At 40.0% G+C, this 144179-nt stretch overlaps 1 protein-coding gene across 1 annotated transcript; it reads right to left on the bottom strand.

The window, feature by feature from the left end:
• Positions 1–46695: 46695 nt before the first annotated feature.
• On the bottom strand, positions 46696–143419 carry HIBADH (3-hydroxyisobutyrate dehydrogenase). The gene is made up of 8 exons (XM_090287076.1): positions 143225–143419; positions 137384–137544; positions 129352–129461; positions 126792–126913; positions 60108–60241; positions 57954–58030; positions 50997–51153; positions 46696–46860 (listed from the first exon to the last, which is right to left on the bottom strand). The coding sequence occupies exons 1-8, from the start codon at positions 143313–143315 to the stop codon at positions 46702–46704; spliced, it is 1011 nt and encodes a 336-aa protein (XP_090143202.1). The 5' UTR covers positions 143316–143419; the 3' UTR covers positions 46696–46701.
• Between the last annotated feature and the right edge of the window lie 760 nt (positions 143420–144179).

Below are 144179 nucleotides of genomic sequence, written 5' to 3'. Positions count from 1 at the left end.
GCCGCTGCTGCCACTGCTGCTGCCACCACATCACATCCTCTCTGCCACTCCTACCTGTCTGGATAAGTATTTCTTCTTTGTATTTTTGTTTGTAGGACTTCCATGCAGCTCGGTTTTCTGGAACTTCTGGTTGTCTCTAGTTCTGAGGTAGCTGTATTCCTTCTTAGTTGTGGAGGGAGATGCAGCATGTCTGTCTAGGCCTCTATAGAAACTGCAGTTCAAACAAAAAAATTTTGTGGGTCTTCAAGTTCAGATTCACAGAGAAAGGTATTTGTGGAGAAATGTATTCAATCTACAACTGCTAGTTGTGTGTGTATGGCAGATGAACTACTCTGCTGTAGGGCTGAAAAATGAAATTCTGTTCTGACCTCTCAGTTTTGGACAGAGCACAGGAAGGCTCTCACTAGAAGCCAGTTTCCTTGCAGCCCCAGTCCTCTGTACCAAATGATGTAAACCACCAATCTTTTTTGCAGAAAGTTCCAAAATTTCACTTTGGGTAGACATAGATTTTAAAATGCAGGTGGGGAGAGATTGCACAGACTAGAGAGGATGCAAAAGAGGATGGAGAGCAGTTGCTCCATCATGCTGAACATGGGGCCAGGCTCAACCTGAACGGGAGGGTGGGTTTGTATGTCCATGAAAGGAGCCTAAGTGAAATGTGCAAGTCCCTCACCTCAAGGAAACAGAGAACGAACCTCATTCTTGTCTCTATTCCTTTGGTTACAACATCACAGAGATGTTGCCAAAAATGGCATATTCTGTGCAAGAGGATCCTTGTCTTAGGGGTGGGCTGGTGGGTTCCGAAGCTCTTTTTGATATGGAACACTTTGTTCAAGGAAATCTTAACACGAAACCCCAACAGAAAACAAATAAAGGCTGTCCAAGGGGGCCCTCAGCAGTCTGTCTTCACTACTCTCAGTTAGTGGATCCATGAGGTGAGGTCATTGTTAGTTAGATCCGTGCAGTCTTCAGTGAAGTCTTCATCAAGAAGGTGGGACCCAAACCAGGCTTTGCGTGGCCAGCAGACTGCCTGGATGATGTGTCTCTCAGGGTTCAATGCAGGAAAAAGAAACCACCCCAAGTGGGTCAAGCAGAAAGGGATGAAACACAGGAAATTGGGCGCCTTCCAAAATCACTGGACGGGCTGGAGGAATAATCCAGGGGGTTCTTTAGGCTGGATGTTTGATTTCAATGTCACACCACAGTGGCAGTGAGGCAGAGGTCAGGAAACTGCCAGGAATGTCACTGCCACCACTGTGTCAGTTCCACAGCCACCCCACATGTGCGTGCTGGTGGAGCTGGACTGCTGCAGCCACATCTGTCAAGATCTGCTTGCCCAGCAGCACTGCAGGCGGAGAGCCTCTGCCTGCTCCTCACGTTTAATCTTCATGCAAGAGCATCTCACTGCAGAACCTGAACTGCCTTCAGAACTACAGACGCAAAGGAGTCTGGGAGTGGAGCTTTTAGCTTTCCAGCTCTGCGACCCAAGAAGGAGCCTAGAAGAAGCTGACTGGATCCAGTCTAGAGAGTCAGGGGAGAGGCAATGTTTGTGAAGAGCCTGGCAGAGGTGGCGCTAATGCCAGCTGGAGGATGAATTCAAGGTCAAGTGGAAGCTGACGTTCTGCTGTGGAGTCACTAAGAAGCTCCGTAGCCTTGAATGGATAAATGCAGGGCCAGGAATGCCCCTCTGCAGAAAGGTTTAAGAATAGCTTGAGCAGTCTTTTTTAAGGATGATTTGAGATGCAGTTTCTTATTTCTTTCCTATTTTTATAACACAAGTAATCTATGTTTGTTGTAAAAATATTAGAAAATACATTAACCGCCCCCCCTGCCCCAATAAAAGTCACTCACAATCCCACCATCTGGATATAATCATGTATTGGTGAATCTCCTTCCAGATATTCCAAGGATTTTTTTTTTTACTATAATAACATGATTTTTAACTTTTTCTTTACTTATGAACAACTTTCCACATAACAAGTGGCCATCTACTGACATGATCAATGTTTCAGCAACCACATAGTCCATCGTATTCTGGTACAGAGATGTCTCATATTTTATCTAATAAATATTTTATTTAAAGCTCCTCTTTGTTGGGCATTCCAACATTTTAGATTAATAGTGATGGGATGAATAGAAAATGCAATATTTCAGAGGAGGTTTGAATTGATAGATGCTAAAAGCAAAAAATAGCCATGAAACAGGCGGATGCAGCAAAGCTCATGTGTTAGAACAGGAAGAGGCTGAGAGGTCACCGTCGTCCATCTTCCTCATTTAACAAGGGGCAATCAAGGCCACATGCCACTCTTTATCCCAAACCCTTTTGTCCTCCTTTTCTGTCCTTCTTTAATCTGTCCTAAGAGTTGTGTACAATTCATGTATAAACAGCAACTAATAGAACATAGAACTTAAAGAACAAGGTCAAGAAAAATTCTTTCTTACAATTCACTTCATGCAGCTTTTATTGAGAGGCTTTTCTGTGACTGACACAGGGTTTGTGGGGGATGGGGTGTAAAAAATCAGCCACAGACCCTTACCATCAAAGCACCTACTGTTGATAAAGATGAGAAGAAACCTCTGTTACGTGGTGGCTTCTGCTTGTCTTTTATGTTGGAATGACCCTGGGTCCCAGGCAATTTCATCCATAATCCCTTCGCCTCTTGGGTTCTGGTTGTGAAATAGCAGGAAAGGGAGAAAGAACTGGATGTGGTTTTATATTTTCCAGTAGAGGAACATTTAAGACAAGATCTCTAATAATTTTCTTGTCTAGACATCCTTATCTTTTTTTTTTTTTTTTTAAGAAAGCAATAGGCGGTTTTCCCTTGTGATCTGTAGTCACAGCTCATTACCAGAGGAACACTTGGGTTTTACACGGTGTTAACACTGAAATCCTCCTCTTTCTAGTTCAGGTTTCCTCATCTTGATCCTCCCTCTCCACATATTGATCACACATTGCATGTTTCAAAGTGTTTAGTTAATCACTCCACTTTTTCCAAGAGAGTAGCTAACTCTTAACATGCTGCAGGTTTCCTATTACAATTCTTTTGCCTTAAAAAAAAAATCTTGAAAGAGTAAATCAGCCAATAAAGAAACAACCCAGACCAAAAAGCCATTCCACAAAGTCTCTCAAACGGAGCTGGACTGTAAACAGAGAAAACGTAGCGATAACAGTCACACGCTGCCTTGGAGCCCCTGGACACATAGATCAACTGGCCCAGCTCCAGTGGGAATGCAGCCTCAGCCCGTCGCTCCCTGGACACTTGACCCACACCTTCTGAGATCTCAGCTAGATGCATGTGCAGCTGTTTGGGGATTATAAATTCCAAGCATGGTTTAAGATCTGGTCATTGTGCCCTGTTGTTCTTGTACTCTTCCTGTTTGATAATTTGTAGCTTTTAATTTGTCTGGTCAGAGGAACAGCTCTTAGCAGATGGTTGTAATCAGTCCCCGGGGTGAGCCTTGCAGGGAAGTTGGACGAGAGACTCCAGCAAGGATCAAGGATTCTATAACACACTTGGCTAGATCCCAGGCCAGGAGTGAGGGTGCTGATTGCTTCCAACCTGTTCTTCAGAGAGTCGTAAATGCCATTGGTCTTTCTTCACATGGTAGGGATGCTATCATATAAGAGAACATGAAAAACTGTAAGTGCTGAAAATGTATTCGCAGGATCCAAACTCATGCGTGCTTAGAGTTAAGTTGTTGGGTTCAGTCCAGTTGTTATTCTTTTCATGTTCAAGTTTTAGTAACAGGATGTTTTCAAATAGTTTACATTTCTCTTGGGATATCTTCCCTAACCAAAGGTCATACCATTATTAGCTGGGAGTTAATTTGGATTTGTTCAATTGTTGTTTCTAGCCCCAAGATTTAGGCTGTTTCTGTACGCAGAATCCTGGAGCGAAGATAATGGGTTCTTCTTGTCTGTCCTCAAGGAGAAAAATTATTAGATCAGTGGGAATTGGGCAGAGTATATTATTAAATCCTTAGACATTAAAATTTTTAGCTATTTGGCATCCACACGTGGTAGAAGAAAATTGCAACTGACCTTCAAAACACAGCTGATGAAAATGTTAATCCTGAAGCAGCTGCTCCTTGACTTATGATGGGGCAGTGTCCAGATAAACTCAACACAAGTTGAAAATATTGTTAAGTAGAAAGGCATTTAATACACCTAACCTACAGAACATCATAGTTTAGCCTAGCCCACCTTAAACGTGCTCAGACACTTACATTAGCTTGCACTTGGGCAAAATCATTTCGCTGCTGCTACCCAGCATCAGGACATAGTATTGTACCACATAATGCTCGTCCAAGAAAAGATCAAAACTCAGAATTTGAAGTATGGCTTCTACAGAATGCATAATGCTTTCACACCATCAGAAAATTGGAAAATCGAACCATTCTACATCAAGGACTATATGTATTTGTTTTTATTAATATTATTATAGTTTATGCAATGCTATTCTCTAAGGAAATTATACTTATTAGGCCTTTATTTTTTTTTTTCCTTAAAACTTTTTACTATACTCCAAAATATCTTTGTTTTTCTTTTCTTTTTCCCTGGTTACAGAGTAGATCTTTATTGTGGAATATTTGGAACACACAAAAAGTATAAAGAAAATTTAAAGTACCTATGATTCTTCAATCCTGGGGTCTTCATTTTTTTAAAAGAGAGTCAATGGTGAGCATTCTTTGAAATCTTATAAAACTTCTTTCTCTGAATTAAGAACTTTCTAATATAAACCCTGATTCACTTTATGACAGAAATCTTGCCCTAGCATCAGGGCTCTCTTGATGCCACAAATCAAATGTTCCAGAATGACTCCTAGTTCTAGAATGACTCTTAGTTCTAAAGTGACTCCTAGTTCTAGAATGACTCCTCTCCAGATAAGTGGGCAAGAAATGGGGAAGAGGTGGTTTACCCTGATTCATCTTACTGGGGCCTTAAACAACTATTTCCTTTTTAATGTAATATTCTGTGAATAAAATCTGGAACCATGGATACAGTTGAGGGGATCCCTCGGTATAATAAGACATATTCAACAAGTATTAGTCTGGCTGCAAGGGAGCCTTGAGAAGTGAGTATTTGGAGTTGAATGTATTGCTGCTGGGCAGAATGATGTTTCTGACGTCAGGGACAAAAAGAGACTGGACATCCAGTAGGCAGCGGACTGAGTCTGCTGGGGAGATGTTACTCACAGCGGAAATCTGAGACACTAAGTGAGGGACTCCCGTTTCTCATGAGCTTTGAGCTAAGTGGACTTATTAGACCCACTTTTCCATATATATAAACCCAAAAGCCAATCAAAAGGAGAGCTGTGTTTTAGAATTGTTCAACACAAGTAGTGAAAAATAAAGTAATATTGTTTGAACAGGGCACATGGAGTTTTTACTGAACCACATCACAGAGATGTATTTATGACTGAATTCACCTCCTGTCTCCAGCAGACCTTTTAAAGCCAAGTCTCTGGGAGCAAATTCTTTCCAGGTACAACGAGGCTAAGATCCATGTCAGGAAAGGTTTATTCTAAAACCAGTATTCTTTCATACAAGAAGTTTCTAAACTTGATTCTGTAGGTTTGTGTATATATATGAGTTTAATTTCATAGGACATCATTTGATGGGCTTAAAATGTATCTTGATTCAAAAATCCTCTCTAAAGCTACATTTCTATGACTTTTTCTTAGGCTTACATCTTGCTTTCTCAATTTGAAAGTCAAGGCATTCTCCAACTAACACCTGCCATCTTGAACTCCCTCAAAGCTGAGAACTTGCTAATTATCCATCACCTCCCCATTCTTCACCTTGTCTTTCCTCCTATTTATCACTTCTAGTCACTCACTCCAGCTTATAGATTGGGAGAAGTGTCTAGAAGCATAAAGGAGATTTTATTTGGATCAGCAGCTATCACCACAAGGTTTTGTTTTACTGCAGCCTTGCCCTTCCTTGCTCTTTCTCCAAGGGAGTGGCTAATTGCCCAGAATTTCTAAGATCTGGGGTTTAAAACTCCACTGTCTCTAGGCTGTGTCTATTGTTGGATGCGATAACTACATCTGGCAGAGGTGTGTATAGTTGTTTTGATGGCAGAGGACATTAATTTGCAGCCACTGCTGCACAGAATGAAGGAAAGGCAACTGCTGTCCTCCTGGGAGAAGCCACTTAGGCAAGAAAATAAATAAGAGGATTTTGATTATATTAGAAACTCTTAGGCTTGTGCCCAGGGACGCTCCATCTTTAAACTCTTGTTGTGTTATGTTTACACAAAAATTATAATGGAAGAAAGAAGGCTCATAGTTCTCTGTGCAAGCATCTCACATTTAACTATGTTTCCGTGTTCTCTCTGGCTAATAATGCAAACCACAAGTTGCATTATTTCATTTCATTAAATGAGAGAGCAAATGGAAAGGGCCCAGCACAGTCCCTAGCACATAGTAGGCCACCTAGAAATGTCCTTTTTCTTTCCCCTTCCCTCTTTTGCTTATACCTTGTTGCCCCTGCTTCTTGTCAGAAGTCATAAGGGAAGAGAATCCAGTCCAGCACGCCTGTGCTAGTTGGTCAGAACCAATGAACATAAAGCTCTAATGCCAACGTCAAGTGCTCCCAGCACAGGCCCATGGCTCTTCACTGTTGGGTACCGAGAAGTCAGGTTCATGCAGTTTGCTCTTCCCCCACCTACTACAATTAATTCAATAAATGGAGTGTTGGTCTATTTGAGGGAGAGATAATACACATAAATAACTTTAGTAATAATACTGTATGCCAGGTACTAGATGATAGTACTATAATAATAACCATTATCTGTATAGCTAATAACTATTGAGCACTTACTATATGCCAAATACTGTGCTGTTTGTACATAGTCAATATATTTATTTACCGAATGGGCCCAATGAAGCAGGCTTAAATCTAGAAACATTGTTATTTCTCTCCTTCAAACACAATCTGTCAAAAATGGGACAATGTCGGGTACCTATCTCTCCTGGTCACTCTAAATTATTGCAGATACAACAAAGTCCAGTCCAGACTGAAACAGAACTTTAGACTTAGGTCAGGTTTGAATCTGCCTGGATCTCTCATGGCTTCCCTGCGGCCATCTGCAATCCTCGTGAAGACCAGCTGTGCCTGACTTCAGGGGCTGCCCCCGTAATGACTCAATATCCTCTCTTTATTTGAGCAAGCTGGCAACCTTACAACCATCCTTCCTCGGCTAGAAGAAGAGGGGCAATAAATTCTCAGCAGAGCTTTTGAGAAACAAGACACTTGGCTGCAGCAACCTCACTGGCCAGCACCCAATTGCTCTGGCAGGAGCTGGCTGCCTGTCTCCACCTTTCTCCCTGGGAGAGTGCATGTGTGGTGGTATCGTGATTTGTTAAATTAACATCTTTGTGTGAGGGGACATTGAGGCACCAAGAGTAGGGGAAAGGGGATGTTTTTGAGGAGGGTATTTGGGGGGAAAAGTCTCACTTTGGATCACGAGGGAGGTTCTGCCCTCTTGTCTGTGGTGAGATGAGACTACCGGGCAAATTAATAGGTAAGCGCCCTGAACTTCAGTGAATCGCTAGCCTCCTCACTGCCTGCTGGGACCAGGAAGGCTGGACCTCTTAGGGCCCTCTTTGTGGGTCCTGGGGAATGTCTTGTTCCACTCTTTCAAATGTGGGGTTCTTTATCACCTAAGGTCTCCATCTTGGAGATTTAGTTAAAAGCTGGGACAACTGGATAAGTTCTCTCCCACATTCTGGCGCACAAACATTATCTCACTTAATTCTCAAAACAGCCCTCTGAGGGAGATAGTAAGAATTCTGCACATTACAAATGAGGAACTGTAAGGAGGTTCAGTATCTCTTCCTAGGTCATATACTGAATAATGCTATTACAGGATTAAAACCTGGGTCAGTCTAATTCCCACCTCAACCTGGCAGAGAAGAAAGCACAATATCATAACCTCAGCAGGATGGTGGTGGGGGGTTAGTCCTGCAGTGTCCCTGTCTCTGACGGCAAGTGTGCCCAGTGAGCTGCAGACTAAGAAGCACTTGGGAGATGGTGGGAGACAGTGGGAGGCAGGTCTGCAAAGGTGGGCTGAGACCAGATCATGGAGCGCCTTGTGTGTGTGACATGCATTTAAAAATGGCAGGGAATCAATAGATGAGTGGATTAAAAAAACCGTGGTATATATATACAATAGAATATTACTCAACCCTAAAAAGGAATGAAATCTGACCATTTGCTACAGCATGGATGGACCTAAAGAGTATTATGTTCAGTGAAATAAAACCAAAGAAAGACAAATATATGATTTCACTGTTATATGGAATCTAAAGAACAAAATAAATGAACAAACAAAATAGATTCGGACTCATAGACACAGAGAGCGAACTGGTGGTTGCCAGAGGAGAGGGGTGCTGTGGGCTGCGTGAAAAAGCTGAAGGGATGAAGAAGTATAAACTGGTAGTTACAGAATAGTCACAGGGACATAAATCAGCATAGGGAATATCGCCAATAATATTGTGATGACTATGTACGGTGCCAGGTGGGTACTGGAAATATTGGGGGAAACACTTCGTAAAGTATATGATTGTCTAACGACTATGCTGTGTACCTGAAACCAGTACAACATAATATTGAAAGTAAACTGTAATAGAAAAATTAAAAAAATAATAAAATAAAATAAAACAAGAAAAATGAAAGTACAAAAGAAATGGCTGGGAAGTTTGGATTCTGCCAGAGATGACTGGAGTCAGTCAAGTTTTGAGCAGGTAAGTGACTCCCTCGCATCTCTGCTTCCCAGAATGTGCAGGTGGCGGAGGGGCCAGGAGGAGGGGGCGGGGCTGCAGTCAGAAGCACACGGCAGCCCTCCGAGTGGGAGGGGTCAGAGTCCACGAGGCAGTGCTGGCAGGGCCGGCAGAGGAAGGACCGGCGCAGGAGACAGCCTGGTGACCTGCGGTGCCCGCTAGTTGTCCGCACACAGAGAGGGGATGGAGGCGGGACGGGGGACCAGCGTCGGGGCTCCCCGAGGCGCCCGGGAAAAGAGCAGACCCACAGGCTGGCCCCGCGCACCCAGCCCAGCTGGCACACGCGGTGGAGCGGTGCTGAGCTCGGCAAAGGTAAGACAAGGGCTCAGCAAAACGCATTCCTGCAGCATTAGCCAGGACGGCCCAAGCTTGTGTTCGTAGTGGGCTCCAGGGCTGCTCACAGTTACCACAGCGAGTGACCTGTGGAGACTTCAGGTCCCGGGACGGGGGCTGCCTGCAGACCTTGGCTATTGCTTGTGAAGTGTGCAGAGGGAGCCTGGGCTGGCTCGCTGCCCTCTCTCCGCGTTCAGCAGACCTCCCTGCCTGCCCGAAGGAGGTCACCTCGCCATGGCCAGGAAACTTCTCCTTCTGAATCGATGTTTGCTTCTATTCCGAAGTGCCACCAAACAGCGCCCACTGAGCAGCACGCGGTTCGGCGGTGGCTCCTTTTCGGCCGGCATAAGGTGACAAGCAGGTGCCTGACTAGGGCTTCCGCACTCCCGACCCCTCCAGCCCTTCTTGCCCTTCCAGCCTCACCTCTTAGGGCGCAGGGGCTCCCTGTTTCCCAGCCTTTCTGCTTCTTCACACCCAGAGGCAGGGGCACATTGCCATTCTTTCTGCTTGAAATGTCCTCCAAGTGCCAGCACCACGTGCACCCGCCCTCTTCCCCCAGTTCCAACGCGTCTTCAATACTCGGCGGGCCGGACGCCTCCTCCAAGACCCTCTCTCTTACCGACGGCTCTGGGTTTTCCTCTGTTCACGTGGCTTGGTCACAACACTCTCACGCTGTATTTTAAAGTATTTTCCCCCATGTTATAAAAGCCACCAATGCTATTATAGAAAATTTGGACAATACCGAAAAGCAAAAAAGAGAAGGAGGATATTGGAAGAAAACAGTTCAGCACGTTCAGTGTTTCTAGGTGACTGGTAACTTTAACATATGGTTCAGAAAGTTTAAAGATCAGATTGCAAGGGATTTATTTAACAATCAGTTTAACAAAAATATGTGCTGGAAAATGAGTAATTAAACAAAACTGCTTATATGGTTTGTATTCTCTCTCTCTCTCTCTCAGGCATTTTATTATGTCCTAAAATTTCTTTGAAAATATACTTTTAGACCATAATCCTCTGTTCTATGATTCTCACTGTATTATACTGTTTGCTTACTTTTTGGTACCCTCCCCCCACCAGACTGCACGCTTATTTAATGCAGCACCTGTGAATTTTATCATTTTAAATGCAATACTTAACACAGTCTGACTGCATGGTTAGCATATTACAAAATGAATGAATGAAAGGTTACCTCATTCTTCCTGAATTTTTTACTCAGCCAACCAACCTCTATTTGTTATCTACTGCTAAGGTGTCAAAGGCCGAGCGTCAGTCTACAGATCTGGTGCATGCCAAAAGGCACCGCAAGCCACACGCCCCTTCAGGGACGAAGGCCTGCCACTCCCAGCAGCTGGAGTGCTGCTGGCAGAAAACCCTTAGGGATTCTCTCTCCTAAGGAGAGCTGCTACATCCAACACCACCCCTTTCCTACGATGGCCTGCAGCCAATCTCTGGTCCCTGGCAGTACACAGCTCTGGCCCCGATTCCCCAGCTGGGGACAACTCTGAGGAGCTTCAGAACTTCCCTTAGTGTCCGATGAGGACATGAAGACCACATCACAGCTCAACTTCTCCCTTTGCCCAATCCTGCTTCCTTCTGCTCCTTTCCTCAGGTGTTGATCCTAAGGGTACCCCCAATAAACTTCCTGCCCATCAATCTCCAACTCAGAATCTGCTTCCTCGAGAACCCAACCTACAACAGTCAGGATCTAGAAGACAACCTCACACCCCCCTAACTTCCAGATAATTGATTATAAGCTCCTCGAACAGAGACCGTGTCTGATACCTTTCATAGCACTGGGCCCCTCAGCTATGCCCCCCAATAAAAGGATAGTAATAAATGGGAAGAAATATGTGAATATGCGGGATTCTGAGTTAGCATCAGCTCAGTGTTGATATCTAGTAGAATTACAGGCAAGAATGTTTAATAGGTAGTTCCTGAGGTTCATGTCTGAGAAACTGAGAGAAAGGGGATGCTGCTGGGAGCAGAAGTTAATTCTGTGAAAAACTGGTTTAAATTAGTTTGGTGCAAACATGTTGCATTTAAAGTGTGTCAGAATCTTTAAGGAGAAATGTCTAAAAGGCAATAGTTGATCTAGAACCAGGTCTTGCGTACAAGACAGTTTGGAAATGTAGATTGAAGCAGCATAGATTCACACGGACATAATAGTTGAAGCCATGAGAATAAGGAACCTCTCAGAGTATTTTTCTTTTCAAGTTTAAAAATAAAAGAGTAGCAGATCTGTCAAGTGATAGGCCTTCAATTAAGGGAGAGAAGAGGATGAGTTGAAGGGAGAGAGGAGAGGCCAAATATATGAGGAAGAGACTCAGTATGGTGCAGTATCTCCAGAAACAAAAAGGAGAAAATTGTAATAGTGATTTTCTCCTGTTAATTTGGTTCAAGCTGTGTGAGCTGCACACTGAGCTACTTGTCCCATGGTGTAAGTATAGTACAGAACACAGGCAATGCAGGGAGCAGGAAACAATGATTTATATCCTCAAAGAGTAAGTAAAGTAGCAAGATGATGGACAAGAGGAATTTCTAGTGAACAATACAAAGCTCTTGGAAATTAAGTACATGATAACAGAAATCTTATATGTAATAAAACTGGGAGATAATTGATGACTTCTTCCAGAAAATAGAATAGATAGGGGAAAATACGGAGAACAGAAAGTTGGAGAATTCAGAAAGTCTACTTTCTGCAAGGCAGGACAGATAAAACCAACCAAAGATTTATCAAAGAAATTATACAAGAAAACTTCCCTGTATGACGTGAGTTTTCAGACTGAATGGGCTTAGCAAAGGCCCTGACCAGTGAATGAAAATGACACACAACAAAGCATATCATCATATATTGTAGAGTTCTGGGGGTGAAGAATAAAAGCGCGCGCGCGCGTGAGAGAGAGAGGTATATTAGAAGACAATGGAATAATATCTTTGAGGCCATAAAGGAAAATAATTTCCAAACTAGAATCTTATACCCAGCTAAGCTTTGACTGGAAAGAAATACAAGATCTCAAAATGTATCTTCCATGTGTCATTTTCAAAAACATACTAGAAAATATGCTCCACCAAAACAAGGCAGTTAAGAAAGAGTAAGGCATGACATTAACAACAATAACAACAAATGAACAGATGAAAACTACAAGATCCAACAGAGAAGAAAAGAAAAAAAAAAAAAAAGGAATTCCAAGGATGTTAAGGGGGAGGGATTTAAGAGAGCTGAGTTCTGATCTTCCATAGCAGGAAGGTAATGGATAATATCCATAACTGAATAATTTAAAAAGCAGTATAATATTGTTGTTTAGAAATATGATGGTAAATAATGGAGGAATGGCTAAAGAGGTGAAAGGAATTTCCTAGAATCTCATGGAAGCAGAATTGGGGGAGGGGATTCAGTGGAGGGAAAATGCTGTTTTTCTTTATAAGTCTTGTAGTAGGCTTTGACTCTTAAACTAAGCACATATATTACCGTCATACAAATTAAATTTAAATGGCCAAAGGTCCATTAATATGCCAGAAATAATTTGTAAATGGCGTGCAAAAATAGACCCCTCACCCACATTATTAGGAGTAGTATTTCAGGAGAAAACAAGCCCCTCTGGTTTGTCTTTCTTCCTCTGCAAATGGTTTTTTGAGCAAATTCTTGGGAGCCCATCAATCTGCCAATTAGGAGAAAATGTGAGATTAACAGCAGGAATCACGACTGCAAGGAAACAGTTACCATCCCATAAAATTATTGCTTTTACCAAATTAGAATAAACCTGTCAAGACAATGTTTAACTGTCTTTACGTAAAAATCAAAACGGTCTGACTTCAACTCTCAAACAGACTCTTCCAACTTGTCTGCAGCAAAGTGCTCCCTTAGCAAGTCGTATACTTCAAGTTGCATTTACAGTTTGGGGACGCGCGGTTGGCCCAGCCCATGAATCCAGAGAGCTGCCTTTTCTGTGGTCGCCTCCTACACACTATAGAATGCCTGGCTCACTTAGTTGTCCCGGCAGTCACTCACAGTAGGCTGGGTAGATGTCACTCCTACAGCAAAACTACGAAGTAAAATATCATTGCATCCTCACTGATCAATAAAACAAAATAAAAAATCTAGGTCCTCCATTTGGATGAGAGACAACTTTCTGTGGCTAGAACTTACTCGTACGTATCCCCCGAAATACCAGATGAGACATATCGGTATGATACTAGTTATTTTTATGTGCTGCCTCGTCGTTTATACAAAGCATCTAAGATCATTCTAAAGTCAGAAGGAAGAATGGAGAGTGTGATTTATAAAGCCTGAGGGACCAGGACTAACGCTGCAGAAGCAGGAAATGGCCCACTAAGGATTCTGGGGAAGGCAGGCAGGCTAAGACTCAGATGCAAACCACACCCGTAGCCCCCTTGCAGGGAGAGGAGAGAATTGTAGCAGGACCTCACTCTTGGAGTTGAGGAGCTCATCATGAAGGAATAATCAGAACTAGAAGGCAGATGCACACTAACAAAAGTTGACATGCTTATAAATCTCTCTTGGCAATAATTTCTTTTTTCAAGAGATTTACTGAGATATCATTTATATACATGCCATACGGTTCCCCCACTTAAAATGTAAAATTCAATGGTTTTTAGTATATTTACAGGATTGTGCAAACATCAATTCTGGGACATGTTCATCCTCTCCCAATAAAACCCATACCCCCTGGCAGTCACTCCCTCTCCCCTCCCCGATAACCAATCCTAGACAATCACTGTTCTACTTCTGCCTCTGTAGATTTGCCTTTTCATATAAACAAAACCACACAATATGTGGTCTTCTCTGACTGGGTTCTTTCATGTAGCTTAATGCTTTCAAGGTGCACCATGTTGCAGCATGTATCAGTATGTCATGTCTTTTTGTGGCAGAATAATATTCCGTTGTGTGTGCATATCACATTCTGCTTATCCATTCATCAGTTGGTGGATGTTTGGATTGTTTCCACTTTGGGCTGTTATTAATACTGCAGTGAACATTTATGTACAAGTTTAATGTGAACATATGTTTTTAATTCTCCTGGCTACATATCTAGGAGAGGAATTTCTGGGTCACATGGTAACTGTTAAATATTTAGAGAAACTACCAAACTGTTTTCAAAAGCACCATTTTACATTTCCATCAGCAATGGACGAAGGTTCCGATTTTTTCCGTATCTTCGCCAACACTTGTTATTACCTGTCTTCTGTTACAGTCACCCTCACGGGTAGGAAGTGTTATCTTATGGTTCCAATAGCTTCTCATCTTTCTCTTTGTCCCTATACTCTCATGATATGCAGGATTTTGTGGCCAGCAGCTATTTTATTAATATTCCAAAAATGGAAAGGAAAGAATCAACAAAGAACGATTGAAATTTGGTGGACTTTTTATTTTTTATATATTTTTAATTTTTAAATATGTTTATTGATTTTAGAGAGAGAGGAAGGGAGAGAGAGACATTGATTGGTTGCCTCCCATATGCACCCTGATCCGGGATCAAACACACAACCTAGGTACATACCCTGACCAGGAAACAAACTCCCAACCTTTTGGTGTACGGGACGCCACTCCACCCAACTGAGCCATGCCAGCCAGGGCAAATTTTGGTGCACTTTTTAAAATTGTCCACAGACCCCAGTCCTTGGAAGGGATAAACACAGATATTGAGTAAACTATACATTATTACTATTCATCACATATTATTACCTACTGAGGACATATATAGCAACAAAAAAACTCTGCCAAGTGCCTTAGAGGAAATTAAAAACATGCAGGCTTCTTACCAGCAAGGACTTGCAGAATTCTGGAACTCATAATGATAGCAATAATACTGTTTGCACACAACTTTACAGATTATAAAGGGCTTTGAAATTTAATCTCATTTTTCTCTTTTTTTTCCAGAAGCTGAGCGTTGTGCAGCAGCCAGGGCTCTGTGGCCTTTATCCCAACAAAGCGAGGGATGAGGGGGTCACCAGGAGGTGGGTGTGCCATGGGCAGCACGACCGAGGGAAAATGTCTGACAGGACACACGTGGGGAGCCCACAATGCGGGGAGCACAAGGGGCGAGGAGGACTGGTAGCCCGAGAAGGAAGTCCAGCCCCATCATGATGCCACAGGTGGGAGAGACAACTGGGTACAGAGGCACACACTTGGAGGCCTGGGGGCCCCAACAGACCACAGAGGACTGGGGACGACAAGGGAGAGTGCCTGGCACACACCAGAATGGCCTCACGGCTGCCACTGGCTTTCTAGGGTCGCCTACCCTTCTCAAGCTGTCCCTTCTTCCATCCATGTGCTTCTTCTAGAAGCTGTTTTCTGAAACACCCTCCTCCAACTCCCAGACCACACCGCCAAAAGCATTATCATTCAAGACTGTCACCTGCTTACTAAAAACCTCATCAGGGCTTACAATAAGGCAGCCAAAGAGCAGCAGTGTCAATGCTGTTCAACTCTGACCCAACCCACTGCACATTCCCCAGCTCCTCGGCCACCCTTCCCCTGGCATCTGCCGTTGTCCCCACATACTCTGCATAGCCCCCCCCCGACTCTACTAGGCAGAACTGAGTGCCCCTTTGCCTGTGTTCTTGTTCTTTCACCCCTTGCTTTATAGCATCGATGCCCTCATCATCATTTAGCATGTTACAGGCAAAGGTGTGTACATGTCGGTTCCTGGAACTGTGAGGTCCCTGCAGACAGGGGCTCTGTCTCATTCATCTTTGCATCAACCACAACAAAGTGTGTTCTCCAAGTGGCAATGTACAAAGGTAATGTACGAACGAACACGTAGTTGAATCAATGAACAAGTCAATGTGTGTAAAATGCCAGACAAATTTGGCAATATTTAGAAAAATATTACCTTAGACAAATGTCATGGCTAAGGGTTAATCTCAACATCAGAGCAGAACAAGTGGCAAATTGTGCTTACGTTTACACCTTTGTTCTCAAGAAAAGCTATTTAAACCTATATATTTAGACTTGCTTTGATTGGAGCTCTCTTTTGCTTAGTGTTCAGAAAGGACACATAAGTACTATTCGATCAAAAATGCAATAATGACAAAATGTAAATGAAAAATAAAATGCATGCATGCTTTTATTTACCAATGGTCATCAATATAGAGTGTGCTAGAAGTGCAAACAGAAGCGTAGTTCCTGACGTTAATTACTCTCCATGGTAGTAAGATATATTTTAAAAAGGATGGGGTGGTGCTGGCCTTTGAGTTGAGTTTCCAAGAAATGCAGCAGACTTGTGCATTTGTGAAATCACAGCTGGAGACTATATCCTTTCACCTTGAGCCCGAGCTGGCTCTGTGACTTTCTTCATCCAATAGAACGCAGCAGAAATCACACCTTGTAGCTTCCAAAGCTGAGCTTTGAGAGGTCGGCAGTTTCTACTCTTGTGTGCTAGAAATGCTCCTTCTTGGAACCCAGGCTTTGCTATGAGAAGCTCAAGCCATGTGGAAAAACTGAATGGAGAAAACTAAGGTGCTCTGGCCAATAGTCCCAGCTGAGCTTGCAGACAACAGCCATGGCCAATTTCCAGCCACTGTCGGTGAGCCAGTTTACAAGTTTCCTATCAGGGAAGCCTCCAGCTGGACAAGTGCAGCCCCATTCAATGCCACACGAAGCAGAAGAACCATCCAGCTGAGCCCAGTCAACCCGCATGTTGTATTAATTTAAGCCAGTAAGTTTTGGCGTGGTTTGGTAAGCAGCATAGATAAAGGAGACAACCCCCTGATTTGGAACCAGGCAGGTTGTATTTTTTGGAAAGTGAGGCCGATTCAAAATTCTGCTCATCCCTAGGAGTAGCAAAGTGGAATGGAAATAAGACTTCCTGCCTGCCAGGCTATTCCCAAAAGAAACAGCTTAGTCGGCTATGGAAAAACTGATTAGAACAATGCAGTAAAGTAAGATAAACTGCCACCTCAGCAGTGTCACTGGCAAAGTGTACAAAAGTGATCGCGTCATGAAAGCAAGCAATCCAATTACTACAATATGTACAAAGTAAAATAATCAGCCTGCAGTCTGATGAGAAGAGTATATGAAATCAGCAGCTATAAAAAACATGGTGGAATCAATAGTTTATGAAAATGGAATTAGTTGTGTGTGTGAATGTGGGTACCAAATGCATAGCACGGTCCATATTTAGGAAATGAGGAGAAGGCCTTCTGTAGTTTGAATAAAGGGTAAACAAACACTTATGTATGGCTTGATTTATTTTCATTACATCTAGGACTATTGGGTTTCTTCTCATTTTTAGGTTCTGCTTTTGCCCAGGTATCATTTGCTTCCAACCCAGTGGACGCCTACTTGTCAATGTCCAGTTAACACCACCTCTGTGAAGCTTTCTTTTATTTCTTGTGCCAGTAATTAATCATTTCCTCACTGTGTCCCATTGACACTTTTTGTTCAAATAGCACTTATCGCCTTGTTTCAATTTCTGGTTGCATGAGCTCATTGAGGGTGGGCCCAAGACTTACTCAGTTTAGCGTATCCGCTAATGGGTAAGACGTGGCCCTGGGAATGTAGAAAGACTATGTAGTGAGTGTTCAGTATTCAAATGGATAAAGACATAATATTTTTAAAAAGTTTAAATAGATTGTGGGGTAAGGAGGGGTGGATGGTATGGGCGATAAGTGGTAATGGAAAAATACAATAAAAAATAATGTAAAAAGTTAAATTAGAATTTTTTTAAAGTTAAATAATTGGGCGTGTGGACTCCCCTTGAATCGCGACTTATAGAAAACCCCTGGAGTTGGAAAGCTAGGAAAGGAAAAAGTAAGCAATGGCTTGAGAATTTATTTACAGGAAGAGCCTGAGCATGGGAGCGCTAGTGGAAGGAGAGGTCAAGAGCTTGATTGGAAGAACACACTCTTTTAATTTAGAGTTCAAATTTATGTGGGTGGATTTGGGGACACTGTTCAAGTCTACAAAAAGGTTAAGGCCACTGTTGGTATAGCCACTGGAAAAGTTACTTGCAAAATGAGTTTGGTTGGTTCTCAAAACCTTAGTCATTGGTGGCGATATCGGATGTGCCCAAAGAAGTCAGCTGGGGCTGAGAACAAAATGAGCTGATTGGGTTTTCAGCTCTTCCCCTGGGGCACCAGCGGGAAAGCGTCAGGATTTCATAGTGCTGGGCACAGACGCCTCGGTAGATGGAGTCTCTGCTGTGCAGAACTGTGTCCCCAGCCGTGCCTGGGCCTCATTCCTCAGAGACTTGATTTGATTGATTTGAGGACAGACCCCTCAGTGTTTTTAAAAATCTTCCTCTGTGTTTCTAATGGGCAGTCAGGATTAGGAATCACTCAATGCTCTAGGAGCTTACATTCGGATCCAGATATGATGACAGGGACCAGTGTGTACAAGACACTCTGGCAACAGAATAAAAACACTGTCTGCGTATGAAGAGAGCCACATTGTACATACATTAATTCAGCTGACATTCATTGAGTGTCTATGATATGCCAGGCCCTATGCCAGGGGCTGGGATGCAGTGATATGCAGCACTCAAGGAGTTTATAGAAGTCTAGTTAGAGTATTAGATGTTAAACAATAAACACACATATAGTTCTAAGTTGTGATAAGTGCTTGTGGAGGAAAGGACAAGATGCTATCATACAGAATAATTCAATTTAGACAGAGTCAGACAGGAGAGGAAAGCAGGGAGCACGTCCCATTTAGGTCGGGACCTGAGAATACAATTCAGTGATACAAGTATTGGAAGAGTTGGAGGTTAGCATTAGGTTGAACCCCATGAAATTGCTGAGATTTAACCATGTATGGCCCACAAAGTGGAAATTTCATAAGGTTCAACCTAACATACACATGTAATCGGAGCAGGAACCAAGGAGAGAAGGCATGGGGCGTTCTGCTTCGGTCAAAACAGGGATGGATGTTTCAAGATGAGAGAACTGCCGCAAAGGGAAGAAAATGTGCAACCTCATGTTATAAAAATAGCAGTGGGACCTGAGCAATGCAGTTCATGTTCACAGTGTCCTTTTGATTTTAAGTACCCATGCTTGTTTCAAATCACTGAATTGATGTCCTTCTAAAATAGAGGTGGAGAGGGGCTGTGGTTTCAAGCTTAAACCTTGGGGGTTGTGCAAACATTTCTGAATGAATCAGTCAGTCCCATCACCATGGGACCACACAGTGTCAGCTAGGAAGTGTGCTCATGTTCCAGTTACCATGACTACATAACAAACCACCCCAAACTTTGTAGGACGACAGCCATTTATTATGCTCATGGATTCTAGGGATCACTACTGGAAACGGCACAGTGAGGATGGCTGCTCTCCACTCCAGAACGTCCAGGGCCTCGGCTGGGGAGGGTTGGACAGCTGGGAGCTACATTAGCTGGATTGAGAGAATCCACCTCCCAGATGTGTTCTTCACTCACTTGTCTGGTGCCTGAGCTGGAATAAGCGGAAGGCTGGCTCAACTAGAACCATGGACGGGACCACCCGACATGGCTTGGGCTTCTCACAGCCTGGGGGCTAGGCGCTGATGGGAATCAAGAGGGGCATTGGGAGTGAGCCCTCCAAGAAGATCAGGCTGAAGCCACATGGCCTTTTCCGACCCCGTTTCAGAAGTCACACCACTGACTTCTGTCCTTTCTGCCATGCTCTATGTATGGATAGAAGCAATCAGAAGCTCACCCAGATCCAAGATGGGGAGGAAGGAGACAAAACCCTACCTGGGAAGAGTGTCAAGGTCACATTCCAGAAGAGCATGGGGAATGGGAGAGATTACTGCCTCATGTTTGAAAATATAATCTGCCATGAAGTGACTAGAGAATAACACCCAGACGGGCTTTCATGAGGGAGCCAGGCGATAACCTTACACAAGAGAAGTGTGTCTGCAAAGGTGCACCCCAGTTACCAGAAAGAAGTTACTCCACCCAGAGGAATTTTGCAAAAACAACCATTCTCTTGCCACAGCATGCAGAGCAATGTTGGTTCTTCCCAAAAGGACAGGGACACATACTCGGTTTAGAGACAGAGGCTTTCCGCTGGCAGGGTCAGAGCTCTGCAGAGCATAATGGGGGGACAGTCTTCCAAAGAAATCAAAGGCTCGGTGTAAAAACACTGTTCCTAGAGCAAAGTGCCGAAGCAATAGCTGAGATTTAGTAGCCTGAAGCAAGAAGCAGGTGTCAAGATTTAAGGTATCAGAGGCTACAGCCAGAAGGAAGGAGCCAGTGGAAAAAACACCTCAAACTTTCTCGAGTCCTGCACGTCCACCTCCTGCCAGCGTCTTCCATCGGGATAAGCCACATGGAGGTGGGCTCACAGGTGGGCGTTGTTGGGTTTTCCTTGGCAGGGAGACACGGTTCCGCCGTGAGGTCGCTGAGGGCTCTCTCTGGGTGCCTTGGCCAACCATCCACATCGCTCCTACCATCTGGCAAACTGGATGTGAATTTTTTTTTTTTTATTGTTCTATTATAGTTGTCACAATTTCCCCCCATTGCTCTCCCCTGCCCCGCCCACCCCCAGCTCCCACAGTCAGTCCCCACCCTGTTGTCTATGTCCGTGCGTCATTTATACATGCTCCTTGGCTAGATCCTTCCCCTTCTTTCCTCCCTTATTCCTCTCCCTTCTCCCCTCTGGTTGCTGTCAGTCTGTTCCTTGTTTCCATGCTTCTGGTTCTGTTTACTCATTTGTTTTGTTCATTAGGTTCCTCTTATAGGTGAGATCATATGGTATTTGTCTTTTGCCACCTGGCTTATTTCACTCAGCATAATACTCTCCAGTTCCAGCCATGCTGTCACAAAAGGTAGCAGTTCCTTCTTTCTTTCTGCTGCATAGTACCCCATTGTGTAAACGTACCACAGTTTTTGATCCACTCATCTACAGATGGGCACTTAGGCTGTTTCCAGCACTTGGCCATTGTAATTAATGCTGCTATGAGCATAGGGGCGCACAGGTTCTTCTGAATTGGTGTTTCAGGATTCTTTAGGTATAATTCCAGCAGTGGATTCACTGAATCAAAAGGCAGTTCCATTTTTAGTTTTTTGAGGAAATTCCATACTGTTTTCCACAGTGGGTGCACCAGTCTGCATTCCCACCAACAGTGCAGTTGGGTTTCCTTTTCTCCACATCCTCGCCAGCCCTTGTTGTTTGTTGATTTGTTGATGATGGCCGTTCTGACTGGTGTAAGGTGGTATCTCATTGTGGTTTTTACTTGCATCTCTCTGATGGCCAATGATGTTGAGCATTTTTTCATATACCTATGGGCCCTCTGTATGTCCTCTTTGGAGAAGTGTCTGTTCAGGTCCTTTGCCCATTTTTTAATTGCATTTTCTGTCTTCTTGGGGTTGAGTTGTGTAATTTCTTTATATATTTTGGAGATCAAACCCTTGTCTGAGGTATCATTGGCAAATATGTTTTTCCATACGGTTGGCTCCCTTTTCATTTTGATGATGTTTTCTTTAGCCATGCAGAAGCTTTTTAATTTGATGCAGTCCCCTTTGCTTATTATTTCCTTTATTTCCCTTGCCCTAGAAGATGTATGGGCAAAAGGATTGCTGCATGGGACATCTGAACTTTTACTGCCTATGTTTTCCTCTAGGACTTTTATGGTGTCATGGCTTATGTTTAAGTTTTTTATCCATTTTGAGTTTATTCTGGCGTATGGTGTAAGTTGATCATCTAGCTTCATTTTTTTTGCAGGTACCATACCAGTTCTCCCAACCCCATTTGTTGAAGAGGCTATTTTTACTCCATTTTATGCTTCTGCCCCTTTGTCAAATATTAATTGACCATAGAGACATGGGTTTATTGGATGCGAATTTTAAAAGGCAAAGCATTAAACAGACATGCCCCATTCATTCCTTTCCAGGATGTCAGTTCCCTAACATTTTTAGTGTAATAGGACTATTTTAAGGATTCAGAGAGAGTGAGGGAGCCTGGCAAGTGCTCAGAAAGTGAAAGCCTTGATTGGAGAGCAGGAGAGGTTTCTGGGGGACTCTGACAGCCTGATTCACCCTCCTGCCTAACAAAACCACCCCTGATTCTGAAGGAGAAGGCAGTCCACACAGAAACAAGTCCTGCACTGTGGGGGCTCTGTGAGCTCCACCACCTGGCTGCTGCCCAGTGCAATTTAAGTTTAACCTGGGAGAGGGCATCACAGTCACCCTGCCAATGGATGGCATGTTTTCCCCACCCTTCTTTTGGCTAAGGAGGTGATGCGGTGACAGGTGATCTGCCCGAGTGAGAACAGCTTCTTCCAGGCAGGCCGTGGCTGTGTGTTTAGCTAATGGCGGGCTCATCAGGTCTGCTCCTGGAGGCAGAGGTCTGCCTTGGTCACCTGGTGTCTGCGCTGGCTCGGGATGCCCCACTCGTCTCTGTCCCGGGTCCCCAGTGCAGGGTGTCTACTCTCTGGGTGGGTCCTGCACAGGCTCGGCTCATGCAGGAAGCCTGCAGGCCCCCATGGGTCTCTAATGAGGTCCCTCCTGCTTTAACAAGAGCCCGTCCTGTCCAGGGTCTTCCTGCATCTTTTCAAATCTTTGCTTTGAAATCCCTGGAGAGAAAGATAGGTGCCCTCAACTTCTTTCTTCCTCACCTTTAGAGGAATCCCTCCAACATCTTCTCCAGTCCCCCCTCTTTCCGAAACGGGAGGAAAGGCATTCTTTGCAATCCCTCTAATTAACAGTTTGTTTTTATTTTTCAATATTTGGTGGTCGATTTAGTTTAAGGTCCTGGGGGAATTTCAACGACTCCGATTAAATAAGAGCAGCTGGAAAGTTAGAACATCTCAGCAGAGTTTCTTTTCTCTCTTTAATTGGTAGCAGCACAGAGTCTGTAACAAGGTGAGTCTAATTCTGTTCTGCTGAGAGAGAAAGAAAGTTTCATTTTTACTATTCTTCTAAGAATATCTAGCAAATTGGCAGGGTCAGGCTTTTTCCCCCTAATATAATGGAAAGGAGAAAAAGTCCCTATTTCTTTACATTTCTGAGGCATCATCGAGTGTGGGGGTCAAATGAAGACACAGACATGTCCCTTTCATCAAGCCTTTGCCTTGCTCCAGAGCCTGGATGCTAGGACCCTTTTTTACTTGTCCAGCGTGGGATGGCTGCCCCATCCCCAGCCAGCCTAAAGCCAGCCTGATTTGCCCACTGGGCAGCGCACAGCACCTCCCCTCATCCAGCCACTCTGAGATACCCCCTTGCTTGGTTGGGCCAGTTGGCCGTCTACTTCATATCAGCTGTTGCCTTGACCTCTAGACCAGACCATTACCTGCTTTCAAGACCTCCCTCAAGCCTCACCTCCATGAACCCTTTCCAGATTCACACAAACGTATAAGACTCCTCCCCTTCTGTGAATTCCATACAGTCCTGCATGGGAGGCATAATTGTCCCTGAGTGACCACAGCAGCATGGACAGCAAGCTTGCTGCTTCATCGACACATACTGCATTCTGTTACAACTAGTATTATATATCCCCAATACGCATACCTGGTCAATTAAAAAGCAACTAGATACAGCCTTAACGAAAGGCAATTTGGTAATATGGATCAAAAACTTAATATTCTGTCAGTCCTTTGACCCACCAATTATACCTCTAGTTATATATTCTCAGGAAAAATCATGTACAGAGGAATGCTCATTAGAAGTATTTATTAGCTCTAAAAATTGGAAATAATCCAAGTGACCTACAATAAGAAAATGGCTGAGTGAATTATAGAGCAGCTATACAATAGACTATTCTACAGCCGTTAAAAGATGATATTATATAAAAATGTTTAATGACAGGAAAAGCTACTCAGATTATATCATTAAGTTAAACAAACAGGCTTCAAATTAATGGCAAATTTTACTTTTAATCATCTAGCTCTAGCTCAGAAGAGCTAAAAAGAAAAAGGAAATAGATAAATCATAAAATTAGAAGGCAGAGGTCCCTTGTTGGGCAATGATCTCTTCTTGACATGTTAGATGAAAAAAATTTAAATTTAGATAAGCAAAGGAAAGAAAAAAATAACCACAATTAACAGTTTGATGAACCCTTTCTACCTTTTTTCTGTCAATGTGCATGTATGCACAGGGGTGATTGCATGTATCACATGTGTATTCTTTTTTAATGGATTAAAAATATTTTGAAATTTATTTACTTTTAGAGAAAAGGAAAAGGAGGGAGAAGGAGAGAGAGAAACATTAATGTGCGAGATACATCAATCAGTTGCCTCTTGCATGCCCCCAACAAAGGACCTGGTCCGCAATCCAGGCATGTGCCCTGACTGAGAATTGAACTGGTGATCTTTCAGCTCACAGGCCAGCGCTCAATCCCCTGAGCCACAGCAGCCAGGACTACTCTTACTATTCTTACAGTCATTACCCTAGAGACTATAATACATCTCTTTGATTTATAAAAGTCTTTTTTTTTTTTTTTTTTTGTATTTTTATCCTCTTCTGATAATACAAAAACCGTAGGACACTAATTTATCCTTCTTTCCCCCATTCTGACCTTATGTAATATTGTTGCCATGCACTTCAATTCTATACATATTATAAATTCCACGAAGCTTTATCAGTCATATTTATGTTCCCTACATATTTACACTTTCAATTCCTCTTTATTCCTTTCTATGTCTCTTCTTTCTATCTGTGATCATTTTCCTTCTGTGTAAAAAAACAATCTCTAGCATTTCATGTCTGCTGATGATAAACTCATCTATTTTTGGCTGAAAAAGTTTCTATTTCACCTTCAGACTCAAAGACTATTTTCATTGAGTGTAAGATTTTCTAAGTTGGCAGTGATTTTCTGTCAATTCTGTAAAGATGTTTTGAATAGTTTTACTTTGATTTGTCTAAGTTTGGTTTTTCTTTTATTAGTCATTCTTGGTGTTGATAGTGATTTTTAATCTGTGGCTTGATGTCTTTCATTGATTTTTTAAAAATTCCCAGCTACTGTCTCTTCAGATATTGCTTCTGTCCAATTTATCTTCTCTACTTTTGGGATTCTAATTACACATTATGTTAGACCCTCTCACAGACTCCTCACGTCTTTTATTCTTTCTTCTGTATTTTTTCATTATTCCAAGTATTTTTTCATGACCTATCTTTCAGTTCATTAATTTTCTATTCAGCTGTGTCCAATCTTCTATTAAACCCAATGAGTTCTTAATTTGAGTTACTGAAACTTTCAGTTTTCGTTTCCATTTGATTTTTCTCTGCCAAAAATCTCAACTTTATCTTTTATATCTTTGGATATATCACATATGATTATTAAAATTTCTATATTAATACCTCCATTGTCTAGATTCCTTGTGGTCTGTTGTTTCTTGATTTTTATTTTGTGTGTCTGTATTTTTCCCCTCGTATGTCTGGTTTTTGATTGAGTGCCTGAAATTAGATTAAAAAAAAGAAAAAGAAAGAAAAAACCTTAACGTTTAGGATGATGTTATCATTCCTTCAGAAAGTATTTATCTTTGCTTCTGGATGATAACCAAGAACATTAGCAATCTTGGATCCCCTTAATCCAAATTCAGAGATGAGAGGATCTAAAGCTGGGTTTCAGACCCCTTGAGAGTTACTTTATTTCTGGTTACATTTTCTTCCAGGATATAGCTATTAATTGGTACCAATCCAATTATGAAAGGCTTATCAGGATCCCTCACCTTGGGAAGTCTTAGACTCCAATTTTTATCTCCCCAAGTCCTGTAAGCCTAACCCTGCTTAGTTCCTCAAACTCACAACCACCTTTTCTGTATATGGCAGAAGTGACCCTAAACACCAGAGTTTCTATCTTCTCCCAAATCTTAACCTGGTAATTCTTTTCTACCTTATCAGCTCTTTAGTGCCTCCAAGCAGATTTTTAAAATGATTCTGTCCAGATTTTCTAATTGTCCTTAATAAGCAGGTAGACCAAAATTTCCTAGTCTGACACTACTGAAAGCAGAAATCTGTCACCTGTTATGGAACTTAGTTTTTAAAGGGCTCCATAACTATTTTTTTACCCTGTTTTTGGATAATTGGTCACAGACTGTTTCTTAATCATTATTATTAAATTGATTATTCTTTGTTCCTTTGAACTTCAAAATATTTACCAATAAAAACTGCAGGAAAGTACTCTGCCTGGGATGATTTTAGTGGCAGATAATGGCTTAAGGATTTTTTCTCCTGTGGTTCATCTACTTTTCCCCACTTGACTGGTCAGAAAATGATCCATGATATTGTTTGGCAAGTCAAGGCCTAATATGAGACTGACTTCAGATGTCTCCCTGTTTATAGCCACACTGTCTCTTCCTCCCTGAAGTCTAATTCTGGTCACAGGATGAAAGCCTGTCATGGCTCCCTGTGACCCAGTGATTCCACTCTGGGAATATACTCCAAAGATCCCAAAACACCAATACAAAATAATATATGCACCTTCATGTTAATAGCAGTGCTATTTACAATAGCCAAGATTTGAAAACAGCCTGAGTGTCCATCATTAGATGACCAGATAAAAATCTGTGGTACATTCACACAATGGAATACTATGCAGCAGTAAAAAAGAAGAAACTTACATTTTGCAACAGCGTGGGTGGACCTGGGAAAAAATTTTTGCTAACAGAATTAAGCCAGTCAGTGAAAGAAAAATACCACATGGTCTCACTTATATGTGGAATTTAATGAACACAATAAACTAATGAACAAAATAGAAACAGAAGCATAGATACATAGAACAGACTGGCAGCTGCTGGAAGGGAAGAGTAGGCACTAGATGGAAGATGGTGAAGGGATTAACTAAAGAACATTTATACACAACCCATGGACACGGACAACGATATCGGGATTGACTGAGGGAGGGAAGCGGGTGGGGCTGGGTGCAGGTGAGGGAACGAAGAAAAAGCGGGAACAGCTATAACAGCATAAACAATAAAAATACATTAGAAGAAAGAAAGAAAGAAAGAAAGCCTGTCATGAGCCAGTCTATTATCCCAATTCTAATGCACTGGACTGTAGGGAGGAAGGAAAATGCAGCCTGCATTTCCACTCACCAAATTCCTGGGAACCAAAGCAGAAGTAGCCACGAGATAATATTTTAATTTGCCTTTTGCCCACCTCTCACTTGTATAGGTGAGAGTCACAGCGACAGGCCCCTTTTCTGTCAGTAAGTCACACAATTTTGTTCCTAGTACCGAATTGCCTGGCTACTGGAAAGAGGATCTGATGTTTCTTTCTCAAAGGTCAAGTCCATCACAGTTATTATTTTCCAGTTTGAGCTGATTTTAAGAGCAGCCTTTGCATAGAGAGAGGACGAGATGGCGTTCTATAACGGTGCGTCCCTTTCCAGGCCCCTGATGAACAGAAGTACGTCCGGGGTGGAGGTGAGAGCAGAGGGATCAAGTCCTCGGGGTCCTGCTCCTTGGGGGACAGAGCTTCATGTGCTCTGGCTTCTTAGGGAAGCATGAGAAGCAATGGCTTTTCTAAGCCCCATAAAGCCACCATGAGTGCCATAGGACTTGGAAAGCTGAGGGTGTCTCAATCTGGTGGGAAGGGCTCTGTCTCAGTCTCCTCCTTCTTTCTAGGGGAGGAAAACCCTCCTGCTCATGAATGCATCATTTCCCCACAAGCTTCGAGCAGGATTTTGCTGACACTGCTACGCCACCTCCTGTGGAAGATCCCTAAGGTATCTCCCTCCCTCTGGCAAGTTCTTAGTAGCTCTTGCCACACCCCAACCCAGCTTCCGAACCCAGGGACTCTAAAATAAAGGCTCTGGGGGAGCTAGCATTGGCAACTCAATTCAATTCAATTCATCTTTGCTGAATTCTTGGGGCTGAGATTTTTTTTCGAAAGAAACAATAGTATTTATTTATTTATTTATTTATTTTTAGAGAAGAAGGGAGGGAGAAAGAGAGGGAGAGAAACATCAATGTGTGGTTGCCCCTCAGGTGCCCCCCACTGGGGACCCGGCCTGCAACCCAGGCATGTGCCCTGACTGGGAATCAAACCAGCGACCCTTAAGTTCGCAGGCTAGCGCTAATAACCTTAAGATGTCTGACATATTCTTTTAGGGGATAATAATTTATGTATATGATGTTATTTTAGAGAAATAAACAACATATTTCCATATAAGTAAATGATAGTATACATATACATTTTTTTTTAAATCTAAAAGGACATACAAGTTGCTGTTAGTATAACTAGGAAGAACTTAGATTTTTACTTTGTTTTCCATTTTTTTATAAGCAACTTTTTTTCTCAGCTATGCTATTAGGCTCTTTGAAGAAATGTTAAAGGGTACTTTGTCTTTGGAATAATCACCCAGCAAATCTCAGCCAGTGCAACCTTCTCTCACCAAATACAGGGTGGGGCAAAAGCAGGCTTATGGTTGTCCATATGGAAAATAAAACAATAATGAATAAATAATAATACAAGAATAAACTCTGTGTTTCATGTACTCACAACTGTAAGCCTACTTTTGCCCCATCCTATTCGTAGTTTTGTATCTTAACATGATAAGTCTAAAATTAACTGGTCCACATACTCACCTTTCCCCATACTCAATCTTCGTTCTTTCCTGCCCTAGTATTGGTCCAGCAATAAATGCATTTAGAAATGTTTTCTATTTCCTTGGCTGAAACTGACATTTGCTGTGGGAAGCAGTAAGTGCGTTTTCCCAAGGTGTACCCAGAATTTCACACCGTGGACCTTCTAAGCTGTGATTATGTATGGGTGGTCAGGAGCCCGCCTCACAGGCCTCTCTGTTGGCCTGCCAGGGGCGGGGCAGCCTTACACAGACCCCTGCACACCCCCACCCCACTGATCCAAGAGTCCAGTCCACAGGCTGGGAGCAAAGCACTGAACTGGGCCAATCAGATTCCAGCTCTTGAGAACTTGATTTGGCAAACAGAGGAAATTGGGCACTAATGTGAGCCAAAGTTGAAAGGATGTGATGATGAGCAAAGGATTGGGGGCTATGCTGGGCCAAGTGGAAGCCACAGTTACAAGGCAGCAGGGGCCAAGGGTAGCCCGGCCTTAGAGCGGCCTCGGGTCTTGCTTTCAGATGCTTAGCTCAGGTCCATGTACATCTTGCCGGTAAACCCTCTGCATTTTGAAGCACTCCAAGTCTGTTTTTCGCTCCAAAGAACATTCCTTCAAGTTTAAGCCGCCAATGACCGCCTACCACAGCATCCCCTAACACAGCAGGGCTGAGCCGTACTCAGGTAGCAGCTCTTCTCAGACCTGACATGAGGGGGAACCCTCCAGGGAACCGCTCTGCTGCAGATTCTGACGCAGCACGCCTGGGCTTGGCTGAGGTCCTTCATTTGCATCCTGATGCCACCCCTACTGGCCCACTGTCCGCGAGAGCAAGAGAATAAGTGACTGTGTCGTTTACCTGGAAAGAAAGGAAACCCTAAACCAAACAAAGCCAATAAAAACTTTTTCCCCTTCTCCTTCCTCTTCCCCTCCTCCTCCTCCATTTTTTTTTTTTTTTTTTACTGAATTTATTGGGATTACATTGGTTAATAAAATTATACAGATTTCAAGCATACAATTCTATAACATATCATCTGTGTATTGTATTGTGTGTTCACCACCCCAAGTCAAGTCTCCTTTCATCATTGTTAATCCCCCCTTTACCCTCTTCTACCCCCTACCCCCCACTTCCCTCTGATAATCACCATTCTGCTGTCTGTGAGTTGGATTTTTGTTTGTTTGTTTGTTTTCTGGATGAAATAGATGAAGGAATTAAAGAGAAAAAAAAAACTAGGTTTCCAACCTGTTCAAAGGGTAGGCAGTATAGAGGCAAAATCAGGAAACTTTCTAGTGCTTTTCCTTTCGATGGCATTTAGAAAGAAAGTAGATGGAGGTGTTCAAAACTGACATGACCAAGGGCCTCTGAAGTTTCAGGACGCTGATATCTTGAGGCAACCTGTTTTCTTTCTTTCTTTTTTTTTTTTTTAAGAACAGAAGTCTGGGTTTTTTTCTTTCTTTTTAATAAATCCGGTCCCTGTCATCAAGAAGTTCATTCATTTTGCTAAACAGATCGGGTTTGAATAATTTCTATGACTCTAAAAGAAACAGATTTCAGTAGAATGTAGTAGGATGGAATTTGGTAACCAATCTAAACTCAGCAGGTATGTTTTCTACTGTGTAATTTTCAACAATACTTTACTTTCCATCACTGCTGAAGCCTGTTGACATTTCAGATGCATATTTTGCTATTGAAATTAGGCTAACTCTTGACTGAAGGTACATGCTAAACATCATTTTCCTTGCATGTACCATTCTACCAATCAAGGACACACCCTCTTTGAACACTAGAAAAGCCCCCACCAGGATACAGGTAATAGCGAGAGGGGAAGTGAAGGGTCGACAGGGGGTGTGCTATGACGAATATGAAAGCCAACCTTGGGTCTGGTTTAATGAAATCAAAAGGCACAATATCAAACTGTCCGCTCTAAAGATATCCAGTAGACTGGACATAAGTTTTTAAGGGCAGGAAAAAAAGGCTTTGCCTCGGAGGTGTTATTATCTGAGTTAAAATCCTGGGCAATGGCTCTTTCGGTTCCATTACAGTTTGTGAGCATTTACTGCCTGTGATAAACTGGGAGTCTCACCGTGAGCTTTTAGTGCCGCAGGTAAGGTGATCACAGCTCTCCAAACCGTAAATTACTTCAGCAACTGCTCTGGACAGGAGGAGGTGAAACAGAAGGCCCAAGCGTAGAAGACCACTTCTTATTCTCCCTCTACCCTGGTGCTTATAGGCATGCGACCCTTGGGTAAACACAGGGTTCGTACCATCGCCCATCCTTCACTTGACTAGCCCTTTTAGTTGTATTTTGAGTGAACTTCGAAGCCCTCTGTCAGTCTGCAACAGACATGAACACAACTAACCATGATGATAAACACACGTGCGCAATGGAGGGCTAAGCGCATTTTAATCTGCTTCTTCATTATTCAACCAACTTCTTCCTGAATCAGTCAACAGCAGAGTTTTTAATGAAAAAGGTGGTGATACGGATACATACTTTAAAACTACACAAACCAGACCATTCATATCTGGGACATAAAATAATTTTAAAGATGTAACATCAATCATGTCCTCTGAGTCTGAAATCAACACACACTTCCAGCGCATGGGTTTTGTTTGTTTGTTTGTTTGTTTTTTGAGGAGACAACAGGACAAAATATTTGCAAATGGAACTCAGTCTTATTGAGCCTGTCCCATGGGTCAGACATGTTATATATAAAACTCTTTCATCTCATTTAATTCTCGCAACAGTTCTATGAATTGCTTCTCCATTTTACAGATTACAGGATCAGACATTTTAGTTTACCAATTATTGGCAATGCTGATATTCAGCTATAAGTCTTCCCAACTCCAAAGCCCTATCCTTTTCCCTGTCCCCTGAGACACTATGCCAGATAATGGCAGTTCTCTAATTATCTGTTCTCCCCCACTGCCCACACCAGTTCTCCTGCCTGCACCCGGTAGCTCTATTGTATTTTCCATGGCTCTTTTATTCTAGGATCATATTTGGCTGCTTATATACAATCATTTGTATTCCCTCTCTAAGAACTAGGAGGGCCCGAGGTGGCCATCAGAAACAATGAATAAATTGTATTGGCCAGGCCATATCTCTGGTGACAATCTAACAGGTGTAGGAACACTTGGGGTTTCTGGAGCTCTATGATAGCTCTTCCCACTTTTTTCCACTTGCAAAGCCAAACCCCCTCACCAGCTGACTCCACCTGGCCACACTTGGCTGGAAAGAGCCTGATAAGAAGACCAAGGCACAGAAAAGCGACTGAACCACTCGTCAATATTGTAAAACAAGCTAAGCTGAGCGAGCACACTTGTAAATATATTTCTGTGTGCTTCATTATAAAGAATAAGTTCCACTACTTCTTGAAGATACAGTTTAGGAATGAAATCACTCAGTGTTTACCATGTGGCAGACACTAAGCTATGATTGCACATACATCTTTTTAAAGATTTTCAACTCCCCCATGAGGGGGCTGCTGTGACTGTCCCTATTTTAAGATAAGAAAACTGAGGCTGAGAGAGTCTGTCTGTTGCCCAAGGTCACACACACTGGGACATGGCAAAGTGGGGCTGAAACTCACGCCGACACCTTCATGGCCCAAGTATCCTGCCCCAGTGTTGCTGTGTTAAAAAGTATAGGCAGAGGGACTTCCGGCCAAGATGGAGGCATAGACAGACATGCTGTGTCTCCCTCCACAGCTAAGAAGGAATACAACTACCTCAAAACTAGAAACAACCAGAAATTCCAGAAAATCAAACTACATGGAAGTCCAGCAAACAAGGATATAAAGAAGAAATACTCATCCAGACAGGTAGAAGGGGCGGAGCTGGGGTGGAGAGGACGCAGTGTGGTGGTGGCAGCAGCGGCAGCAGCAGCAGACAGGCAGAAAGTGCAGTTACATGTTTTAAACAGGAGGGACACCTGGGGAGTGTTCCCAGCTCCTCACCAGAGCAGCTCACTGTCCCAGCTCCGGGGAAAATCAAGCCTCATTGCTTCTGACTGTGCAGACCAGTGGGGGTTGGGGTGGAGAAAGAAACTGCTGGTCTCTCAGCAGAGTCCGCTTGTTTAAAGGGCCCCCCAATGGTCCTAGAACGTCTGCAGATTCACCCACTTGGGGAACGACGTCCAGGGCAGCAGCTAGAGGGGTGCCAGTCTGGTGCGGAAGTGGGAGAGGTGCCTGGAAAAGGGGCAAGTTCGGGGCAAGCAGCATTGTTCCTTCTCAGACCCCTCCCCCGCACACAGCGCCACAACGTGGTGAAACAGGTTGCCCATTACTGAGGAATCCCTAAGGCCCCGCCCCTTACAACGTAACAGGTGTGACAGCTCTCCCTGGGATGCAGAGGCAAATAAACACAGGAGACTTCGGGCCAAGATGGAGGCCTAGACTGACATGCTCCTTCTCCCTCCACAACTAAGAAGGAATACAACTACTGCAAAACCAGCAATAACCAGAAGTTCCAGAAAATAAATGGAAGTCCAACGTATGAAGTTATAAAGAAGTGGTGCTCATCCGGACAGGTAGGAGGGGCGAAGCTGGGGAGAAGAGTTCAAGCTGTGCTGTCCGTGGCAGCAGCAGCGACAGAGGCAGGACAGCGGTAAGCACAGACACCCGTATTTAAGGGAGGCGAGAAGCACCTGGGGAGCACCCCCGGCTGCAGACCAGACCCGTCAGCTTGCGATTCCAAAGCGGGGGAAGGCAGATCCCCATTGCCTTGGACTGTAAGGTTTGGTGGGGGTGGGGATGGAGGAGAAGGCTCCCAGTCTCTCAGCAGAGAGTGAACAGCCGGAATTCATCTTGGACCCACACCCCCGCAGAAAATGCCACAGCGTGGTGAGATGGGTCTCCCGGTTGTGACGAGTGCACAGGGCTCCCTCCCCCCCTGTAGCGTAAGAGGTGTGACAGCCTTGCCCAGGAAGCAAAGGTAAACAAAACTGTTCAGGATGGCATGGATCATGATAGAGATCCCAGTGATCCAGCTGACCAGACAGCAAATTTCTAATCTAACTAAGCAGCAGGTAGGAAATCTTTCTGAGGCTCATTTCAGAGCTTTGCTTATAAAAGTGCTTACAGACCTAACAGCAGATCTTAAACAAGACAGGGAAGGAATGAAGGCTAGTCCTGCTGAAATGAACAAAAACACATACGAAACTTGTGGTGAGGGAAAGAAAACCAGGGATCAAATCAACAAATTGAAACATAGGGAAGAAACAAACAGTCAACCAGTGCAGAAAGAGGAAACGAGAAGTGAGGAAAATGAGGAGAGGCTCAGAAACCTATGGGACAGCTATAAGTGGGCCAACATCCGAATCATAGAGTTGCCAGAAGGTGAAGAAGAAGAACTAGAAATTGAACACTTATATGAAAAAATAATGAAGCAGAACTTCCCTAACTTGGGGAAGGAAATAGACTTACAGGTCCAGGAAGCACAGACAGTTCCAAATAAACTGGACCCAGGGAGAAACAACCAAGACACATTATAATCAAAATGTCAAAAATTGAGGATGAAGAGAGAATCTTAAAAGCAGCAAGAGAGAAAAAGAGAATTACATACAAAGGTGTTCCAATAAGACTGTAGCTGATTTCCCAAAAGAAACTGCAGGTAAGAAGGGACTGGCAAGAAATATTCAAAGTAATGAAAATCAAAAACCTACAACCACGATTACTCTATCCAGCGAAGCTTCATTCAGAATAGAAGGGCAGAGAAAGTGCTTCCAGGACAAAGTAAAACTGAAGGAGTTCATCAGATCCAAACCACTGTTATATGAGATGTTAAAGGGACTTATTTAGGAGAAAGGATCAAAACTATGAACATTAAAATGAAAACTGTATCACAACAACCAACAACAGAAGCTAGGGAACTGAAACAAAGTCAAACTAAGTAGGCAATGAGAGTGTGAAAAGAATCATAGGTATGGGGAACATTATGGGGGGAGGTCAGAGGAGAGGGGGAAGGGGGGAAAGGGAGGAAGATGGTGCAGGAATTAGGAAGCATAGTAGGAGGGAGTGGAGTAGACAGGAAGAGGTTGAGAAGAACTATATGCACAACCAATGGACATGGACTAGGGAGGAGACAGCTGGAGGGAGGGATGTCAGTGGGTGGAGGGGAACAGGGAAAAGAAATTGGGACAACTGTAACATAATCAATAAAGGATATTTAAAAAAAAGTATAGGCGGTGAATGGGGGAGTGAAAGACGGCCTTCAGCAGCATTTTCAAAAGTGTGGTTACAAGCTTGGAAAATAAAGTTGGTTTTTAAAACCTCTCTCACTCATCTATGGAAAACAGATTCAGCAAAGCTTCTGGCTTCCTGCTGCAATGCATTTCTGTGCATTGGTGGGCACAAGTGCACCAGGCTAGTGACTCCAGTCAAAGATCTTACCTGCCAGCACTCAGATACAGTCACACTGGGACAGCGACATGTAGTGACACCTTCTATGCGTTAGAGCCTGTGCTAGTGGCTTCCCAGGTGGAACTGGCTGTTTAGAAGGACTTGCCCTGCTGCCCTGACATTCACTTTGTGGCCTCTCCCAACAGGGGCTGAGTGTTCCTTGTTTCCAGCTTAGGAAACTTCCACACACTGGAGCTGGGCACCATCCACCCAGCGCCATCCCAGGCTCCCTAAGCATGGCACACCTGCCGCACCCCCGAGGTCCCCTTCCCCTCCTCTCGTCCTGCTCTGGAGCCCATAGAAGCAGAGCCTATGGGAGCTTTGGCTTTGCCTCTGTTCCTGGGGAGCCAAAGAAGGGAGTGTGTCAAGAGTATTACTAATAAAAATTGGGGATGCTTATAAGAGAAAATGGGCACCTCTCTCGTTCATTCATTCATGTATCCACTCTCCCAACAAACGTAGTACTCAGTGAGTCCTTGCTGTGCTAAGCGCTTGGGATACATCAGGGACAAAATGATGGTCCTTGCCCACGTGGAGCTCACAGTTAAACACCTGTCCAGGTCGAGGTCTTGCTGACCTGCCTCCTGTCTGCTCGACTGGGAAGAAGTGAACCAAAAGAGAGGGGAGGAGGGAGAACACCCCAGATTCCCCCTGTTGTGCGTCAAAGGTGCAGGTGTTGCCATGTGTCAGGAGGCTGCCTGAGAGGCAGGGTGCGGCCTCTGTGTCACTGCCCGCCTAGAAGGCTCCTCTCAGGTGAGCGTACCTTCCTGGAAGAGGTTGTCAGGTGTCTTCCCGGATGGAAGCTGAGAGAGAGGAAACCGTGATGGTGGAGGGGGGGCCAGGAAGGGCAGCTGCCAGGCCCTCCAAGGCCTCACACATATTCCCTTGAGAGATACAGAGGTCACAAGACCCAGCTTTCCTAAGGAGCACAGGTGTCTTACTTGGCCTCAAATGGATTTTGCTGGAAGCCTCTCTGAAGCAATCTTCACAAGGAGGCAACGGAAGCAGGCCTCCTCTTCCTCCTCAGCCTAATCAAAACCATTTGGAGACAGAGGGCCCCCTTCCCACCTCATCCATCTGAATTACCTGGACAGACCCTGGAGTCCTGCCCAAGTCACTAGGAAATTGTCCCAGGCTCTCTTCTAACATTTAGCAGAGCTGAACTGGTTTTTATTTTTTTTTTTGGGGGGGGGGGAGGAATGGGAGTATATCCAAGGTGACATTTATAGGAGTGTGCTGATGTGATCTCGCTTCTAGGAAGCAGGGTAAGGCTGAGGACCTTGGCCTTGACAAGGAGTACACAAAGGCTGAAGGTTGTTCTTTAAACCCAAGTTCTCAACTAAGCAAGTTCCTGTCACCAATGTTGACAATACCTAAAAACATCTTGGTCTGCCATAAGCCAGACAAAGAAACAGACTATTGTCCACCATCAATTCACTGCACCTTCAGGGTTGAAAACTTTGATATCATTTCATTTCGGGACTGTTATTTTCAGTTACCCTGTGTCTACTGAGCTGCTCCATTTCTTGTCTATTAAGTGATCAGACTAAGCAAAGCTTTTCTTTTGATATTTCTTCACTCCAAAATTTAAGGAGAGGAGATCTTCTTGATTACTGACTGTGAAGAGATTACTGATTATTCTAAAAATAAAAAATCAAAGTGCAGTTAGACTGATCAGAGCATCTTTTTCTCTCTGGAAATACTGGTCTTGCCATCTAACAGGCAAATGGCTGCAACTAGTAGAAATTTCAGAACCTGTCCTGAAACTGGCTCAGTTCCCTTCACTTACTATTTCAATTTCTCCACAATGGAAGCTTCTGGAAGGGCAGGGCTTTTGTCTGTCTTGAGCACCAAGGGATGCTGACCCCAGAACACCCACAGCCTGGCTCCAAGGAGGTCCTCCATAAAACTTTGTAGATAAACACTTGTGGTCTGAGTCTGCATCCCATGTTACCTTTTCCATTATAATTCAAAGTAAGCCTCCTTTATCTCTCAAATGACCGAAGAAGGGAGGAAAACCTTTTTGTAACGTAATTTTTAACTCAAACTAGTTCCTTCATTACATCCCTCACCATTTAGAGCAAGCAAAACAAGTCTTAGGCCATCATTTTCCCATTAGGTGAGGACAGCCAAGGTTCACTTTATATGAATATTCTTTCCCTTCCCCACAAAGTAATTACCTAAGATTTCCAGCTAGAAAAAAAAAAAAAATGGTGTAATTTCCAACCTGGAAACGGCATTGCTCATTAAGGTTGAAAAAGTGACTGGGGCTTGCTGAATCCTATGCAAATCAGTCCTGATGAGCCCTTAACTAATCTGTTTACAAACCAGACCTGCTAGACAGGCCTCAGTGATTTTCTATCAAAGCAAAGCACTGCTTTTTAATGGGCATCTGGCTGTCCCTGAATGGGTAGTTTAAGCATAGACTCTTTCCTTCAAAGTAAGATCAAAGGCTTTATTAGTCCTAAATGAGTGCATTATTTCCACTTACTACCTTCTTGTTTGCAATTTGTGTTTATTAACAGCACTGTCTCAGGTTTACTTTGTGAATTACTGGTTTCTGAAAGCAATGTGGCAGTTTTATGGACCATAGTATACATTTGTGGAGATTATGTAGCATATAATACATAGAATGGCCCATCAGATAGGACATTAGGCAAAGAAAATTCTCTGCAAAGATGACAATACCTGACCATGCAGAATTCCTTTATGAGTTTTGTTTTTTCTTAAAGAGGAGGAACCACCAGCAGGGCTCACCCAAGAAAAGACACCCCCCACCCCCCGCCCCCTGACTCTGACAAGCTGGAGATTAGATAACTCTTGACTGGAGAAGTTTCTTTGAAGTTTTCATTTTATTCCTTCTGAGGAGAACAAGTGTGTAAGCTGTACCGTGGATGAGGGATGCCGTCGGGACTATTCCAGGAGAAGCACAACCGGGTATTTTCAGAGGAGAACAAGCAGACTGTTTTTAAAAATAAAATAAAAGCGAGAATTCCAGCATGTGACTAATAGCACTAGCTGAATCCTCCCAGAGTCCTTCAGCCAGCACCCCACCCCCTCGGGGGGCCTGTGTGAGGGGGGAAAGGGGCGTCTGTTCTCCCCGGTCCTCACATGGAGATGAGAGGCCTGTCCTTCACGCCAGCCTCCAATTCATCTTCGGAGGATGAAGCTGCCAAGAAAATTGCATCTTTTAAGATTTGTGGTGACACAGGTACACAAGCTTGACGGTGTCACCGAGCTAGAAAAGGAGCCAGGCTACACTGCCGGGAGTGCAGGGCGAGGCGGGCGACACCCAGCCTCGGAAGGGGCAACTTGTAATGTCCCTAGTTGGAGCAGCCAGAAATTAAATGGGACGGCCAGGAAAGGCCATAATCAGGGATCAGGCCACTGTTCCAAGTCATATCAGTTTTTAATAGTCTGGGTTGTTGTTTTTTTGTTTGTTTTGTTTTTTGGGGTTTTTTTTGACACTGAAGCAAGCATAAATTCACAAGGATAAAAACACATTTATCAGAACTCCACGGTCAGACCCCTACCAACCCCAGATGAATTGGGCTGAAAGCGGTAAGCCAGACGACAGGGAAGCTAACCCTGTTGTAAATCTTCTCTATAACTCTCTTTCTGCTTATCACCGTCTAAGCGTCCTTGATGGCCCCATTCTGCCATTGCAACTTAAAAATACATAAATAAATAAATAAATAAATCAGACGATATGCATTAAACACCAAGTCAAAAAAGCATCCCTGCCCACACAAACAGTATCCGAGATTATGTTAGAGAGGCTGGAGAAATAACACATTCAGGCTACCATGTCCAAGCCCCAAACAATTTTAACCTGGAGACATCATGACTCCTGGAATTCAGAGGAAGAAAATGGTTCTGGGCATTGGGCTTATTAACTGCCTAATAAAATGGACTCTCCGTAAACATTCATACTGTGTCTATAAAATGGCCGTTGGGGCACAGAATGTGAAGACTCCCCTTCTCCAGCAGTTTGCTTGATCTTTCCTTCTGGTGCAGTCTGTCTCCTGACTGGCTCGTTCACGTGAACTGTTTGCGTCTCCTTTGTCTAAAATATGGACGTTTCATCTCTGAGACAAAGCGTCAATTCTAGGAAAAAGTAAAAGCCAAATAAATGAGGTAGGCGCTAACTAGGAGAGCTTACTACTACATTAGCACAAATATGCTATCAGGTCTCCTTGGTCTTCTTGGCTCATTAAAGAGACAAAAACTAAACCAAGCAAGGAGAATGCATCATGTTTGGCACTTCCAGGGAGCAGGCCTGGGGTCAGGGTTAAGGTCATTAAGACAAAGAGAGCTTACAGGGATTAAAGCTACATTCGCTCTTAGGGTTTCTGGGATTAAAACTCTAAGGTGAAGTTTCTGGAAAAGGCCTCAAATAGTCTAAAATCACCACAGAACATTTCAAACTCAATCCATAAATGGAATGAAAGCCAAGTTTAACAGGCACAGAACAAATGTAAAATAGTGAACTTGATGGCATCTGAACTCTGCTCAGAGGGGCTGAAAAGGCCCCGGCTGGAGGCAAATGAACTCTTTCGGGGCACAAGGCTATCTCCTAATGGTGTAGGAGGAGTGATTCATTCCAAACGGCCCAGACCCTTCATTTTAGTAAGAACTGGTAACAATTATACCCAATTTCATATGACTTAAAGGGGAAATAATAAAAGATGTTTTATTTTTCTGAATTGACAACATCAATGAGAAGTTTTCTACTCTAAGATACTCTTTGGTATTGAAACAATATTTGTTCTACCCTGCCATAATCCCAACTCGAAGGCATTTTAGGCATTTATCATTTTTAATGACTACAGCAAATGCCAGATTTTGTCCTTTTGAAGATAAAATGCTACATTCAAAAAGTCATGGGATTTGCATATACAGCCAAGGCTGAGAAACACACCCCAAACCTGCCCTTTGATTTTATGAGTCTGGCTGTGAGGAAGGTTTCCATAGTCGCTCACTCTGCCAATGTCATTATTTTACAGCGAGGCCTGCCAAAATGCAGCTCGTAGCTAAGCTCGCGTGTCAGGTTTATTCAAGTGGCTCATTCTAGATGAGCTCTCTTGCCATCTCTTTACCCGACATGACGGACTATCATTAATAAAAATGTATTGATCTCTGAATCTATTCCCGGCTATAAAAAAAAAAAAACCCTAATAAACGAGATGGCTACATGAGCAATAAATAATAGCTAACCAGACAGAGTCCAGAAACTGTCAGAAGCGCATGCTGCACATTTTCCTAAACCCTTCCCTAAAAGAAATCAGAATTTTAGAGCTCACGCCAGCCATGGAGATCGGTGCAATGCCCTCATCTGAGAGAGAAGGGGAGTGATCCACGATACCACACTGGTGGGTGAGTGCTGACCGAGGACTAGAATGCAGCAGGTCTCCTGTCTCCCAGCCAGGGACAGTTGGGGCCACCAAGACACTGGAAAGCCCTCCCAGCAGGCTGGTTGCAAAGTGCTTCCGCTTTAACTGCCTTTTCCTATTAACGTTCCGAAAGAGTCAAATTCTGGTCTGCATAAAGAGGTCTGCATCCCTTTTAGGTATTCTTGAATTATTAAACGATGAAAACAATTAAATAGTAAAAGGTCATCGTCAATCTCTCTGCCACCTCTGAGAAATGATTCCACATGCGCATCGCCGCGATGGACGTGCTAGTTTATGGGCGTGACACCTTGCAGGGAATGTTACAAATCTCTATGATGTTCTTAAGCTCCCTCTTCAATTGAACTGAAAGATGGCTAAAAACCCCACTCGGGCAGACGACTCCCCATTGGCTGGCCATTTGCGAATGCTCAAGCATACAGTTACTGCAGCTGAGGCTGGGAGCAACGTGGGCTGTTTTCCTGAGGAACAGCAGGCCTCTGACAGCAGCCGGGGCAGAATTTATGCGCGTGGATAACGCTGCCCCGTCCTCTGCTCAGATCCGCCTTCCTCCCCCACTCACTGCAGGGAGTGGACGGATCACACACATTTCTGACTGCTTAATATAGAAGTTAAGATCAAAATCCATGCAATGAGAAAAAAGGGCAAGGAGTGGGCCCCAACCGATGCGGGGGGGGGGGGGGTTCACCTAAATTTGGACTCAGCTGTGGCTGAGCATAACCTCCATTATCATGGATACCAGGTCAACAGGACAGCAAAAGAGTCTCTCAAACACCTAACTCTTCACAGGATGCCTTGAAGAAATCAAACCTGTGTTATCAGGAGATTCACCTTATGCATCAAGGTCTAAGTAGCATGTTATAAAAGGCTGCATTTGGAACTGCCGTGTCTATAAAGGGAAATTTGTGCATGCCGATCTGTGTGCAAGATGATGTTGGAACTACATAAAAAATGAGACAAAAGCTTGCTACCAAAAATGCCCATGTTTCCCCATAAGTTTCTTCAAACAGTATAAACTAACCCTCTGACTAGGAGAACTTTGTAAAAGATCCACATTCAGCCAGACGTCTTGGGCAGCTACATATAACACACGGCATCACTTAAAACTCCCAGTAGAACAAACTTCACCCGCCGGGGAAGCATCTTTACGGAACAAGTGTATGCAGAGAGGAGCTCGCCTAACACAAACCCGGTGTCCTAGCGTCCGGTCACTCACCCATCACACAAGGACTGAGCCCTCACTCAGTGCCAGGTACCATCAAAGAGCTTGCAGCCCGGTGTGGGAGACAGGTGGGCAAACCAGCAAATATAACCGAAGAGGCCAAGTTGTATGATACGAAAGACAACAAAGAGCTATGGAAACAGGGAAAATGACTCAAGCCTGAAGTGGCTGAGAAGGCTTTGGAGGAGACGTGGTGCCTGGGCAGGTCAGCCAGGAGAGAAGGGCCTTTCAGGTGAAGGAAGGGGGCACGTGCAAAGGTACTGAGGTCGGAGAGGCAGGGTGTGCTTGCGAAGACAAGTGCTGATGAAGTAAAACAGAAGCCAGAGCACACAGGGCCCCAACACGAGGAGGAGTTCTGACTGCATCCGGGGCAAAGCTTTTATGCAGGGGAACGACTGGGTTGGATTTCAGTCTTAGAAAGACCTCTCACACTGGTGTGAAGGATGGATGGGGAAGAACCAAATTGGTGGCGAAGAAGCAGCTGCAAATCTATCGAGACAAGATGAATGGGTGCCCTGGGCCGCAGCGTTGGGGGAGGGAGGAGACGGGAGTGTAAATGGGTGCCGGAGACTTGTCGGGGTGACGGGAGGTGGTGGAAATGCTCTAACACTGGATTGTGGCGAGGACTGTACGACTGTAAACTTACTAAATGTCACCGAATTGTACATTGAACACGAGCACATTTTATTTATGTAAATTAAACTTCAGGAAAGCACTTAGAAAAGAGGAAAAGCAATTGCAGAGACATTCTTGCATCCCATACAAGAATGGAGGAGGGCCTGCAGTAGAGATTTAGAATGCGCTGTGGAGAACGGGTGGAGGAAAGGGGGACAGTTCCTGGGAACCGGGATGGGACAGGGCCCCAGAGGAGAAGCAGGTCTGCTGGGGAGGACAGGGAGCTCAGGTTTGGTATGCCAAGTTGGGGATACCTCTGGAACCTACACCTAAGCGGGGTTTCCCAAACTCTGCATTACGGACACTGGGGGCAGGTAATTCTTGTGGGAGCTGTCCTGGGCATGGTGTGATGCAGCACCAAAGACCTCCGGCCACTGTGTGCCAACAGCATCCCACACCCCCAGTATAACCACCAAAAATATCTCCAGACATTGTCTTATGTCCCCTGGAGACAAAACTGTCCCAGTTGAAAACCACTCATCAAGAGAGAAAGCTCTCATCTTGTGATTTCTGTTCCTTATTTTTCAGAGATGTAATTCACACACCATAAAATTCACCATTCAAAAGTGTACAATTAAATGGTCATAATACAAAGTTGCGCAACCCTTACTACTACCAGATTGCAGAACATTTTCACCACCCCAGAAAGAAACTCCATTCCTATGAGCACACACTCCCACATCTCCCTACTGCTCTAGACCTTGGAGTTGCCTATTCCTGACATTTCATGCCGAATCATACAGCATGTGGTCGTTGTGTCTGGCTTCTTTCACTTGACACAGAGTTTTCAAGGTTCATCCATGTTGTAGCATGTGTCAGTATTTCATTCCTTTTCTGGCCAGTCTTCCATTGTATGGATCTACCGGCTGGCTTATGTCATCATCAGGGACATTTGGATCGCTTCTACTTTTTGGCTATTACGAATGATGCTGCTATGAACATTCATGGTACAAGTTTCTGTACAGACATGTTTTCTTTTTTCTTTTTTCTTTTTTGAGTATATAGCTAGGAGTGGAATTGCTGCATCATGTGGTAACTCTACATTGACCCTTTCAAGGGACTGCCAAATAATTCTTCAAAGTGGCTGGGCTGCTTTATATTCCCCAGAAGCACTGTATGAGGGTTTAAGCTTCTCCACATGCTCAGCAACACTTGTGATTGTCCCTTCACTCATATTTTTTGTTTCAAGTTTCCAAGGAAGCACTTAATATTAGGCCCCATTGTTTATGACAACTTTACAGAAAACTAACGATCAGGGGGTGACTTAAACAGGCCATGCTTAGATGTTAGCCAAGTCCTTCCCAGCATTAATATTTATTATTCTGTGTTGGAAACTGTATAATTAATTTCAACACTACTACTGGCAGTTTGGCACATGATCTGTTCATGCTGGTTTAAGTTTTCAGAGAATCATCCACGCCTACGCTCTTCCCCTCTCAACTATTCGAAGAAATCAATCACTTAGCAAGCGTCCTCTCTCGTTTGTGCATTGTTATCTTTCCCTCTTTATTTGATCCTTCCTCTTCCATCAACATAACCCCGTAATATCTCTCATCTTAGAAACATAACTAAACCGCCCTTGACCCCATATTCCCAGCTGGTATGTATTCCATTTGTTTTCTTTTACAGCAAAACTCCTTGGGAGGTGTCTCTGCTCGTCACTCTCGATTTCCCTCCTCCCATTCTCTCATTCTGTCTCACTGCCAACACGCCATCCAAATCCTTGTCAGGGTCACCAATGGCTTATTTTGCAAAATCCAAATGATTCATTCTCAGCCCTTCTATCACTCAATTTACTAGTAGCTTTTGATGCCAATCATCATTCCATCCTTAAAACACCATCTTCATGGGGCTTCTGGGACACCACTCCCACTTTTTTCCTACCTCACCAGTCACCCCTCCTCAGTGCCCTTTGCTGCTCCTGCCTCATTCTCTCAGTCACTAAAAGTCAGAGTAACACAGGGCTTGGAATTTGATCTTTTTCCTGACTTAGATGGCCATTAGGCATCAAATAAATTCCTGATGTTTTTCCTCCCAAATCTCTCACCATCTTCCCCAGAGAGTAAATAGTAACTCTTTCACTTTCTCCACCAACCTTGAAGTCATCCCTGCCTTTCTCTCTCTCATCGGTTAGTGGCTCTTTGATGTTCAGAATCTGACCACTTCTTGCCTCCTAACATCCGGGTCCCAGTCGCCACCACTGTTTAACTGGATTGTTACGATCGTCCTTCTAACTGGTCTCCTTGCTTCCGCCTTGTTCCTATCGTCTCTTCTCCACACAGGAGCCACAGTGACCCCTTTAAAAGTAAGTCAGAGCTCATCGATCCTCTGAACAAAATCTTTCTTGGGCCGGCTGTGACAGGGTGTGTGCAAAATGGCCACCCTGTTGCCCCTCCTGGTGTCCACACTCAGGTAGGCCCCTCCAATGCAAACTGTGACTTGCTTTGGCCAGCGGGATAGTATGTACAGCAATGAGGCGAGCAGAGGCTTAAAAAGTGCTATTCACTAGGATGTTCTCCATTATTGCTGGGGGGGGCGTGTCCTGCGTTGTTGCTTGGGGGGGGGGGGGTGGAGGCGGGACGTGTCCTACATTGTTGCTGGGCTCGTCACTGCAGGAACAAACTCGGGCAAGCCTCCCGGTGGGTGAGTGACGGGATGGAGAGAAGCCCTAGCGGAGTGAGGCCCAACTAGACCCTCCAGTTCCAGATGCCTCGGCCCAGCCCAGGAGAGGAGTATAAGCCAACCTAGAGAATCTTGAAAATAAACATTTGTTATTGTAAGCCAGTAAATTTGGGAGTGGCAGTGTCCCAGTTAGCTTTTTGCTGATACACTGACTCTTTTACATGGAATAAAGGCCTATGTCCTGACTCAGCCTACAAGACCCTACAAGATTTGCCCCCCGCCCCCCGAAACCCCATCTCATGACATTTCACTTGTTACTCCTCATATCTAGTGCTTTCCTGCCTCAGGCCTTTGCACCTTCTGTTCCGTGCTTACAATGTTCTTTTCTCGTTCATTTCCTTCTCTGCTCAGATGTCACCCTATCAAAGAAAACTTCCCTTACCACCCAAATAAAATACCCCTGCCACTCCCCATCCATCCTGCTTATCCTGTCCCCCCCCCATTTGTCCTTATTATCACCTGACATATGCATTGAACACTTTTTTTGTTTTTCACACTGCCGCACACGCACGTGAGACACCAGAATAATGGTCTACAAGGTCAGGATTTTGGAGTTTTGTTCATCACTGTAGCCCCAGCACTTATGATTTCCTGAGATTTTTTTTAATCACCAGGAAAACGATGGATGTTGTGCTTCTGCCAACTTTGGTGTCTAGGTTTTATCACCTGGGATATTTCTGGGGGCCGAGGCAGGGCAAGCAGCCACTGCGCGTCCTATTGGAATGTATTCCCTTTAATGCAGCTGAGTTCCTACAGCACCCACAACCGGGAAACATGCACACGGAGGTGATAAAGGGCTCAGGAGAGCAGCAGGCGCTGGCTTGCCGCCGGCCAATTCCCTTCCCTCTCTCCCCACCTCCCCATTCATCTGAAATGCCAGTTTTTCAGATCATTTCACTGTTCACTGAATGGGAAGACACAAAAACTCTAAGAACGTGTTATCAGCATAGAAATTTATTTGATTTCAAAATAATATGGTTCTATTTAGAATACTGTAATAATTATCTAAAGCAATTATCATTCACTGGCTCTGAAACAGGTCTAAAGATGTCATTCTTTTGAAGTCAAAAATATGTAGTAAGAATGTACAAGGAAGGAAAAATATAAAAAACAAGTTTGGTGAGTATCGGGAATTGTTACAAGAGGGACACGCTAAGATACTGTAACAGAGTCCAAATTATAAAACATACAGCAAGGAGTTCTCTTGCTTTAGCAATTCCCTGGGAAACAGCTCGGTAACCTCAGAAATGCAAGAGTACTACCACTTGGTTAACAGGGCAAACTTCCTGAGGCTCACAGGTCATTATTCACTACACTTCCCCTTTCTCTAACTCCTTCCCTCACGCCAATTTCTTTCTTTTTTCTTTTTCTTTTTTACTTTAAGATCGGTTTCATCCTGTTGAAAATATTTTGTTTTATTTGTAAACTGGAGTAAATACTATCCTGATTGAAGCAGTCAATGATTTAGCTGAAGATGCTCAAGGATCAAACTTTTGAAAAAGGTCAATCAGCTACTTAATAGAGACCATCGGGGGCTTACAGAAAAAAAATTCAAATACTGTATGTTTGCTAAATGGATAGAAAGAATAAGCAGTAAAAAAAATGGGTGAAAAGCCCATTTAACTGTGACCTAGACAATCAAAAGCAGACGGGTGACCTTGAATAGACGCACTGACTTGTGGAGCGAGCTATCGGGGAGCTCTGGGACAGAGTTCATGTTCCAGCAGTGTCCAAGCTCAGAAGTTCTCCTCCTCTCGCAGAAACTGGAACACGGACGAGAAGTCTTTCTTTGAATAGCCCTTTGCGCACATCATCCTGTAGATCTGATGGGCCTGGCTGCCCAGGAGGATTGGGCTCTTTGTGCTGGTAGCAGAGTCTTGTGCTAATCCCAGATCCTAAGGCAGACAAGGGCGGGAGGGACACAGTGAGACTCGCAGGTAAGGCTCACTTTGGAACTGTGGCTCCTAATGCTTTGGTTTCAGGGAAGAAAAAATGAAGTCTGAAAAAAAGCAGATACTTACAAGCTCTACGGCACATCATATATACACATATATTATAAGGGCTTTCATAGGGCTACAAAACTGGCCAGCAACTTTGATTTCTGAGTGTCCTCTCCACTCCTCCACCCCCCAGCAGTCCTATTTGTTTGATTTTGACTTTGCACAAGGGTTACCATAAAGCGGGGATCACACAGGCCGATGCTTTTGCAAATCTGCAGAAGCCTGTACGCCCAAACCAAACCCCGCTATGGAATTATTAGCTATCCATTCAATCTCTTATTCAGCAACTACTGAGTGCTGGTGTGTTGGTGATACCAAGTCACTGTTCTCATGGATCTTACTGTCCAGTGGGAAAGAGAGACAACAAAACAAACACTAAAGTCCAACCCAAGGACATGTGCTGTGAAGAAAAAGAAAGAGGTGAGAATGTGCTGGGTAGGAAGGGGTGGGGTGGAAGGAAGAGCGTTCTGATGGATGAAACGTGCAGGGAAGACCTCCCTGAGGCAGCGAGTTCTTCGGAGGGCTGGGGGGGAGAGCTGGGGGGAGAGTTTCAGGCAGATGCACAGCAGCGTAAAGGTCTGTGGTGGGACATGGCGTGGACCGTCAAAAATAACATGAAGGCCAACGAGGCTGAATCAGAGCGAGCAAAGGGGCCGGGGAGGGAAATAAGCCGGGTCGGGCAGAGGTGGAACGCGGAAGCTCTAATCTCTGGGTTGTGAGCGCAATGCAACGATCGTCTTCACAACACACTTCAACATCTCACCGACCTACTGCTTCATTCTGAAAGTTTCAGAAAATGTATGGCTATTCGAAAATAGATCAAGTTAACATTATAAATCTTTTATAGTTAAACTGCAGCTAATAGCTATCTACTACCATAAAAATGAAATCTTGTCCAAATTTGAAATATCTGGGGTATGTGGAAAACAAGGAAGGTACAGGTATTTGGAACAATATTACCCTTATTTCATTCATTCGTGATGATAAGAGCTGCAACCAAGTAGCAAAACCAACCAGATTTTTCTTACCATTTCCATGCTCAGTTCCCTCACCCCTGGCAAAGCCAACAAGCAAAGAAAGGGGGAAGACAGGAAGCAAGAGAACTATTTCTACTCTTCGAAGAACATCCTTGGTAAGGGAGCAATTACGGATACCATCCACTCAAGAGAAAAAAATGATTCAAAATAAAAACAAGCTAAAGAACGAATTAAATCTCTAGCTTCATAAATATAATTTATGCCACAGGTACAAATATTATTTTGTGTTTATTTGCACAGTTTTCACATGTAAACACATAGATTTGGAAGATCTATGTGACCTTGAAATCTTCTACAGCTTTGACCAAAAAACGAGTTGAATGATCACCCACACACCTAACAGGTGTGGACAGCTATGTGGTGACTAACACCCGACAAGCGGACAGGCCTCTTCTGTTGATATCATTTAGCAGCACAGCTGTACGGTGCTTTTACAGGAGAGGGGAAAGGACACATAGGAAGTCGGCCCTTAATTTTTAACCTAGTAATATAACTACAATGTAAGAACTCAGGAAAAGCAGCATATTGAGAAGACAACACTATCGAGGAAAAAAAAACTATTAAGAGTTTTTCAAAGGGGCAAGTCAATTATTATCCCAAATAAGAGTTCATAAAACCCAAAAAGGGAAACTAAAATGCTTTGGAGGCTGCTACCTTAAAGGACAAACATTCTGAAGAGGGAAAGGTGGCCTTTCAATCCTGTCTGTCCAGGAAAGAGGAATGTTGATTGGGTTGGCGGGGCGGAGGTACCAAAAGTCATCGTGATTTTCCATAAGTTGTTTCTTAGTGCCCGTCAGAAACAGACCTCTAGGTTGGGGAGTTCAGGAGAATGATCTGGTTTTTGTACTGACTATGCTCTGACTATATACATATGATACGTTAGAATTTTATGATGCTAAGACCTAGAAATAAATATATAAGACTCTACTTTAATGACCTGCTAGCATCACACCCCCTCGCACAAAGAGATTTAACTGCAGTTAAACAAAACATCTCTCAGTAAAGTAAAGCCCTGATCTGCCCAAGAAGGCACAATTTCTTTCATCACTGTAGCACTGATAGGGATTTCTTTAATCTCCATCAGTTTGTCTATACAAATCTAATTGGCTATGTTTAATATGGCGTGTTTTTGCTAACAGCTCTCTGAGGTGATGAAAGTTTTTTTTTAAAAGTTCCTTTCTAAGTACTTTCATCCTAAGCAAAATTAAGACGTGTTCCTCTTTATAAGGTAGATACCAACTGCATTTCATAGAGGAAACGAGACTACAACCGACAGTAGTACCCATATATATTTTTTTACTCCTGCACTGTGTTATGCCACTAGTTGAAAAAGCTGCCTTTTAAAATCCAGAAAGTCAGTGGCAGGTTCCTCCTGGGCAGGGACCCTGGAGGAAAACGGCTGGAGTAGAGGTGTCCCCGGGAGCACAGGGCAGCCCCGGGGCAGAGCGCCCACACAGAGCCAGCGGTGCGGAAGCGGGGAGGCCGCACGAACCCATGCCTGCGGCCAGAAGCGTCCTACCCCTTACTCCACTTCACTCGTCAGCGGTCCCCTCTGGGGAGCCCGTCCAACAGGCCACAGCCCACGTCATACAGATACAGAAAGGGACGTGGGCATAAGCGTGGCTCCTGCATTCTTCCCTGTGCCTGATAATAAGGCCCCCTGCAGGGCTCATGAAACCAATGTGCCCGAGGAGCTACTTTCTGTTTCCAACCCAGCCACGCAGCGCCACCGTAAGAGGAGCATATGTAAACCTAAATACAAGGGCCAGGTTGGCATAAAAATATTTCCTTAGATGGAACAGGAGAAGAAATAAAACTGTAAAACAAGAAACACAGAAACAAAATAAGAAGCATCAAACACTGCTTCATCAATGAATATCTAACGTGCTGGGTACAGTGCCAGGAGCAGAGCAGAGGGGCAAGGAGGAGGGAGCCGGGCCGAGGGAAGAGCAAGAGAGAGGACAAGAGGCAGAAGGGAGCTCCCTATGGCTGAGGCAGAGAGGGGGCGGGGAGGCCAGCAGAGGCCAAGCCACTGCGGGCCTACTGAGGCCACTTGCAGAGAGGGGACTTTACACCACAAGTCACTGGGAACCATGAAAGCAACTCAATAGGAAAAATGGCATAGTCAGGATTTAACATTGCAGGAAGCTCACGTTTCCATGGGATGGAAAATGAACAAGAGAAGATGAGGGTGACAGGCAGGGAGACCGGGCATGAGCTGATGTACTGTCCCCTGCATGAGGCTCGGCCAAGGTGTTGGTCGTGGTAGAGGAGGGAATGAATGCACTCAAGGCGCTGCCAACAGCAGAATAGACAGAATCTGCCATGGGGCACAAAGGAGTGAGTATGGTCCCCAAGAGTATGCGTTATTACTTTTGTAATCAGGAAAATATCGTCAATTGGGGGAGGTGGGTATAAGCTCTATGCAGAAATCTGAAAGTCTGTTAATCTATAAAGCATTTCCTGAAGTTGAGATCACAAATGAGAGGAGGCCAAGTTTGCTTTTCAAATGACTTTCTGCATAAATACATATATATTCTTAAGCCAGAACAATATATTTAGAAATCTGGTATCATGAGACAGAATCTTTCTTCTTTTGTTGTGTGTATATCCCATGCCAATTGTAGTATCAGAAAGTTCTTACTGCTTCCCTTCCAAGGACTTGGTAAATGAATGCAAATTTATGATGGAGGACAAAATTTTACCAGCTCAGATAATAAACAAGCCCAAGCACAAAAGTAAAACCCCAGCCCGTTCTTCTCATTTGAAAAGTCAGGAATAAAAATGAGTACGATAAAGATTTTTATTTAAGTTTTAACTCATTTCTAGCAAGTAAGTGAATCAGTATTTTAGTAATTTGCCTTCTAGGGTTTTGCCTTTCATGCCTATATGCTTTGTTAAAAGGGGAGGGAGTGGGGAGAGAGGGATGGGGGGAGGGAAGGAGAACTAGACCATTAAACATTCCCCCTTGGGTAGCCGCTGCATTTACCATACCTTAGCCATGAGTGTTGTTCCAAATCCACCCTGATAGTTATTAGCCGAGGGAACTCCATCCATCACCCCGGGTACAGGATTGTAAGTGTCACTTGACCAGCACCGTCCTGAGCTCATATTTAGGATTTTAGCCAAGAGTTTTGGGTCAAGCCCTAACCTGTCAAAGGTCAAAGAAAAAGAAGTGATAAATGTCAAAAGGTACAAGTCATGCGTGACTTATTTACGCGTGAGGACGCTCCGTCTTCTCTCTCCATTTATTATATGTCTTCAAAAATCAAAGCAGATTGATGGGAGTGGAAAATCCAGTCTTAAATTATAAGGTATTAAAAGCTAGTGATTAAACCACTCTGAACCGGACATTCTGCAATGAAGGAAAAGCTTCTGCACTCTCCTACTTTTAAGAAATAACACATAATCGCACAAAAGTGCTGCTGGTGTATCACACGTGGATTCTCTATGGAAAAACAAATGTCCTCTGTTGGACATTACGCATTTACATGTCACATAAGAACCTTAAACTGATACGATCATCTAAATTCTATATTATTTATTCACAAATGATATATTTCAGAAAGGAATATTGACAGATAAACTATGCATCATGGGAGTCCGTGTGGATGCATATTCATATCTGTTTACTCTTTTAGCTTTTCTGGGAATAAATGCAAGAGATGAGCCATGAGCAAGCAGAACAATGAGCTGAAGAGAAGTTATAAAAGAAGACATTTCTCGCTGCAAACTTTTCCTTATTTATTAAATCTTCATCAGACAATCTTGCTTGTGAAGCAAGTCTGCACAGAGTTGTGACATATGCTATCTATTCCAAGACATGCATTATAGTTCTGGGTCAACTGCTGATAAGGTTACTGATCCTGATAAAACAAAGCTTGCCCAAGCGGAAACATCATTTGTTCTATCACTGAGCTGATGGCATAAATGGCTCTTCGATGTGGACCCAGGGAAAAAAAAAAAGAAGAAACAAAATGCTATATTACTTTGATCCTCAGTCTTTTGACGCAGTTTGGGAAGCACAGTTTTGCTAAGTCTCACTAAATCAAATTTCAAATAAAACTTGCTTTTTCTTAAAACCAATCTCTTCCAGAATTAAAAAAAAAAAAAAGGCTTGAAAAAAAGGCACATATAGATGTTAAACAAACTGTGCATTTTGGAATGCTTAGGCTCTAGTTTATTTGTTCAAAATATATGTATGTTTATTTCCAAATCTGAATATCGTGACGAGTAAACATGTTTCCAGTGTTGGGACAGAGGGCTAGGGCTAACAGCCAGTATGTGTGTGAAGTTACCATGTAATGTAATGGTTTTGTAATACTACTTGGCATGTCGTATACATGAATTCATATGGTGGGTCACCGTGTAATGAGAGTCCTTCCTAAGGATCCTAAGACATAGAAGAGATCCCATCTAAAGTAGCTGTCACACACGCTGTTCAGTGGTAGGCTGCCGGGGAAAACCCAGCAGTTTCATTCACTCTTGTATAAAGATCCCAGCCTGTGACATGTATAGTCGCTCCTGATGCCTTCTTTCCCCTTTTAAATAAAGCCAGGCTATCCGTATGCTGTTGCAGCAGATGACTTAGGAAAAGGAAAGGCCAATGTGCTGGGGAAGAACTCAGGAAAGTAAGATCGCAATTTAACAATTAGTGAATCTGTTGTAACTATAAACATGTTCTCTAAGCACAAATGTTCAGGAATGTGTATGTCTAATGTGTTTCATGAGGGGGGATATTTTTAAAGATCCCAAAACATTGCTTTTCCCTTCCATTTGAAATATAATTTAGGGCCTTCCTTATTTAGTCTTCTTCTTCTCTCTTTTTTTTTTTTAAGATTCTTTCAAAATGGTTTACCTATTTACAGCTGCAGAGTTACTTGCCTCTTTATAACCCACCGGTGAGACTTTACAGCACCTCACCACAGTCTTTATTACTGAAGAAATTCGTACCCTGTCTGTAACACCAAAATGGCGAGCAAAGCTTATTATCCTTCGTAAACGCCTACATTTCATTTTTCCCCAACGTTCCAAGAAAAATCCTGGCACTCACTTCCAGAACCCTTTTTGGAGAACACACCACTACTGAGCAGCGCCCTGAGGGGCCCAGGGAAAAGCGGGGTGGCAGTTGCTATGTGCTCACTTTTCACACTGATGCCTCCCTTAGAAGATGGCTACTCCCGCTCCGCTTTCCTCCACCCCCACCCTCCGGCAAAGTGTATCATTAAAAAGAGCAAGTTAGAAGTGTTTTGCATTTCATCTTCCTGAGGATTCTTTCACTGGCACACATATAACTGACAGTTAAAATTAGACATGATATTAAAATCAGTTACTGAAGTCCTCTGCCTTCCACTGTGCCCAAGGCTTGTAATGGTCTGAAACCAGCTAGAATACACAGTAATTGTCATTCAGAGAGTCTATCCTAGAACGTCATGCTTCACTGGAGAAGACTGAGTTTCCATCTGAAATCAACAAATTAATCCAAGACAGGTATCTGAAAGGGCAAGTTTAATAGGAAGCAGCTACTGGGCTCTCAACCATGATAAAATGTTATTGCTGTTTCCCTGTAAATTGGCTGGGAACATATGATACTTTCTGCATAAGAGCCCCATTGCTGCTCAGGAGATATACAGCTCAAGCCATCAAAAGGATGACAGTCTGTCAGTCCCCATAATAACTTGCCACTGGATGTGGTTCGAGAGTGCACGCGTGCATGCATGTGGCTTTACAATTGCTGGAATGTTCTCTGATATAAACAGAATGAATTCAATGCTCTGACCGCATATATAATGCAATTCAAATAAACGTCACTGTGTCAAACTGACTCACCTTTAAAACACAAGAATTTTAAATGAACTATTGGGAGAAGTAAAAATGCAGAAATTGTAAAAAAAAAAAAAAAAAAAAAAGATTAAAGACAATCCAGACGTTTTACCTTTGCTGTAACCAAAGCTTTTAAGGGCCAGATAAGTTTGTTCACTGCATATTCTCTGTAAGCCTCCATCTATACTGCTTGGTTTTACGTAAGAACAAAGCACGTAATGTCACTAAACCGAGAGCTCATATCACAGGAACAACTCTAGGAATGAAGCATCTAAGACCAGGGCAATCTTAGTCCATCATCCAGTTATTCACCTGATGCTCACACAGATCTGCCAAGGAGACACAGTAAAGAAGCTAAGAATAAATGGTCATGGGGAAAAAATTTCTTTTTAAATTTTTTAAAGTTCCAACAGTGGGGGTTGGGGGGAGAGCTAAGGAGCTGTGCCTGCCTCCAGGGGTGGGCCCAGTTAAGACACACACCCAGATACCTTTTATCTGTGGCAGGAGAAGTGCCTCCTCCCTCCCTCCTGTCTCATGCACCCGACAGGTCTTCCCTGAGCGCTGACAATGGCGATGAGCAGACAAAGCCCCCCCCCCCCCGCTCCCGTCATGGAGCTTGCATGCCAGGTGGGGGGAGGCAGTAAACAAATACATACATAATGACAGCTAGGGAGAAGTATTATGGAGAAAAAGCACCCAAGTACCATTCAATTCAAATACTAACCACCACCACCATGACATCCATCGCTACCGTGTACTGAGCACCTATCACATGCCAGGATCTGTTTTAAAAGATTTACATGAAGTAACTCACTTAATCTTAACAACAACTCTAGAGGTAGATACTATTATTTTTGTCATTTTATAGATGAGAACAGATGAGAAAAGTTGGGAGTCTACAGCAGAGCAGGGCACAGACATCAACTGACACCCAAACTCTCACCATCCTGAGTCTCACGGGTCATGTGGGTAGCGAGCGTGACAGCTCATCAGCCACGCCAATGGCATTTAACAGTTTATTAAGAAACTTGGCCAAATTTTTATTATAAACCTTTTGCCATTTGTTAAATCTACTCGGGTCTACACTTAGGGGCTTCGATCATCACCTTAAAAAAAAAAGACATTTTCTAAGGACAGTAGCCAAGAAACTACAATTACGCTTGTGGGAAAGTCTTCATCTTGAATGGCCTTCAGGATGTTCAGCTGTTAAGCATTTGGTGGAAGAAGACAACATGGTTGTTGCTGGAGGGCCCCGGGCCCTGGCTGGTAACGCAGATAACTTCTTCTACTACCACTATTGAAAAAAAATAAAACAAAAAGCAATTCCCAGTGCAGCCAAAATAAGAACAAAATAACAGAGCTCACATTCTCAACGCTGTCCCTCTGCGATGCATAGGAACAGACTCTTTAACACAAGCAGGGCACTGTGAGTGCCATAAACCATGTTCTGAGTCCCAACTAGAGCCCAATTAGAAGGTAGAGGTCTAATAAAAAAGAATCCCAAAATATGTTGTATACCAATATTTTTTATGGTTTACTTTTTTATTGCATTTTAAACTTTCACTGACATCCATAAAGACTCATTGTAAAAGATCATAGAGTCAATAAGAGTTTTAAACTGTAAGAGTTTATTCTTCTATTAAAAAAAAAAAAGGAAACGTCGGTGTTCTGGAAAAACACTGACTTACGAGAATGAAATTAATCAGAAATGATCACTTCATAGGAATAGGTTGACATTAATGTTCTGAAAAATTTTTTGCTTTGGAGTGAACAGAATATAAATGTGGCTGAACCACTTGAATGCTATACTACTTCATGGGAATTTACTACTTGGGAATTGATGCTTGCTGATGCCAATTTTCTCTCTCACCTTGCAGAGCTCAATAAATTGTGGCTGTTCTCTATACTCTATTAGGGAACAATCCTGTCATTTTAAACCATGTCTGTAAACCATGGAGAAAAGACAATAGGAGAAGCAATAATTTTTAGAACTTTTCAGCTACTGAAAATCTTTGTAAGATAAACTGATAATACCCTAATGTTATAAAAATAATTAGTACAATCTGAAGCACCGGAGACTTATAGGTCATTGTAACAGTGAAATAAAACTAGTTAGTTCCTGCTTTGTGTTCAAACATAAATGTATCAGGAACAGTAATGTATATAGAGTTTTAGAAAAAATTAAACATTTAAAAGTTTCACATTTCTAAACGTTGTTTTTATCATAATGGATCAAGACCAACCATAAGATCAGATCTATTTATTGCTTCTGCTTTTAATATTTCTATTTGGAATTTTATCACTTTTCATGTTTTCTTTGATAAACCACTCTAGTACTTAATGTATACATTTCATTCAATTCATTTGATTCAACTAATTTTCATACTGTTCTCTATTAGCTGGTATTTGGAGTTGGACTTCCACAAGCACTTACCATACAAAAACTTCATTTTCAAATGGCAAACGATCATCTCCTACGGGTTTTGCTAGGAAAATTATTTGAGGAATGCCAGAGGATACATCACTATGCCTGAGAAACATCCTGATCCAGTGATGCTCAAGGTAAGAAGCAGAATGTAAAATAATCAGACACAGATAAAGAGGAGAATTTCAGTATATTATAACCTAGGTTCATCTAGGCTGTTACTTTTATATTATATTTTCATTTATATGGAGAAAAATAAAGATAAAATTCTAAGATGCACGTGTATACTAATGCTCTAATCCTATTGTCAACACCAATTAATTCTGTGTGCAATTTTGGTTTCAGAAATTTACATTTTCTTCTTCCATGAAATTAGTCTAGAGGATGGACATGTAAACAGTTATTAGTAACCAGTTTTTCAATTATAACAAGTGACCCATAGCCTGAAATTGGCTACAACAGAAAGAGAACAATGAAGAGCTTCCTATATATACAGTACTACCAGTTTTATTAAAGCTTTGTACAGATGTGCTAAGCTTACCATCTTAGCGACATTCAATTTTAAAATGTAAATGGTACAGGATATTGATAAACCAATTAGCGCTGATGCAAAGCAAATTCCTCTTTTATCTCAATTACAACATGACAACTTAATAGGTCAAGATAGTTTAACATCTGAGACAAGGGCAATTCAATAAAACAACAGCATCTTGATATGGTAATTAAGAGGAAATGTGAATCCATTACTATGTTTTAAAAAATATCTCAAGTACTTTGGTTCTTTTTATTGCTATTATCAAAAGCTGTGATCTGAAACACCAGTTTGATTTGTGATATATTTGGTTCGTAGTTTTGGGAAATGTGAAACAAAACACATGAATAAAGCATCTTGCTCTATAAGCATTTTCTAAAGTAAGAAATATACATTTATTATAGTCATGAAATCAAAACATTAAGAAATTAATTAGGTAATTAATCATATGTAGCATTCCTAACCCCAAAAATTACAGGCTAAAATTTAGACATTAACCTTAAGCATTCTAAGGGATGATCACCGGTGTAGGAAAACAGAACTTCTGAGTCACTTGAAGCAAAGTAGGAATGCCACTTTATTATAATGGAAAGATGTAGCTTCAATGTAAAGTGACAAAACCACAGGTCCGCACCGGAGTTGCAGCTTTGTAAATGGTGTCCAGTTTACTCAGGGAATAAGACACCAAGAGCCCTTTCAGTGTAGATTTGGGGGATTATATTTAAAATAGATACATAAAACCAGTAACATGATAGCGTAACATTTGCATCCACTGTACATTAAAACCATGTTTTATACAAATTTGTCCAAACCTGTCAAAGCATGTTTAAATTTTATAGAAGTGTTTCTTGCATCTTAACGTAAGAGAAGAAATAGCACGTCCATATAAAAAGGATAACGTAGCTTTGGATCTACAGTGCAGTGCGTTTTATGGCTACAGCACAGAATGTTCATGCTCTCCAGGGCCCCACTGGTCATCAAATAAGCAAAGTCTATTAAAGTTCAATAATGAAGTACTTCCAAATGTTCCTGGATCAACTCACTTATCTCTCATGAACATTTTTTTTCAACATCAAAAAAATCAAATGGAAAAGTTCACTTGATTATTAGTACGTGCGAAAACAAAAGAGAGCAAAATTGTTAGTATGTGAAAATGCACTATTCAACAAACCTGATTCCAAGATTCATAGCTTCAGCAGTTCCAATCATACTAATAGCTAACAGCATGTTGTTGCAGATCTTTGCAGCCTGAAAATAAATTGAGTACATATTAAATGTCTTCATTTTCCAGTTATAACTCACGGGAAGTTCTTCACTCAATTCCCCGTGCTTTTTTCTGAACATGAGAGCATTTAACAGTGGATTCTCTGCAATGGGGAAAGGAGCATTGTGCTGCATGCTCCCCTTTGGGCCTAGCATGCTATTCCAGAGCCCGGGCTGGGGTATCACTTCCATGAGGTAAGACCCCCAGAGCTCTTCCTGTGGGCTCAGCAGGATAGGGAATACTGATCTACAAAGCGCTGCCGCTCTTTATGGGATGGGATTTACATTCCAATGGGGGAAATGGGAATAACACACTGAATGAGAAGGCAATGAACAAACAAGAACAATTAAGTGTTACATTGTATGGTAGAGGCTGTAAGACAGAGACAGTAGCAGTTCAAATAAACGAGATCGCTGAGGGCAGGAGCAGAGGAAGTGGGACCTGAGCCCTTCCTCAGAAGGCCAGGCAGAGTTTCATTAGGTGAGAGAGAGAAAGGCGAGCAGGGGAACATGCAAGAGCATGGGATGTTCCTGAGGACAGGAAGAAAACTGACTCATGTGCACATGTTTTAAGGAATGGTAAGAAATGTGACAGTTAAGACCAGGGTGAAAGCTATGAAAGCTAGGGGAAGGCGGGGAGTCAAAATTTGACGTGATAGGAAATAGGGATCTATTCAAAGTTTCAGAGGCGAAGCACTAAGGTGATATACAAGCATCCTGATGGAGTCGGTTTTGATGGAGTTGGGCAGAGTGGCAACCTGGGACAGAAAGACTCACGAAGCCCCTGACAGTGAACAGGTGTGAGGCAATGAGAGGAAGGCTGGATCAGGTAACGTGTGATCTGGGATGGACAAGGCCGTCAACAACGAGAGCCGCTGAAGCAAAGAATCGATAGACCTTGGAGAGTGGACAAAGGGATGGAGACAACAGACGCATCAAAGGTCACACCAGAGGCTTGAGTAGGAGCAAGCGGGTATCGTGCCCAGGACAAAGCATTAGAGGAGTGAGTGTGAGCGGGTGTGTCCTGGGTGACCGAGGGACAACCAGCTTGATTTCAGAGTTCTGAACTTTCATTCACCTCTGACGAGAAAGTGAATGTAGCAGCTGTAAGTGAAAACGATTTGGTTTTCAAGAAAACGATTAAAGTGCATAGATCACACCTACCTGACTACACTGCAAATAAAGTGATAGCAAGTACCATATTTTCCACTCCATAAGACGCACCTTTTTTTCCCCCCAAAGTGGGGGGGAAATGTCTGTGTGTTTTATGGAGAGAATATTGCATCACAGACCGTGATGTGTATTACCTGACCTGTCAGGGGTGGTGACAGCTGTTGGAAGAGGAAGTGGTGGGCCCACGCGCGACCCCCCGGGGAAGCTTAAATGTCCCACTTTAATGATGAATCTCAGGGCATCTGGTCAGTATGAAGATAGCGAAGAAAGTGATATCAGTGATTGTGAGCAACTGAGCTTCATAAATTCTGACACTAGCAATGATGAGTTCTTGGGGTTCCCAGAAAACTAGAAGAGCACTTGAACCTTAAAGTCTCTTCTCATTTGTTAATGACAGTGATGATGGGTCTTAATACCGCTGTTGATTGCTGTTCACTTTACATGGTTGAAATACTATTCTATTTTATTAAATATTTTAGTACACCATTTGGTTCAGAATTTTTTTTTTCTTGTTTCCGCCTCTAAACCTAGGTACGTCTTATAGTGCAAAAAATATGGTAATTAGAAAATTAGAAGGAAGATAATGGCAACTTACACCATATGAGCATTATAAACAGAAACAGTTTTAAGGATGAATTCAGTGATCACTGGGATGATAAGTCAAAATCTGAATGATGGAACTTGATATCTTTTTTTTTTTATAAGTAAACTGATGTCTGCTTAATTGCAATGGGAATGAAGGAAAATTGATTCCAAATTAATTTAAGAAAATTTGAGCAAACAAAGAATGTACAGATGGAACAGAGGAATAAGAGAATGGTCAGGAATGAGATACAAGCATCAGGTGATTTGGCATCACAAGTCAGGGTCATTAACATGAAAGCGCTACCTGCCCCGTCCCAACGGCGCCACAGTACACCACGTTGGAGCCCATGCAGCCCAGCAACTCTTTGGCGGCAGCAAACTCGTCTTCGACTCCTCCCACCATGAACGTGAGGTTCCCAGACCGAGCAGCGCCCACACCTGTGTCGTTTGGGGTAAAGGGATAGTAAAATTAAGACACAATCCCTACACCAAATGAAAACACCTTGCTTCCAAATTATATTTGTCAGCCATGTGCAAGATATTCTAAATTGCCCCTGGAACATTTTCATAATCAAGTACAATATTACGTAGGTTAATTGTAAACCGAAAGGGACTTATAGATTTACTCAGACTCTCAACTGGTCTTAAATATTTTGGCACAATCGTGGCACGACAGGTATGGGAATTTGAAATGTGAGTTTTATCATCCCCATGCATCTGTTATTCTCCTAAGAAACCTATTCAGGAATAGAGAGTTTACGACAAAGGTCACCTGTGTCCTGGCCAGCATGGGATGGGAGCAGCCAGAGGAGTTCATCACCTAAGTCGGAATCTGGGGTCTCTGTCTCACTCTCCGGCTCTCCACATACGAGCTACAGATGAGGCCTACAGAGAGAGAGACCCAGCTCTTTGTCCCATAAACAAGTAGGCATTTTAGGAAGAAAACGGTTGCTTATTTAGACTGATTACTCTGATGTGCACTTTCCAATATTATTTGATTCTTCTTTTCCCTCCTGCTATCCACCTTCTGGGCAATATATTCCTAGTAATATGAGCAGGAGAAGAAATAAACTTTTACACTGGTTTGGCCACTCCTTAGCATGTTTTTACAAGAGTCTGATGTCTATTAATTGAAATGATTGAAGAAAAACAACTTTTACTTTAGCACAAAAAATACGGCCTAGATTTTTCCTAAAGGGGGCATGCGGGAATTCATTCACCTACATTTTATTATCTATAAAATAAAACCAAGAGTATTATTACTATTTTTAGTATTAGAGAAATCTTAATTCATAATTCTCAAGTTAGGTTTTGTTGTTCAAAATCAGGGAAGGGTACAGAAGAGCTATCCTAGTACAATTTTTGCCTTTACAACTTATTTTATAGTACAGCCAGGAATAAAGAAACCCTAATTGTCTGCACTATGTATCAAATCTGGCCATTAGAATAGACAGCTGCAAGTAATGGCCTGCTTTTGAATTTAATTTATTCAATGAAACAGTTTTTGTACATAAAAAGCTCAAGGGAGGAGAGCCCTATTTCATTCACATTGTGACTATTTTGCAATTGCCAAGTCAAGTAGCCTTCCTGTTTTACAGCTCATGTTATTTTTAACTAATCATTAAAAGCAAAAGAAGTCAGCATTACATTAGCCAAACAATTTTGGAAGAAGGAGTATCCACATGTTATGAAAGCCTGAGATGCTCATACATTTGATTAAATTACATTATTTCATAATATTTTCAGACACATTTTGGAATTCTGTACAAAACCCCAATTACAGCAAATGCTTTAAATTAGCCAATCTGTGTCATTTGAATATTCTGATAATGCTGAGTTTTAAGTGACTATTATTTTCTTAGTTTCTCATTTACTTCACCAAGATGGTAGGTCATTAATGTTTCACAATTATTTTTCTCAATTTCTAAAGCCATTTTTATCTGAACCACATAAGCGCCCTTACTTCTAACCCTGTTGATCTGACCTAGAGAAATTAGGCAGACAATTTAAGTCAAAGCTTACAAACAAATTCAGCACTATCCATCATAGGTCAACAGCTTTGTGTCTAGATTACAGACTGCTAAATAGCTTCAGAGAGTCATTTATTAAAGAAAAAATTAATGCTGACAATGGTTCTCAGCTGGTTAATCTTTTGACAGGTATACTTTCTCACTTGTTCAAACACATATTTCAAAAAGAAGAAATAAGTTACTTAAGCAAGAGAAGACCACAAAAGAAAGAATAATTTATCTTTTCATTCAGAGGTCTGTGGTATTTCCACTCTTTCTTGCTCTCATTGTGGTGGTATAATTATTCCTATCATAACTTACATTCCAATGTAAGGGTCTGAGTAAACTGGGTAATTCTACTGTCTTGGCATTCCTTGGGATCACAGCTTATCTTTACACACCTGTTCCTCTAACCATACACCATTATTAAGCCTAATCCCACTGCAAGGCCAAAATTAAGACCTAAATTATCCTAAAATACATGTAACCGTTTTGAGCTTAGAAAATAACACCTAGAAACCTAGAACTCTAAGCTATATAAGACATCTTATAGATTACAGAAGACTTTGTATACATTTTAATGTTTATCAATAATAAATATAAATAAATTTATGACATTGTCATGCAACTTTAAATAACTCAAGTCCACTTCCCAAAATAGAAAAACATGGAATAGCCCTGGCCATGTAGTTCAGTTGGTTAGAGGATCAGCCTGATATGACAAGGTTGCAGGTTTGATCCCTGGTCAGGGCACATACAAGAATCAACCAATGAATGGATAAAATAAGTGGAACAACAAAATGGAAGTTTCTCTCTCTCTCAAAATTAATTAAAAAAACAAAAAACTAGAAATACACACTCAGGCAGCTGCTAGACTATTGGGAGAAATATTTATTTTATCTTATATTTTAGTAATTGTATATACAAACCTAAAATATAACCAGTGCTTAATTCTATTACAACACTTACTGAACCTTATTAAAACCTTTGATTTTCTTACCTGTTTCCTGCATTACACTATAAGCTCTTACAAGGCCAGCGTTGGGGTTTATGTCAGCATTCCCATTAGCTATCACAGTACACAATACATTCAATAGCTGGTTGTTCAGTAAATAAACTTATGAGCATGGTAGGAGTCAAGGATCCAGAATGGACTATCTGGTTAGGGGATGTGCCACTTGCTGGTTGTTACTATAAACAAACAACTTAACTTCTCTCTCAGTGTATAAACATGGGAAAAACATTAATTAATAACCTTTTCACAGAGTGGCTGTGAATATATGAGGTCTGTCCAGAAGGTATCCAGCCATGTAATACAAAAAACAGAGACATTTATTGACGAAGATACAACACACAAGACACACACTGTACATAGGACAATGACGCCTCAGTCCCCTTCAAGTAGGCACCTGGGGACCTCACACAGTTCTCCCAATCACCATCAGCTGTCCCATCATATTTTCCTGAATCTCATCAATGGTCTGAAATCTCATCCCTTTCAAAGGTGATCTTACTTTTGGGACAAGACAAAGGTCACAGGGCACCAAACCTGGGCTGTAGGGGATCTGAGTCACCTGCGTGATTTGATGTTCTGCCAAAAGACTCTGCACAAGACGTGATGCATGAGCAGGCGTGTTGTTGTGATGAAGCAGCCAATCACAAGTTGCCCGTAGCTGTGGCCTTCTCAATCATCCACATAGTTTCCGAGGAGGAGTGTTTAAGCTTAACACAAAATCTGATGCAGATTGGTTGCTCTCCTCACTCAGTCATTTTGAACGCGATGGCCACACATGCTCACTCAATGGTGTCTACCGCCCCCACTGACTAGTATAGTGAGGTCATCATTGTTCACACATGTGCATTCCTGTCCACTCTCCTCGGCTGCCATATTATATCAATGTTGAGCAAACCATTTTCATTAAATTAACAATGGCTGGACTTTTTTCAGACAGGCCTCGTTGTATGAACATATGCTGTAAAACATAAAATACTGTTTCAATGTAAGTCCTTACCACTTTATCATTTGAGTTGGGGAGGTAGGAGTCTTATCTTTACCTATATAATGCCTTGGGTCCTTTGGAATTTGGTTATCTAAATTGTTGTCTTCTCTCTGGCTAAATACTAGCTGACTCAAACTGAACCTATTAACAATGGAAGCAGGCTGGCTCAGGTAAGGAAACACTGAAATGGTCCATAGCCAGCGATGTAAAGATTACAGTGGTGCCCTGGCTGGTGTGACTCAGTGGATTGAGTGCTGGCCTGTGAACTGGAAGGTTGCAGGTTCTATTCCTGGTCGGGGCACATGCTTGGGTTGCAGGCCAGGTCCCCAGTTGGGGGCATGTGGAAAGCAACCAATCGATGTTTCCCTCACATGTTTCTCTCCCTCTCTTTGTCTTTCCCTTCCCCTCTCTCTAAAAGTAAATAAATAAAATTAAAACATAAATAAATAAAAGATTACAGTGGAGCCTGACTGGTGTGGTTCAGTGGTTGGCTGTTGACTGGCAAACCAAAGGTCGCCTGTTTGATTCCCGGTCAGGGCACATGCTCGGGTTGTGGGCCGGGTCCCCAGGTAGTGGCTTGCGAGAGGCAACTGATGGATATTTCTCTCGCACATCAATGTTTCTCTCCCTCTTCCTCCCTCCTTTCCCCCGCTCTAAAAAGAAAAGAATAAAATCTTTAAAAAAGAAGATTACAGTGCAGACTACCTGTGAACCCTTTCGATGGCGGCACAGCATATTGGAAAGGTAACAAGAACGCTGCACTTGTTTGGTTTTATTCACTTAACAGAATTAGACTAAGAATCAAGCCCTGCAGGTTAGGGATGAATAGTCTATGTCCCTGCTCCTAAGGAGTGACACGCTTGTGCTCCAGCCACTTCTCTCCTTTCCCATCCCCGCCACCCCGGACTGCGCCTCCACTGTCTCTCACCTGGGTTATTCCAACAGCCTCCTTCTTGATCTCCCTTCAGCTCTTGCCTCCGGTCTATTCTCCATACAGCAGCCAGAAGGAACCTTTTAAAACATAACCCAGTTCATGTTGCTTCCCTACTCCCAAGCCTCCAACAGCACCCCGTCCTCTCAGTGGAAAGTCCGAAGTTCCACAAAGTCCTACGTGACGTGCCCTTGGCTGCCTCTGCTACCTCATTTCATACCACCTCGTCAACGCTCACCACTTTCCAGCTGTCCTGGCCTCCTTGCTGTTCCTGAAACAGGTCAAGGACCTTCCCACATCAAAGCCACACACTTGCTGTTCCTTTGGCTTGGAATATTCTTCCCTAGATATTCATGACTCGTTTCCTTCACTTCATTCAGGCCTCTTCTCAACATCCATCTCTTCATAGAGGCCTTGCCTGACCAATGTACCCGAGCACGCTCTATCCCTGCTTTCCTGATTGAATTCCCCCTTTTCCTGATTTAATTTTGCTCACAGCACGTATTACTACTGACCGCCTGCCTATCAACATCTCTACTTATCTGTTTCCAGCCTGCATCCCCAAGTGAGAATTAGCTCCGTGATAGCAGTGGCTCTGCTGGCTCGTTCACCCCACACTCACAGTGTCTGGTACATCAGAGATGCTCGGTAACTACAGTGTTTGTCCAAAGAAAGAGAGAGGAGGCGGCGACGGCAGAGGGAAAAGCAAGGAGGTGACTGATGGCAGTGCTGTGGTGCCTGTTCTCACAGAGATGCGCAAAAGATGTCGAGGACCACAGACAAAGCATTTGTCATTCCAGCAAGTCATGAAGTGCTCCTTGAACTAAGCCCTTCCATCTATAAGGCGAGATGACTAAGCAAGCTTATCACTGAGTTACTTTTAAGCTTCTGAAATTCTGTAATTTGGGATTTTCAAGTTTATACACATCCACTTCCTCACATTTATCCTAGTCATACACAAAACCAAGGCATATTTCATTGTATACATATAATATGTAAATAGTTCCAAATTAGGTAAAAGAATCAGAAAATGAATTTCTTCACGTAACCACACTAATTAAATCTAAGAAATTAAGTGTAAACACTTGTGGTTGCCTCTCCTGCTTTATCTAACACTTTCCTGGGATGACGTCCTCAGTGCTTCTCCCTCAGGACCTGAGAATAAGAAAAAATGAACTCATCTGTGCAAACAAGGGTGGCCGATAGACATCTGTGATTTCTCTTCGTGGTCTGCTCTGATTTCAATCACCCCCATAGTGGAGAAGCACTTTAAATCTAACTTAAGCCTCTAAGTCAGCCCTCCCAACACCTTATTAAAAAAGTATCACAGGAAGCCACTGTTACCTAAATTTTCTTCCTTCTTTCTTTCTTTCTTTTCACTCGTACTTAAAGTTGACATTTAAAAAAACTGACCCTTCACTATTTACTCTTCAATGGTTCTCAACCCTGGGAATGAGGATGGAACAGTCACTGCCTATAGGAGTTTGAAAACTAGTGTTTGTGATGGGGGTGGGGTGTGTATGTGTTTGTGATGGTGTGTGTGTGTGTACAAAGATAAAAGGAGAGATAAGGCAAATACACAATTATCAATAATACAAAACAGACTCAGGCTACCAGAGAGGTGTAAATATAGTTGTACAAAGGTTCAAAGAAGAAAATATCAACAAATATCTATTCAGTGCCTTGAACAATTTGCAAGATATTTGTGCTAGGTGCAAAGATTCAAGGAGTAGGCATATTTCCTGAATCAAAAATCAGGACCTGTTTTCTGGTACTAGGAGACTATTTGAAACACAGCTATTCCAGAAAGTCCAAAATAGATGGTCATGGTGGGTAGAAAACATAGTCTTTGCCCTCAAAATGTCTAAAATATAATTAAGGGAAAGAGACATATACTCAGAAGTACACGCCAAAAGGTAGCATCATATACCACGTGTCAGGTGGATGAAGACAATCGCCTCCAAATCCTGATTCTCCTTTTCTTCCATTTTTCAACCTCTGTCATTGAAAGAATAATGAATTCTCAGCATGAAGAAGGGTGAAAAAGGATACAAGGAATTTTTCTCAGAGAGTAATGGTCTTGCTTTCAACTGTGGGTAGGCTTGTGAAAACGTTGATAAGAATATTGGTATTTCGAATCCATGTGCAAACTGTGTTCACGGCAGTTAATAGTCACATGCACTGAGCAAATGGTTTCCTATGTTTGGTAATCAGCCACTGAGTTCTGCCTGTTACCTAAACACACATAATGGCCTAGCTTCCTTCACAACAGATGGGAGGGGTTTGTTTATTAGAACAAAACATCAGAAAAATGAAAATAAGAATTAAGAACACCAAAAATAAAACCGCAAGATTGGACAATAAATTTCAAATACGGATCTAAGTAACTCAGAAGACTTGGCAAGCTCTAGTTGGGAGAGGAATAAAGCAGCCTCAAGGAACACATAACTTTTCCTTGAACTGAGTTACAGGTTTTAAAAAATTCTTATTTGGAACTTTATGCAGGAGACAGTAAATGAGGTAATGGACATGTTCTTCATATTTTTACATCAAAAGAAGTGATTTTTTTTTTCAAGATAAACTGAGTTAAAACACAGTTCTTGCTTTATATCCTCCTCTGGCTAATCTTAGCCTTGTACTTGTAATACAGGTCAATATTACCATCAAATCAACTCATTCTAACATTTATGCTTATCAGTCTCCCAATCTGGGCAGTATTATTTGATATAAGAACCAAAATAAATTATGCATCAACATGAACGTACCAGCAGTTGGAGACATTTATTCACTATTACCATTTCTATATAGACTCACAGTTCCTATTTTTTTCCATTAAGTAGAATTATTCTTTCTGAAGTATTTGCATATTTATGTTCCAGCAAAAAGGAAAACTATATAACTCACTGCATCTTTCCTTTTGAATCATAAGAAGTAATCACTTTCTGTTTTATTTCTTTAAATGGTTTCTGATTTTTTAACTTTTTTAGAACTCTAACCACTTCCCTGGTTTCCTCATCTACCCACTGCAACAAAAACTATAATGCTATGCATACGGAAAGCACTTCACAGTGGCTGAAATGTGCAATGATTCCTCATGCGTCCGTGCCTCTCCTGGGATATTGCCTCCTATGAAACGTCCTTCCCTTCCCTCTTCGCCTGGCTAACTCCTGCTTATCTTTCAAGACTCAAGGCATGTCAACCCTGAGAAGCAGTTCATGAAGATGACTCCCTTTCTCTATTCTTAGAACACTCCTAGTGATATCTCTAATAAAGCACTTATACTAATCAGCGATTTTCCTGGTACGCCTTGTTAAGATCCTTCAGGGCATGAGCTGTTGGAATCCTGGCACCCAGCATATAGCATGTCTCTGATAAATGGTCATTGTCATTGTAGGAGGTAGAGAAAAGAAATCAATGATTAATAAAATGACCAAGAATACTAATTAAGACTAAGTAAGGCAATGTTTTCTAGCATATCACAAAAGCTCAACCTTGGAGTAGCATGATTCTCCACACGAGGAAGTGGCAGTTGCACTTATGGCTCCGTAGACACACGCAAGCATAAGTGCACATGTATGAAGACATTGCCACGAAGACTTAAAAGTCAAGAACCTATGATCTGAGTTAACAGACCTGGACTGAAGGCCATACCACTGGGACAAGTTATACCACTCAATCTTGATTCCTCCATCTGAACATGGTGATAAAAACACTTGCCATACTTACTTTGAAGCTCAAATGAAAGAATGCATTGGAAAGATATGTTACACTGTTATTACACAAATGTTATAAAAAGTTTAAACAGAACAAGTATATGGACTTGGCTTGAACATGTCGGTCTTTGGTCTAACAGTAACAAAAAAACTGAAATTTAGAATTCAATCTTACTGAGAAGCCAAACCAAGAATTGTGACAGAAAAACTATTATACAAGTGTTGATAACTTGGAACAACCATTTATGAGTTACAAATAAGGAGATCACTTTCAATTCTATGACTACTGGAAAGAGGTCTTCAAATCCAAAGAGGGAAAGGATGGAAATCTAAAAAGTATATCAAATTAGATATGTCTTAAACACTGTAAAAATCTTGCCACCAAAGCACTCTCATTGATATATAGCAAAACGTAGTAAATCACTTAATTTACTCAAAAGAACTTAAATGTTTTAACCAGTCTGCCATCAAAAGAGATCAAGAAGAGGACCAATGGGACTTGGGCTGCAATGTGAGCTGTCTTTAAAATGCAATTGTTCTAATCATTTTCTACAGATGCAGCCTCACAAGGGGCTGCTGTCACAGGGACCATTTACGACTTGTTATGGTGTCTCTATTGTTTACCAGCGACATTCGCTGAAAAAGGCGACAGCTGGGACAGAAAGCTGCTACTCAACGAACAATATAATCCGGTGAAAGTAATCAACAAATTTAAGGGTGTTAATTAACTTTACACTTTATCATGTTCAATTAGTTGTCCTTTCTAGAAAAGATTGCCGTGCACAATCAGTTTAGAGCGTGCCATGTTTGATTTGTAAGTGATCACTGTTTCTGTTTCAGAGTCCGTGTCAGATGTTCTCTTGGGTTTTGGTGACACAGATGAATGGCTCCGCACATGTTAGGGGGTGATCTGGTTTAACATAAGCTAGCATAACATAACCCCTTGTTAACACTATTTCTGGTATTATCCAAGCTGGAAACAGAAGAGCAAAAACACTCCCAGGACTATTCTGGAGTCAAATAAACAAAGTTTAGTTTCTCCTGAAATAAACACATATACAAATATATGGAAGATTAAGCAATTTTTCATCATTATTTTTCAAAATAAGACTCGTCTTTCAGGGGCATGTTTGGGATCATTTCCTCCCAGCAAGGTCCCAAAGCTCTGCTGCATTATGCAGAGAGCACCACAGTATCCTCAGACTTCACGTAATGCAGATAGCCTTTTCCATGGCAGGTGAACAAATGCTTCGGACGTGTGGTGAGGCACTGGCAGGTGTTAAATTCTAGAACGTGACTGCTAAATCAAGAAGCTGTATTTTATAAGTGTGGAAAACCTTCAGGGAAGTATATTAATCTCTGAATGCAATGTGCCTTTCTCTTACCTTTAATGCACCTGTTCCTACTTGCTAATAAGACAAGGAAAAGCTCATGATGGAGTGACAATATCTCCAGTATTGCATTTTAATGAAAATCACTACATGTCCTCTGAATTGATAGAGCGTTGCATCAAAATATTTCCTAAGTCACTGATGAGGTAAACAAAACCTGAAACTAAGATTTGGCAGATGCCTATCTTTAAGAAAACAAAAACAAGGGACATGTATCTATCTCTTAAAACACACACATGCCCATCTACATAGGATTCTGACACATCTTCATAAAGCTATACCTTGCTCTTCTATACTAGCTGTTTCCTGCATAATAAAAATTAAACGCACATAAATACACTACAGCTGGTTAGCTAGCTATAGCAGACACAAGGACAAAGCTGAACTTTTTCAAAATAGAAAAGTTGTTCACTCTGAAAGCTAATAATGTCCTAAGTTAAATATTAAAGAAGGAAATTATAGGCTATATCTGAAACAGCTGAAACCACAATACACAGCAGCAGAAAACATTAGTTTTCCGCAACAGATCTGCAGGGAGAAGGGAAGCGGTCGATAGATCCTTAAATTGGAAGCAATAGCTGTTCTTGTGTCCCAAGTTGGCAGCTGCTACATTTGCAGACCTGGTTCATTATTTACCCATAATGACCATCAAGCTGCAGTCAGAGTCAGATGACAACAACTGTCAGCAGCGCTTTTAATTAGCCTTATTTGAATTCAGATAAATATCACAATAGCCCTGCTTATGCTGAAAGAGCAACAGAATGCTCCTCCTGGCGCTGGGCACTTGAGCAGGACCAGCGCAGCAAGGGAAGCCCGAAGCCTCCGACAGAAACAGGCTGGGGATTTGAAAGGGTGGGTGGGGTAAACCAGAGGATGAAATCGTTTGCTTTCATTTTGAAAATCACTTGAAAAACGAATTCTCTGACTTTCACCAGATCAAGATGGTGCATAACACTAGATTGCAATGAAGCAGGAGGCTCCTGAAAGCTAAGTATCTGGAGCCCAGGGGAAAAGTTAACACCTTCGGAGAATGTGATTTTCAAAATTCCATCTTGTAGATAATGTATTTTTCAGCTGTAATACTCATTTTTAAAAACCAAATAAGAAATCTTGCATTCAATAGCTTGCAACCTTAATGTCTTTCTATTTTACTTTCTTTAGAAGCTGCAAAATTTGTGACCTTTTTCTGTGATAGGAATCAGATATTTTCCTACACATTTTCTATACATTCCTTGCATTCAGCACTAACAATCATAAAGTGAAACAAGGCTAATAACCCAATTCTGAGCAATCCAATCACTGCCATATTCCACTCTGCTCTGTTGTCTCACTGGCCCCCTCCAGTTTGCTTGAGAAGAAAAACAAATGTAATGATCACCTGCCCTCTATTTTATAGACAATTGATTGTTCACATGTATTCTGTTATACCTTTGGGGGGAAGTAAAAAGAAGGGTAGAGGGTAAGGGGGAATAAGAAAAAGCGAGATGATAACCTGGTAGCCAATCAGACTAAACTGAGGATAGCAAGAAACTTAAGAGTAAGAGAAGGCTGTGCTAATAGGCTACACTCAACCGGGAGTTCTCATCTCTGGAAACCACTCGGGAATCCCTTGAGCATCTACTCTTGAATTTTGGAATGGGCATACTTGAGAAAGTGGCGCTTTCAGATGTAAGCTGGACTTGGTCCACTCTGCTCTACTTCCTGGGCCCTCAGCTATTAAGTATCCTTTAGCAACCATTTCTGATGCTGCACACGTAACCTTAGGTAAGGGTGACCAGATTTGCATGAGGACCGTTTGCACGAAGTTTGGATCCCACTTATTACTTCCATATTGTGTAGAAAAACACTCCGATATAGGAAGCAATAAAAATTATATTTGTGGTCAACGTCAAGTGCTAAAACCTGCGGAATAAAACTTTTACAAAGTGCTGCGATATGGAATAAATGCAACTACTGAACGCTGACAACTTAAGTAAGGAGAACTCCATCTGGTTTCATGAGAATGAATCGCAGCAGAAAGGAATATTCCTTGCCCTGCTTTTGCGGGGAAAAGTAAAGAACGAGCCATATACATCACCCTACGACAGCCTTCTCCCTCTCACCCTTTAATACGACCTACCCTCCTGACTACATGCACAGCCAACGGGTTTGCATGCTGAGTAACTTGTTCAGTATCCTGAGTACAGAGACAACAGTCAACTTGCCATTCCAAGTCTAGACTCAGGCTCAATATACACGAATCAGAATTTATTCTGTAGGAATACCCCCGCCCCAAAAAACCTCACACTCATTAGGATGGCTACTATAAAGCAAAACAGAAAATTAAGAAGTGTTGGCAAGAATGTGAGAAATTAGAATCTCTGTTCACTGTTGGTGGGAATGTAAAACGGTGGAGCCTCTATGGAAAACAGTACAGCAATTCCTCAAAAATGTAAACGTAGAACTGCCACTATGATCCAGCATTTCTGCTTCTGGGTGTGTCCCCACAAAAAGTGAAAGCAAGGTCTTTCAAGGTCTCACAATAGCCAAAAAGGGAAAAGCAGCCCAAATGTCCACTGATGAATGAACAAACAAAATGTGATGTATGCATACAATGAAATATTATTTAGCTTCAAAAAGAAAATTCTAAGATATGCTACATAAGGACAATCATGCTAAGTGAAATAAGTCAGTCACAACAAGAAAAATACTGTATGATTTCACTTTTAGGAGGTGCCCAGAATAGCCAAAATTATAGCGACTGCAAGTAGAATATGGATACCAGGCATCGGAGGGAAAGGGGAGCAGGGAGCTGCTTTTGAATGGGTACCGTGTTTCAGTTTTGCAAGATGAAAATAATACTTGACACTACAGCACTGTACACTTAAAAATGGTTAACACGATAAATTTTATGTTGTCTTTTACCACAATTTTAAAATAATTTTAAAAGAAGAGCAGAGAAAAATAATTTCCTTGGTGGTATTCTCATTCTCACACACTGTAAAAGACCACAGTGTTTCAATGAGATGCTAATTTTTAATATGCTGATAATATTTAATACAATGAATTTGACAAATCCTTAATGTAGTTATCTTGAGAAAACTGAGGAAAGCCATTACTGGCCTTTTTAAAACCCAATTATAAGATGCATTGATTTATTCTTGTTATCGAATTATAGCTGACATGCAGGATTATTTGAGTTTTAGGTGTACAACATGATGATTTTTTAATACATTATGAAATGATCACCACAATAAGTGTCGTTACTACCATCTGTCACCATATAAGGTTATTATGATATTGACTATATTCCTTGTGCAATACATTGCGTCCTGTGTGACCTACTTTATAACTGCAAGTCTGTACTGCTTAATCCTTTTTACCTATTTCACCCATTCCCCCACTCCCCGTCCTCCGGCAACCACCCGTGTGTTTTCTGTACCTACGAGTCTGTTGTTGTTTGTTTCTTAGATTCCACATGTAAGGGAAGTCATACAATATTTGTCTTTCTCTGTCTGACTTATTTCGCTTAACACAATACTCTTAGGTCCATCCATGCTGCCACAAGTGGCAAGATTTTACTTTATATTTTTTATGGCCTAGTAATATTCTGTTGAATAAAATGTACCACATCTCCACCCATTCACCTACTGATAAGCATCTAGGTTGCTTCCATATCTTGTCTACTACTAGTAATGCTGTAATGAATGTAGGCGTGTATATATCTTTTCAAATTAGTGGGATTTTTGGATAATACCCAGAAGTTGAATAGTTGGATCATATGGCAGCTCTATTTTTAGGGTTTTGAGGAACCTCCATACTGTTGTTTATAGTGGTTACACTAATTTACAGTCCCACCAACAGTGGGTTCTCTTTTCTCCACATCCTCGCCAGCGTTTGTTGTTTGTTGGTTTATTGATGATGGCCATTCTGACTGGTACAAGGTGATAGATATCTCCTGGTGGTATTAATTTGCATTTTCTTGATGACTAATGATGTTGACTATCTTTTCATACATTATAATCAAAATTTCATTCCTGGATTTTTATTTTCTACTTTGTCCCCAACTCTTTCTCTTTCACCCTTTTTGCTGGATTGACAAAGCTATCTTTTTACTGAATTTCAACTCTGTATATTCTGGAATATTTTCATAACCTGAATTTCTGGATCACCAATTCAGTTTTTAGTAATGTCCATTTTAGTCATTTACTGATTTTTAAAAATTGTGGTAAAATGCAAATAACATAAAATTTACCACTTTAACCATTTTTAATTGTACAGTTAAATGGCATTAAGTACATTCACATTGTTGTACAACATCTGCATTGTCCACTTCCAGGACTATTTCATCATCCCGTACTGAAACTCTCTGCCCATTAAATAATAACTCACCACTCCTCCCTCTCCTACCCCATGGTAAGCACTACTGTTGTGTCTGAATTTGCCTGTTCTCATACAAGCAATTCATAGTGTTTGTCCTTTTGTTTCTGGCTTATTTCACTTAGCACAATGTCTTCAAGGTTCATCCATATTGTAGCATGTATCAGAATCTCATTCCATTTAAGGGCTGCATAACATTCCATTGTATGTATATACTACATTTTGTTTATCCATTCATCCATTCATGGACATTTAATTTGTTTCCTATTTCCAATACCGTGAATATTGCTCTTAACGCTGGTGTACAAATATATTTTCTAGTCCCTGCTTTTAGTTATTTTGGGTATATACCCAGAAGTAAAATTGTTAAATCATATAATTCTATGTTTAATTTTTTTAAGAACAACCATACCATTTTCCATAGTTGGTTCACCATTTTACATTCCAAATAGCAATGCACAAGGATTCCAATTTCTCCATATCCTTGACAACATTTGTTTTTTTATTTTTTATTTTTTCATAAGAGCCACTTTAATGAGTGTGAATCTCATTGTGGTTCCAATTTTCATTTCGCTAATGATTAATGATGGTGAGCATCTTTCCATGGGTTTACTGGCTTTGTATAATTTCTTTGGAAAAATGTCTACTCAAGTCCTTTGCCCATTTTTAAATTGGGTTATTTGGCTTTTGTTGCTGTTGCTGGATTCATTGTATTTTTCAGTATATATTTTATTTTGAAAAAGTTTAAATTATTATGTACTTTTTTCTTATACTCACTTGCTTCCTTATACTTTCAAAATCTATTCAAAATTGCATTTACTTTTTCCTAAAAGTCCAGCTTAGCTGCATCCCAATTTAAGAAGTATATTTTTATTGTTAAGTTCTAAATATACTTTTCTCTTATAATTTCTTTGATTAAAGAATGTAAATTCTTTAGAAATGTGCTTTTAGACTCCAAATGTATAAAAAGGTTTTAATGGTATTTGTGCTATCTATACGTAAGTAAATTGCATTGTGGTTAAAGAGAATGCAAGCTATAAAATATAGGTTCTTTGGTTTTGAAGATTTGCTTTATGGTCCATCCTGTGGTCAATTTTTTTAAAAGTATATTTTATTGATTATGTTGTTACAGTTGTCCCAATTTCCTTTCCCTTTGCTCCCCTCTTCCCAGTATGCCTCTTCCCTCCAGCAATCCCACCCCCCCTTAATTCATGTCCATGGGTCATACATATAAGTTCTTTGGCTTCACTATTTCCTATATTATTCTTAACTTACTCCTATTTTGTACGAACCAATTATGCTTTTTAGTTCTGCACCATTTCCCCATTTCTCCCCCTCCCCCCTCCCAGCTGATAACCCTCCAAATGATCTCCATACTTATGATTCTGTTTCTGTTCTGGTTGTTTGCTTAATTTTTGTTTTCATTTTTTAGATTCAGTTGTTGATAGTTGTGAGTTTGTTGTCATTTTAATGTTCAAAGTATTGATCTTCTTTTTCTTATGTAAGCCCCTTTAATGGCTTGGTGATAATGAACTCCTTTCGCTTCACCTTGTCTAGGAAGCACCTTATCTGCCCTTCCTTTCTAAATGACAGCTTTGCTGGATAGAGTAGTCTTGGGTTGTACGTCTTTGCTTTTCATCACATTGAATACTTCTTGCCAGTCCCTTCTTGCTTGCAAAGTTTCTTTTGAGAGATCAGCTGACAGTCTTATAGGCAACCTTTTGGAGGTAACTCTCTGCTTTTCTCTTGCTGCTCTTAAGATTCTCTCTTTATCTTGAACCTTTGGCATTTTAATGATGATGTGTCTTAGTGTGGTCCTCTTTGGGTCTAGCTTGTTTGGGACTCTCTGTGCTTCCTGGACTTTTATGTCTATTTCCTTCACCAAATTTGGGAAGTTTTCCTTCATTATTTTTTCACATAAGCTTTTGATTTCTTGCTCTTCCTCTTCTCCTTCTGGCACCCCTATGATTTGGATGTGGCATGTTTAAAGTGGTCCAAGAGGTTCCTAAGTCTCTGTTCACTTTTTTCAATTCTTGTTTCCTCATTCTGTACTGGTTGACTGTTTTCTTCTTCCTTATATTCCAAATAATTGATTTGAACCCCGGTGTCTTTCCCTTCAACATTGATTTTGTGTGGATTTTCCTTTTTTTCACTTAGCATAGCCTTTACTTCTTCCCTTATGTGTCTCCTGTATTTAAGCATATCTGTCAAGTCTGTGAACATCTTTATGGCCAGTGTTTTGAACTCTGCATCTGTTAGGTTGGCTATCTCCTCGTTGCTTAGTTCTCCCACTGGAACCTTGATCCGTTCCCTCTTTTGGGCCATACTTCTGTGTCTCCTCATCTTGCCAGGCTCCTGTGTTTGTTTGCATCTGTGTCTTAGGTAGAGCTGTCACACCTGTTACATTGTAAGGGGCGGATCCTTAGGGTTTTGTCAGTATAGGGCGACCTGTTTCACCATGTTGTGGCACAGTTTGTGGGCGAGGGGTCTGAGAGGGAATGATGCCACTTGCTCAGCACTTGCCCCCTTTCCAGGCACTTCTCCTGAGGATGTTCTAGGACCATAGGGGCCCTTAAACAAACAGACTCTGCTGAGAGACCAGCCATTTCTTCCTCCACCCCAACCCCCACTGGTTTGCACATTCAGAAGCAATGAGGCTTTATTTTCCTCAGCACAGGAACTGTGAGCTGTGGGGTCTAGTCTGGTGCTGGGAGCGCTCCCCAGGTGTCCCTCTCAACTTTTAAAAATGTTTGTGCTTTCCACTGACCTGCCACTGCGGCCACTACACCGTGTCCTCTCTGCCCCAGTTCTGGCTTTCCTACCTGTCTGGATGAGTATTTCTTCTTTATATCTTTGTTTGTTGGACTTCCATGCAGTTCAATTTTCTGGAACTTCTGGATGTCTCTAGTTTGGAGGTAGCTGTATTCCTTCTTAGTTGTGGATGGAGATGCAGCATGTCTGTCTAGGTCTCTATCTTGGCCAGAAGTCCCTTATGTGGTCAATTTTTAATTTTCCATATGTCATGAGAAATACATTTCCTCAATTGCTGGGCATGAGATTCTATACATGTCCTCCTAATCAAGCTTATTATTTGTGTTATTCAAAGCTATCTCCTTATCATTTTTTGTTGTCGTTTGTTCATTGATGGCTTGAGAGATATACTGAAATATCCTATGATGGTGAACCTTTTATTAATTTTTTTATGGTTCTATACTCCTTTGCTTTTATTTATTATTTTTTTTGGTTATTTTTATTATGTGCAGTACATGATGTTTTTGGAGTAAGTCTGCTGAAGTTCTCCTTTAGCCTTAATATCTCTATTTCACCTTCACTCATGAAGTATATTTTGCCATATATAGAATTCTGGTTTCAGCAATCTGAAAATATTGTCCCACTGTCTCCTTAGCCTCGTGGCTTCCCTGTAATCAGTCAAATCATTATTCTTCTGAAATGCATCACTTTTCTCTGGCTGCTTTGAAGATTTCTTTCTTTTTCTCTGGATTTTTGTAGTTTGGTCATGATGTGTCCGGGCAGGGATTTCTTTGGGTTTATCTTGTTTTGGGCTCTTCGAGCTTGTTGGATTTATAAGTTTGTCTCTTGTCAAATAGGGGAGCTTGTGGTCATTTTTTCTTCTAATATTTTTTCTACACCATACTCTCTCATCTCTTTTGGAACTCCAATGCCACAAATGTTAGACCTTTTGATATTATCTCACAGGATCCTCAGGCTTTGTTCTTTTTAAAAAAAGTCTTTGTTCTCTCTGTTGTTCAGAATGGATAATAATTTCTATTCATGCCATTTCTATCTTCTTATTCACAAATTCTTTCCTTTGTTATATCCACTCTGATTCTGAAAAAATTCAGTGATTTTTTCAAATTTATGGTTATTGTATTTTTCAGTTATAAAATTTCAATTTGGTTCTTTTTTTATAGTTCTATTTCTTTACTTCTTGGAACATGTTTATAATAGCTGTTTTTAGTCACTGCCTGATACAAAACATCTGCGTAATCTCAGGATTGGCATCTTGACTGTTTTTTCACTTGAGAATGTATCAAACTTTCCTGGATCTTTCTATGTCAAATAATTTTTCATCATATCATAGACATCTGGAATATTTCTTGTTATGAACTCTGGGTCTTGTTCAAATTCTACGAAGAATATTATGTTTTGTTTTTTGTCTGTTTGTTTTTATCAGGCAATTGACCAGGTTAAGGTCAAGCTGCAAATCGCAACCTGCCTTCTGTGGGCTGTGGATCCAATGTCAGTCAGTTCAGTTTTCAGAGTATTTGAATCTGTCCTACATGTGCATTAGCCAGGGGCCAGTCTGACACTTGGGAGGCTGTCTACCTATAGTTAAGTTCTTAAGTCTTTGGGGGGGGATGCTTATGATTCTGGGGCAAACCCAACAGTGCATATAACACTATGGGATCCCTTTCTTGAATTCTATCTGTGAACCCTCCCAAACATTCCAGTACCCCCACTTCCAATCCTGCTATTCTGATCCTCTAGCTATAATATCCTGCAATTTCTGCAGCTAGGTCAGTCCCTGGGGCCAATGAGATGAAGGATAAAGATAATAAAAAGCAACAGATTCTGCCACACTCTTTGGACCATAGTTCCTCTGTTCAGAGAGAAGGACTCCCTCCCCTCAAATTTTTAAGTGTCTGTAAGCTGCTACTGCCACCACAAAATCAGTTTCAGGAATAAGGCTTGCATTATGGCAGAGCTGGGAGGAAAAAAAGAGAATTTATGCCCCATTCTCTCTGTCTCATAGGTCCCTGCTTCTTGCTCCTTGGACCAGAAAGTCCCCTTCTCTTTGGAAGTTCTTTTTGGTTTCTTTGCACTCACGCACAGTTCCATATTTCATGCTGCCTTTTAATTCAATCTGGGAGATACAAAAGAAGGGGCGAGGGCTTCAGGAGATGCAAAGTGTTGGTCCCTCAGGTTCTCTTTTCCTTCTCCAATCTACCTGCTGCCACCTACTTTGGAGAGTCCTCAAATAGCTGCTCCAGTCATTCTATCCAAGGTTGGTTGTTACATTCAGTAGGAGAGAAAGGGAAGAGTGTGTTTACTCCACCTTAACCAGAACTGGAATCCACCCATCATTTCTCGAGGAAAGTTTTGCTGGATGAAAATTCTAAGTTGACAAGTTATCTATCAGTACTTTGATGATATTATTCCACTGCCTTCTGGCTTCCATTGTTGCCCTTAAGAAGTCTGCAGTTCATACAAAAGACTACATGTTGTATGACTCCTACATGCAATTTACATTATATTATTACATGCTAGTCTAGAATAGACAAAACTATAATAACAGAAAGTAAATCCTTGGTTACCTAGAGCTGGGAGAAAGGAGTGACTACAAAGGGACATGAGGAAACTTTCTGGGATGAAGAAAATACTCTACATTTAATTGTGATGATGTCCAAACTCATCTCTAAACTTAAAATGAGTGAATTTTATTGTACACAAGTTATATCTCAATAATGCCGTTGTGGGGGCGGCAGGGGAGGGGTCTGTTATCTTTTTTTCCCTATCTGTTTTAACTATTTATGGTATTTTGCAGTTTTACCACCATATACTTAGTAAGATTTATTTTTCCTTTCTTTTTTAAAATTCCTATTTGGTATACCTTGCACTTCCTGTTTCTGTGGATTTATGTCTATTCTGGAAAATTCTCAGACATTATCATGTTGACCACTCCCCCCCAATTTCACCTGGAACTCTAATCAGATGCATGTTTGACTTTTACTTTTACTTTCTAGCCATGTATCCATGTCCCTCAACCTTTCTTTCATATTTTCCATCTCCAAGTCTTTAGTTCTACATTGTTATTTTTTGTTTTTTTTTTATTTTAAATAAATAATTTGTTTATGTTTAGAGGGAGGGGAAAGGAGAAAGAGAGGGAGAGAAACATCACCGTGTGCTTGCCTCTCACTCGCGCCCCCAAATGGGGACCTAGTATACAACCTAGTCATGTGCCCTGACTGGGAATCGAACCAGTGACACTTGGCTCGCAGGCCAATGCTCAATCCACTGAGCCACAGCAGCCAGGGCTGTTTTTTTTTTTTTTCTTTCTTTCTTATTTTAGATAGAGAGGGGAAGGGAGGGAGAAAGAGAGAGAAACATTGATGTAAGAAAGAAACATGGATCGGTTGTTTCTCCTAAGTGCCCCAACCAGGGACCAAACCCACAACCTAGGCACGTGCCCTGACCAGGAATCAAACCCAGCAACCTTTCGCTTTGTGGGATGACGCACCAACCAACTGAACCACACTGGACAGAGCTGGTTATTTCTTTAGCTCTCTCTTCCTATTTACTAATTCTCTCTCTTTAGCTCCATATGCCATTTAAGTCATCTACTAACTTTTAAGTTTTAATGATTCCCCCCCCAATTTGATATTCTCATGTTTCTTGTTTGTTTATAGTTGAATACATCTTTTATTTCTTGAAATGTTATATATTATATATATATAACATTTTATATTGTTTTGGACATTTCAGTATCTATAGTTCTTGGGAATTAAATTTGTTCCTGTTAACTCTTGCTCTTATGTGTCTGAATTTTTTTTTTTTTTTTGAGAGCTCATATTTACTGTGTTTAGTGTTTGTGAATTCTGAGAGTCTTGGATTGAGAATGATTTTCTGCAGAGAAGATTTTTATTCATTTGATGAGTGACAGACCCTACCAACTCAGAAACCCTTATATTTATTACTTAGGTGTTTCTCCAATTGGGTGAGTTGTCTCAATTTGAACTCTGTACCCATAAGATCCAACCTACTGTTTCAAAGATTCATGGGAGGTTATTTTCTTTCCCAACCTATAAACAGCATAGACAGGCAGATTTCCTAATTAATTTCATTTACCGGCAGGCAGATTATCCACAGGCCACCCTTTTCCTGTGGTCATGGCCTCCGGGTATTTTGGCTTTTGTGGGGGACAGCAATGAGAGGCAGAGGTCAGATTTCTCTCTTTGTGTGAGCACAAGGCCTAGTTTTCCATTACCCCCATGATTTTCACCTATAAATATTAATCCTCAAATCCCTGGTTCCTGAAATTAGCACATGCTCCCAGCGTAGCCAGAGCCTTTGGATTTATCAATCATGATTTCAGGTTTCTAGTCAGTTATCTGGTCAATGAGGAGTTCCCTTCTTTTTTAAGGAATCTGATATGCATTAAAAGGTATGAGGGTTTTGCCCTGGCTGGTGTGGCTCAGTGGATTGAGTGCCGGCCTGCAAACCAAAGGTCATCGGTTCAATTCCCTGTCAGGGCACATGCCTGGGTTGCTGGCCAGGTCTCCAGTTGGGGCCGTGCAAGAGGCAACCTACTGATGTTTCTTTCCTTCTATTTCTCCCTCCCTTCTCCTCTCTCTGAAAATAAATAAAATCTTTAAAAAAATAAAACCACAGGAGATGAACAGATATGGTGAAGCTAAACAAAACAGTTAAAAAAAATAAATAAATAAAAGTGTGGGTTTTTTGTTTTTTGTTTGTAATTTATCCAACACCTGTGTGTTGTACAGCAGCCCAGTATTTTAACATAGCTGACCTACCCTACTGCCAGAAGCAGTAGCTGCCTGTGTAAAGAAACAAAATGGATCCTTAAATGTCAAAGAAAAGATTGATTCCCATCTTATTTTTAAACCAGGATATCCTTAACTCTTTTCTGATAATAAAACAGGTTTCATCTTTACCATTAGCACCTGTATTACACTAAAAATTTACAACAGAATGTTGCTTTTATGGCATCTCATTTTACAAGTTGAAATCAAGAAATTTCATCCAACTAGATATAGCAGTCAATCATGTTTATGAATATTTTCCATGAAAGCAATCTATGAGGAAACACTAGGTACTTGAAATCTCTAGAACTTGTTTATACCTCTGTTATGGCAACTACCCATCTGCACTGTAATGCAATATCTTTCTATGCCCATCTCACTTACTGGAGGGTGAGCGCCTTAAGAACAAGGACTATGACTTATTCTAGCACAGTAAGTGATACACACATTACTTTAACAACAGGAATGGAGGGAAGATAGGAGAAAGGGAAGAAAGAAAACCTATAACATTCCATGCAAGCACTGAAGGAACTTTGGCAGACAATGAAGAACCACAACATGCCACTGGATGATAGGAGAGAAATGTAGCAGCAGACTCTTAAGGCTGTGCACTCTCCACAACAGTAGCTATTAGTCACATATATTTCAAGTAACTGGTGAGCACCTGAAATATAGTTCATTCCAACTAAGATGTTCTTTAGGCATAAAATACACACCAGATTCCAAAGACTTATTACGAAAAAAGGACATAAAATATCTCAATAATTTTTATATTGATTACATGTAGAAATTATAACATTTTAGATATACTGGATTAAACAAAATATGTTATTAAAATCACGTCCACCTGTGTTCCTTATTACTTTTTTAATGTGGCTACTAGAAAATTTAACATTGACCCACGTGGCTTACATTATATTTCTATTGGATGGTGCTGCTCTCAGAATTCGAACCTAAAAGATAAGAAAATTTGAAATTGTAATACACTATAATTAGGGGACCAGGAGGAAGAATTGGTTTTATACATAAGATGAACTTGACTTAGAAAATTACTTGACTTAGGGGTCTGATAGATAAAAAAGCAGTTCTACAATGCAGAGAAGTCTATGATAGGAATACAGAATTAGGACAACTCTACAGAAATGAGATCATTAAAATTTTGGAAGAGTAGGTGAATCCCCACCAGAAAAGTTAGAATCCACAGCTTAAAAGCAGGGTGGGGGTCGGGGTGGGGGAGGGGGGTTACAATAGGGCTGGAGCTCTGAAGTCATTTCTCACAGAAACATGATACTAATAGTATTATAATTTAGGAATATTCTGGGTTGAATATATTTGAGGTCAAAAATAGGGACCTAAATATATTAGAAAAATGTTTCCAAAGACAAGTACATTCTAAACTCGAATAGGTAACTCTCTAGATGTTTAACTTATAAACAAACAAAAACGCAGCAATTTAGTCTCTATCATAATAAAGTGCATATACAGAATTAGGCATGTGAAACTTTTTAGTTATTGCTCAAGAGAGGGAAAAAGAATCGGGTGTGCCCACTTCTCCCTGTAATAATATGAAATTTAAATACTGTATTTAGCCACTGAAAATAATAAGTGAAAAAGAGATGAAAAGCATAGTTCAAATTTAAAATACACATATCTTCCATATATCCTTTTATTTTTATAAAAACACAAGAAATTTGTAGCTATTATCAGCAAAATGTTATTTTTAACTAAACTCTCAATTTCTTCCAAATAGAGCTAGGCAAATACAAGGAGCATCATTTCGAAGTATGAAATACATTTTGCTCCCACTTAGGTGATTTAATGAAGAACTATTTGTATTCCCAGTGATACTGCAAAGCAGATAATGAAGAAGGGCAAGGTGACTGTTATTCCGCGAGTTCAGACAGAACTCATTTTAACAGACAGAGGCCTATATTTTATGAAAAAGATTTCCAGCAAAGGAAACCCCACCTAGACACCCTGCCAAACAGGCTTTTTGTTGTTGTTGTTGGGAATTTTAGTACTTTTAATTCATTTGCCAAGAATCCCTGGACTCAACAGATTTGCACTGTAGGTAAGGAGAGAACACAGGTATGTACGCCATTACAATGTGAGGCGGGACGGTGCGTGCCTGCATGCAATGGTGGTTCCCAGGAAGGGTCCCCTGTATTTAAAGAGGGTATGACAGGAGGTGGCATCTGTGTTGGGCTTAGAGTTTGACAGATAAAAAATGAGGAAGAGATTAAAATCCCAGTAAAAGAAAAGCATGAACAAGAACCACAGACTTGAGTAAATGAGGCACACAATTTGGCTAGAAGTTACGAAACAAGAGTAGAAAAGCGAGTTGGATCCGGACTGCAGAGAGCTTTGAATGGCAGGCTGAGAAGGCTAGGCTGGCCTTGCACAGTGGGAAGCAAACCTCAGCCCGGCGAGTGCATATGAGCATACAGCAGTGCCTAGCAGCAGGGGCAACAAAGGCAACAAGAAGTCGAGGGAATCTGAGCAGCCCTGTGCTGACATACCTGCTTCCTGCGCAGAATGCACAGGATTGTTTTTCAAGAAAACGAACATGTGCAAGTTTTAAACTGATTCGGAGGCCTCCCTTGGGCAACCGGCCTAACCTTTAAGGGAGAACACAAATTTCGATGCTATGAGCAGGGAAATCTGCCTTTTCCTGAGTGGATTCGGGGCTAGACTGGCTGAGGAGAGCCATCTGCTCCCAGCGGAGGTGGCAGCAGCCACAGCACACGTGCACGCAAGCGTACAAGCTTCCCTTTGCTGCCTGGCGCAGCCAGGATTCCTTTAAGATATGCAGAAGAGTCACATTCTACTACTCACTGGGTCAAGACAGGAAAGCTTGAGAAGAACTATTCGGTCACTGAGGAAATAAAGCAGCTGATTCACATTAAAGTGGAAAAGGAACCCAAGGGAAGGAGGAAAGAAACCAGGTGAACAGAAAAGAGAGCAGGGATGGGAGCAAGAGAAGCCAAAGATGAAGTCAAAAGACTTAAAGGCAAGGGGAAGAGGGAGGAATGGATCAGAACCATTACCCCTGTGATCCTGTAAATGTAACTCTCATTGACACTGAAACTTTATTTTCTAAAGAACTTTTGATCCATGAAGGAGTGGCGGTGGTAACAAAGTTAATTACATCTAATAATTAGTACAATTAAGACTAGATAACAAAGCCTTTGGCAACGTACTACTCTAATGATGAAGGAACAGCATCTGAGAGATATAATCATATATTAGCATAACCACATATGCAAAGTACATAGAACCACTGCCACAGTTAACCTGTCATTGAATGATTAAATATGAATTCATAACTAGAAAAATCCACACTGTAATTTATTGGCTTCTGTGACTGTTCTGGTTCATTAAAAGTTGATTACTAAACAGTGACCTCTAGTGGCCCATAATTTTCTAATGCTATATTGTTTCTCTTCAAGAATCGGCTTAAGAGTCCAAGAACCTATTTACGCTAAAACAAGGCTATTACTTTGAAGATGTTAATTCTTTTCCCTATAAAGGCAAACATTTCTTTTACCTATTCTTCCTTCCTTAAAGTACATTTTGTGTGACAAATACAAAGGGCTAAAAGGCGCTCTGCTTCTGCCCAAGTATCACACATTCATTAACAAATCACGACTGAGCACCAATCTATAAGATGCTGAGCTAGGTGCTTGGGGTTTTATTAATACTTGGAAACTGACGTCATTCATTCTGTACTACCCAATCAGAAAGTAAATTGACATTAATATGAAAGTCATGCTACTTGTCTGTTTCCTACCTCTACACATGAGACATGCTAAAAACACATTTTAATTAAAAATTCCAAGATACTAGTAATTTCAGATTCACTGCATACTCAACTACTGAGGTTTATCCTAAAAGACAACTGATTATCAACTGAAAAAAAAAATAGCTCATTCCTTAAATTTTTCTTGAGATTTTTATAACAATGATGCTTCTCAAAAAAAAATCTATCTCTATAGCATATAAATGAAACTTTCCAAGCATCATCTCTCCCTTAAAATGAACATATATTTTTAAAAGTATCCATATGCCCATAGTAATAATTTAAGTTAAAATTAAACCCAACTCACCAATCTGTAAACATATTTGCTTTTATTACTTGCTACCCAGGTATACTCATTCTGAAAACAAGGTTCCAGAAAGGCTCAAGACACAAAGAAGAGAATTTGGATATACTATTAAAAGAATTTACACATCCTTTCATCCCCCAAAATCAGTCAAGGTATTGATTCTGGTTCTCTGAAGTAGTGACAAAGCTGTAGCTTCCTCACATAATGTGATTGAGTCTCCAATAAATTTAAGATGAGTCTCCAATAAAAAAAGAAACATATATACCTCCTCATTGCTATTTCTACAGAACACATGGTGTGGGATGCTAGCTGTTTTCCGTGATGATTTAATATAGTAGTTGGATAATGAGTTACACCTTCTGCAAGAACCAAATCACCATTTAATGCTATTATCAACAGTTCATGACCCACCAGCACGAAATGTCAACCTGATTAATCTAAATACTGCTGACCTAAAAAAAATACTTACTCCTCACTACTATTAACATGTGCTGTTCTTTAGTATGAAAATATAAAAACTAAGTCTTTAAATAAAAACAATCCTTTCAGAGGATTTGGTGCACACATTTTGCTAAGCGAGAGAAAGTTGGTAAGGTTCTGGGAAGATAGTTCTTAAATATAAACATTTGTTCCAACTAAGGGAAATATTATTTTTGAAGGTATATGATTTTATAAGTTCAACATGTCATTAAAATATTTGCTTTGTGTTCTTAGAGTACTAGGGTTAGAATAAGATACTACTTTGGTTACAAAGTTCACCATTAAACTCTTCCTTCTTATACACAAGTTTCAAAAATAACCAGAGATAAAACCAGAAGGCTGTAAAAACACTGCTTTTGGAATGTCACGTTTCTTTCCATGAGCACAGGTGTGAATGCTGGTATGAAATATTTCATTTTCTTGGTGTAATTGTAGCACAGCCACTTTCAATTCAGCCTGTTTTTGATTTACACAAAGGGCCATTTTTGATTAAATATAAACCTGAAAGCCTGCATTTCAGAAGAGAATAGTTAACGCTGCTGTTTTAAGATTTGTGTGAGGGAACAGAACAGTACACATCCTATCATTGGGTTTCAGAAAAGGCTTATTAGATCACAAATTGGACAACTGATTTTTACTAAAAAAAGAGCCAAATTTTTGTCACTAAATAAGCTAGGTTTTCAGTATCTACAAAAAGAGAATTCAACCACTGCTTCTTTGTACATGGTTTAAAGGCTGGGACTCTAGGAAAAGCATCTGAGAACAGGCAGAACAGGGCAAGATTCTCTACAACTGAATGGAAACTTTTCCTTTTTAAACATCAGGATCCGTGTGGCAATCAAAAGGTTTAACCTGGAACCGATATTAAGGAAACAATCAGACAAATCCAGAATGAGGAGAGTTCTGTAAGACAAATATCCTGGACTACAAAAATGTAAACATCACAAACTTTTTTTTAAGGGAGAGTATGGGAACTGCTCTAGACTAAACGATAAAGAAACATGACTATCAAATGTCATACATGAACCTTTATTAGACACTAAATCAAAGAAGAGAAAAATGCCCAGTTATTTGCGGGATAATTGAGAAAATTTGAACACGGTCAATTTATTAGACAACACTGAGTCAATGTCAAATTTCTTGGGTGTGACAGTAGTCTCGGAAAATGTCACTGTTCTCAGGAGATTTATACTAAAAGCCTATAGGTATGGGGTGAGTGGTTCAGTCAAAAAGAAAAAGCATTGAGAGGGGAGAGCCTACAAATTGAAATCAGAAACAGAACAAATAATTAGATAGCAGAGCACTGATCCACATGTAAATAGTATCTCTATGTACTTATTATTTAGAAATGTTCCATGAATTCTATTTTCATTGTCTTTTAAAAAGGCAGGAGGTGAGGGATGAAAAATTCTGACCCAAAGATCACTACTCACACATCATGATTTACGAAAGATACCTTCTTAAAACATCTGAGTCAAATTCCTACAAACTGAATAATTCATTAATTGACATTATCTTATGGCTGAGTTACTCTGTACCTCCGTTTTTACAATCAGGCTTACATATATACTTCCTCTACCCAGTAGCCCTGAGTCTGCCCTGGTAAGAGCTTCCCACGTAAATGACTAACCACACTAATGGTGTTTGTCCCAGGGTATCTATCTACCAGGTAGGGCATTGTGTATAGAAATAACCTAGCTGAGTTCCATTTTAGGGTTGTTCTACAAATATAAACTCAAGCACCAAAAAATGATGCTAGGTATTTTTATCCTAATAATATTTAACTCACATTAGTAAGAAAACCTAGAACAGCCTGTAGGGATCAGATTATTTGTATAACACGCTGCCATATTATTGAGTTACACAGCCCATGAAAATCCATACTACTTACTTCCATACTAAAACCACACCGCAGTACATTTTCAAAAGTCACCGGAGTCTGTTTCAAGAGCCACATTTCTTTACATTAGGATTTGGGGAAAAGATAGAACCAAATCAAAGAGTATTGGCTGTTTTTTCTATGACTCCTCATGAAACAAAGGTATCAAGAAAATACTGTAAAAACACTCTTCTCCTGATTTTAATGAAAGAAATTCAATCATTTATTGTAAGGCCATAACAGAGATCTCTCAATATAAGAATCACCATCTCCTGCTTCCTTAAATACGTAAGGAAAAGTGATGGCATGGGCATTAACTCAGGTCTTCTGAGCAGCAGTGTTAAGTAAAAAAGATCTGAGAATTTACAGACTCACTCATTTGTAAAACTGCCACCAGTGAAATCCCTTTGAAAAGAAAAAGCTTGGACACATAGAAATCAGAAAACTCCCAGGTCTTAGAAACCAAAAAATATCCAGGTAACTAGAATTATCTCCGTAAAAATTCTAGGAAAAATTTTCAGATGCACGTATTTGTAGGAATTCAGTAGAAAACTCTTTAAACTAATTTTTGGTGAAAAGATTTTAGCTTCTAATTTGAGTATAAAATATAGGGAAGGATGGTTTATTAGGTATATTTTGTGCTCTTCAGAGTTTATACTGTAAATTTATACTTTATTTCTAGAACAATTTGTTCATCCATCCATTCAACACAAGTCTGGGTGCCTACCATATATTAGACACTGATCTAGGCACTGAGATACAGCAATGAACAAATCAAATCCCTGCTCTCAGGGACCTTATATTGTAGTTGAGTGGTTCTTAAACCCCAATTGTGTATTAGAAACAAGTCCTAGAGATGCTGACTTAATTCGGGAGAAAGCAAGAGAGGGAGAAATCAGAGCAGAGGAGGAGACGTGAGCTTCAGATAGACCCTGATGGTTCATCCCCCGTGACAGGAGTGAAGGCAGGGTATATGGCTATAAACCCAAGTAGGTTAGCAGACACAGTGGTAAGATCATGTAGCTCTCTCACAACTGTCATTTCCTCTGTGAAAGTGAGAAAGTTGAGCGTCAGTCTGCGAGCCAAATGTCGCTGGTTCGATTCCCAGTCAGGGCACATGACTCGGTGGCACGTCAGGTCCCCAGTTGTGGGCGCAAGTGAGAGGCAACCACACAGTGATGTTTCTCTCCCTTTCTCCTTTCCCCTCTCTCTAAAAATAAATAAACAAAGCAACAAATAAATAAATAAATAAATTACTTTTTTTTTAAAAGTAAGAAGGAAGGTCATCAGCTGACTTTGGGCAAGGGTACTAGAGGCCAGAAGAGAAGGTATGAAAGAATTGTTTAGGTGATGGAAAAGCTGAATGAACAAAGGAAATGAAGAGCTGTCAAACAGCTTTAAGGGCCCACTGGAGATTAGTGATCATTAATTTGAAAGTGAAACCAGGCCAGCGCGGTCATCCATTTACTCCAACCATGTTCAGCTACTGCAGGGCAGGTGCAAGGGAAATGAAGAGTTAGATTTGACCAGGGATGGAGGTCAAGTTCAAAAGAGGGGAAGATGAATAGGGGAGTTTACCGTGTATGATCATGCACCATAGAAAGTAAACCAGGCAGGAAAGGAAGTGAGGCTTCAGTTCTAGCTCCATCAGGCACTGTTGTGAGTTCATCTTCCTAAGATTTGAAATTCCCTTTTTTAAAAATTGCTCAATTCTTTTTCTTGCACAAAAGGTAGATTTCTTGATTAATTTTGTTCAGGAATGACCACAGTCTATAATTTTAGTCTCTTTTATAGTTCAGGAGAGTTCGGTATTTGCAGGTACTTCAGCATTTAAAGACCAAGACACAGAACATCTTTTCCATTCCCACCAAAAAGAAAGGAGATTTTATCATAAGTAATCTGGAGAGACCAATTCAAGCAGATTGGGCTTCTTGTGATTTCTTTAATAAAGACAGATCCTCTAGGAGAAATATGGTACTTGATTTTGCCGCCAACTTTACATAAAGGGACATACGTATATGTATTTGAGAGAATATAGGAGATGTGCTTGTTTTCTCTCTTCGGGTATAATTAGCACTTCTGATTGGGAGCCAAAAAAGACTCACTGCTTTGACTTAGGATTTAGCACCTCTTTTGAACAGAACTATCCCCTATCTTTTCCTCGGTTGGTAAGGTAACTAACCCATGATTCTTTATTCTCCTTGAAACATTACCGTGTGCTTCACGAGTCCACAGCCCCTTTCCTACAACTGTTACACAAAAATCTCTAAAAGCCAAAGACTTTCCCTTCACTTGTGTGACAATAGAACCTTTACCTGAACTGATGTGAAGTTATTTACAGCCTTCATTTATTCCGCTTAGTGTGAACATAGATGTGTTTCACTGCAGAAATAATATGTTTTATTACAGAGGGCTACCCTGTTTCCTGCTATGGATGTTATATAATTTCAGTACTACCATTCTAAAATTTGAAAATAAAACTCACATGGCTCCAAGAATTTAAGTAAAGGATTACAGTGGGGGTTTCCCCCCCGCCACCCCTTTCCTATTTTATGAACAAGAACCCAAACTTCTGGATTGGTCATAAAGTTATAATAATTCACTTCCCATTTACTGAATGATTATGATACACCATTCACTGTGTTTTGTTATTTTTATTTAATTGAACACTGGGGAAACGAGTCCTTAAGTCCCAGAGATCCTGAAATTTATGAACCTTAGCCCAGGTTTTTCCCCACCCCAGAACCCTTCCATCTGGTCTCCTGAAGTGAAGAGCTGAGCTAGCTTTTGCTCGTGCTCATCTGGTGGTTTTCATTTCTCTTTAATCAGAGGGAGCATGTTACATGGGTGAAAAGTAGAAACCTTCGAGTCAGCCAGGCTCGGGTTTGAACTCACTCTATCTCAGCCAGTGACTAGGACATGTTCCTTAACCTCTTTGGTTAACATTTCTAACTGCTACATCCGTAAAATGCACTTACCTCACAGGGCTGCTGTGAGGATTAAATGAGATAATGTTGTAAAGCATCCAGCTATTTTACAGCAGTACCTGGTTGAAGACTTATATAATTGCGGCTCATTACATATTAGTTTCCCTTACCTATCTTTACCAAAAGGCATGTGAATGGTGCTATTTACTTTCTGTATTACAGCTATTATTCCACAAAACTTTTTCACAGAAATGAGATATTTCCATGATACACTCTTCTTGTTGCTGAAGAACCCTTATTTTGACTTCAAGAGAAGTTTTGCTAGTCACCCAATGTCACATACACTGCTAGCATGCAGAATTTTAGAGCTGAGAGAGATGTTAAGGGGAAGTAAAGACAGTTGACCCTTAGTGTGGGCACCGATTAGCACATATTTTGTATGTTATATGTATTATATACTGTATTCTTACAACAAAGTAAACTAGGGAAAAAATTGTTAAGAAAATCATTAGAGAAAACACATTTACAGTACTGTACTATATTTATTGACATAATAAGTTTAATTCAACTGTTTATAAGATAATCTGTTGATACCTACATTAATACTGTCTTATATGATACAAAACGCTGTAGATGTCATACGTATTACTAGCACTAGACATCAAAAATAAAAGATAATGTGATAAAGAAATATTTATTTACAGGTAAAACAATTCATGCATTGATAACGAAACAACAATATAATTGCTTTGTGGTAGCCTTCTGTAATCTATACAATTGCTTCATAGTTGTGAGAAAATCTCAAAAACATTTTCTAATATTTTATTGAAAAAATCTGCATATAAGTGGACCTGTGTAGCTCAAACCCGTGTTGTTCAGGGGTGAAGTGTATACTGAACAACTATTATACACAGGCATATTACCTTTCTTAAGTCTTTTAGCAAGCCTGAAAGGTATCAACTGCCCCAGTTTAAATGAGAAACAAAATGCAGGTTAGGTATCGTGGCCAATCACAGAGCTAGTAAAGAACGAGAAGTCTTCATTAAGAGTCTGGAGGAAAGAGTGTCTCATGATGTAGTCTCACATTCTTACAACTTTTTCTTCTTTTTTCTGTACAAGTTTTTAAAAACGTTTTTACCTTCTTTCCCCAGAGAAAACTGCTTAACATCTTAATGTTACAGAATACATTTGTAGTAAACATTCTATATGCTCATAATAGTTTTTACAAAGATGGAATCATATTGTGTATATTGTTTTATAACATGCTTTTTCTATCTAACAAAATAATGTAAAATATTTTCATGTCAAATATTTATTATTTTGATTCATATTATGTCACTTAATCCCTAATTATTAATTCCCCCCTACTAGACACTGGGTTATTTCCAAGTTATCATTATTTTAAATTAGGAGTTATTAAAACTTTTTGGTATTAAATATTTATAGTTAATAATACTTTAATAACTATTCATGGTGTCAAATGAATACTAGACTTATCAGGGTGATCACTTCATAATGTATATAAATGTCTTATCACTATGTTACATACCTGAAACTAATATAATATTGTATTTCAACTGTAATTGAAAAATAAATTTAAATTAGGGGAAAAGGGGACAACTGTAATTGAAAAAACCAAAATAAAAAAAAAAAGAAAAATAAATTTAAAATATATGTGTGTGTGTGTGTATATATATATATATATATATATATATATATATATAATTGAGTATCCCAAAGCTTTTACTTGTGTGAATTATGTTTATCAGTATTTATCATATTAGAAAGTCAAACAGAAATTTTTTAAATATTTAATTCATTTAATAATAACCCCACTACATGTTAACATATTTTATGAAACGTAACAAGACTTTCCAAGCCAAAAAAATAAACTCAAACTTGGTGAGAAGAGTAGCACTGTTTTGAAATTTTGTAAATCTCTTTACTTCTGGCTTAACAGAAACCAGTTGGGTTTCCTTACTAGACTGAATGCAGAAGCAGGTATACATGTTGTTGTTCTGGTTGAAGTTTATAAAGAAAAGTTGGCCTCATAGAGATACACAGTTAGAAAAGAAGGAGTATTTTAATAACCTTATCAAATAATTGTGAACATCCTTCTTTAATATTAAACCCAAACTGACAAATGGTGGTTTATTAAAGGCCAATTAATTGCAGTGTGGAATCTAAAATTGCCATTAATAAACTTTTTCAGTCTGTGACATCAAAAATCTGTCTATCTTGCACCTTGAATGCATCTTTTACTCAGGCGTAATTCCATAACATCATACACAGTTCTTCCAAATTCCTGTTATACAAAATTATACATTAGCATTCTTTAATAGAACCATAAATCTCATCATAAGTCTTTAGTATTAGGAAGATACCAGGCTCACAGAATCAGATACAAGTTTTCAAAAATTCTAATTTTTGCTTGAAATATTCAATTTTATTATTGGTAACAAACACAGTCAACTACATTCCTCAAAGTAACAGCCGTACTTTGTTCTTTTTCTATAAAATGTCTTGTCAGATACTCTTTTAAATAAAAATGGTGTTCCATGAAAAAGCAGATAGTTCAGCTGGAAACTCAATCACAAAAGTACTTTTCCTCAGGACAACCACAATACATATTGTAGCAGGAATGTTTTATGCTACACAGAATATTAAAAAACACGTGTATGCAAAGGTCAAGATTTAATAAAATTAACAATTTTTACGGCTTCATCAAGGACAATCTTAAGTGAAACCACATGCTTGTGGCAATGAAGAACACAATGCTACTGTTTTGATTTATTTTAAGGGCCAGGAGTTTTACCCACCAATCCTCTGTACTGTAATATTAGTATTATTATGAAAATAATTTTGACCTCCTGGCCCCCCTCGGGGTCCATGAATGGCACATTGAGAACCATTGTTCTTAACAATGACAATTTAAAAGTACATTCTTATAGCTAAATCTCTACATAACTCTTAATTTGGGGGATAAATTCTTCTAAATAGAATTACTAGATAAATTATTTACATATATCTATTTTAAGCTTTTGATATATACAAACTGTTCTCTGAATGGTTGAAATAATTACATACCCAATAGCAGTCTATGAAGCTATGTATTTCCCCTCCCTTTGTTCAGGACAGACTTTGAATCTTTGCCCATTTGGAAGTTAAAAATCTAACTCTCTGGACTGTTCTTCCTGGCACAAAGTCCAAGTTCCTCCAGTATGAATTGTTTTGTTTCACTAGAATTTGATGTACTACAAATAAGTGATCTTAGGGCTTCTGACAGCAAGCTTCTTTCTCATTTTACTGGAAAATGCTTCTAGGTAAGTGGAGTTTTTCTGCCCTTAAAAAAGGTTGTATTGTCTAGTTACAGAATTTTTTTAGAGTAGAAATGGTGTAAGATGGCAAAAGTTCTCAATTTAAGAACACAGATGTAAACTTTGTTAACAGCAAGCACAAAGCTGGCATTCCTCCATGTTTACCCTAATCTGAGAAGACGGGTAGTTATATATAATTCCTCCACATAAATGCAGCCCACCTGGACATGGGGGTGGTGGTGGGGTAACCCGAACAAACCGACCTCATACCAGTTCATTTTCACTCATTTTCTCTGCATTTTATTCATTAAACATGTTGTTTTTAACTGTGAGCCATAAATCCAGGACAAATTATTAAATTATCACCCATTTCCCAAAAACAATATTCCCTTGTTGCAAACAGAGGGAAAACGTGAAAAGCAATAGTCTTTTCCATTTCAACTGACAGTCAACATGGGCTCTCAGAAAGGTGGCCAACTTGGTTTCAAGGTTTTAAGAATACAACATAATCCATAATGACTGTCATCTAGAGTAAATGTGTAAAAAAGAAAAAGTTACAAAAAAGAAAAAAAGAGGCCTGTCCTCATTGTAAAGGACGGAAACCACTCTGGAAGGGGCTTTGGCTTTATGGCTGCAACTGTGACCACCTCGACTTTCCTAGGGCAGATTTCTTCAGCCTAGCAACCCTCAACGGTGACTTGTGACATTCTCTTGCTGGTCCCTGCAGGTCCAGTACTGTGACAGGCCATTATGAAAAGACTCTCTTTCAGGGCCACTGGCTGTCAGAAGCCACCAGCTGGCCTGCCACAGCCCTGCAGTCGCCAGGGTCCAGCTGCCAGTCTGGGCGGTGCTGTCCATGCTGAGCAACGTGCCACCCAGCTGCTGCGTGGTCACGTCCATCTGGAGCTCTCTAGCTAGACAAATCTCTATGCCTGTCAGATCTCTTCAGCAAGCCTTGTTATGCAAATTCAATTACTCAAGTGTGCCCTATTACTGCTGGCTAACTGCTCCTAGGACCCATCTCACACTGACAGTCAGTTCACATTTTTTGCTCACCAAAAAGTACCTCATTTATTCTTGCTTTGCTATTCCCTTGTATCATTAAAGCTGAACAGCCAAAGTCCACGGCACTCTAACCTCTCTGTAGTGGGCTCCTGTTCTCCACAAAGAGCTCAGAGGACAATTAACTACAAACGAAAACCTTCTAATCAGACATGAAGCGGTGTTAAAGCAGCAGCCTCCCTACGCTTGACAGAGATGGTTTTACTACCAGAGATACAAAATTTAAATCTTAATGACTGAAAGAAAAATCTGGTATAACAAGTTATACTGAACAAAAAAAGTGAATCATTACAGGAAATACCCTAGTAGTACTTTTACTAATATTCATTTTTAAATAAAAAGGAAAGAAGTGTCAAGAAATTTCATCCGGTAAAGTTCACGGTGATGGCGCACTGCCTTGTCTACATTCCCCACTCCTCTGCCCCTCTCCCCGGCCACGCACCCCCCAAGGTACTCCCTCCTCTCTCCTCCCCAGACACGCACCCCCCACATGCACTTCTCTCCCTCCTCTGCACGCACCCTCTTCACCACCACCTCCATTATGTTTCTTTCTCTTTTAATAACTCATTTTAACCAACCCATAATTTGAAGATGATTTGGGATGTAAGTATTCAAAAGCATTTCATTATTTCTAACCCTTTCAAAAGGCCCCTTGGCAAAGACTCCACCAGGCTAAAGCTGTAATACAAAGATTCGCACCCAAGTAATGTCATTATGAAAGTAGACATTTTAAACACCCGAGAAGGCAAGAGAAAAAGATGAGTGTGCCACCAGCTGCACTACCAAACTAGCAGTTTCTACGACCTGTATGAGCTGAATATAGCCATTTAGGAGAGACAGGGTCTAAGTCAACGTTCGTTTATGAATCATGCAATAATACAAATACCAACACGAATTCAGCTAAAACAGCTACTACAGAGGGACAGAATGATATTTGCACCCCAGTCCCCAAGGAATGTTTCTAGTGCAGGAATGTTTAGGCTCCTTACTCTGCAAACAACAATTCACTGTGGCTTGCAAAACTGAAAGAATGAAGACAGCTGGCCAGGCACAAGCCAAATGTAAAACATATTTCAGGTTTAAAGCCTGTAAGACAAGAGGGGGTGGGAGACTTAACTGACTTTAATTACATGTAATAAAATATACAGTATTTTTAAATATACCACAAAATCATCTTGTTACCCGATAAGATGATTTACTAATTTGTAATTCTATAATTTTGCTTCTAGAAATTACTAACATTTCCTCAATTATATCTGAGAAATTGACACTCCAAAAGCATAAGATGTGATAGTTTCTCGTTCTTTTTACTGTTTTACCCTATTCTTGATGAAATGGGAAAAGGCACAGTGCCTATGTTTCTAGACTCCAATATGCTTCTTAAGCCCTTAAAATCAAATTGTTTAAAAAATGCTTCTCAAACGCTTCATTCTGAATGATTTCCAAAAGCAAGTATCTTTTAACTTTTGAAAGACCCAACTTTTAAAAAAAATTACACAGGTTAAAATGAAAACAGTAAGCAAATTATTTCACTCATATAGCTACCCCATGGTAATGATATTTTTTTAAATGAGGGCATGGCAATATTAGGAAATGAGGTAATATTGAAAATGTTTATTTTTATCTAATAAAATGTTTTATCAGCACATTATATTTCCACTTATAAACTCCAATTAACAAAACGGGTAAGTAAAGTATACTTCTAACACATTTAGAAATTACTAAAATGTTGAAACCTTAATGAAAAGAAACTAAAGATTCATTTTAGTGGTTTTAATTTTTATGGTGGTGACAAGATTCTGAACATGCTATTCCAAAATATGGTGCCTTAACGTAGTGAGTATTTTCAGCTGAAGGCATCTGGGACACAGCCAGGCAGGAAGGACCCTCCCTGTCCCCTTCTCCCCTGAAGAAGTTCACAAGCCCCTCCTGTGAGAGGCGCCCTCCCTCACCCCGGGGGATGGAGCAGCTGGACAGACAGGCCTGGCTGAGTTTCCAGTTTACCACCCTTTGTCCTATCACATTTCCCACCACTTTCCACTCTTTAAAACTCGGTATAAAAGTGTTCAGGTTTAACCATTTGTTTGGGTTTCCATTTCCTTCTAAAGACTCCCTAATACACAAAACCAATATTATGATAAATTTGTATGCTTTTTCTCTTGTTGATTCAACCTGTGACAGTCTCATTCACAGGGCCCCAGCCAGAGAACTCAGGAGAGTAGAAAGAAAAAGGTGGGTTTTTTTTCTCCCCTGCAGTGGATAATATCTTTTCCTTCAAATCTTTATATAGAAAGTAGAAACTCAGTAACTAGGATTCATCGTTAAACTGTTCCTCTAGATTCTCAAATTCTTATTAGCTAAATGAGAACTTCACTTTTTTCTCCTAAATTCCAACAGTGATCTTCGTAAGAGAAGTAATAACATGACTGAGAACATGCTATGGATCAGTAAAGACCCCTAAAGGCTATCCATGAGGTATTATTTATAATGTCCACTTTACAGATGAGGAAACTGAGGCCGGTTGTTAAATAAGTTGCTCAAGGTCAAATGGCCGGTGTGCTGCAAAGAAACTAACTCTGAACTCCAATGCCTCCAATATATTGTAGAAATTGAGAGAAAACTAGAAGTCAACCACTTGGCACCAGATTATAAATGCAGTCTGGGGAAATTCTCCCCTAAATATGACGAACAGAAGACAGGTATGTTCTCTCAGTGGCTCTCTCTACAGCAGGGGTTCTGTGGTCCACTCTGGAAATCAGTGAACTTGTCCCAGTCTGTACACCTAGTAAGTGTCGTGATTTTGAGTCCCAAATCCAAATCCCATGATCTTTTTTTAATACTTTATTTTTCATTGTATTTTTTCCATGATCTTTCTATCACACCATGCTGCCTCTTCTCCAGCCGCTACAAGTCTTATTTTGTGAAGCAGAGTCTGACTTGGGTTAGAACATTCCCATATAAATATAGTAATGTATATGTTTCCATTCAGATTACGTTAGAACATTGTGGAAAAGTAAACCCTGAAGTTGGGGTTTTGGTGAGGAAAGAAAAAGGAAAGACAGAAATCAAATTATTTGATTTTAAAAGCAAAGGCATTAAAAAGGAATATGCTTATTACTTGGGGGAAATTCAACATTTATATTTTTACAGACCAATAAGTTTTCATCTTACACATTATTTCATTTAATCCTCAGAATAATTAACATAGGAAGCCTGTATTAATACTCTTACCACGTTTATTTACACCCAGAAAAGCAGAAGCTCAGATAAGTCAGTTAATTTACTTAAAGCCACACAAGTAGTGGAAACAGGGGAAGGCAAATCTGTCTTCAGACCCATAATGTAAGTCCTCTTTTCAGCCCGTCAATGCGCTTTCACACTGTAACTACTTTGCTGCACACGAGTGAATCAGAATTTCCTTCCTATGCAAATCTGTCCACTTTACAAAGCAAAAGTACGGGTCCCCAAATTTCTAAATCATCTGAATAGTCTCTTCTTGATTCTTTCAGAAGCATAAAGCACAAAATATAAGCTTCCCACTGAATGAAGTCAGCCAGAAAAACTAGCACTGTATGTAACAGACCTCTGGCTCACAGGTTTTAAAAGGAACATCTGCTCTTACTTAACAACCACCCATCTGGTCCCTTTAGAGCTTTACCTCTATCGACATTTCAGCTGTATAGCATTCTGAGATATCTGTTAATTCCTTCGTAGTCCCAGATAAAGATCTCACTTCTGTAAACCTGAACTATCACTTTCTTCGAAGTCTGGTCATAATATTAGCACCTGGAAATAGAAATGGACTGTCCTTGAGATTTTTCTTGTTTCTTGAAACAGGCCTTAAAAAATTAAGTAGAGAGTTACCATATGACCCTGCCATCTGTCTTCTGGGTAACTACCTGAAAATTTTGAAAACATTTATTCATAAAGATATACGCATCACTATGTTCACTGCAGCGTTATTCATGGTGGCTAAGACATGGAAACAACCAAAGTGTCCTTCAATAGATGAGGATTAACAAGATGTAGTACATATAGGTCTGTCCGGAAAAAGTCCAGCCACTGCTAATATAACAAGAACAGTTTGTGCGACATCAATGTAACCTGGCAGCTGAGGAGAGTGGACTGGAATGCGTGTGCATGAACAATGACGACTTCACTGTATTAGTCAGTGGCGGTGGCAGACGCTGTTGAGTGAGCATGTGTACTGTGTGGCCATCGTGTTCAAACTGAGCTAGCAGAGCAACGAATTTGCATCAAATTTCTCATTAACCTTGAACATTCCTCCATGGAAACTATTCGGATGATTCAGAAAGCTGTAGCTATGGGCAATTGGTGACTGGCAGCTTCATTAGAACAAGGCGCCCACTCATGTATCATGTCTGGGGCAGAGATTTTTGGTGAAACATCAAATCACCCAGGTGATTCAACCCCCCTATAGCCCAGATTTGGTGCCCTCGACTTCTGGCTTTTCCCAGAACTAAAATCACTTTTGAAAGGGAAGAGATGAAATTCAAGCAGATACAATGCAGCAGCTGATGGCGACTGGGAGAACTGCGTGTGGTCCCAAGGTGCCTACTTTGAAGGGGACTGAGGATACTTATCCTATGTACAAGGTTTCTTGTATCATGTATCTTCTTCAATAAATGTCTCTAGTTTTCATATCGTGTGGCTGGATGCTTTCTGGACAGATCTCGTATACGATGGATTACTACTCAGCCATAAAAAAAAAAGATGAAATACTGCCATTGCCAGCAACATGGATGGACCCTGAGAATATCAGGCTAAATGGAATAAGTCAGTCAGGAGAAGCTAAGAACCATATGATTTCACTCATATGTGGGATATAAAACTGAAACTCACAGACACAGATGAAAGTATGATGGTTACCAGAGGGAAGATGGCGTTGGGGGTTAGCAAAGGGAGCCAAACATACGGTGACGGAAGATGATTTGACTTCGGGTGGTGGGCACACAATGCAACACACAGAGCATGTATCAGAAATGTACACTTGACACCTGTGTAATCTTACTGACCAATGTCGTCAATAAATATAGTTTTTTTAAACGCCAAAAAATAGAGAATAAAGGGACTTGGGTAGACTCAAAAAAGAAAAAAGAAAAGAAAAAGCACTTTCTTATCACATTTAAAAGATGTCATGAATGGGCAAGTGAAATTATATTTCCATTCTGTCAGTGAGTCACTCTATTAGTTTCAATCCTTGACTATCTCCCTCAAGAACAAATAGTTAAGGGGAGAAGAAAATAGCTCAGGAAAAATGCTAATATTGCAACACAACCACCTCAGTCCTTCTTTTTAAGGGATTTAAACACTCTTATCTGAGTCTTAACTTTTTAATTTGAAGCTTAGCTTTTAGTTTTTCTAAATGGAGGCACTACATAAATTCAATTAATTAAACACAATTGAATTTTAAAATTCTCCACGAGTCTTGTCTCTCTGTGTGGAAGTCTAAGTTCAGTGAGGACCCGAACCCTCTAGCCGCACTGCAAGTCTGACTGCCTCCAGGGAACGACAGAGCCAGTTCCACTATTTAGTTTTATTATCTGCAAGCATTTACACATGACACAATGTACGGCATTTACAAAGATGGTATTTTCTCAGAAGTACAACTAAATCTACCTTCTTGAAACTGTCTAACACCTTACTTGTTAGCCTCGGTGAAAAGACATTTTTTAATGGAGTCATGGACTTCTAAAAACTAAACACATTTCTACCTTAATTTCTCGTGCTATTTTTTTTTTTACCCCCATTCAACATAAATGCTCTTCTAAATACAGTGATTCTGGGAAAAACTTCATGGTGTCTTGTCAGTCTGGCCAATCTCCTCTCTTGCCACTTCCTCCTCCATTTACAACCAGAAACATCAACATCCAGAAATATCAAACCGCCATATTTCAGCAGAAACACTGTGCTATTTCATGTTTCTATATTCCCTTTGCCTGAAACAGGCCTCCCCAGCTTTCCCTGGCAAATTTCTATTTACCTTTTAAAATGTAAACTGGACCTCACCTATTCCAAAAAGCCAACCATGAGATACCCCCAAACGGATCACTAACTTCACTCTGCATGATCCATATGTTTCACTCGGCACAATGTGTTGTTTTGTGAACAGGCGTCTGCCGCCTCTAACACAGCGCGATGCCCTTGGGGGCCCAGCCCTCCGTCCCCCAGCACCTGGCAGAGTGCGTGACACACAGGAGTTGCTCAGTGCGTGTTGGCTGGGTTGAAGAATGAATATTAGAAATCTGACGAAAACAGACTGGACTTTCAGGTCAGGAAAGCAAAAGAGAGAAGATGGGAAGACATGGAGGACAAAGATAAAAAAAAAAACAACAACAAAACAAACTACTGGGATGCACTTAGATATTTGTTATCTAAAACGCTGCACCTCCGCCCAGCTCCAGTCATCCTGTGAGTTATTTTTGGTGAATTTTATAGGCTGACTTCTGGTAATGCGTAAATCTCAGGTATTTTTAGAAAAACAGCCAAACACACGCAATCACATTATCACTTTTCTCGAACTCTACAACCGCGACTCTCCCTCATGCTACCGTCCTCACGCGCCTGGCGGGCTGCACCAGGCTCCAGTGAGTCTCCAGCTTTTACCCTCACCCTGCCTCTAAAATGACTGCCACGCTACAGCTACTGTAATCCTTTAGCCATCCAAGCTCGATCACGCTGCCTCCTTAAAACTTTCAATGTATTCCCACTGTTCTCGGAATAGAGAACAAAATGGGTAGTGTGACAGAAAAAGGGTCGTGATAGTCCTGCCTAACCCCTCTCTTCAGCCTCCCCCCCGTACCATGCTCCCCTTCCAATGTGCCCACCTCTGCTTGGAATGTTCTTCCCTGTGCCTACCTAATTAAGTCCCTTCTTGAAGGTCACAAATCAGTGGTTACTTTTACCAAGAACACGTTCCTAACCTAAAAGGAAATCTCCCTATTTACATACTCCTATAGCAAATACATCGTAGTAACAAAAATCTGGTATACCTTTTCGTAATCATGAGAGTATTGTCTGTTTCCCCGGAACTAGAATATAAATTCAGTTAGAGCAAGGCCTGTGCCTATTCCAAGTATTCACTTTCCAGTGCCAGTGTGGTGTCTGATCCAGACTAGAAGCTTAGTATGTGTTGGAGAAATAAATAACAAAAACACTTCCTCAATATATTTGTAAACATTCTCCCTTTAAAAAAAAATACAATAAAAAACTTTTTTAAATTCTCCCTCAAACAAAAGTTCGCATTGTGTTTAAGATCAAATCCATAGAAGTGTTTTCATTAATGTCAGGAACATGACAAGGGTACCTGTTATCACCACTGTATTTCAAAATTGTTCTGGAAGTATTAACCAATGTGATTAGTTAAGAGAGAAATAAAGAGATTTAAACCTCATAAAAGGCAAAATTACCATTTTTAGAACCAGAAAATCTGAGAGAAACCACTAAAAAACTACTAGAAACAATTGAAGAATTCAAAAACTAAGGAGAGTTCAAATTATCTTATAGAAATCAATACTTCTCACATTTGTAAACAAAAAAGTAATTTTTAAAAAATTTTACATTCATGGAAAGGGACAGCCCTTGTAAAGAGGACACACAATTCAGAAGCCATGAAAAGTATAACTGAGGGTGGGCAGGGCAGGGGAGAGCAATGGGGAAAGAATGAGACAACTGTAATAGAACAACAATAAATTTTTAAAAACTTCACTCACCAAAAAAAAACAAAAAAAAAACCCAACCTGACATTATTTAACTAAAGATTAAAAATGTCTGTCTTTCAAAAAGTACTATGAACAAAATGAATAAAGAAAGGACAAACTAGAAGAAATATTTACAATTAATATACTAACCCATACGTATTCACACTCATTAAAATATAACCTCCCTAAGCACAGGAATGTGTGTGGAGTGTGTTTTCTCTCTGATGTATACCCAGGCCTAGACTAGTACTCACTCTATGGTAGATAGTCAATAAATATTTGTTGAATCAATGAATGAGCATTTAACGCTCATACAGTGTCCAGCACACTCTATAAGTACTCAACGAACAGCTGCTGAATGAATGAATCCAATAAAAACACGCCCAAAGGACAGGAAGAAGGAATCACTGAAAAAAAAAGAAATACAAATAAATGGCCAAAAGGACTCAGGAAATGGACAACAGTGTGGTGATTCCAGGGAGGAGGGGGTATAAAGGGGTTAAACTGTAATGGGAAAAATACAATTAAATATATATATATGCGTGTGTGTGTGTGTGAAAAATTAATGGCAAATAAACATTCTTAAACATACTCAAATGAACTCATAATTTGAAGGAAAAAAATCAAAATCACACTGTCATTTTTAAACTATCAAACTAGAAAAAAATGTAAAGTTGCTGTTGGCAAGAGTGTGAAGAAATACTTTCCTAACATGGTTGATGGAATTATAAACTTTGGAGAAAAACTGGCAACGTATACCAAAATTTAAAATACATAACTTTTTAAATACACAAATTTTTGACCCAGCAATTCCACCTCTTTGAATTTCTCTTACTGATAAAATTTGTTTACACATCTTCAGATCTATATTTTAAAATATTCAGAGTACACTTTTTGCAATAGAGTTTAGAAGTATAAAATGAATCTATTACACATTAAAAGACAAATTACATTAAATGAAAAAATAAGTTGCAAAAAAAGAACCCCATTTTTGTCTTTTTAAGTGTGCATATGCATATATGTACAATAAAATATTTTTAAAACATGAAGACACAGTCTTTGATTACAATATACAAAAGTTTTAAGAGGAAAAGGTAGATAGGGAGTGTTCGTTTCATTAAAAAATTGAAAGAAAAAGTAAGCAGAGAACAGAAAAATAAAGGCAGAAATAAAAGTACACAGAGGAAAATTTCAAAAAGAGAGAGAAGTGGTAAGAAAACCTGATGGCCCCGTGAACATACCCTTCCTTCCAAAGACACAAACACTTGGACTATAAGCACTAGGAGGAGGGAAAGTCCGTCTCTCAGGTTCCCCATCGCTTTCCCAGTGCCTGGCAGATAGTCAGGACTAAATATAGATGTGTCAAGCTAAAGCTACGAGTCAGAATGGAAACCAGATAGAATAGGGGAAGGTTGGGAAAAGTTATTATTGCTGAGTGTCAAAATCATGCTCTGAGTTTCCTACAGCCTCGGTTCAAAAAAAAAAGAAGAGAGAAAGAGAGAAAGAAAAAAGAGCATGATGCTGTGAGTCAGTCACCTTTCAACAGGTACACAGGCCACATCACTGTGGGAGGTACTACCAGAGAGCGCGCGCGCGCGCTCACACACACGCCCGCCTACCAGACTCTTGCATCCTATTCATCACAGGCTGTAACCACAGTTACAGACCTCAGTTAACTTCAGACGCCTCTGGCACCACCTAGTACTCTAATGGGGGTTCACCACCTTCCCCCACAACCATTAAAAAGACAGGCTTAAGACTCCTATTATTCTTTACTTTGTTGTTCCTAAATGTTAAAGCTAGGAATACATAAAAGTTAAAACATAAAAGGTAAAGGAGCTGGGAGCGGGAGTTTCAGATCCAGAAACATCACTCCTCAATTACCTATATTAATGGAAGAAGAATGAATGCAGATAACTGAAATGTGAAGGTAACAGAAATCTGCAAGTCATGTCACAACTTCGGTTCAGGCTGCAACTTTACTCCCAGTTGTGTCCAGCTGATGTAGAGTGGGAACCACTCAAGAAACAAAACAAAACTCTGTCTTCGAATGCTAGGTAATTTGTTTAGAACCTCCTACCTCTTTTTAGTAACAAGTTTATTTGTCAGGAGGATTTAATCAATCAAACAGTAGCTAAGTGGTGGCTAACGTTTTTCAATTCCAGTTTAGATAAACCAGACTGGCATAAAAGCTGTTAGAAGTACTTAATGATCTAAAATACTACTAGTCAAATTAGTCAAAATTGAAGAAAGCTGTGGCCAGAGAGGGACATGCCTCTTAAAATATTAGAAATATGCCCAAAGAAGCCTCTTTAGCAATAAAACTAAAGAGACAGGCTATGTAAGACTTCAACACCATGCCCCTTGGTGAGCTCTCTGTGAGCACAGGAGAGCTGCCTACTTCTTTGCTTTCATTCGTTTATGATATAGAAACAGCTCTTCATTGAGCTCTAGGGAAAAGGGTTTGACTATTTCTACCATTTATATTATCAAACTATTCCAGACAAAACTGATCACCATTTCTGGTTCTTACCCCTAAACCTCCTTTTTAAAAAAAACTCACAAGCATCAATGAAAAGTACACATTCTTATTGCTGATCAGATGATGGGCTTGTTTGCCCAAGAGCTGGAATGCTCTGATTCCATTTTCTTCAGGAAACTGAAAAACAGTAATCTTCCCAGATCAAACTTCCACCAAGCAGGCTTAGTACAGCATTTATCATACCTAGCAAAACCACCGGAGGACAACTCCATCTGCTCCAACAAAACAGAGAAGATAAAGGTCTCCAAACACTTAATAGCACTTTCCAAAAAAAGGGCCATAAACCTACCACCACTGACAGAGAAATGCAATCTGCACTTTGCAGACCTGGACAGGAATTGCTTCAATACTATCTTTTCCCCTCTTCCTCACCATAAAAACTACCCAGCCCTAGTTGTGATGTACTGATCTACATCCCAAGACGCTGAGGAGATTAGGAACCCACAAGTACCAACAAAGGCAGGAAACAAGGGCTTCTTTCCCACACAAGCGTTATCTCCAATCCATATCGATAATTACGTACTGAGTGAAAAGCATGCCCACGCAGAAGCATGACCAAGGCAGAGTGGGTACAACTCAAACTAGACACACAATAACACAATCAGCCCTTCAAACAAAGGTCAGATGCAGAACATCTTAAGAATATAAGAAAGTTCCTATTCATCCATTTTGATCAATCCTGGGAGGGAATAATCAAGGAGCCTTTGAGAAAGCAAATACCATATTAAAGACATGTGTTCACGTATGAGTATATACCAATGACAGTCCATCAAATTGTGGTTTGGGATCCAGAGGAAAAAAGAGTTTATTAAACGCCTTCCTTGGGTTTAAAAGTTAGAAACTTTATTTAAGGAATTTCAGTAAAATATGCAGAAACAAATGCAAATGATAAATTTTTACCCTAAACTTTATTTTAAATTCTTTGCATTTTTATTAGTTTTTAAAATTATAATTAAAATTAATCATGAGAAAATGATGCAAATAAAAGTAACTTTTTCTAAAGATTGGGGTCTTCTTTTTTTAGGAAAGGTTTTCTTCCCCCCACCTCAAAAGCGGTTTACACGACAAATTCTAAGTCCCCTCAGCAGGTTCCTTCTTTGTAACTGCATACACTGTGGTATCAACATATAACAAATTCAAAACATTTAAAATTCAGACATAAGTAAAAGGAAGGCTATTACCTTCACTTTTATTGGGGGGAAAAAAATACAAAGAATGTAAGTCACTATGGGATGGGGAGGAAATAACAGAAAAGTAACCTCCGGCCCTTAGAAGCTAGAATTCCGTGTTGGCAGGGCTGGGGAGAAGAGCCAGGTGGAGATGCACAGCCACAGATGCACGTCTATGATGTCAGTGGGAAGTAAATGGGAACAGAAAACGGTTAGGACATTAAACCGCAAACAGCTCATTTCCATACTATCTTCCCTGTGTGTGACGCTCATGTTCAAAATCAAAGTCAACAACTCCTAATTTTAGAACTTACATGACGTTTATTTTGGTGTTCAATTGTATTGTAAATATACTTAACAAGGGATGGTCAGCGTAGACATCAAAATTACCGTTCTGAAGGTGTATTTTTTCCCTATTTTTAAAACTTTTAAAGTCTGCATATAATTGCTAAAACATACAAACTCCCTAGTTCTCTGCCTTAAACAACAAAACAGAATGGATATTCTTTTTTAGGCTCCTTATTTTCCTCAGCCTCCTTACTACAGTTTTCCCATATCGCCTTTCCTTCCTGAAAAGTCATACGTTCACATTAGCATACCTCCTGAAATATCACAGCTCACCCTTTTAAGTCACATTCTCAATCTGCAAAAAACACATCACCTCTTAAAACTGATGTACAAACAAAAATCAAGAATTGCTTTTTTTTTTTCTTTCTTTCTGATGAAGAATCTCATTATTATAGGCTACTTTGGTTGGAAAAGATATCACTACCAGAGTCAGGCAATGCTAAACTTAACCTTCATCCTGTCGTAATCAGATGACCCACTAAAGGTCCCTGCTAATATAACCAACAACAGGAAAAGAAAAACCATACAAAAACAAGATCTGGCTAAACGCCAGTTTTCATCACTATCCACTTGGACCATCTTCTGACCAACAATAATCATCAATCCTTTGGAACTTTACTCTAGTAAGGGTTAGGGTCAGAATCTCTTTTCTTTTTAAAAAAATTTTTTTCCAGAAATTTCTCACCTTCTCTACCCTTCCCTTTCACGGTACTCCATACAATAAGCAATTCTGAAAACAATTTGGTACGTAACACATTGGGAATCTATCGAACAAGGAAAAGGAATGAAAGAAGCCTCACATACGACTTCCAAAATAACCTGGGAAGTGGTACAAGGCCCTCCTGCAGGGCTCTGAGCTGTAACAAGAGCACTGGTTTGTTTCCCGCCCCACACCATTGAATACACCAATGTAGGGGGGGGACAAAGGCCTCCTCTTTACTCTTTCTAAACTGATGCCAGTCATGCTTGAGGCTAGAAATCTATGACGACGAAACCAGACATATCAGACTATGTAAACATTGGAGATTCTCACTCGTAGAGTATGCACAACAGGAGCTGGGTGGGTTCAGTTTGTTTCCCGCATATACACTAGCATTTCCCACTCCAGCATATTTCATCTTTATAAAATTTGGAGAAAAACTGACAAAGTAACATGCCATACACATATTTTCTTACAGCCCTCAATGAACCTATGTTTTACAGTTAAGCTATAATGAGTATAGGTTTGTTCATTTAAAAACAAAAAAACAATCTGAATTAGGTATAGATTCTTTCAGTTATCTTTAAACTACTAAAATACCCCCCAGCCCCAACACACACTACTCTTAAAGACCTTCTGTTAAAAACTACGGGGACATATTGCAGAATTGTATACCTGAAACCTGTATAATTTTATTAACCAATGTCACCCCAATAAATTAAAAAAGGAAAACAAAACTATTGGGACAGATTCTTTTAGTAATAAGACTAAAGAATTGTGTATATTGAGAGAGGCTAAAATATTGACAAGATGAAAATCAATCCCCAATACATTATAATTCTTTCAGTAAAACATAAAATAATAGTTGTACTGTTAAAATGGAGTAAATACTATGTTTTATTATTGTTATTGAGCAATAAGCTTTGATAACTGTTAGTGGTTAAGTCTTAATGCTGAATGCTATGAACATACTTTAAAAAGTATATGTGCACACTGAGACTCTCATTGATATTTTGTAAAAGCCAATTTCTGGTATTTAAAAAGTTGTTGAAGTACATTTAACTAAATAACTTACTTTGGGAAAAAAACATTTTAAAACACAAGTTAAAAGAGAAAACATATGTGAAACTGTCCTGTGTACGCACAGTCTGACTACACAGCTAAATAAGATACCCTTTAGCTCTTTTTAATACCTAAACTTCTAAAATAACTTCCAAGAGAAGTTATTTTAGAAGGTTTGAAACTTGTGGTTTTCACATCTGTTCCCACATTTTCTTGTTCCTTTTAATTCTTGTAGTTGACTAGAGTCAAGCATATAAAACCAAAAACAAAACTGCTTTAAATTTCCTAAGTGGACTCTTCATCAGCTAATAATTTTTTTCTATATTTTGATTTTGGGAGGGGGATGTCAGTGAATGGTGGTATGAATGGAGCATGAAAAAAGTATTTTTGTTGATTTGATTTTTAAAACAAATCAAAGCCTTTTTGTTATGCTATCAAACAAAAGAAATCCCAAACTTGAAATTACTAATCCTATCATAATATTTTAAAATCCTCTAACTAAAACGTCTTTGCTGCATCAGGCTACTTTTTATAATAATCGCATGTCCCTTCCTAAATGAGCCTGAACCTCCTCACTAAAATAATAAGGATAATCTGCATTTCATGAGGTTGCTATAAAGATTAAATGGTTTAAAATACACAAACCACCCAGCATGACAGCCTGACACACCAAAGGTACTTACACATCCTAGTTGCCATCTTCTAGAAAACTCTGTATTATGAAACTTTTAAAGGTGATTAAAGTAAAGTACCTTGAATCCACTTATTGATAAGGCTGTGTGCTTTTTTCCTGCTTTCCACTGCATTAAGGTTGTCAGATTTCCTCCAAGGAAAGGGGCGGTCGTGGAAGACAAGCAGCAGACAAAAACCGAACAGAAAACAACGTATGTGGTGGTATCCTCACTTCCATTCTCGTATGGATTTTGATAAACCTCCCTTTTTAGCCCTCTTATTACCTATCATTTTTTTAAAAATACACATTTTTATTAGTCTTTTGTTCTTAAGAAGTCAAGTTTAAAACTAAGCAGATACCGTATGCTAAAAGTATACCTAAAAAGTGATACGGTATCTTGATTGCTGAACAAAACACAGTGTTAAGGCCTCGCTCTTTAAAAATAAAAAGACTGAAAGATTACTGGCGACGAAGCACTCTCTCGGTTATGAATTACTTCACGCCACTTGAAGGTTTCACTTGGGTAGTTTCACATGCAAACACTTTCTCATTCTTTACTCTCAGCCCTGCAGCTTTTTATGCCGCAGAACCCACTGATGACTAAGCTCTTTGGATCCCAGTTCAACACCCCAACACTCACCCACTCGGGGAGAGATGCCCCCCTTGTGTGTGTGGGGTTGGAAACAACCCACTTCCACTGCTGGGGCATTTACATCACATACAGCCAGGCCTGGGGAGCAGTGTGCAGTCTCTTCCCCCCAACTTTCTTCTCCCACGCCTCCCCTCCCTTTTTCTTTAATTTAAATTACTCTTTTTAATTTAAAAACTTCCAGATATTTTATTACCATGGTAGCTTTACTTTTTCTCTAGATTGACTAAAAGGGTAAGTTTGAGCAGTTTTTGTCAGGTTAAAGATTTTTTCAATTTTTACACATGTATCTGATAACCAGTATCCATAATGTTAAAACTGTGATGATGATGTTGCATTTTTTTCCTGGCTAATGTTTGGTACAATTTCATTGTTTTTTTTTTTTTGTAATCTAAATATAGAAAAAATAAAACTGTTACTTACAAACAGTTAAATTGGTGTTCTCAAATTATTTTTATCAGCAGCTATACATGTGCTCCTAAAGGATATAAAAGGATTTGATGTTTGCTTTCGCTCTTCTCATTATTTTTTAAAGAAAACCATGTAATATTATACATGCAGATACAGTAAACCATTGTTCCCTTATCTAATATTTACAGAAAACTACTAAAATTATTTAAATTTTAAAATCTAATATTAAAAATACTATAAAACCTGTATACCAGCTTTTCTTTGAAAGCCAGATGAACTATCTCCTAGTGAACAAAGTTATTTTTTTTTTCAGGTATGTGAAAAAGAATTAAGTATGACAACTATATTTTTTAATAAAATTTGTAATTAAAGCCATCTCAGAGACCAAAATCTTAACTTTCCAACCAACAAATTTCATTAAGCATTTTATCTAAAATCTAGTTAAGCATGTTCTATCGACATAGTTTAAGATACACAAAACTCCCCAAATACTTAAATGATAAAAATCATTAAGAATCACAGTTCAAATTAAAAAAAAAAAACAAACTTCCACTTATGAGACCCCAGAAGTGTCAGTACACGGGTTTAACTTTTAACATGTACTTTTTGCACTACTTCCTCTTCCCTTCCATCCTAGCTCCCCTGCACCTCAACACATACATAAAATAGATCCCTTAGGCCAGTGGTATTTTGGTACATAGCCCCTCCTCCACTTAAGACAGTCTTGCCTTTTATACGTATGTGGAGGTTCCCATGGCAACACTCACTTACACCATTACTATTTCCAACTGAAATGAGAGAAGCCAAAATCTAAACGCTTCATTACAAAATTATATACCCCCAAACAAGTAAGGATTTTTTCTTATTATTTTTTAATAAAAACATAGATTTCTGGATCTTCAGTAAAAGTCATTTATTATTATAGAAGTAACTAGAAAAATAATCATTGCAGGCAATTATATACATGCATATTATTACATGAGGCTTGCATATGGTTACTTTTACTATATAAAACTTATATGCTGAGCTAGGAGACTTAATTATAATTATGAATAGTCAGTGTAATTTTTATTAATTCTATTGTATCAAACCCTATTTTTTCAATGCTGGCTACAAAAAAACCTGGTGATATATTCTAACAAAACAAGCCAAGAAGCAATTCGTGGTCAGCAGGAGGCAATTCCAGAACACAGGCACAATCTATAAAGAGAAACCAATACAGCTTTTTGATGTTAAATAAGTAGGAATATCAGCATACAACAAAGCTAAGAAGCAGACTGTTGTATCAAGTTTAAAACTAGAATACTCAAGAGTCAAATGTCATGAGCACCTTTGTCTAGACTACTTTCAAATGTGAAATTTTTTATAATCTTAAAAACAAAGTTCTCTCTTTGTAATACTGAAGACTGTATATATTTAGTTTTAGTACAACGCACATTCCAATTAAGTTATTCAAAATATAGGGAAGGGGAGGGTAGTGTGTGTGTGTGTGTGTGTGTGTGTGTAAAAGCAGGAACATCAAGGTGGGAGGTCAAACATTTACTTTGAAAACATATACATTTCTTAAGCAGGTTGTGCACAGTTAGAAACCTCAGAGAAGATGCTAGAGTATAAAATGAGTAACATTTATAAAGCTTTTTGATAAATGATCAAAGCTAAGCATTAAACATCTCTCTGCATGGTGAATACATTTTTTAAAAGGATAAAAATCAATAGGATGTACAATGAACTTTATTTATTCTGACAACATATCATAGCATCTAGACAATTGTATTAAATAATTTAATTGTTTCTGAACGATTTATTAACACACAGGGGTTTATAAAAATAAAACATGAATACATATTTTAATGAAAAAAATCATTTTATAAAATTAAGTTTTAATTTATTAACTTGTTTGTTTGCTTTTACATATCACTTTCTTAAAATAAATTAATTCAAAAAACTGAAAAGACTCACTCCCTCAAAACCAGTACAGGAAACTGCAAAAATTTACTTTCCCAAAAACAACTCTTAAGGCATGAACATGAACCGCCTAATGAATCATAGCCATGCTTGTGAAAAGGACCGACTTGCACCTTACAGAGGTCTTTCCCTCTTTTTAAAAAGTCCCATACAGCAAAATCTGCTGACACTTTTTTTATAAGTGTGTGTGTGTGTGTGTGTGTGTCAAGGGTGCCACATGGAGGGGATTTTTGCAACATTTGTAAGAGTTTTCACAGGCTGGATCCTCTCTGGAGTGTTCAAACAAGTACAACAAAACAAAACAAGCAACTGTTAAATGTTCATTTACAATTTTTTTAAAAAAGGCTATCCTCTGTTTCAACATTTTAATTTACTTTCATTTCAACCTTAACCACCTAAAAGCAAATATTTGCAGAGTTCAGAAATCTTTTCAGTTCTTTGGAGACATTTAATCAACCTTGATTTAGATGCATGTTTAAGCGAACTTCAAAAGCAAAACCTAGAGAAAGTACTAGGGCCTCTCTTGAACAAAAGCAATGTATTTTAAAATCCTCCCTTTATCACAAGCTGGTTTGGATGCAATGCCATCTGGTGGCACAGAAAAAACTCCTAACTAGGCTTAGGGTTTTTAGAACTTTAGCTGTTCTATGAAAGCCCAGCCGTCCCTTTTGACTATTCTACCCTCCTCCCAACTTATTCATCCCAGAGTTTAACAATACATGATCACTTTTATTCTAAAACTTTAAAACATTTACACGCTTTACTGCAGGTGACAATTCCTCAGTGTTTAAATATCAAAAAAGAAGCAAAATGGTTGTTTCTTTTTTCCCCAAAAAACCTACATTGTTCCAAAGCTTTAATTTTTAAATGATGAAATGTTTAAGAATGGGGGAGAAGGTAGGGATGGAGTAACGGAGCTGCTTTGTAAAATTACACTGTATAATTAATTCCATGGTAAGAATGTTTTTATGGTGTGTTTTGGTGACCTTTTATTACCATCAAGTTCACAATGCTGGTGGGCTGCCTTTTAATCCCTCCACAGACAAAGGCCCTAAATAAACACAGATCCCTTCCTGGGAAAAAGTCCACTCTGGTTAAATGGTAAGGAAATGAGTAAATCATTAGTAATCTTTAAAGCCAAAGCTATAAACTCAAGTTACCTTAAGTTGAAATGAAAGTGTCCTGCAAGAGTTTCAAAGTTCTGTCACAGATAGAAATCTCCAGTTCTTGACTCCAGACTAGGCGCCAGCTGATAAACAAACAATTTAAGTCAAGAGCTGGAGAATTCCCAGCTTTTTCATTTAATGGCTTTGGCCAAGAGTATTTATTGCCTCCAGTTTTATTCTCACTTAGCTCTAAGAGGAAATTTAAACTCATCATTATCTTAAAGCCCCATATGGGTAGCAGCCAGCTCACCTGATATGATAAAGCTCCTCTTACTTGGTACCAGTTTGAGTCTCTACTAGAAGTGATGTAATAATGTAAGCTAATTAACTATAGTTTTAGGTTGACTTTTTAACAGGCTAAATAAATTTTGTTCAATATAGTTTATATTCCCACTTGGGGTAGTAACAATTCCAAAAAGTTTAACTTTACAGTTTTACTCCAAACTACTAGCTAAAATGGAAAAGGACAATGTAATCTCCTTCTTATTCCTCTAAAATGCTCCTGCCCTCTCCCTCTCCTCTCCTCTCTCCCCTTGTCCACTAGCCCTTGAATGTTGTAGAAAGTAACTTTTCTGTAACAAATACAGACTATTCCTATTAACTTCAAAATAACCAGTATTGCTCAGTCTATTTTGTAACAGAGCAGTGCAGGAGATTTAAGATGTAAATGCCCGATCATGAAAAGCTGTTGATTTTATACGAGCACTGATAAGAATATAAAGGTACAGTCCAATCACAGGCTATGCGATACCATCAAGTATTTCTAAATGCTGTTTTTAAAGGTTTGCTATTAAAGATTACAGAGCTCAAAGCCAGAATTATGCTGTTGCTCTTATTCCTTTCTCAAAATTATCATGGACTTTTAGAAAAAGAAATATCATCTCAGGATTTGAAGTCAAAATAATTCTTTTAACTATCTGAATGTTTGCAGATACTTGACAATTACAATAAATCAACTACTCTCTTCCTCTAGCTCCTTATCTAATAAAAAATGCTGCAGAAAATTTTTATAGCCTAAGGTAAAGGATTAATAAAACATGACATTAATGCAAAGAAAAATTCTTTCCCTCCCACTTCTTAAATTTCAGAATGTTTTACAAACCTATCTTGGCTGGAAAAGCCAATTATTGCAGTGTCTGCCAAGGTTATTTTTCTACTCTTTTAATATATGTGTACAGTACATTTCAAATATTGGCCACTTGAGAATATGTATTACCCACACATAAGAATGAGGGGAAAATGAAATGTAATTAATGATAAAATTATTTGTATGTCTCATATTGTTTAATTAAAAAAAACCTCCCTAAGAACAATGTTGTCTTAGAGACTGCAACGGAAAAATACAATGTACACCTAACCATCAACAACTCAATAAAAAAAGGTATCAGGTACAAATCTTAAAATTCTGAATACTCTTCTAGAAGAGTCCACACCTCTCCTACCGCTGGAAGAAGTTTAAGCTAAATACCAATCAGCAACGAAAACCCTCTACTTTCAGGACAAGTTAGAACAACTTCAAGGCAGGAGGAGAGATGGTGAGTTGGCCGCCACCCCTTCACAGGCCACGATGGACAGGAGGTTAGAAAATGACTGCTATGAAATGTGCGTGCAGATTTAAAACTCTCACAACCCACACCCCCAAAGTAATGCAAAACAAAACAGGGTCGCATGCGAAGGTATGCAGAGAAGAATTTACACTCATCATGTTTTTCATCTGCTAACATTATTCACACTGTCTAAGAAAATCAGACATCTAGAAAACTGGAAATAAGTCATAATGGCTTGATCATGATGACAAGGCCCGTGTCAAATTATTCATTCCATCTGCTCTACCTCCTTCTCCCCCTCAGTGCTATTCAGGGATCACAAGCAAAACAAAATAAAGTAATAGAACACAGAAGGTATATTGGAACTAATTTCACAATGCTTAGGAATCAATTGATGTTAATGAAAAATAAATTATACATTAGTAATAGCTTCAATTTATTTACTAGATCTACTTCACCTTTATATACACACACTAGGCAGTCCTGAACTAGTCACCAGACCCAATTGTGTCTGGTCTGACTTACATCCTGAATGGCAATTAAAAAACATTAAAAATACCCTGGGATTACTTGAGGCAGGACCCCTGCCTTATCCACGCACTTTCCAGCATAACATGTGAAGAGAACACAATGTCCCTCCACCACAGGACAGAGCCTGGCAAGAACAACCCTGGTAATGGTTACTTGACTGGAAATTGCAATGCAATTAAAATCTCACCTGCAGATTTGGAAATGAAGGCATTTGCAAACTGCAAGAAAGTCAATTCTTAGAAATAAACTAGGCTGTTAGTGATAATACTACTACTGACAATAAACGACAATAATACAAAACATAAGTGAAATGAGCACCTTGCCTTCTCTAACCCATTCTTCTATTTTCTTAGGAGACAAATTATGAAAGCTGCCTCAGCCATGGGATCTTGGGCAGTGGGTCAGCAGTCTTCCCTCACTGTGTTAGGGGCTCATTAACACATTATACAGGGGCTCCTGTCCGGGACACCGTTGTAAGGGAGTCCTGGGCATGCCAGAGAATGTGAAAGAGGTTTTTATGGGCACCTCTTCTCTGGGACTAATTTCAAAGAAATCTTTGTAATTTATTTACCAAACATTTCTGAACTACTTGTGCAAACTGGAGGAAATCCCAAGGAAAATGTATCCTCCGGGGACAAAAAAGGACACCTAATGGATGCAGGGTAGTAAGTACAGGCATGCCTCTTTTTATTGCACTTTGCTTTTTTGTGCCCCACAGATGTTGCGCTGTTGTTGTTTTTTTTAACAAATTGAAGGCAAGACGCTCCACCAGCAAAAAGATAATGGCTCACTGTATCACGGTGGTCTGGGGCTGAACCCCCAGTCTCTCAGGATACGCCTCCAAAATTGTGGCTAAGTGTAAATGGCTGGCATATTTAACCCATTTTGTGTTACCAGTATTGATGAGTCATATGTCATGTACAAGGAAATGGATTTGCCCACCAAACAAAGTTAAAGAAAATTTTAATTATTTCCATTACTAAAGATTTTTAAATTATTTATTTTTAGAGTGAGGGGAAAAGAATGAGAAAGAGGGAGAGAGGCATCAATGTGTGGTTGCCTCTCACACACCCCCAGCTGGGGCCCTGGCCCACAACCCAGCATGTGACCTGACCAGGAATCGAACTGGCAACCTTATGGTTCACAGGCTGGTGTTCAACCCACTGAGCAACACCAGCCAGGGCTTCATTACCAAAGCTTTTCTAATTTTATTTATCAATTACAGTTTACAATCAATATTATTTTGTATTAGTCTCACATGTACAGCACAGTGGTTAGACAATCATATTCTTTACAAAGTGTTCCCCCCAATACTTTCAGTACCCACCTGGTACCACACATGATTATTCCATTACTGTTGACTGTATTCCCTTGTGCTGTACTTTACATCCCTGTGACTATTTTGTAACTACCAATTTGTACTTCCTCTTTTCTTTTTTGTAAATCCCTACCTGAGGATGTGTTTACTGATTTTAGAAAAAGAGAAGGGGCAGAGGAGAGAGAGACATCGCTGTGAGAAACATAAATCAGTCACTTCTCGCTTGCTCCCCAACAAGGGACATTGCCTGCAAACCAGGAACCTAGGTTTGTGCCCTGACCAGGGATCCGGAGAAGGAACCTGAAGCCTTCCGGGGTACGGGGACAACACCAATTGATCCTCCTGGCCGGGGCCAGTTTGTACTTCTTAATCTCTTCACCTTTTTCACCTACTTCCCCCTGGCAGCTGTCAGTCTGTTCTCTGTGTATCAGAGCCTGTTTCCGTTTTGTTTGTTCATCTATATTGTTCTTTAGATTCCACACCTAAGTGAGATCATGATAGTTGTCTTTCACTAAATATTTAAGTACCTCCAAATCAGACCAGAAGAGGCTTATTTTATCTAATACTCTCTGAGATTAATTCAAGTCTCTCATACAAAAGTCAATACTACAAAGTACTTTCAAATTTTATAATACATAATAGAAGTTAATACAGTAACTTAAAAATTAAAAAATCATCATACTAGTACAATTCTTTAAAATGAAGAGCCCATGAAATTACATTAATCATGTTAAACCAACTTCAAAAGCTAAAATGTCAGCACAAGCACTACACGCGATACCATTTTATAATCAGACAGCTTGTGAGAGCATCAAGGACCTATTGTGACAGCCCTTCCCCCTCCACACATTATAAACCACAGCACATTCAGTTATGAAATTCGGTGAAAGAATTCGCTTTTGGACAGAAATAGCAATGTTTCGGCCCAAAGCCAAGTAAAAGTGCCAAGTTATAAACCTCTCTAAGAAAATGTTCTAATGGAAATGCCAACAGACCCTTAACTATAATGGTGTTAGGTGCCAAAGTATAAATAATTTTTGTTTTTGTGGTCCCTTTACCATAAATTAGATACAGATCTAATGGAAAAACAGTAGGTATCCAGTTCGGTGAGCAGTAAAGGCCAAGACTGCACACTTGATTTTAAAAACAATAATGGGAGTCCACATGAGGCTTTCATTGAAGAATTTAGCAAGCAAGTCTAGCACTCTAAGAGAAACTCCTTAATAGGCTTTGTGATTACTAATCCATGTTCTAAGAATACCTCAAACAAATTACTAAAAAGCAACCCAGCCAAGCACAGTATAAAATCTGGTTTCCTGATAGGGAACTGTTATACAAACACATACGCACAAGTTCAATTATTTAATTTTGACATTAAACCCTAACTGGAACGACGCAGTTTAGCAAACCAATGAGGCTTGCCAGCACAGAAAGCCGTGGGCTAATGACAAGTGCCACTTCAGTGCCACTCCAACGCGAGGTCGCTATGCAAATCTACAGACATATTAGGCAGTCAGTGAGTTTATTCTGCAATTATTCAAGCACAGTTAAGTGCTGTAATTATGCCCTGAGAGCAGACTGAACAGGGCTGGTCATTAGTCACAAACAATAGTTTTTAATTTGCTTTATGTCTAGCATTCATTAGACAAAGCGAGCTGACCAAATGGAAACCAGCTCTGTGCTAACAGACCCCTTCCATACTTTAAAAGAACGTATGGATCCAAAATGGTGCAACTAAACACCATCTGACATTAAAGAATGATTACAATTTTTGTAAAGATGTGATTTACTCAAGACAGATAAATAAATCAGGGCATCATGCTTATGAGGTCCGTGTCATGGGCTAACTTACAAAAAGCTTAGTTAGCTTTATGTTGGTAACCCAAACTGTTAAACAAAGGCATGACTTTCAACATACGGGGGGTCAGTTCATGGGTGACTCAATTTAACAAACTCTGAGTGAAACTGCTACATCTTGGTGACACAAAAATAAACGTTCCACAAACATACCAAGCTTGTCCAATGTCTCAGGCCACTCCCTCCCCTGAAACGCTCTTCCCCTTCCCCTGAGCATTCACATCTGCTTATGTGTCACTTGCCCAGAGAAGGCATCCTGTCTCCTCCATGTGAAAGGGCCTCTCCTTAGCCTCTGACTCCTTAGTGGTTTACTCAGTCTTCTTTTTCCTTCACGGCACTGATCATTGAAATTATTTTTTTATTTGTTTATCCTATTTCTACTAAGTCATTAAGCTCTATGAGGTAAGACTCTGACTATCCTTAAAGTTGTAAGTCTAGTGTCTAGAACATGTAACACACACAAAGTACTCCATATGAGATCATTGCATGGAATGAAGAATAAAGCATGCCCCCTGCAATCAAGGCACTGTCAAGAAAAATAAAGTGCATAATCAGAAAACAGTAAATAATCCTGTAAGAATTATGTAAATACACTAACTTTAAGACATTTTAATGAAAAAAAAAATGAAAGCCTTAATTTTTAGAGTTCCTTTCTCTGTCTAAAAGTTCCAGGCTCTCCTTAATATCCAAGTGAACTTCTTAATTTATTAACAGAATAACAAAAAAATGAAACTAAACGTGATAAGAGAATTACATTCACTAATCAACTTCCTTTCGTCTTTGCTTAAAGAATATTTACTAAAGGACTGTCTAATCTAACTCCAAATTCTGTTGGTTCTTCTCAGATATATAAGGCCTGTCCAGAAAAAGTCCAGTCATTGTTACTGTAACAAGACATGACATGATGTAACATCACAGCCAAGGAGTGTGGACTGGAATGCACATGCAGAAACAATGACGACTTCACTGTACTAGTCAGTGGGGGCAGTAGACACCACTGAGTGAGCATGTGTACTGTGTAGCCGTCGCATTCAAACTGACTGAGTACAGTGATGAATCTGCATCAAATTTTGCATTAAGCTTGAACATTCCTTCATGGAAACTATTCAGATGATTCAGAAGGATGCAGCTATAGACAACTGGTGATTGGCAGCTTCATCACAACAACACGCCCCCTCATGCATCATGTCCAGTGCAGTTTTTTGGTGAGACATCAAATCACCCAGGTTACTCAGCCCCGCTACAGCCCAGATTTGGCACCCTGTGACCTCACTCTTTTCCCAAAACTAAAATCACCTTGAAAGGGAAGAGATTTCAGACTGTCAATGAGATTCAGGAAATACAACGGGGCAGCTGATGGCGACTGGGAGAACTGTGTGAGGTTCCAAGGCGCCTACTTTGAAGGGGACTGAGGCATCATTGTCCTATATACAAGGTTTCTTGTATCTTCTTCAATAAATGTCTCTATTTTTCATATTACATGGCTGGATATCTTCTGGAGAGACCTCATATATCATCTGTGAGATTTCTAGTTGATCTTTAAAATATATTTTTTATTTCCAGACTAAAAATCCTCCTGTTGCTCTGGAATCAGCTATATAAATCAAATCTGGTGTTATTCCCTATCTTTAAATATCCATAAAGGTGACTATCAGATAAAAGTCAAAATAAGTATTAATAGCCACCCCAGAGAGGACAAGAACTGTGTTTCTCTAAGCTGCCTAGCATGTTGCTGTGATCAAACTGTTAAGGAAGTGTTCCTTTCTGGTCGTTAGGTATTGGAAATACTGCTGTACTGCATCATTCTGCATTTTGTAAATATTCTCAAATCGTTTTATGTTTTCCTAAATTCTCAATTTGTAAGGACTTCCTTAAGTTGTTCTGAATATTATTCTACTTTATATCATAACCTCACCACCCTGATTATAATCACACTTCCCAATAGCATCTAATAACAAAATGCAACATTTTGAACACAGTAAATACTTACTATCTGACTGATGTTAGAACAGGGAGGCAGTTACTTAGTTTATTTAACTTAAGAGAGAAGTCAATAGTCTGAAGATAAATAACCTAAAGAACAACCCGAAAAGGAGAATTACTACAGGGAAGGCTCAAAATATTTAACAGTAATCATGAATTTAAAAAATCAAATATTTTTGAGTAAGTCAACCATACTTGATTAAATGCCCACCAGGAGATATATATTGGAGATAGAAATGAATAAGACACAGTATCTATGCTTTTCAGAACCTAGTGGAAGAAGCAGGCACAAGCTTAAGCACAACACAAGCAGGAACACTGAAGGACACAGAAGAGAGCCTCGTCCTGCTATATAAAACAATCCTCCCATCCATTTGCTTTCGTATAATCCTGTCCTCAGAACAATCCTGTCCCAGTCAAACGGGAACAGGTTAGAGATATGTCAGGATATCACTTTCTCTTTTCCTGGAAGTTTATTTGGTTAATAAACATTCCAGGATGGGGTTAGCACAACAGGACTGATCTGATCTCTCCAGGGTTCTTCAGATGCCAGCACAATGGCTTCTCAACCATTTCCTCTCAAGTGACTCCAGAACAGTGTTCATCTCTTCCAGGTTAGACACCAGCGTCTGAGGCTTGGAAAAGAAGGCAGCTGCTCCCCTCACCACCCAACTGCTTTCACTCCATGGCAGTGCCTGTCAGTTAGCAAGAGAGAAGACGGAGAACCAGGCACTGGGGTAGATAAAATTGTTAGGAATAGGGTTAATGATAGGCAACTGCTATGGAAAAGAGAGGCCACCATAAGATGGGGTTGAAGGGAAAGTCTGTCAAAGGTAGAAGAGCCTTGTGTTGACTTGGGAGAGTAGGATTCTACTTCTAGGTCTCCTTTCAAGTTGGATAGCCCTGAGCAAGTCACTTAACTTATTTGGACCTCAATTTGTCATCTACAAAATAACAGTCAAATTAAATTGTTGCTAAGGTCTCTTCTAATAATAAAACCCAATTCTAAGAGCACAAGAAACAGTTAACACTAGACATACTATTTAACCCCAGCAGTCCACAAGAATACCAAAATGACATTTATAAATTTTTACCGTCACACTCAGATTTAGTGAGATCTGGAAGAGTATCTCACATCAGCTCACCAGGGTAGCTACTTAGGTAATATTTAGTCAAACCTTCTCCTTAATAATAAAATATACAGAGACATAGTCAGTTACCCATTTACAGCAGACATACCTCTTTTCTGAACTTTTAATAATAAAATGTTGGAGCAACTTAGCTTTGGCATTAAAGTTGGCCTGTACGCGAAGTCCTTTTATTATAATTCTCCTTCCAAAAGGGATTATAACACTTATACTAAGTAAGCACAGATAGCACACCAACTGACACAGTAAGTAACAAACACTTCTACATAATTATGGAAATACCAGCTTCATTGGCTCTATTGGTTATCTATTGCTACACAGCATCGGCCCCAAAACTTAGTGGCTTTATTTGCTCACAATTCCGCGGATGAGCAATTTAGACTACCACAGCTGGGCAGCTCGCTGCTGGTCAGGCCCGAGATCACCAACGCAGATGCAGTCATCCGGGAATGTGACTTGGGAGTGATGTTTAGCCTTGTCTCCAGCAGAGTAGTCCAGGCTTCTCTGTGCAGCACTGGAGGAGTTTCCAGCAACAAGAGAGGGCAAGACTCAATGTACAAAGTGCTTTTGAAGTCTATCCCTGGTAATGTTTCCTAACATACCACTGGCCAAAGCGAGTCAGGTGGCTAAGCCCAGTGTCAGTGTAAGCAGTGAAGACACAGTGTGGATTTAGGGATGTGAGAAATCAACCACCATAATCGTAACAGTGTCCCACTCTTAGCTCTTTTTAGTCAAGTAATAAGAGTGGTTTTATAATTTAAAGGACAGACTTCCATTTAGCAATCTTATTTTCCTCCTAGAATAAATCAGAACTTTATAGAAAATAGTATCTCCTAATGCAGTAGAACAGGAAGTAAGTCTAGTGTTAGTCTTGAGCAAATGATTGGGTTCTTCAGTCCAGCCTTTATAATCTTCTACTAGAAACTGTTCTTTAACTGCCACTGATCAACAGTATGAACTTAAGATAGTTACTTATTATCCCTGGGCGTTACTTCCATCCTGGTAAAATGGGAATTTCATGACTTGTCCTGTATGTTGTACATGGCTGTTTTTCCAGTTGAACTTGAACCCAAGTTTTTCAACATTTATTGAAGACTAGGCATTGTGTTGGGAAAACAGAAACTAAAAAGACACTTCCACACACTGTATAAGAATGTAATATTTTAAAAACTGAAAAGCATCCAAATGTATATAAGGCATGATACAGAAGAATACCTGGAGAATTTAAAATTAACGAACTACATGTAGAAACCACGGAATGGGAACACATATTATGCACCACACACGGGCACCAGCCGAGTGGGTAAGTAGACGCTGAGGTCCCATTCACATTGGGTTTGCCAAACCACAAACCCTGGTACAGGTTTCATCTGTCCAGAGAAAGGAGTACTTTCTCCTTTTTACGGAGGTGCCTTCTGCTCACCGAAGGGGCTTCTTCAGGACAGAGGAAGTGCCTTTGGCTAGTTCTCACAAAGGCACAGAGCAGCCCTGACTGGTGTGGCGCAGGGGCTGGATGCCATCCCACAAAGTGATAACCATACAAGTATAAAACTATTATTCACCAGGTAATTTCAGGTTTCAGAATAATTATAAGTGTTTAAGCAACATTTGCTTTTGACGTTTTTAAAAAAACACATCATTTAGAACTTAAATAAAATTGTATTATTTGTGATAAGGATGATGCATACAGGAGCTTTTATAGGGTGGATCTAATAAATATCAAAATGAAACCTGAATAAAATGATACAGTCATGATTCTTTTTATTTTACTTCCCAGAATAATAGTTAACAGGAAGTAGAGGAAATGCTGGACCAAAGAAGCCAATCACTTGCTCAAAAATCTATACAGTCTATACTGGGTTAAAAAAAAAACCTTTAAAATGCTAACCACGGAATACAAAGTTCCCATTTAGAGTTTTAGAATACTACTGTATTTCTAACATCTCTATATAAACACATGTATGTAAATGCATTATTTTAAAGTCTAAGATAAGGAACAGATGCAGGGAAGAAAGAGAGGGATAAATCGGGGGGAGGGAGGACTTGAGTTTTATTCAAATTACCTCAAATATTCCATTCTTCAAGATCGATGTATATAGAACCTTATATAACTGTAGGTCTTAACATGGGTGTGTAAGCCAAGCTTTATGCAGGTGCCTTTTCCTAAATTTTATTTGGTTAAAATTTAATGATTTTCAAACCAGCCTATTTAACTTACAGAAAATTTCCTCTATTTTATTTTAACGGAGAAGGTGGAGCCATTTATAATCTACTATATTAAAAAATATAAAAATAACTATCAGAAGATAAGTATAAACTTCTCTTACATACTTCTATTACAAATTACATAATAATCATGTCAAGCAATTATCACAACCATCTCTACACAAAGCTTTCAACCTATAATATAGTTGTTCAGATTCAAGTGTACTCACTATTACAAATTAGTATTTTTTTTGCACCCTAAAACTACAAATCAGGGTTTAACAATAGCTTAACAGGAACAAAAGAGTAATTTCAAAGTTTTATCACAAAGAAGACTATTTTAAAAGTTAAAGTAATATTTAAGAATCAAATGGTACTCATTATTGGATGATGATTTTAGGCTATCCTCTCAAAGCAAAAGAAGATCAACAGCAAGATCATATGTATCATATCAATTTTCAAATTCAATTACAGAACCACTCAAAGGAGAATTGTTCAGTTTAGTTCCATTCTATTTAATAAACATGCACACACACACACCAAGCTTAAAACTGCTTATTAGTATTCTGTGATCAAAGTACCTATACCACTATTAATCAATGTGACCCCAATACATTTAATTAATTTTAAAAATTAAATTAAAAATTAAAAAAATTAAAATCGCAATAAAAACAAAAGTGCTATATCACAATTTACACCCAAATCCCACTTTAACCAATTCCATATAACTATTAGAGGGGCTAACAATTATTTATACCTCCACTTATATTAAAAAATACATATATATATATACAATAAGGCATATATGGTACCTTTACAAGACAATGAGGTTCTTTATGAAAAAACAGAAACTGATTTCAATTAATATAGTTTGTTATTTCTTAATTACAAAACCTACAATCAAGTTTAATATAATTGGAATAAAAATGCTATTCCACTGTCTACTGCTATACTGTTATAAATACATATGTATGTATGTGTATATGCATGTGTGTATGTATACATATGGTATTTGATTACAAAATAATTTTGAAAAATTTGGAAATTATGAAAAATCATAATACTCACAATCCTGCCATTCCAAAATACCCACTATTAGTATTTGATATAATAATAAGCTTTGTGAATTTTATTAGTGAGTCTCCTTATTCCGATTGAGATGATGATATGACTTTTAATTATGTTAATGTGGTGAAACATATTAATAGTTTTCTAATATTAAGCCATTGTGCATATAAGAAATAAACCAAACTTGGTTGCAATGTTTGATCTCTTTTACACATGGCTGGATTCAGTTTGCTGGTGTACCTTAAGTTTTTATTCCTATATTCATAACTGACATACAAGTATAGCCTTTGTTTCTCATGTTTCTGTCTGGTTTAAGTATCAGTGTTATACAGGTCTTGCAGAATGAGTTGGAAGGCATTTCCTTTCTTTATGGTCTGGAAAAGTTTATATAAAATTGAGATGATCTGCTCCTTGAAATTTTGGTAACATTCACCTATAAAATCATCTGGGCCTAATGTTTCCCTCATGAAATAATTGTTTTCTTCAATTTCTTTGAGAGTTATAAGATTATGCAAGCTAATTACAGTATTCCTTCACTTATCACAGGTATTACATTCTAGACGCCCCCCCCCCACGATAGGTGAAAATCTGCGAAGTAGGAACCTTACATTTATTTTAGTATTTATATATATTTTAAGGCTTTATAAACCCTTCCCACACACTTATAAACCGTTCCCAGTCCCTTATTAACCTTTCCCACTCCTTTTCCACTTTTATAAACACTACTTATGTTCTTAAACATATTCTACACTCTTAAACCTATGTAACTTTAACAACATATGTATACAGTACCACAAAATCCTGCGATACAGCAAAAAATCCACGATAATTAAATATAATATTTTTTAAAATCCTGCAATACAGTGAGGCCACGATAAGCGAACCGCAATATAGAGAGGGACTACTGTACTTCTTAAATATATTCTGAAAAGTTAAGTTTTCCAGGAATTTATCCCTACCTATAGCAATCTGGACCAAAAATTTATTCTAAATTGCTTATTTAGAATAAGCAATGTATTTTGAGAGCACTAAATAATGTAAGTCATTTTGTTTGTTTTCATTTTTAATGAGGAAAATGAGAATCCTTGTAACAGGTATAAAAATAACTGGAAATATCTTGGATACCATAACACCTTAATCACTTCTGACAAACAGAAGTAGATGTGCATGTATTTTAGTTACCACTTACCACCAGAAACAGGGGCATCCATGAAAACTGCTCCCATCTTCTCAACTTCTTTGGCCAATTCTTTTGAAACCGCAGGATCGATAGTACTGGAATCTATTAATAGTGAGCCTTTCTTCACTTTTCTAATAAATAAAAATAGTTTTTTTAAAACTACCGTTTTAAAAATATAATTTACAATGCTGAATAAACATTTCATACAACAACCTATAGAATCAGAATCTGCTAAAAGCTGCCAGATATGAAGGTAGTCTTTGGTTTACCATTAAAAGCATTTTCAGAGGTGCTTCAAAATGTGAAATTCTTTTTCGGATTAATTATAGCTCAAAGGAAACCCAAACTCTAATAAACTGGTATAAATTCTGGTTTTAGATGAAATACACACTAACCATAGTAGAGGTTAGGTAAGCTAAGATTTAAGCATCTTAAAATGCTTATTAACTTTAAAAGAGGTTATTTGGTAGAATTTTAACTTCTGTTTGTAAAGCAGCTGGGTCTCTTAAAAGTAACTGATGTGTCTTCAAAAAGCCATATTGCAAATTTCACATATCCATCTTACTGCCACGAGGTAGATAAACATAAGCAACTGAAATTCAGCCATTTGCTTCAGGATGGCGTATTCTTTAAAAACCGTAAATTTTTAAAGACAAAATAAAATATCAAACAGGCAGAAAGGGAAGTACAGGAATGGACTTGGAAATCTCACAAAGTCTTTTTGTTCTTTATGGTAAATTTACATACATACTTCACTAAAAGGGGAAAGCAGTCTTTTCATATATTATATTTTACATCAATATTTAAATGGAATTCTACGGGAAAACACTTTTGTTTGTATTGTAAGTGCAGGCCATCTACCTAGACAGTTGCCTTATAATCTATAATCTAATTGGCTAGGAAATTCTGACCTAAATTATAACTTACTTACAGTGCTATGGTTAACCTTTAATCCAAACTTCCCAAAGTTCTTGCTACAGATAAACTAACCCAGAAGACTTTTAATATGAATTATGACAGGAAAATTAGAATTGAGTAAATATAAATTTTGAATGGGTAAATAATCTTTGCTAAATACTATAAACAAGAAAAAAAAATCTTCCTATAGAAAAAATTAGCACACAAAATGCTTAAAACAATTTTAGACATATGAATTGATCTGGTCCCAAGGCAATAATTGTGTCTATTCCACAGGAAAACAAAACAGCATACTCTAATATATATCACCTCACTATATCAAGTTCTACTTTATGCAACCTAAAAAATAAGAATTAAGCTTGCTAGTCTTTTGTGATATTGATATATTTATGATCTTAAATTTTTAAGAAATGGGAAATCACCTCAAAAAGTACACATGCAGTGGGTGTAGAGAAATGATCCTAACCAAGAAGAAAATAAAGAACCACCCACAAGTAAATGATTATAAAGCCCAACTCTTTCAAAGTACTCCCTAGACAAGGTTGCTCTGGTAGCTGGCCACCATATTCTTTAGTAAAGGATATTAATAGACATAGGATTTGTCTCCACACAAGTTTTTAGAATGTTTCCTTGAGAGGTAAAGCAGGGCCATAATTGGAACAGACTAGGTAATGAGACAGCTAGGTCTTCCCAGGACCACACACACTGTGGGCCTGAGGGCTCCATCCAAAATGAGTGTCTTTCAACCTTTCTGAAATCTAAACATTTATCTTATCAGTTTTCTGCCTAATATCCAAGTGTCTTTTGCTTCCAAGTCTGTTGGTTTTCCAAAGCAATTTGATTTCCAGAAACCTCAAATTTCATGTTATTACAGCTTCATGAAATTAAATGCTTTCTTTTTAGCCCTCCATGTGTCTTCAGGGCCTATGGGTTTGTTCTACCTCAGTGCTGAAGTTCAACAACAGAACAAGTTAGGAACAGGAACCAGGAAGACCAGAAAACTAAATTGGAATTCAACTACTGTCATCCTAACATGACCACAAGGGTTTGGCAAGAGGCAGCAATTAACCAAAAGGTTCTTGAAGCCAGGGAAGCCGGCACTGGCTTGGAAACTCTGACCTAACTTACATTTTATTTGAAGGGTAACTGCTAACCTTTAATTCTAACTCCTCAAAATTCTTACTGCAGATGTACTAACCCAGAGGACATACAATAACTTTTTATTATATAATAAAATGTTAAATAATGATGTTCTTTCCAATGTTTGGTTTTATTTTTCATAGAAACCTTTTCCTGAATTTCAATAAGTCATATTATGCCTGTAACATTTGTACACTTTAACATGCAAGCTTTAAAAGTCTCTTAAACATGTTACCAATGAAAACCTAGGTTTAATGCAAGAGTTAAAGAAAAGAAACAGAGGCAAACAGAAAAAAAACAAAAAACGTATTCCCAAAAGTCGCATACTTGACTTCAGTGAAAAAACAAACCCTTTACAATGAGAGGGAAACCACAACATTCACTTTTAAGAAATAAGGAAACAGTACAGAAAGCTTTAAAAAACATAACTGTAATTTCTTAATAGTTTCAACAAATGTGAAATTCATGAACTATCATAATGAGAAAATATGCACAGTTGAGAAATACATACTTGAGAATTCCATTTGCTCCAGAATAAACTTCTACTGCATTAGCACTGGTGGGCAACATTGTAATAATTCTGTCAGCTTTTTCAGCTACATCTGCTGGGGAAGACACTACCTTTAAAAAAAATTTAAAAGGTACATTTAAATTAAAACGTAAGCAGTTTCTAGAGCACAAGTAGGATCCACTTTTTATGCATGCGGATAACAGTGACAGTGAATAAAACTCATCCTTGTTTCCAAATGACAAAAAAAAAGCTCACTGTCTAAAAGCGTCTGTTCCTCACACACATACGGATGCACTTTGTATGGAATCAAATCTACTGTTTATTTTAAAAAGTGTGAAGTGAGTTGAGGGAGAAAAGGCAAAACCCAACAGTCCTGGGAACAGACATACTTCTCATGGATTCCTCCAACTTGGATTCTTAAACAGCATACTTTTTGGTAGATGCTTTGACTAAGAAAAACATTCTAGTACAACAGGGGCTGGTAACCAAACTACAGGATTCAACAGTGATTTCAACGTACAGCAAAAGCCCCTAGTGAAATGATCGAGCCCCAGTTCTCTAATCTCTGTTCAGAAAAGAAAAGGTTAGGACAAGGCCAGGAGCGCTTCCTGCACTGACTGTCAGTACCACGGTGAAGGCTCAGACTGTGAGCGACCAGGACTTGTACGTACACCAGAGAGACGCACACAGGGGCCTCAGGCATGCTCTCATTTCCCCCTCATTCCTGCTCCCATGACGACCCTGAACATGCTGTCAAGTTGCTCTCTCTGTCCTCTGTATGTGTGTGTGCCTGTGTGAGCGCACAGACGCTCACTCACACCCCCAGTCCCCTGCTCTCTCTTACACACACACCTCTATTCACCGGATCGCCTGGCAGCAACCACAGAAGTCAGAAGAGACCAGGCACTCACTCCTTGACTCAAACTCTCCTTTAACAGAAAGAAGCCATCACCCCAACTGTCACAAAAGCTCCTCTACAGCCTTACCTCGCTTTAGAAAAAGACAAAAGATTATCAGGAGGATAATCAATGATTTCTCTGTAGAGTGACTGACATATGTATTAGAAATGGACATATTTTCTACTAGGAAATAAGAAGTGATATGTAAGCAGGAATGGGGAAGCCTCTGCTTTTCATGTGGTGAAAATACACGTAACATTGTCTTGTTGTCTTTGATGCACAGCTGATGAAAGGGAAAGAACAGGAAGCCACACACAGTGTGTAACATAAATATTATGAGCTGGGGGTAATTACATTTCAATTTTCCATAACAGACTATCACCTCCTAAATCAAATTCTAGATAAATGTGATTTTAACATAAAGTAATTTTATAAGTCATACTTTAAAATTTCAGACACTCAGCTATCCCAGCACTTTGTGTATTAACATTAAATGATAATATCAAACATCACAGACCCTAAAACAACAAAAACAACAGATATTCTCTCCTTCAATGTTTCATTCTCAAGGCAATACAGCATTTTAGAGCCTAAAATGTGGCATATTCAACATGTATATTTTGATATATCATAGGGATTTGCTACAAATAATTTTTCCATTAATTACGAAGAAATATTTAAGTTAAATGAAAACCATTCCTACACCCATATAAATACTGAAATTCAAAAAGAGACAACTATTTCCTGGCAAACAGTTCAAGTTCTCTCAAGAAAAACACAGATCAGTAAGATGAAGAAATAAGAAAAGGAAAAGTTATAGGAGTCATCGTTCTCTATTCCTGGACTGGACCAAGAACATGGACTACAAAGAGGGCCCCATCCGTTCATTCCTACCTAAAAGAAGTTAATAAACCTAATACAAAACGGGGGCATACCTTCAATGGCCTTTCCTTCTGTGGCAGGTGTTCCAGGGACTGCAGTAAGCCTATAGTTCTGAGTCAATTTCAGACTTTCTCTTAGGAATTGAGAGAGGCTCTTCCACTGAAGGAAATACAATTCCATCTAGATAACTCCTTGAGAGGTGCCCTCAGGGGCACCAACAATTAGCTCACAGACCTAAGGATACTTCACACCTCCAAGGTCTGGATGCCAATGAATTGGCAGTGCCCACTCATGCAACTGCCAAGTGCATGGGGTGGCCAATCAGCCCCCTGCATCCCTGGCATCTGCTTCTTGGGATGCTTGGGTTGCCAGAGGACTGCTAACCCCTCAATTATACTGGAAAATAGTGTCAAAGCTCACGGGTCTGGAAAAAACACACAACGAAAGTGATGGCTGGAATGTCACCACTGTACTGGCCACAACTGCTCCATAGCTAATGACTAGATACATTTGATACATTATAATAAGTCTCTAATTTGCACTACAGAGGGCATGTTTATTACGACAGTTAGACAGACGTGTGTGTCCAGCTATTCAAATCATCTTGCCTTCTGTGGGATGACTTCAAGAGTCTGTAATAACTAACTGACAAAATTTGGCCACGACTCAAAAGCTGGGGGAAGAGAAACAAACCTTGTTGCCCGTCTGACACTAACCACAAAAGCCTTTAGGAGCCAAACTAATTAGAGTTCTTTCAATTACATTTGCTAATTGAATGGATAAGCAAAAACAGCATGGAGCAGTGAAAGGAACACTAATTTGGGAAACCAGAGACCCAGGTTTAGTCACAGCTCAACTGCTAAGTCATATGTGATTTTGTGCAAATCACATATCCTCTCTGGCTTCCGTTTCTGAATCTACAAGGTAAGAAGTGTGATTTGGGTTATCTTTAAGGGTTTCTATCTCCCAAGTAGAAAGGAAATTTAGGCAAAGAAACTTTTCATATTTATTTATTTCAGAGAGAGGGGAAAGGAGGGAGAAAGAAGAGAGAAACACTGATGTGAGAAGCACTGATCGGCTGCCTTTTGTAGGCACCCTGAGTGGGGACCAAACCTGCAATCCAGGCATGGGCCCTGACCAGGAATCAAACCCGTGACCTTTCAGTTTGCGAGTCGATGCCCAACTGAATCACACCAGCCAGGGCAGAAACTTTTCCTATTTAGTAACCTTAAGTTCTAGGACGATACAGCCTCTGTAAAAACAAAGCTGATGGGACAGAAGGCATCTGTAATGACTGAGAACAAATGTATAGCATTAGCAAGACTCTACCCTCCCCACGTCTGTGGACAGTCTGACCTGGCGGACTCTGGGCCATGGCTATGCTCCGATTGTCATGGCCATCCCAGGACAATCTCTTGCTAATTCCAACTGCCTCATTCTCATGCTATTATGACTTAAGATGACTCTACTTTTCCATTATCTCAATTTTGACTACAGGAGATTGGTTCCTGTGAATATCATGATATCAACAGTCTTTACAAGTTTTGGAAGTCAATTTCTCTGGATTTAGATTCATCTATATGCTAGTACACATCAATGGCAGGTGTGCAATACAAAGAGTAGAAGATAAGATAAACTGAAGACAAAAACTGCTTTGCTAGGTGAGGGGAAGGAGGAAGGGTGAGGGCATGAGGGCCCAGAGGAACAGAAGGAGCTGCATCTCCTTTATGCACATCCATTGGAAGGAGACAACTGTTAACTAGCTGCTTTACATAAAGAGAAAAATCCCGCTGTCTCTTCTATACAAAACAGTCATGTAAGTCAAGCTCAGCACTGCTTCCAAGTAAGTGGGTAAGAGATCCTTGCAAAGAAATAAGATGAACATGACTTTGGTTAAACTTGCCACTCAGTGTATTTTAATCTTTCCAAGTAGAAAAGCATAGTTAGTTCAAAATTACCCTACACTTAAAAAACTGACAAAAATGGCTTGTGCCTACATCTTGAAACATTTGGTCAACAGTGATGGAGCCCATTCAGCAAGAGGCTTTTTAAAGTTCTCATTTAACAAGACCTGAGTGGCTGCCAGATTAGATCCCAGGAGAATCACTTAACCAGACATTTCAGCCTTACAACCCACGAACAACAGGATGGTTTCCAAGTTTTCAAAGAGAAAACAAAAGAGAATCTAATTAAGCCTAGTTCAGCCAGAAAACTCATGCAGAAATGGTGGAAGACTTTTGGCACAGATCAGTGGCATCTCCAAGGAAATTCCTAGATAATGAAAACAAAAATGAAGCACAAGTCACACGCTGTTGACGCTAATGCTTATAAAGAGAAATCAGTACCTTCTGCAAAATAAGCACGGGATGGAAAGGGTGGTGAGAATATATTCTTGAGCAGGATGCTGTCAAATCATTACCTACTAGTTTGGTTTTAATTTTTACCCTCATTCCTTCAGTTAAAAATATGTCTACAGTTCTGTTCCAAAGCGCTCTGGACTCGATGACTCAGCCAATACAGTGGTGTATTTCTGTGTGGTGTTGGGAAGTAGAGATCTGAGAGCACTACGGTATAGATGCAAAAACATTCATAACAACAGTAGTAGTGCCCCGCCCCTTCTATGTGCCAGGTTCTCTAGGAGTAAGAGGAAGGTGCTACTGCTATCCCCATTTATAAGATGAGAAAACGTAAGCAGAGAGAGGCTAAATAATCTGAAGTCACACAGCGAGCACATGGTAGACCTAAGATTTGAGCCCTGAAAATCTAGTTCCAGGGCTTATGCTTCTCAACAACTCATTGATTAATGATTTCTAATATACAGAGGCCAAATAGTTATCATGGGTTAAAGTCGCAGAAAAGATGCTAAAAGTTGAAACGATGCATTGTAGGTTAAACCTGAGTTTCCAATAGAAATAAAGATATAATAAAGGGATGCTGAAAGAAGAATGTACAAATTTTTTAAGGAAATGACCACAAATAACATATTTAACCAATTATAAATGCCTTATTAGAACAGGTTAACATTTAAAGGCATAAATACGTTGGTTAAATACAGTGATGTAAAACACATTCAACATGTCAGCCGTGCCTGGTGTGGCTCAGTGGATTGAGCACTGGCCTATGAAATGAACAGTCACCAATTCAATCCCCAGTCAGGGTACATGCCTGGGTTGGGGACCAGGTCCCCAGTTTGGGAACATGCAAGAGGCAACCTGTCGACGTATCTCTCACACGTTGATGTTCTCTCCCTCTATTTCTCCTTCCCTTCCTCTCTAAAACTAAATAAGTAAAATCTTTAAAAAAAAACATATTCAATATGTCAGTTTTTATTCCCTTCAGAACCCACGTATAACTTTTACTACCAGGTAGAGCTTGAAGAAAAATCTCCAGGGTTGGAACACTCCAAAGCACTTCTTCACCTGGATCTGCAGGTGCCCATCTTGCCCCTTGAGGGGAGAACCCTGCCTTCGGAAAGCAAAGCCAGAAGGCAGACAGAAAAGACCCTGACTATCTCTGTGCCCAAAATTCAGCTGTGCCTGGGATCAGACCACTCCCCAACTCTGCAGGTATATGAAACAATAAATTCCCCAGTTTTTGCTTCAAAAAAAAAAAAAGAAAGGAAGAAAGAAAGAAAGAAAAGTACTTCTTCAAGATGTTCAAAGATCTTTAAAACAAGTTGACTGCTTTTGACCCAGATACTATTTTGTTACTTTTTCTTCCAGTAAATTTCTCACTAAAAATACAGTAGACATTTAAAATCAACTAGCCAATTCTGCAATCTTTGTTGAAGATCCAAGACGGGGGCAGATTAGGTGGAAACTACACTAACCTCCTTCCAAGACCAATCTGCAATCTCTGGGGGGTGGAAACATGCTTTCTTAGGCTGCCATTTTATCAGCTTCATTTGGCATAGTAATATTGCAGAAAAAAAGGGGACACCTGTCCTTAAAATGTAAGAATCAAGTCAAATATAGTCTGAATTTTGAAATCTTTAATCCCTCCATTGCACTATGGTGCACGACGGCAAGAAGTTTCAAGGTTTTCACCTACATTTTCCTATCCCACCCGGACCTAGTCTTCTTGCCTTGCAGTAGAATTCATTTTTTCTTTTATCCAAAAATTTTAAAAAACTTAATATAACCATGAAATAATACTGAGATTTTAATATATCAGAACTTATTCATCCAAATTAATGTTGCTTTTTATTTTTTAAAAAACATTTATTAATTTCTTTATTTTTAGAGAGAAAGGAAGGGAGGGAGAAGAGAAACATCAATTGGTTGCGACCTTTCACTTTGCTGGACGCCACCCAACAAACTGAGCCACACCGGTCAAGGATAATGTTACCTTTTAAAGGAGTACCCTTAGCAAATCACACTTGTTCAAATGACATTGTCACAGTTCAGAATGCTTTTCAAGCTTCCAGCATGTATCATTTATCAACAGATGTTTTCACTTTACTATTATGACAGGATACTTCCCCTCGGGCCCAAAGCTTTTTTTACCCCTTAGCTCCCTCCCTTCCTCCCTCTACATTTCATATTCTCCTGCCCTCCACTGCTGTTATTACGATAAATACTCAGAGGACCTCTTGGAGTCACGACTCTTAGGGGAACAGAGCTGTGAAGGAGAGGGTTATATGGGAAAGGGAATTCTGTCTTCTAGTCTTGCTGCTTCAGTGTGAGCCACACCCACAGAACTTTTCCCACTGTGTGTGGGGGCAGGGGTGGGAACTGCAGACCAGAGGCTAAAACAAGTCTTGACTCTTCACTGCTCTGGGAGGGGCAGCTACCCAGAACCCATCTTCTTTCCTTTCTCACACCCCACTTACATATCTCAAGGCAGACCAAAAAAAAAAAAAAAAAAAAAGGGAAAAAACCTAATGATTAAGTCTGTGTCCCAGAACCTTCTCATTTATTTTCAGGAATCTGAGAGATCTTGTCTCCATGACTTTCATTTCAGACTACCTCATTTCCATTTGTAGGTGATCAAAGATTTTACACAATATAATGTATTTTCCTACTAGAAATGAAATGACTCTTAACCGTTTATTACTTTTTTTTTTCCTCCTTAAAAAGTGTTTCCACATTTCATTATAGTCAAAATACAATTTTAGTAGAAACTTCCCTGTAATGTTACTTAGTCTTGCAACCTAAGACACTAATACCTTGCCACATGCAGCTCAACCTAGTTTATTCTCCGCAGCACTGGACAGACTGCTAGACACATGGTAGGTGCTCAACCGGCATCTGTTAACCGAAAGTAGAAATCTCCAGGAACCCGGGGACTAAGGCTTCCACTTTTAAAGAAAATTGCTTCTTTACCCAATTCTTCATCCGGATATATCCTCCTTGCTCTGCCATCTGGCTAAATGTCTCATCTTCAGAGAGAAGCTCCCTATCTGCCCTCTCACCCAATGTAACAACCATTTTACTAAAAATTAATGAAACTCTTTGCTTTTGACTGATCGCGGTTGGTAAGCTTTGCTGAACTGGTGCTCCAGTGTCAGTATTCAGCAACTGCATGATGGGTAGGCAGGCACAGCTGAGAAGTTCCAAGACAATTCTCAGGCAACGCTGCTGCTTCCCCATATGGCACACACCCACGAAGGGAAGGAGCTGGATGACCTCTCTCTAAGTTGCCTAATTCTGCTCTTTACATAGGCATTGCACTTCTCAGTACTTATTTCAAGTCTGTTTTCCAGAAGTTAACTATTTAACTTTATTTTTTCTCTCACCTGTTTCTGTATTTCTCAGAAATTCTTAGTATTACATTAATCCCTTAGTTACCACTCTACAAATTGTACAAGTAGAATTTCCTTCATAGCTCAAAAAAAAAACAAAACTCTAAATTCAGTTATTAATACATGGTCTTCTGTGTATATGTATTATAGACAGGAAGAAATAAAATTAGCAATCAGGCTTACAACTCCATTGGGTATACTAAAAAGCTGTCACTTACTTGAATGTGTATTCTTTTTTTTTTTAAAGATTTTATTTATTTATTTTCAGAGAGCAGGGAAGGGAGGGAGAAAAGAAAGGGAGGGAAGCATCGATGCGTGAGAGAAACATCAATGTGCGACTGCCTCTCATACGCCCCCAACCAGGAACCTGGCCCGCAACCCAGGCATGTGCCCTGACTGGGAATCGAACTGGGACCTCTGGTACACAGGCTGGTGCTCAATCCACCGAGCCACAGCAGCCAGGGCTGTATTCATTTTTAAACATCAAAATCGTAAGAAAAGCTCTTACCTGTTCACCTGCATCTTGAAACTCTTTGCATGCATCAGGGAACACATCATAAATAACGAGTGGATAGCCATGTTTCGTGAGATTTTTTGCCATTGGATTCCCCATGTTGCCTAGTCCAATGAATCCAACTGGAGTCTTAGAGGCCAATGACCTAGAACACACTAATGTCAATGCATTATTTTCAACAGGGGCAGATAACATTTTTATTGTAAACATCATTCAACATTAGTAAGTCAATTCTTTTTTTTTTTTCACCCATCTCCCCGTCCCCCTCCCCTTTGGCAACCATCATCTTGTTCTCTGTATCTATGGGTCAGTTTGGTCAACAGTTAGAATTTCCTATTAAAAATTTCTTTAAAGGCTAGTTTTAAACTAATGATCTAATCACATTTAGAGAAATGGACCATGTGCATACAGACCAACATCTAATTATTTAGTTCTCCAGAAGAACAGTAATAAATTGTTAAACACTCTCTCTTCTGTTTTCTACCTCTCGGACATCGTTTCTCTGGTTTTTAACAAACTTTAAAATGTTATCATTTATAAAATACATATTACATACTTTACCTGTTATGTGGAGGATTCTAGGTTCCTCATAACTACATTATCTCCTTCAGTAATGTGCATAAAAATTTAATGTGTTCAATAAAACCTATAGCTTGGACAATGTCTAAGAATGGAAAATTTTGTAACCTTCCCACCCCACATTTTTAGAAACCAGCCTTTCCAACGGTATAAAAAACAATCTGGATACAATGTTAATACAGGAGAATGTATTTCAACCAAAAGTCACCAGTTTATAAATACGGTTCTATGAGGACAGGAACACTTCCAAGGCCTTTAAATGGCAAGAGGAACAGTCTCAGGACCTTGGGCTAACAACCTCATGCACTTTCAGAGAAGAGGCACTTCTATTTATAGAAAAAAAAATTCTTAAAAAAGGATGTATGCTGGTTTTGCTTTATTTTCTTCTTTTTCACAAAAGGCTTTTCGAAATCACACTGTGGCAGGACAGAGCAGAGAGGCCTTGCACTACCATGAAAATAACATTAGAGGTTATTTCTGTTTTTAGATTTAGACTGTGCAACCTCACCTTACCAACACTCAGTTTAACACACTGGGTTTAACAAGAATCCTGTGTCTTTCTGGTCCACAAGAGGTTTGATGATGATAAATATTATATTTGTCAGTAAAACAAGAATCAGAGGGGGGTGTTATATCAACCAGAAGGCTAGTTCAACTTTTGAAATATTGACAGTATAGCAATTTCTAGTGATGAGATCTTCGAAGAGCTAAAGTTAGCTGTTGAAGTTGAGATAAAAAGTAATGAGGCCTGGACTCCGGATGGAACAACATGAAAATCAATGAAGATTGTGATATGGTAGTGTAATTAGATGAGTTGATGTCAAAAGAGAAGAGGTTATTTACTAATGGTAATATCTAAGAACTTCTCTCAGTTTAAAAGACCTAGATTCCTATCCTCATAAGGTTCATTCTTAGATGTATGCCCTTGAACTAACAACTTACTTAACTTCTCTAGAGATTTATCAACAAGAGTGACTCATTCAGAAGGTTGTTGTAAATACTTGAGATAAACGAGTAAAGCGTTAAACAATATCTGGCACATGAGAGTCAGTAAGTATCTGCTACTTTTGTTATTAATGGGCAAGAAGCAGCACAAGGGCACAAGTCCTATGCCAAATGCCCCTTTTTTGCCTAGTGGGTTAGAAGAGCCAGAGTGTTAGGAGAAGGGATGGAGACTACTTTAGAAGAATATCCTGTGTCTAAGGAAACACATCTTTTAGTGAAGGTGCTATATCAGAAGGCATGCCCGGACGATACAGAAAAATATGCTCCTAAAGGAGAAGAAATTCAAAGGAGTATAACAAAATCATTATCTTGCTCTGGCTGGAGTGGCTCAGTGTTTTGAGTGTCCGCCTAAGAACCGGAACTGAAAGGTTGCCGGTTCAATTCCTAGTCAGGGCACATGTCTGGGTTGCAGGCCGGGTCCCCAATTAGGGGCGTATGAGAGGCAAATGATTGGTGTATCTATCTCTCGCACATCGATGCTTCTTTCCCTCTCTTTCTTCCTCCCTTCCCCTCTCTCTAAAAATAAATAAATAAAATCTTTTAAAAAAATCATTATCCTAAAAACTTTCAAACTTAACTAGTACTCTTCCTTTAAGTAAGTCACACACACATTAATGTCTGGAAATAGTATATTTAGACCATAGCTAAAACCAGATTGGCAGAAAATCAGTCAACACAATACCAAGAAACTAGTTGGAAAATTTGGGAATTATTTCTAACTTTATAAATTTACAGCTTACACCCCATTTCTCCAATGGGATGTGGACAAAGTTATCCATATGTTGGATAACTTGGATTAAGTGCTACCAAAAATCAAGCTTCTTGAAGTTTCAAAATGCAAAAATTGTAATAGGTTAATTATTTACATTTCCAAAGATTGTTCCTCCTAATCGAAGTAATGCATTTCATTGTATCAAGAGATAACAGGAAAATACAAAAAAGTATAGTCATAAGGGAAAAAGTTAACCTCACTACACAAAAATAATCTGTCCTTTGAATGTATGTTCTCATTATATCATGAGATTATGCTGTATATACACTGTGTCCCAGCTTATCACATGTTGTTATAAGCATTCTATTTGCTTAATATGAAGAGTTACTAAAGATAGTGACTTACTCTATAAAGGCCTTTACTGTTTGAGTCAAGTTATTGCAGAAATAAATATTCCTCCTACGTAATCTCACAAGTTTAAGGTCAATTTTTGGTCCTGAGCCATGAGCTGCTTTTCAGAGCACTATGTGGATCCCTAGAAGCTAATGTAAAAAGGAAAAATGCCATTACATATTCTATTTATGCTGTGTGTTGTTTTGAAAATATGTTTCTTACCCAGAAAGGGACCAATAATAAAAAAAAATGTATGCCCATTTCTGTACCTAATGCTGGTTAATTTTCCCATTCCACCTCTGGTCAAGTGGTCACTTTAAGATGATCTGATATAAATTCTTTTTCCATGTAAATGCTGATGAGTCACAATGACCTACATGTATAGATTTTTTAAATCTGTATAAAGAAGTCTACAAATAAATTTAATTACCTTCTAAGATAAAATGCAAAACTTACTTTTACTAAATGGTGATCAAATAGTAATATACATACAGGTATCCCCGTATAACATGGTACTTCTATAACACGGTTTCACTCTAACAGGTTAGAGAATTGGGGAAAACTCCCATGTAACACGAAATTAGGGAAATCTCCATATAATACTGAATGTGATAAAAGCTTTTAAGAGCAAAAGATAACTCATTAAAAATTTTTCATTCAAGTGTGTACATCGTATCAGTTTACTCTAAAAAGTGTAAAGAGAAGCCTAGACTTAGCCAGTCATATTTCTTAAATGAAGATCCTTGCACTAAAAGGAGCACAAAGTTTAAGAGAGAACTTCACACGTGCTTAGCACCGTATAATGAAATTTATAAAGATCTCTCAGCTAAAAGGAAGCAACCTAAAATAACAGATTGTTTTGCAAAAAGTAGAACACAGAAATCAAGATAATGCTGAAGAAAGTTCAGAGGATGAGGATATCTTGTCAAAAAGAAAATGCATTCGGTTAGTGGAGCTTAGTAGTGGTGATGAAGAAAACATTACTTAATTCATATTAATATGTAGTACTTTTGAGGAAAGTTGCTTTAATAAAGATATTCCTCTTAATCATAAAAATATAATAGTATTTTTTTTAATTTTTTGAAACTAACCCCCTTTTTTGTACTAGTTCTTTGTTTCATATAACACGGATTCTCATAACACAGTATTTGTTAGGAACCCAACAACCATGTTATATGGGGGTTACCTGTATATAGTTTAATATTGCTAATTTTTCTATTTCCTTTTTTATACTGTAAATATTTTAAAATTAAGATGTGCTATGAACTTGCAACTTTCAGGTCTCATTTTTTTTAATAGTAAATAAACACCTTAAAACATACTATGGTGACAACCCACAGAATTCGGAGCACTACGTAGTGTTACTATTTGGACATGGCCCTTTCTCTTAAGTCCCTAGACTCCAAACTTGCATGTATTTTTTGAAGACTCCAATGTCAAAGAAGTTAGCACTTTTGTAATAAACTAATATTGACAGAAACATTTAAAACAATTCCAGAGTAAAAATCAATCGCTAACGTGCTTTTAAACAATCATCACAAAATGAACTGTTTAAAATTTATCATAAATCTATATGCACAGAGCACCTTCGGGGTAAAGAACCGAAGAAACGAGATCACAGGGCGAAGCGTCTAACCAGCACTGTGGAACAGCGCTCCAGTTCACAGGGACAATTGTTACAGTCCTGGGCCTCAGGCTCTGCTGTCAGGAACTGGAACAGCTTTCATAACTCCGAAAGGTGCATTAAGAGTTTATTAAAAAATCATCTGAACACCTTGTAAAACCACTAGACAACACATCTTCCTTGGCTAATCAACACTGAAAGAATTGCACATTCATGGGAAAATTGGTGCAAAATTTACTGCTGAGCAAAAGTGGGAGGCATTTTTGGGAGCTCAGTACAGTAGCTCCAACAGCAGTTACACTCAAGTTTGGCAGATTCCGCGAGTTTGTATCTTGTTTCTGTGATTCTGTATCAGACATCTGTTCTCCTGCATCACAAGGAGCCTGCCCGACTCAAGCCAGGGAGGAAACTCACTCTTCTGCTTAGCTTTTACTGAGAGGGAGGAATGGGAGCTATTAAGGACTCAATTCTGAGCATGCTCTTTTTTCAATCAAATTTAATAAAAAACAAACCTAATACCAAGGCTTTTTAAAAAAATCCTGAGTATGCTCTTGCTAAACTGTTACAACTCTCACTTTTACTGGAAAACAACAGCAGCGGCCACACAAATCAACCAATTTTTAAATTAAAGAGGAATGTTGGTGTAATAGAAAATGCAGGAATGAGGATGAATCAAGGGCTAACTTCCTAGATCCCGCTGGGATAGATACCCTAATTCACTTGCCCAAGGGGCCTCGGGTTAATCACCTGAAATGAGAAAGGTTTTATCTCTATGGGTCTAAAAGCTGCCTCTTCCTAAGTCAATGGTTATCTTCCATAACTTATAATGATATTAATGATACGGGGAGAGGAAAAGGATAGGTTCAGGTCACAACTTTGAAGACGTTTAAAGTGTTTTGGTTAATAATTTGACAGAAATGCCATCTTCAGGTAGCACAGTTCCAAAGACGGGGCGGCGGAAAGCCTGCCTTGCGGGTCAAGGATGAGTTGAAACTTTGCTGGTATGACTTATCACCTGGTGTATATTGACACCACTCTTGTACGATTAAGGTGTTTAAACAAAAATCTGGCCCCGCTGCCCAAGGGAGCGCCCACCCGGAGTGCACCCTGGGGGGAAGGAGGCTGAAAACGCGAGCCGGCGCTGCAAGCCCAGGGGTCACAGGGGTGGACGCAGAGTCGCACCTGAGGCTGGGCCCTCCATTTGTCCTCTGAGCCCTGACTCCAAAGGAGCACGCCCCAGACCCAAATATTCTTCCCTTTACCCCAAGGTCTTCCCACCCCTAAGTTGCGGAAAGGGCGCTGAATGCCATTCACCTGGATTCGGGGCCAGGTTACTGGGTAGAAGCACAAGCGGCGCAAAGGGCAGCCGCAAAATACGCCAGACCTTGGGACCAACCAAAATGTTGGGTTTTAAGCCCCGATCCAACCGCAGCGCCTCTCGTGAAAAGACCTCTTCGGCCGTCAGGGCGCGAGAAGCGGGCGGCCGGAGGAGGGACGGGGGAAGGAGGCACGATGTCCTTACCCGCTGCAAGGCTGGCCGCTGCCGGCCAGTGCCGGCGGCTCCAGTACCGGAGGCCAGAGGCGGCTCCACGGAGCCGTATGGAGGCTGCCATGCTGCCCCCACCCCGCCTCCCCGCGGTGACCTCCGCCGCTCGGGCTACCCCACTGTCTGCGAGTGTGCGCTGCGAGGCAGGCGGGCACACCGGCGTGGGGCCACGCGCGCACGCGCTCTGCCGCGAGGGCGGGCACCCACCCGCGAGGGGCGGAGCGCAGAAGCGAGAGGCACCGCCCGTCGGGAAAAGTGCCGTCAATCCAGGGATCAGGCCAATCAAGATTCGCAGGTCCTCCGCACTTTGAGAACCACCAATAGGAGGCCCTTCTAATGCTTACGTAAGGTGCCATGGCCCCGCCTCCTAGCTCCTCCCCGGTCTGCAGACTGCGGGCAAGTCTCCTTGTTTACCAAAACGCAGAGGGTGTAAGGGGGGGCGTTGGCTGTCACTACCACATCCTCCGAGCACCTGACTCCTCAGAACCACCCCCCTCAGAAGGTTGTAACTGCAAGTGTTGCCACCTTGAGTACTAAACTTTGGCGGCAGCTGCTGCTGTTGCTGCAATCTTTTCGCAAGCGAAAAGTGCCGTTTTCCAAGTATGGGACTTCGTTTCAACTGCAATTAATACGCGGGTCTCTAAATGTATTTGCAGTTTTAGTGCCTGTCTCGTCATTGGGAAACAATCATAGAAGTCTGCCAGAATACAATAAGTTTTAAGTTTACTTGATTTTATTTACCCAACAGTTTCATAAATTTGAAAAACAGTAGGAAAACAAATTGATGACGTTCTCTTTGAAGGGTGGAATTACTAGGAATTTACACTTTTTAAAAAAGATTTTATTTACTTTTAGAGAAGGAAAGGGAGAAAGAGAGGGAGAGAAACCTAAATGTGTGAGAGAGACATCTATCAGCTGCCTCTCCCAGGCC

The sequence above is a fragment of the Furipterus horrens genome, unplaced genomic scaffold (genome assembly GCF_987537825.1).
Source record: "Furipterus horrens unplaced genomic scaffold, mFurHor1.1.pri manual_scaffold_9, whole genome shotgun sequence".
In the NCBI taxonomy this organism is placed as follows: Eukaryota; Metazoa; Chordata; class Mammalia; order Chiroptera; family Furipteridae; genus Furipterus; species Furipterus horrens.
This window is presented reverse-complemented; position numbering and strand designations above follow the sequence as displayed.

Coding starts and splice junctions, on each gene's coding strand:
- HIBADH (XM_090287076.1), bottom strand. CDS start 143,315: ATGGCAGCCTCCATACGGCTCCGTGGAGCCGCCTCTGGCCTCCGGTAC. Junction 60,242..126,791: donor GGATGCCCCTGTTTCTGGTG/GTAAGTGGTAAC, acceptor CAAACGACACAG/GTGTGGGCGCTGCTCGGTCT. Junction 58,031..60,107: donor GCGCCGTTGGGACGGGGCAG/GTAGCGCTTTCA, acceptor ATTTATTTTCAG/GCTGCAAAGATCTGCAACAA.